This window comes from Fusarium solani (genome assembly GCF_023522795.1).
Source record: "Fusarium solani strain SB1 chromosome Unknown bctg00000001, whole genome shotgun sequence".
NCBI classification, from domain to species: Eukaryota; Fungi; Ascomycota; class Sordariomycetes; order Hypocreales; family Nectriaceae; genus Fusarium; species Fusarium solani.
Genome location: NW_027072156.1, coordinates 1530929 through 1662208, shown reverse-complemented (window position 1 = coordinate 1662208; position 131280 = coordinate 1530929). Strand labels below are relative to the sequence as shown.

The 131280-nt window shown below is 54.2% G+C and overlaps 51 protein-coding genes across 51 annotated transcripts; 23 read left to right on the top strand and 28 right to left on the bottom strand.

Moving 5' to 3' along the window:
• Window positions 1-606: 606 nt before the first annotated feature.
• Window positions 607-2299, bottom strand: MRS44_002630 (uncharacterized protein; the record flags this gene model as incomplete). The annotated part of the gene is made up of 3 exons (XM_046282940.1): window positions 607-669; window positions 727-2066; window positions 2119-2299. The coding sequence occupies 3 exons, from the start codon at window positions 2297-2299 to the stop codon at window positions 607-609; spliced, it is 1584 nt and encodes a 527-aa protein (XP_046136740.1).
• Window positions 2300-3128: 829 nt separating this feature from the next.
• Window positions 3129-4286, bottom strand: MRS44_002629 (uncharacterized protein; the record flags this gene model as incomplete). The annotated part of the gene is made up of 1 exon (XM_046283862.1): window positions 3129-4286. One exon carries the CDS (start codon window positions 4284-4286, stop codon window positions 3129-3131), a length of 1158 nt encoding a protein of 385 aa, XP_046136739.1.
• A 922-nt stretch (window positions 4287-5208) lies between these two features.
• MRS44_002628 (uncharacterized protein) lies at window positions 5209-5817 on the bottom strand (the record flags this gene model as incomplete). The annotated part of the gene is made up of 4 exons (XM_046282939.1): window positions 5209-5243; window positions 5295-5584; window positions 5645-5697; window positions 5746-5817. The coding sequence occupies 4 exons, from the start codon at window positions 5815-5817 to the stop codon at window positions 5209-5211; spliced, it is 450 nt and encodes a 149-aa protein (XP_046136738.1).
• Window positions 5818-6906: 1089 nt separating this feature from the next.
• On the bottom strand, window positions 6907-7323 carry MRS44_002627 (uncharacterized protein; the record flags this gene model as incomplete). Its single annotated transcript, XM_046273499.1, has 1 exon — window positions 6907-7323. The coding sequence occupies one exon, from the start codon at window positions 7321-7323 to the stop codon at window positions 6907-6909; it is 417 nt and encodes a 138-aa protein (XP_046136737.1).
• Window positions 7324-8192: 869 nt separating this feature from the next.
• Window positions 8193-8713, bottom strand: MRS44_002626 (uncharacterized protein; the record flags this gene model as incomplete). The annotated part of the gene is made up of 2 exons (XM_046268120.2): window positions 8193-8474; window positions 8573-8713. 2 exons carry the CDS (start codon window positions 8711-8713, stop codon window positions 8193-8195), a joined length of 423 nt encoding a protein of 140 aa, XP_046136736.1.
• A 918-nt stretch (window positions 8714-9631) lies between these two features.
• On the bottom strand, window positions 9632-10421 carry MRS44_002625 (uncharacterized protein; the record flags this gene model as incomplete). Its single annotated transcript, XM_046268119.2, has 2 exons — window positions 9632-10294; window positions 10350-10421. The coding sequence occupies 2 exons, from the start codon at window positions 10419-10421 to the stop codon at window positions 9632-9634; spliced, it is 735 nt and encodes a 244-aa protein (XP_046136735.1).
• A 2869-nt stretch (window positions 10422-13290) lies between these two features.
• MRS44_002624 (uncharacterized protein) lies at window positions 13291-15876 on the top strand (the record flags this gene model as incomplete). The annotated part of the gene is made up of 5 exons (XM_046279341.2): window positions 13291-13445; window positions 13726-14568; window positions 14622-14630; window positions 15078-15347; window positions 15714-15876. The coding sequence occupies 5 exons, from the start codon at window positions 13291-13293 to the stop codon at window positions 15874-15876; spliced, it is 1440 nt and encodes a 479-aa protein (XP_046136733.2).
• A 221-nt stretch (window positions 15877-16097) lies between these two features.
• MRS44_002623 (uncharacterized protein) lies at window positions 16098-16706 on the top strand (the record flags this gene model as incomplete). Its single annotated transcript, XM_065622899.1, has 3 exons — window positions 16098-16273; window positions 16329-16598; window positions 16655-16706. 3 exons carry the CDS (start codon window positions 16098-16100, stop codon window positions 16704-16706), a joined length of 498 nt encoding a protein of 165 aa, XP_065478971.1.
• A 1066-nt stretch (window positions 16707-17772) lies between these two features.
• Window positions 17773-18415, top strand: MRS44_002622 (uncharacterized protein; the record flags this gene model as incomplete). The annotated part of the gene is made up of 3 exons (XM_046283861.2): window positions 17773-17933; window positions 18011-18295; window positions 18346-18415. 3 exons carry the CDS (start codon window positions 17773-17775, stop codon window positions 18413-18415), a joined length of 516 nt encoding a protein of 171 aa, XP_046136732.1.
• Window positions 18416-18867: 452 nt separating this feature from the next.
• MRS44_002621 (uncharacterized protein) lies at window positions 18868-20126 on the bottom strand (the record flags this gene model as incomplete). The annotated part of the gene is made up of 4 exons (XM_065622898.1): window positions 18868-19402; window positions 19483-19688; window positions 19745-20068; window positions 20124-20126. 4 exons carry the CDS (start codon window positions 20124-20126, stop codon window positions 18868-18870), a joined length of 1068 nt encoding a protein of 355 aa, XP_065478970.1.
• Window positions 20127-21047: 921 nt separating this feature from the next.
• On the top strand, window positions 21048-22460 carry MRS44_002620 (uncharacterized protein; the record flags this gene model as incomplete). The annotated part of the gene is made up of 1 exon (XM_046280756.1): window positions 21048-22460. One exon carries the CDS (start codon window positions 21048-21050, stop codon window positions 22458-22460), a length of 1413 nt encoding a protein of 470 aa, XP_046136730.1.
• Window positions 22461-23041: 581 nt separating this feature from the next.
• On the bottom strand, window positions 23042-23686 carry MRS44_002619 (uncharacterized protein; the record flags this gene model as incomplete). The annotated part of the gene is made up of 2 exons (XM_065622897.1): window positions 23042-23494; window positions 23600-23686. 2 exons carry the CDS (start codon window positions 23684-23686, stop codon window positions 23042-23044), a joined length of 540 nt encoding a protein of 179 aa, XP_065478969.1.
• A 3189-nt stretch (window positions 23687-26875) lies between these two features.
• On the top strand, window positions 26876-28008 carry MRS44_002618 (uncharacterized protein; the record flags this gene model as incomplete). The annotated part of the gene is made up of 3 exons (XM_046270605.1): window positions 26876-27004; window positions 27065-27749; window positions 27806-28008. The coding sequence occupies 3 exons, from the start codon at window positions 26876-26878 to the stop codon at window positions 28006-28008; spliced, it is 1017 nt and encodes a 338-aa protein (XP_046136728.1).
• Window positions 28009-29234: 1226 nt separating this feature from the next.
• On the bottom strand, window positions 29235-32635 carry MRS44_002617 (uncharacterized protein; the record flags this gene model as incomplete). The annotated part of the gene is made up of 3 exons (XM_046278248.2): window positions 29235-31116; window positions 31194-32090; window positions 32271-32635. 3 exons carry the CDS (start codon window positions 32633-32635, stop codon window positions 29235-29237), a joined length of 3144 nt encoding a protein of 1047 aa, XP_046136727.2.
• Window positions 32636-33727: 1092 nt separating this feature from the next.
• MRS44_002616 (uncharacterized protein) lies at window positions 33728-36139 on the bottom strand (the record flags this gene model as incomplete). The annotated part of the gene is made up of 1 exon (XM_065622896.1): window positions 33728-36139. One exon carries the CDS (start codon window positions 36137-36139, stop codon window positions 33728-33730), a length of 2412 nt encoding a protein of 803 aa, XP_065478968.1.
• Window positions 36140-37266: 1127 nt separating this feature from the next.
• MRS44_002615 (uncharacterized protein) lies at window positions 37267-38798 on the top strand (the record flags this gene model as incomplete). The annotated part of the gene is made up of 3 exons (XM_046275183.2): window positions 37267-37275; window positions 37332-37558; window positions 37607-38798. The coding sequence occupies 3 exons, from the start codon at window positions 37267-37269 to the stop codon at window positions 38796-38798; spliced, it is 1428 nt and encodes a 475-aa protein (XP_046136725.1).
• A 352-nt stretch (window positions 38799-39150) lies between these two features.
• MRS44_002614 (uncharacterized protein) lies at window positions 39151-40787 on the bottom strand (the record flags this gene model as incomplete). Its single annotated transcript, XM_046275182.2, has 3 exons — window positions 39151-39464; window positions 39514-40729; window positions 40785-40787. The coding sequence occupies 3 exons, from the start codon at window positions 40785-40787 to the stop codon at window positions 39151-39153; spliced, it is 1533 nt and encodes a 510-aa protein (XP_046136724.1).
• A 1469-nt stretch (window positions 40788-42256) lies between these two features.
• On the bottom strand, window positions 42257-43108 carry MRS44_002613 (uncharacterized protein; the record flags this gene model as incomplete). The annotated part of the gene is made up of 2 exons (XM_046278247.1): window positions 42257-42430; window positions 42479-43108. 2 exons carry the CDS (start codon window positions 43106-43108, stop codon window positions 42257-42259), a joined length of 804 nt encoding a protein of 267 aa, XP_046136723.1.
• A 1289-nt stretch (window positions 43109-44397) lies between these two features.
• MRS44_002612 (uncharacterized protein) lies at window positions 44398-45847 on the bottom strand (the record flags this gene model as incomplete). Its single annotated transcript, XM_065622895.1, has 3 exons — window positions 44398-44869; window positions 44959-45697; window positions 45775-45847. The coding sequence occupies 3 exons, from the start codon at window positions 45845-45847 to the stop codon at window positions 44398-44400; spliced, it is 1284 nt and encodes a 427-aa protein (XP_065478967.1).
• A 3601-nt stretch (window positions 45848-49448) lies between these two features.
• Window positions 49449-51170, top strand: MRS44_002611 (uncharacterized protein; the record flags this gene model as incomplete). The annotated part of the gene is made up of 4 exons (XM_046268117.2): window positions 49449-49754; window positions 49896-49957; window positions 50010-50268; window positions 50322-51170. 4 exons carry the CDS (start codon window positions 49449-49451, stop codon window positions 51168-51170), a joined length of 1476 nt encoding a protein of 491 aa, XP_046136721.1.
• Window positions 51171-51438: 268 nt separating this feature from the next.
• On the bottom strand, window positions 51439-52501 carry MRS44_002610 (uncharacterized protein; the record flags this gene model as incomplete). The annotated part of the gene is made up of 2 exons (XM_046280754.1): window positions 51439-52289; window positions 52348-52501. 2 exons carry the CDS (start codon window positions 52499-52501, stop codon window positions 51439-51441), a joined length of 1005 nt encoding a protein of 334 aa, XP_046136720.1.
• Window positions 52502-53073: 572 nt separating this feature from the next.
• On the bottom strand, window positions 53074-57015 carry MRS44_002609 (uncharacterized protein; the record flags this gene model as incomplete). Its single annotated transcript, XM_046275181.2, has 3 exons — window positions 53074-53118; window positions 53169-56751; window positions 56807-57015. The coding sequence occupies 3 exons, from the start codon at window positions 57013-57015 to the stop codon at window positions 53074-53076; spliced, it is 3837 nt and encodes a 1278-aa protein (XP_046136719.1).
• A 1016-nt stretch (window positions 57016-58031) lies between these two features.
• On the top strand, window positions 58032-58539 carry MRS44_002608 (uncharacterized protein; the record flags this gene model as incomplete). The annotated part of the gene is made up of 2 exons (XM_046272546.2): window positions 58032-58352; window positions 58405-58539. The coding sequence occupies 2 exons, from the start codon at window positions 58032-58034 to the stop codon at window positions 58537-58539; spliced, it is 456 nt and encodes a 151-aa protein (XP_046136718.1).
• Window positions 58540-58781: 242 nt separating this feature from the next.
• MRS44_002607 (uncharacterized protein) lies at window positions 58782-59306 on the bottom strand (the record flags this gene model as incomplete). Its single annotated transcript, XM_046275180.2, has 4 exons — window positions 58782-58936; window positions 58996-59058; window positions 59166-59181; window positions 59244-59306. 4 exons carry the CDS (start codon window positions 59304-59306, stop codon window positions 58782-58784), a joined length of 297 nt encoding a protein of 98 aa, XP_046136717.1.
• A 351-nt stretch (window positions 59307-59657) lies between these two features.
• MRS44_002606 (uncharacterized protein) lies at window positions 59658-60259 on the top strand (the record flags this gene model as incomplete). The annotated part of the gene is made up of 4 exons (XM_065622894.1): window positions 59658-59709; window positions 59929-60041; window positions 60105-60168; window positions 60225-60259. The coding sequence occupies 4 exons, from the start codon at window positions 59658-59660 to the stop codon at window positions 60257-60259; spliced, it is 264 nt and encodes an 87-aa protein (XP_065478966.1).
• A 361-nt stretch (window positions 60260-60620) lies between these two features.
• Window positions 60621-61466, bottom strand: MRS44_002605 (uncharacterized protein; the record flags this gene model as incomplete). The annotated part of the gene is made up of 1 exon (XM_046270566.1): window positions 60621-61466. One exon carries the CDS (start codon window positions 61464-61466, stop codon window positions 60621-60623), a length of 846 nt encoding a protein of 281 aa, XP_046136715.1.
• Window positions 61467-61801: 335 nt separating this feature from the next.
• MRS44_002604 (40S ribosomal protein eS10) lies at window positions 61802-62472 on the top strand (the record flags this gene model as incomplete). The annotated part of the gene is made up of 3 exons (XM_046280753.1): window positions 61802-61840; window positions 61954-62366; window positions 62427-62472. 3 exons carry the CDS (start codon window positions 61802-61804, stop codon window positions 62470-62472), a joined length of 498 nt encoding a protein of 165 aa, XP_046136714.1.
• A 2071-nt stretch (window positions 62473-64543) lies between these two features.
• On the top strand, window positions 64544-64843 carry MRS44_002603 (uncharacterized protein; the record flags this gene model as incomplete). The annotated part of the gene is made up of 1 exon (XM_065622893.1): window positions 64544-64843. One exon carries the CDS (start codon window positions 64544-64546, stop codon window positions 64841-64843), a length of 300 nt encoding a protein of 99 aa, XP_065478965.1.
• A 280-nt stretch (window positions 64844-65123) lies between these two features.
• MRS44_002602 (uncharacterized protein) lies at window positions 65124-66936 on the top strand (the record flags this gene model as incomplete). Its single annotated transcript, XM_046280752.1, has 8 exons — window positions 65124-65158; window positions 65304-65394; window positions 65533-65616; window positions 65677-65781; window positions 65832-66035; window positions 66088-66271; window positions 66321-66500; window positions 66554-66936. 8 exons carry the CDS (start codon window positions 65124-65126, stop codon window positions 66934-66936), a joined length of 1266 nt encoding a protein of 421 aa, XP_046136713.1.
• Window positions 66937-68066: 1130 nt separating this feature from the next.
• MRS44_002601 (uncharacterized protein) lies at window positions 68067-68961 on the top strand (the record flags this gene model as incomplete). The annotated part of the gene is made up of 2 exons (XM_046275178.2): window positions 68067-68257; window positions 68310-68961. 2 exons carry the CDS (start codon window positions 68067-68069, stop codon window positions 68959-68961), a joined length of 843 nt encoding a protein of 280 aa, XP_046136712.2.
• A 2100-nt stretch (window positions 68962-71061) lies between these two features.
• On the top strand, window positions 71062-74824 carry MRS44_002600 (uncharacterized protein; the record flags this gene model as incomplete). The annotated part of the gene is made up of 4 exons (XM_065622892.1): window positions 71062-71692; window positions 71741-73001; window positions 73067-73851; window positions 73902-74824. The coding sequence occupies 4 exons, from the start codon at window positions 71062-71064 to the stop codon at window positions 74822-74824; spliced, it is 3600 nt and encodes a 1199-aa protein (XP_065478964.1).
• A 384-nt stretch (window positions 74825-75208) lies between these two features.
• Window positions 75209-75987, bottom strand: MRS44_002599 (mitochondrial 54S ribosomal protein mL61; the record flags this gene model as incomplete). Its single annotated transcript, XM_046268116.2, has 3 exons — window positions 75209-75674; window positions 75730-75833; window positions 75949-75987. The coding sequence occupies 3 exons, from the start codon at window positions 75985-75987 to the stop codon at window positions 75209-75211; spliced, it is 609 nt and encodes a 202-aa protein (XP_046136710.1).
• Window positions 75988-76287: 300 nt separating this feature from the next.
• On the top strand, window positions 76288-78530 carry MRS44_002598 (uncharacterized protein; the record flags this gene model as incomplete). The annotated part of the gene is made up of 2 exons (XM_065622891.1): window positions 76288-76807; window positions 76858-78530. The coding sequence occupies 2 exons, from the start codon at window positions 76288-76290 to the stop codon at window positions 78528-78530; spliced, it is 2193 nt and encodes a 730-aa protein (XP_065478963.1).
• Window positions 78531-78926: 396 nt separating this feature from the next.
• MRS44_002597 (uncharacterized protein) lies at window positions 78927-79451 on the top strand (the record flags this gene model as incomplete). The annotated part of the gene is made up of 2 exons (XM_046275177.2): window positions 78927-79125; window positions 79180-79451. 2 exons carry the CDS (start codon window positions 78927-78929, stop codon window positions 79449-79451), a joined length of 471 nt encoding a protein of 156 aa, XP_046136708.1.
• Window positions 79452-79680: 229 nt separating this feature from the next.
• MRS44_002596 (uncharacterized protein) lies at window positions 79681-80265 on the bottom strand (the record flags this gene model as incomplete). The annotated part of the gene is made up of 1 exon (XM_046275176.2): window positions 79681-80265. The coding sequence occupies one exon, from the start codon at window positions 80263-80265 to the stop codon at window positions 79681-79683; it is 585 nt and encodes a 194-aa protein (XP_046136707.1).
• A 235-nt stretch (window positions 80266-80500) lies between these two features.
• MRS44_002595 (uncharacterized protein) lies at window positions 80501-81757 on the top strand (the record flags this gene model as incomplete). The annotated part of the gene is made up of 4 exons (XM_065622890.1): window positions 80501-80598; window positions 80655-80920; window positions 80986-81292; window positions 81343-81757. 4 exons carry the CDS (start codon window positions 80501-80503, stop codon window positions 81755-81757), a joined length of 1086 nt encoding a protein of 361 aa, XP_065478962.1.
• Window positions 81758-82478: 721 nt separating this feature from the next.
• Window positions 82479-84743, bottom strand: MRS44_002594 (uncharacterized protein; the record flags this gene model as incomplete). Its single annotated transcript, XM_046273497.2, has 6 exons — window positions 82479-83581; window positions 83633-83764; window positions 83822-83895; window positions 83942-84089; window positions 84141-84362; window positions 84410-84743. 6 exons carry the CDS (start codon window positions 84741-84743, stop codon window positions 82479-82481), a joined length of 2013 nt encoding a protein of 670 aa, XP_046136705.2.
• Window positions 84744-86580: 1837 nt separating this feature from the next.
• On the top strand, window positions 86581-88590 carry MRS44_002593 (uncharacterized protein; the record flags this gene model as incomplete). The annotated part of the gene is made up of 2 exons (XM_065622889.1): window positions 86581-87400; window positions 87458-88590. The coding sequence occupies 2 exons, from the start codon at window positions 86581-86583 to the stop codon at window positions 88588-88590; spliced, it is 1953 nt and encodes a 650-aa protein (XP_065478961.1).
• Window positions 88591-88927: 337 nt separating this feature from the next.
• On the bottom strand, window positions 88928-89143 carry MRS44_002592 (uncharacterized protein; the record flags this gene model as incomplete). Its single annotated transcript, XM_065622888.1, has 1 exon — window positions 88928-89143. The coding sequence occupies one exon, from the start codon at window positions 89141-89143 to the stop codon at window positions 88928-88930; it is 216 nt and encodes a 71-aa protein (XP_065478960.1).
• Window positions 89144-89667: 524 nt separating this feature from the next.
• On the bottom strand, window positions 89668-92423 carry MRS44_002591 (uncharacterized protein; the record flags this gene model as incomplete). Its single annotated transcript, XM_065622887.1, has 3 exons — window positions 89668-90547; window positions 90606-91584; window positions 91694-92423. 3 exons carry the CDS (start codon window positions 92421-92423, stop codon window positions 89668-89670), a joined length of 2589 nt encoding a protein of 862 aa, XP_065478959.1.
• Window positions 92424-93650: 1227 nt separating this feature from the next.
• Window positions 93651-94811, top strand: MRS44_002590 (uncharacterized protein; the record flags this gene model as incomplete). Its single annotated transcript, XM_046275175.2, has 3 exons — window positions 93651-93980; window positions 94034-94721; window positions 94771-94811. The coding sequence occupies 3 exons, from the start codon at window positions 93651-93653 to the stop codon at window positions 94809-94811; spliced, it is 1059 nt and encodes a 352-aa protein (XP_046136702.1).
• A 165-nt stretch (window positions 94812-94976) lies between these two features.
• MRS44_002589 (uncharacterized protein) lies at window positions 94977-95968 on the bottom strand (the record flags this gene model as incomplete). The annotated part of the gene is made up of 2 exons (XM_046275174.2): window positions 94977-95157; window positions 95211-95968. 2 exons carry the CDS (start codon window positions 95966-95968, stop codon window positions 94977-94979), a joined length of 939 nt encoding a protein of 312 aa, XP_046136701.1.
• Window positions 95969-96917: 949 nt separating this feature from the next.
• On the top strand, window positions 96918-99005 carry MRS44_002588 (uncharacterized protein; the record flags this gene model as incomplete). The annotated part of the gene is made up of 8 exons (XM_065622886.1): window positions 96918-97119; window positions 97226-97443; window positions 97643-97717; window positions 97765-97929; window positions 97981-98189; window positions 98241-98597; window positions 98671-98884; window positions 98982-99005. The coding sequence occupies 8 exons, from the start codon at window positions 96918-96920 to the stop codon at window positions 99003-99005; spliced, it is 1464 nt and encodes a 487-aa protein (XP_065478958.1).
• A 635-nt stretch (window positions 99006-99640) lies between these two features.
• Window positions 99641-100682, top strand: MRS44_002587 (uncharacterized protein; the record flags this gene model as incomplete). Its single annotated transcript, XM_046268111.2, has 2 exons — window positions 99641-99711; window positions 99788-100682. 2 exons carry the CDS (start codon window positions 99641-99643, stop codon window positions 100680-100682), a joined length of 966 nt encoding a protein of 321 aa, XP_046136699.1.
• A 6149-nt stretch (window positions 100683-106831) lies between these two features.
• MRS44_002586 (uncharacterized protein) lies at window positions 106832-110442 on the top strand (the record flags this gene model as incomplete). Its single annotated transcript, XM_065622885.1, has 5 exons — window positions 106832-107200; window positions 107251-107500; window positions 107583-108286; window positions 108340-109930; window positions 109997-110442. The coding sequence occupies 5 exons, from the start codon at window positions 106832-106834 to the stop codon at window positions 110440-110442; spliced, it is 3360 nt and encodes a 1119-aa protein (XP_065478957.1).
• Window positions 110443-111321: 879 nt separating this feature from the next.
• MRS44_002585 (uncharacterized protein) lies at window positions 111322-113394 on the bottom strand (the record flags this gene model as incomplete). The annotated part of the gene is made up of 3 exons (XM_065622884.1): window positions 111322-111866; window positions 111918-112748; window positions 112842-113394. The coding sequence occupies 3 exons, from the start codon at window positions 113392-113394 to the stop codon at window positions 111322-111324; spliced, it is 1929 nt and encodes a 642-aa protein (XP_065478956.1).
• Window positions 113395-115071: 1677 nt separating this feature from the next.
• On the bottom strand, window positions 115072-116889 carry MRS44_002584 (uncharacterized protein; the record flags this gene model as incomplete). Its single annotated transcript, XM_065622883.1, has 3 exons — window positions 115072-116420; window positions 116468-116765; window positions 116830-116889. 3 exons carry the CDS (start codon window positions 116887-116889, stop codon window positions 115072-115074), a joined length of 1707 nt encoding a protein of 568 aa, XP_065478955.1.
• A 2150-nt stretch (window positions 116890-119039) lies between these two features.
• Window positions 119040-120536, top strand: MRS44_002583 (uncharacterized protein; the record flags this gene model as incomplete). Its single annotated transcript, XM_046273496.1, has 1 exon — window positions 119040-120536. The coding sequence occupies one exon, from the start codon at window positions 119040-119042 to the stop codon at window positions 120534-120536; it is 1497 nt and encodes a 498-aa protein (XP_046136695.1).
• A 672-nt stretch (window positions 120537-121208) lies between these two features.
• Window positions 121209-121738, bottom strand: MRS44_002582 (uncharacterized protein; the record flags this gene model as incomplete). The annotated part of the gene is made up of 2 exons (XM_046268109.2): window positions 121209-121453; window positions 121507-121738. The coding sequence occupies 2 exons, from the start codon at window positions 121736-121738 to the stop codon at window positions 121209-121211; spliced, it is 477 nt and encodes a 158-aa protein (XP_046136694.2).
• A 532-nt stretch (window positions 121739-122270) lies between these two features.
• Window positions 122271-123695, bottom strand: MRS44_002581 (uncharacterized protein; the record flags this gene model as incomplete). The annotated part of the gene is made up of 6 exons (XM_065622882.1): window positions 122271-122523; window positions 122576-122976; window positions 123024-123248; window positions 123301-123457; window positions 123542-123627; window positions 123690-123695. The coding sequence occupies 6 exons, from the start codon at window positions 123693-123695 to the stop codon at window positions 122271-122273; spliced, it is 1128 nt and encodes a 375-aa protein (XP_065478954.1).
• A 796-nt stretch (window positions 123696-124491) lies between these two features.
• On the bottom strand, window positions 124492-127447 carry MRS44_002580 (uncharacterized protein; the record flags this gene model as incomplete). Its single annotated transcript, XM_046268108.2, has 7 exons — window positions 124492-126003; window positions 126055-126299; window positions 126355-126511; window positions 126564-126836; window positions 126897-126979; window positions 127030-127233; window positions 127285-127447. 7 exons carry the CDS (start codon window positions 127445-127447, stop codon window positions 124492-124494), a joined length of 2637 nt encoding a protein of 878 aa, XP_046136692.1.
• Between the last annotated feature and the right edge of the window lie 3833 nt (window positions 127448-131280).

Sequence of the window (131280 nt, the reverse complement as noted above, 5' to 3'; positions counted from 1 at the left end):
TGTGTGGTGTGTGTGATGGGCCAGAACGGGCGGTCGTGGTGTTCTGGCCCGTCTATTTATATGAGCGAGTCAGAGAAACCGAGCCTCTCTACCATCCTGTTTCGCATCCATCTCCCGGGGAAGAGCGAGATTGAGGAGCTTCAGCAATTACAAAGAAGCAGCACATTCTCCCCCTCGGACTCTAAAGCAAAGACCGCGGCGGTAGACATGCGCGTTGCCCTCATAGAAAGACTGCGCTTGATCTAGGTATGATAAAGTAGTTCAGTACTATGTTTTACTAACTTGAGTCTGTACACATGTTAGATATCCCATAGAAATAGAATGTATTCAGAGAAGCGTCAATAGTATCAAAAGACTCAATACTTGGCAAAGGTAGTTCACGTCACAGCAGTACTTGATAGTGGTGATGCGATACAATCATAATACACTCTGCCATGGGCAGATGACTCCGAGTCGGTATTCCTCTATATGACCAAAATAAAAAAAGAAACAACAAAATTACAAAGTCTCAAGCCTAGACCCTGTTCCCTCTCGGGGAACGAAACGAAACAGCAACCGGCGACATCCTCTCTCTCTCTCTTTTTAATTTTTTTTAATTTCTTTTTTTTACTGGGGGATAAACCACCCAGGGCAACCCCTCTTCGAAGGGGACTCCTCTCCCTCTCCCCGCTATTGACTGATGTTAGTTGTTGTTCGTTCATGTCAAGTATTCAGGGGAAAACTTACCATCCTCTTCAGGTTTTGCGAAAATGCGGGCTGGCCTTGGCCACCCGCCCCGAAGAAGACGTCGTCGGCGACAGAACCTGCGACAGGGAACTGGTAGGTTAGGTCGAAACCATAACCTTGGCCACCAGCTGGGAAGCTGGCGACCCCAGTCCCGCTGCCGAGGATGTCTCGCGGGATGTCGAGTCCCGCAAACAGGTCGATCTGGTTGATCTCCTCTGCCGCCGCGAGTTGGGCGGCAGGGAACCAGGACCAGTCGGTGATGTCGTTGACATCAAAGGGGGGAGGGGGAGGGAGGGAGGCGGCGATGACCTCGGCGTCGAACGGAACTGCCGGCCCAAAGGCTGGCGCAACAAAAGTTGCGACCGAACCTGGGCCGGCGAAGTTCTGGACGCTGTTGTCGGCGAAGGGGGCGGCGACGACAACGGGGGCGGCGACGGGAACAGGCTCAGTCTCCTCTTCCTCTTCCTCGGACACTGAAGACTCCTCAGGCTCCCGCGGGTCTAGCTCGACCAGCGGATAGCCATCAAAGTCTTCAGTGTCCGATTCCGAGTCAGACTCGACCAGCTCGATCATGAAGGCGGCGGTGGAGGCTGTGATGGGAGAAGTAAACACCACCTGGTACTCGGGGGTGGCCTCGTCAGAGAAGGTTCCCGCGTTGTTGGTGAGAGAGTCGGTCTCAGGCTCATCGAGGTACGCGCTGGGAGACTCGTCGTCGTAGTCGGCAGGCAGTTCAGGAAGATAGTCGTCAGCAGGCTCGGACAGGAACAGGCCAGGAGACTGAGACTCGGACTCTGCAGATGCCGGGATGGAAGAAGGGCAAGACACTTCGGAGCCAGGAGGAGAGAAAGGAGAAGAAGAGACAACAGACTCAACGACGGAGGGCTGAGGGGTGTGATGACGGCGGCGTCGGCGACGAGAGACAGGAGTTGGAGTGACAGGAAGTTGAGCATCAGGGAATGTGTGTGCTTCTGGGGCGCCAATGACAGCCTCCATCTGAGAGGTGAAAGGGTCCTTGATCTCAGGAGCATCGCCTAGGCTGTACTCAGGGTGATAAAGAGGCTCGGTGAAGAGAACTTCACGAGTGGTGGTTGTGTCGTCGCCATCAAGATCAGCACGCATGACTCCGCGAACAGTTCTGTCGGCGCGAGGGGAAAGGGGAGGAGGGACGATGTGACCTTCAGCGATGAGGTCGTTGCGGTTGCGTCCGAGCCACTGAATGATAGAGCTTCCACTGGAGCCGGGATTGAGTCGATGAGCAACTTGGTCCCAAGGCAACCTGATCTTGGCTCTGTTGCATTCGTACACAAGAACTTGGAGGAGCTTGTCAGACATCCGAGGTCCTAAAACAGTGTTAGAATTGAGGCAAAGAGTGAATCAAGTCGAAGTACTTACGAGTCCATGAGATTAGGTTGCGATCCTTCTTGCGGCCGTTGAGAGAGCGTTGCTCGGCGGTAGGGAGATGGTGAGTGTGAGTCCAGGCTTGCTGAGACTTCTTGCTACGGCGGCGGGAAGGGGTCGGCGCGGAAGCAGAGGAAGATGAGGAAGCAGACTTGGTGTGACCGTACGTAGACATCGTGCAAAGTGACTTGAAGACGTAACGTGAAGTAAGTGATAAGTAAACGTGACAAGTGACTTGAACGACGAACTGAGTGAATGATAAATTTGAATCGAAGATTGAGTTGAGTGTGAAGATCTCTTGGATTCAAATTCTGGTGAAGAGGAAGAAGAGAGGGAGGAGGAGAGGAAGAGATGAAATCTCTTATGGTAAAATGTGCGAAGCTGCCAGTGCTGGAGCGTGCCCTGAGTGAAGCCATCGTCGGACGGTTGACAGCTGCCAGCCGGCCGTCGAGGAGGAGTCGCATACCTCAACGACCGTCAACCCAATCGCTTGCGCCGTAGCTGGAAATCACCTAATCTGGAAGCGCACAACCTTAATTGGAGAATTAGGTCAGAATTACAGGGCAGCGCGTCTCGTGGAGGACGGCCCTGACGGAGAGGATCGCGGTGGTGAGGTTGGTCGTGATGCTTGGTGGTCGCATTTGATATTGACATTTTGCAACACCACCACGTAGGAATTTTTGCGATGATGATACATGTAGTTGAATTGAGATGAGAAGCTTCGAATGTAAGATCTTTTTAGGGCCATGATTCCAAGCGCTTGTCCTGTTTGCGCAGAGTGTTCCGCATGGGTGTCACTATCAAGTTGACCCAAACGAAGATGTTTGCACGTTGATTTGCAGTCACCGGATTGCACAGTTGAAGAATCGGCATGAATACTCCTCTTGATTAAAGAGATCTCTCCTCATTATGGTGACAGGTCTTGGTTACATACATGAGGATGCCTCGATGTGCACCTTTGCTCGCATCCGTAGTCATGTCCGAACCCACCCAGCATAAACACCCTAGTTCGTACGCCCAAACGTCTTCTGAAAGAAACTCTGGATCTTGGAACGGTCTCTTGCACTAGCGCTCGAATTGTTTCTGCTGCGCGTGGGGTTGTCTCGGGCCTCGGCCTCACGGTTCAGCTCGTTCAGGCGCTGAGTGCGGATCTCGATGTCGTGGATGGCCTGTCGCTGGGCCTCGAGGAGACCGTTGAGTGAGGCTTGTGTTTGCTCCTGTAAAGCCGAGGCGACGGCTTGGTTGACGGCTTGGGGAAGTTCAGTGGCGATCTGGGAGAGCTGGTTGGCAAGACCATGTGTCATGGCGAGGTTCTGGGTGGTGGCTTGAATATTAAAGGCCTGAGGCTGGATCATGGTCTGCAGAGCCGAGACGGTTTGCTGCTGCATCTCGATCTGCTGGCCCATGGTGTCACTCTGGCGTCGAAGCGTGTTTGCTTGAGCGTCAAGTTTGCCCACGTTCATGCGAAGAGGGCCAGTGGCGTCGGCGATGCCTTGCTCGATAGTCTGCTCGACCATGGAGCGCATCTTCTCGTCAGAACCATTCGCGTTGTTGCCCTTCGCGTTCTGGACGTTGTAACCGTTGTTGCCTTTGTGAGCATTTTGTCCACGGCGCTGGGGCATGGACTTGTTAGCAGCAGCAAAGTAACGGTTTTCATGCTGAACAGCCTGAAGATATGTGTCAACCCGACGGGCTGCTGCGCCTTCGGTCTCATCCTCCCCGCTCAGGGCATCACGCTCTCTGATGCGGCGGGTGATTTCAATGCGGAGGTGGTTGTAGGCCTCAGGGGCAGGGCACATGGGATTGCCGCGAAGCTGCCGAAGCCGTGTCAGAGCCTGGTAGTCCTCTATGGTTGCATCAACATCCATAGGAGACGCCTTGGTGGTGGGGAACTCTCCATTGCGTCTCGCCTCTGCCAGCTGCGACGCCATCATCTGCAGCTGGTCAGCTGGATAGGTGCTACATCCCCGTGTCGACGCCATGAAGTTAGTGTTCTCCTTGGGAGTCTCGGGCTTTTGGAGGAATGCCTCGATGGGCGACTCGGGAGTGACGGCAGTAGTAGCTTGGGTGTGGGCTCTCTCGCGGGCCACGAGATCATTAAGCTGCGATTTGAATCTCTGCAGCTGAGAGGTCGATGATGGGATATTAGAAGGCGGCGACATGAGGGGGTCTTCTTAGGCAGAGCCAAAGGGACGATAAGGGAGTGTGGGTTTGTTGATGTATTTGGTGAAGCGGTAGATGTGCCTTGACAGGTCAGTATGGGCGACGCGACAATGGATGGGAAGAAATTCACAAGATGTGAATTAATAGAAGTCTCGATGCTCAAGGCTAGGTTAACAAGTGTAGGGCAGCTTTTGCGTGATGGAGGTCTGTCTCGAGATAATCAAGAGAAGGAAATGTCGCTGCACATGTTCAAAGGAGGGACGCGGCGGGAGCCAAGACGTGAGTGCAGAATGAATGGATAAAGTTGAGTGCCGAAAAAGAGAGAGACAATAGAGAATAAATGACCTTGTGCGGCCACGGGGGAAGAAAAAACACAGGAATAAAGGCTGACAATGGAGATGAATCGAGACGAAGGTGGTGGAGGATGGTGATGGAGAATGTGGCTCAGAAACGGCCTTCACCTACGCCTCGCATTATTCAATAGCTTGCAGCGTGTTGCCTGGTAGATACATAAACATGAATCCCACGGTCAGGCTTCAAATTAACGCGTGACTGCGACAGTTTGGAGAGAAATCAAAGAGTGTTGCCTGACAATTTGACTGGAGGGGATCACTTGGTGTTGAAAGTCCGGCTTGTTTGGAGCATCACGAGACAACAAATATTCACTGGAGAACACACAAACTCAAGAATTAAAATGCTTCAACTATGGAACATTGTCCACTCGATGCTAAGATGATATTATTGTCATTACTTCGTTCATCCCCCCGACCATGTCCTCGACGATGCTGCTGCTCCGACTGTGACATCCTAATCAGATAACTAGGTAGTTGCAACAGAGATCTCGGAATAGGTGTACGAAGTCAGTGTTTTTCTGTTCCAAAAAGCTCCTCCATCAGATTATCATGCGGTTGTCGTCTTGCTCTAAGAGCTGCCCTCCTCGGAGGCGGCGGGGGGCTCTGTTAGGGAGGTTAGTTGATGAGCAGAAGAGAAAAAACACTTGAACGTACCAGTGAGGGAAGAGCCACGAGACTCGCCAGAGTCACTGTCCTCCTCCTCCTTCTTGACCTTGTCCGCCTGCTTGCCACGCTTAGCCTTGGGCTTGGGCTTGGCCTCGGCCTCTTCGTCTTCGTCAGACTCCTTCTTGGCCTTTCCGCGAGCAGGCTTCTTCTTGGCACTGCCAGCACCCTCGGCCTTGGCCTTGCGCTTGGTAGGAGTGGCGGGAGCGCTGTCGCCCCCAGCGAGAACGCCGGGGCGGCTGATGCCATGGGCCTTCAGCATTCGCTCATATCGCTTCTGGCTGTTGGTGTTTGTGTCAGTGTCTGCTTGGGCAAGGAGGGTGAGGAGAGGTGGTACTTACGCGGCGGCCTTGGAAACGATGGCAAGCTCGTCGGCGACGGCCTGGAAGTCGGGCTATTCATATCAGCTACTGTAAAGAAATACGAAAAGGGCTGAACTTACTCGGCCGTTGGACGTGTGTCCAATGCAGGAGACGAGGAACTTGACCTGATCGGCGGGGTCTTGCTTGGACATTGTGACGAGTGTTTGGACTGCAAGCGCGTCAGGATGAACAGAAAACTCAAACTTGAGAAGACAAATGTGCAAGCGTAGAGGAAGCAGAAAGAAAGCGAAGCAAAAACTCACGGTCGTTGAACGAGGTGTTGTGGTTGAGTGTTGCGCTGTGTTGCGAGGCGAGAATGTGCGTGGTGAACAACAAAGTTGCGGATGGTGGAAAAGAAAAGAAGAGAAGGAGCAGATGCAAAGAGTCGAAGGACAATTTATGTCGAGAAGCAAACGCGTCGTGTCCGCCCAAAGAGGAGAATTACGACAGGCAGTGGTCTGGCAGTGGTGAGGGTGAATCCGAGGACTGAGGTCAGCCAGGCGACGATTAACCAAACAGACGACGTCCACGATCAGTCTTAACGGCCAATGAGTGGGGGCTAGGTTTAGGTGCGCTGAGATATTGATTACAGAGCAGTTTGGCACTCATCAAGGTCTCTGCAGTGCAGTCACCGGGGCGACAGCTCTCTCCAGGCGCCAGCTCTTTGCCATATCGCGCTGTGAACTCGGACACCAGGCTCGAACCTCGAGAGATGGGTGCAAATGAGGTCATCGATATTCTCAGCCCACGACCTCAAGTCCTCTGACTGTGACATGCGCCCTCCAACCCGTCCCTGTCTCCGGGAAGCCAGGGCACCGTAGATTCAGGGGCTAACTTGCGTAGCCTGTATCAACGCCTGTGAGCAAGAAAATGAAAATGTGACAAGCCCTAACTCAAGCTTGCACAACCAGGTGACCGTTTCGTTTGATATTGCAAAAACCACTCTGTGCAGCTGCGCGCAAAAGCCGAGTGTTGTTCGTAGGTAGTCACCTCACCTCTAAGTGTGTGGCGCCAGTTGGATCACAGGCACCACAATCACAAGACAAGAGATTCAAAGTGTAGAAACAACGTAGAGTAATGTCCAAATACCTCATTTTCTTCCTAGTGCCACATCTCGATAAGATCGACAACTACTTGAGTGGATATATCATGAACCCAAGGATGCGGCCATACCGCCATCGTGCTAGCGACACCACATATCAACAAACCCGCCAACGAATCTCAGTCCGACCCGTGCAAGTTCACTCAGTGTCGTCGTCAAAATCCTCAGACTTGACCTCCTTCTTGTCCTCGGCCTTGACTTCACCCTTGGCCTCCTTAGTCTCTTCGTCCTCCTCGTCCTTCTCGGCCTTCTTGGCAGCAGCCTTCTTGCGAGGAGTGGCGCGCTTCTTGGTGACCTTGTCGCCGGCGGCGGCCTTGCGGGGGCTGGCAGCGGCGCCGCTGCTGGACTGGTCACGCCAGCCGTGGCGGACAGACATCTGGCGGAAGCGCTCTTTGGCGCACTTGGCGTCCTTGAGACCGAGGGTGGTGGCGACGGCATCCCAGTCGGCATCGGGCTTCTGGGTCATGTTGTCGAAGATGGCCTTGATGAAGCGAAGCTCACCGTCGGTGAGGCCAGTGGGGGCACCCTCCTCGGTGGTGGTCTTCTTGGGAGGCATCTTTGTTAATGTGTTTGGGGCTGCGGCAGGGTCAGCTGTGAACCGGGAGTTGAGGTGCTCAAATGAAAGACTTACTGTGGTGAAAGGTTTCTTGAAGAAAGACGAAGCTTGAAGAGAATCCAGGTGGTATCTTCAGATGTTCTGAAGGTTTGTTTGCGGGAATGTAGAGAAAGGTGTTTGGGGGATGGAAAGTGTTTGGAGGTGAATGTTTGGGAGGGGAGGTTTTATAGCATGGGGTGAGGTAGAAGAATTACCAGAAAACAGGGACAATAGCGAGGTGCAGCCACTGTAAAAATGAATTCAATAGCTATTGTTCTTCTGTATCTGTGCTGGGGAGCATTAGCTTGCAGTGTCAGAGAAGCAGTGACAATGAGAGGGGCAGCCGATGAGGCGGGGAAAGGGGGCATGGAGCTGAGATCGGCCAAACCGGGAGAAAAAGAGATTGAGTGCCCGTTCATGAGCGCAGAATAAGTAATTAGGGCTTTCCATCGGGGTGCTCTCTCAGAGAGCAGAGCATCGCTCATTAGTGTATGGCAATATCTCCAAAACTGGTGCGGAGTGGTGCTCCGGCCACGACCTTCACTCGGCTGGCACTGTTTGGTCATGTTTGCAATTTATGCCTACGAGAAGTGAAAACAGCGTCAAGTTTTTTTTGCTAGGCAAATGCTTTCATGTACCTAGATCATCTGTGTAATTCCTCATGATGTCGTATCTTGTGGTATAGTACAGCCACTTCAGCTATATCATCTACCTCCAGATCACATGTCCATCCTGTCTCAGTGAATCATTCCAAAAATCATCCCCCATCATAGCGTAATCCATCATCCGAGATCAACACTTGGTCTGAACCATGTTGCAGAAGGGCAGGTTCAGAAGGGATCAGCCTTGGTGTTGTCAGGGGCGAGCTCGTCCTGCTGCTCGTCCTTGACGATGGGCTGCTCCATCTCCATCTTCTGGTCCTCGTCCTCTTCAGCCTCGGCAGGCTTCTCCTCTTCCTTCTTGACCCGGCTACGACCCTTGCCCTTGGTGGTGCTGCGGGGAGTCTTGGCCACCTTGGAGGCGCCCTTCTTGGTAGGAGTGGTAGGGGCGCGGGGAGTGACACCAGTATCGGTAGAGATACCAAGCTTGCGCTTGACCTGGCCGAAGCGGACCTGAGATTTAAATGTCAGTAGGCGATATCAAGTGAAGTTATCCAAGACGACAACAGTGGGTGGTGGTCAATGGTGGGTAGGGCAAGAAGGGTGCTCACCTTGGCAACATCGGCATTCTTGAATCCAGCCTCAAGGGCGACAGAATCCCAGTCGACATCGGCCTTGTTTCGAGTGTGCTTGACGATGCTGAAGAAGAGCATGGCCTCGGCGGCGGTGGGTTCCTTCTTTGCGTCGGACATGATGTTCGTTCAACGTCGGGTCTGGTCTTCAAGATCAGTTCAAACGATCGTCAAAGGCCAAACGAAAACAAAGGCGATAAAACTCACGTTTGATAAAAGACTTTTGAGTCGCCTTGCGATGTTGTTGTGGTGAGAGGTGTGAAGAAGGCGAAGTGGTTTGGAGGAGGGGAAGTTTTATTTCACCAGAGGAGGAGAGATTGTTTTTGTTTTCAGGCTTAGGCAGAAAGGAAAGCAAACGGGGAGAAATTCTGCAATCACAATGGCAGGCCTGTGCTGTTTCTTAGACGAGGTTTGTAGAAAAGGTGGTGAATAGGCCAGTCAGGTGCTCAGTATCAGAATTAGCCAATCTGGGTTGACGATGCAAATACTCGAGACAATGTCGACGAATAGGGACATTTTTCAGTCAGGGAAAAGGCCATTTGCCAAGTTAGTGTGAAAGCATATTCTCCATATTTGTCTAGTCGCTAATGAATAGGTACGTGGGAGACGATCCTGCTAAACACGAAGTCAGTTGGTTGTATCAAGGAGTTCTCGGAAAAGGAGAGCATCAACACATGACGAGTAGAAACAGATGCAAGACACGCCGCTGCAACACCAGAACGCTCAATTTCAGACTGCACCTATGGGATGCTATTATACAACTTCAATACCAAGCAGGCAAAATCCAGCAACCCAAACACGGCAGCCATTCCATATTTCGATTCCATCTTGGGATCATGTTGTAGTAGAGATGTTTCAAAAGCAAGCCATTGCAGAAACAAATACCAGACGCGAGCAAGCAGCAAAGAGAAGGTCTCCATCTCGAAGTAAATCATTGTCATTAATCATTGAAAGCAAAGGCAAAAAGCATTCTACCATATCTCCAGTTTTGTACATGTCTCATCCTCTATCCGCAGTGTTTTTTCTTTTCCGTGGGTATCAAAAGTGATGGTCGTTGAAGTGATCGGTCCACTCGGGGCTGCAATCTGCCAGAGAGGCAGCGCCGAAGTCGATAGTCGCGGGACTCTGGCCGCCGCCGACGGCAGTCTTGTAGGCCGTCAGGTCGTAGGCGGCGTCAAACGTATCAAAGGTTGACTGCCCCAGGGTGAAGTCATGGGAAGGCGGTGCCATAAGGTCCTGGGGACAGTCCATCGAGGGACCAAAGCCGTTGCGCAGTCTGAGGTCCTCGAGGGATGCAGAGTTGATAGCAAGACCATGGGTCATGTCATCGCTGCAAGGGGTGAGGAATCGAGGGTTCAAGTCATCTCGATTGTCGATCAGGTAAGGTGATGAAGTCGACGCGGGAGAGAACTGGGCAAGATAGCCAGGTTGACTAGGTTCCTGCTTGATCTTGGGACTCGGGCGAGCTTGGGCATACGACGAAAGGTTCATGCCCGTCTCTGCCTTGATGAGGCTTTCTCTCTTGGCCGGTTGCGTCTTTTTCGACTTGGTCACCCGGGACTTGTCGGCAGTGCGGTTCCTCTTCTGCGGCTCATGACCGTTGACAGTGGCACGGAACCGAGCAAAACGCATCCTCGCAGCGTGTCCGTTTGTGATGGGCTGGAGGAGGACGGGATCCGCGGCGACTTGGTTCCAGTCGATCTGTCCAGGATGGTAAGTGGGAGTGTCGGGGGTTATCCGCAGCTGAGGGACTTACATCCTTAAGGTTCTTCTGGTTGAGTATGGCCAGAAGGAACCGAGCCATGGCGTTCTCGCTGTTGGGAGTCATTATGAATAGAGTAGAGTATAGATAGTATTGTCGAGGACGAAGCAAGGATGGTATTGGCGACGTGCAGCGAGAACGAGGCTGCGGAAGCAGGCAGAATAGAAAGGACGATGGCGAGTATATAAATCAAAACATGTATTAGGCAGCTGTGGCTGTAGTTGCCTCAACGGGAGCGTGAAAATTTGGGAATCGGGATCTAGTAGCGGCCCGAATGCAAGGTTGCGGGTTGAACTGAGTCACAAGTGGTTGTCACCGAGAAACTCGATGCCGTGAACTCAAGGTTGCAAGGTTCGACAGCAAGGCTGAGGCACTCCCAAGGGCGATCGACTGGTTGCAAGGTGTTACAGGCGAAGGCGTGTGATAGGAAGCTTGCAGGAGGAGTTGAGGGTTTTCTGGCCAACAGGAGAACCAGTAGATGGACGAGGCGGAGGGGACAACGGGCCGGGCAGGGCCTCTCGGCGGGAAACCCGTCGGGGGGGTGTCAGCTGAGCTGTGCTAGGGAGAATTTGACGTGTTGGAGCTGGTGTGCATGTGTAGCGTAGCAGTAGCAGATGTGGTCATGTAAGGAGTTGAAGCCTGAGGAAGCGTGAACTGCAGAGGGAACAGGTAGAGGTAGAGGCGCAACAGAGGAGGGAGGAAGGAGAACAGAATGGAAAGAGCCTCTGCTGAAAGGGGGCGGCAGATGCTTGCATTATGTATGTACCAAGACTCCCGCTCTCTGCGATGCCACCATCTTCTTCTGTGGGGGAACAGCGAATACGCAGCCCAGGCAGCCCAGGGGATCCATGGATCCAGGCACACATGGGGATGGGGCCTGTGTAATCGCACTGTAATGCGCGAGCCTTTCTAGGGCCGAAAATGTCTGAGATGGCGGTCATGATGCCCCATAGTTGCCTGGTGCTACGACTTTTTTTCCTTGTTGGCTCAAGATGATCCCTCCCGCTGCTGATGGATGGATGGACAAGGAAAGTAAATGGGGCGCTCGCGACGAGGGGCTATGACGGCCGCGAGCACCGCGTAAAGTGGTTGCCCACCCCCCGCTAAAACCCACTAAATCAGAGTCTAAGACCGCCCCCCATGTCCCCTGCCGCCGGGGCTAGGTGTGCTGCAACCACTACATTACAGCGGCTCGCCGCAGGTCCCAGCAATCGATTTGCATCCAGATTCGGTTCGTGAGAGACAGATTCGACAATTGAGACAGCAAACTTCACGCTCTCTCTACGGAGACTTTTAATTATGGAATGAGAGAAGTTTTTTCTACTGCGACTCATCCGCAACATGTCCAAACCTTGTCAGGTCCGCCCGGGAGCCGTGCCGACTCCTATCGCTCAATTGCGCCACGACAAACGGAAGACGAGTTTTTGGTCCGGATCTCAATCGACAGAGGCAAGCTAAAGCGGGCTTGGACAGGGGTGTCAAAGCCTGGAATGGAGTGAAACCACAACGTGTGACTCATTCCGCGGGCCACCGACGAATTATCTCTAGCACATCGGGCATCCGACATGTAAGAGCGCAGGGGGGACGATATATGGGGTGGACATGGTTGGGCGACCTGGCTATCCCATGGCGATACAGTAGCTTGGACGGCCTCGTGGCTTCGAGTCTGCCGATGGTGTCTATGTCTATCCTACAATTGGCTCGGGCATTTGAATTGAGCTGGAGCTTGTGGTGTGCAGGGAAACAAAGAGTTGATCGTTCAATGCATGTTGGGCAGAGTAAATTGCCTGAATCGCAAGGAAGTAAAAAAGGCAGCTGAACAGACCTCACCCCCTATGACAAACCCAAACAGCCTCGAGAATGAGAAAGAAATGATTGCGCCATGCAGCCGATCCATCCAGGTTTGCTTTGCCCTTTTCTGACGCTCGGCTGAGGGGTGTGGCCTGGAAAAGTTGGAGGATGGTGCTCTGCTGGCCAGCGTCGCAAGCGGTGACGAGCAACACGACGAGCAGCAATTCCACCGCCAGACGAGCTCTGGAAACCTGGAAAATTTGCAGAGGGCATAATCAAGCTCGAAAAATGCATCTCGATGGCAAACGGCCGCATCTATGGTCGCGTATGAGCCCCGAGAAGACAGTAACCGTCGTGGAGGGCATGGGATGAAGTGGGATGGGAAACGCGACGGGCGCGAATCTGGTGGGACACTGTGCTGCCTGGCTCCTCGCCAAGTCACCACGAAAGCACGTGAGCCCCTGGCTCCTCGTAAATTGTCTTCTCCCTGGGCTCCACCCGCGTGTCCTCTTTTCTTTCCCCCTTGCAGGAGCTGACGCGAATTGACGCCTGGCTGACGGGGTCCTCCGTTGCCACTCCGTCAATGCTCCGTTTCCGGACCGTTCTCCGTCTTGAATGTCTGGACCGTCGCTGAAACGCCTCTGTCTGTCCAGACCGTCCTTGACTCGTAACCTCCTCTCGTGCGCCCGGCTAAACCATGGTATACCCTCGGTTAAGCCAGAGCATCTGAATGACAGAAGCATCATCGAGTCTCGTCATCAGAGTGAGATTTGGCTTTTGTCCTGGCGAATTGCCTTTCAACAAGTCCTTGTCGTGATGATCACCCTCGTCGACCGTCAACCGTCTCAATCCCTCGTGGATTTACAATTTTCCCTGCAAAAGCAAATGCCGTGCAACACCAGCCCTCAGGACAAACATTGATCCGCTCCGCCATTACCCCATGCCAAGGCGACGCTCGGGCCACATGCCTTCCAAGGTCCCCAACCTCCCGCCTCAGTGGCTCCCTTAGCAATTTCTCACTATCAATTTTCCCATTGATCCAGCCGTTGCCTTAACAGCATCTAACCACCTCGAGTCGTCTTGTCGTCCATCACACTTCTGTGTTCCGTCCTGCTTGCCCCGGTGTCTGTTACTGTCCATCGTCATGAACAACAAGAATTGGAACGACAGAGCAGACAAAGACCTGTTCTTTACTATACTGTCTGTCAAGAACATTGGTGTCATAAGCGGCGCGGAATGGACCACCATTGGCAATCACATGAGAGGCCTTGGATATGGCTTCACCAATGAAGGATGTCGGTAAGTTGTCGTGATCTCTTCTTATCAAAGTGTCATTGGAATTGCAACACGTGATGGTTCGTCATCTGATCGTGTTCCGTGTTGCTTCTTTATGATGGATGAGTGTTGCTTGCGCTTCTCGTCTGTACCTTACACGCGCCGTTGGCGTTACATGTACTTGCCTCATATGAGACATGTCGATCGACCGAGGCCAACCAAGATACTCGACCCAGACATCCTACTCTTCCAATTTAACATGTTCTTCATGATACTTCTAATCATGTTACTAACACTGGTCCAGTCAACACTTCCAGGGTCTCCGACGAGCCCAGAACAAGGCAGAGTCCGGTGGCCTCAACGAGAACTCACGCAAGGTTGATCCAACCCTGAACCCGATTACTCGCCGTCCAGGTCCTGGTCGAGGCCGGCCCAGGAAACAGCCTCCTGTTCCCGTCGCTGGTGTCCCCGGGGAGGGTATTCCCAACCAAGCCATGGGTCTTGTTACACCAGGGCCGCACGCTCAGCCCGTCCAAGGCTATGGTGTTCCTCCTGGTCAAGCCATTCTCCCTCAGCCAATGCCAGCCACCGCAGCTGGTCCTATTCCGGCTCCAGCTCCAACTCCTGCCGCGGCTACTGTGCCTGGTCCTCCTGCTCCCGTTGCTGCTGCACCTCCCGCTGCACCGCCCGCTAGCCAGTTGGTATCTCATGCGACATATCCCAGCCCCCCGCGTGCCCCTGAGCTTCCCCAAAATCCCCCACATCTACACCCTCTCCAGCATGGACCGCAAAATCAGGAGCCCCGACAAGATCCTCCCCGAGACCTCAGAGAAGGCACCAACACAAGTTCAACCTCTCAGCCTCCAACTGCGGAACCCAATCATCAGCCACCTTCAGAATCTGTGGGACCGTCGGAACACCTTGAGGAAGCGAACGAGGATGTCGACGCTGATGCTGATGTCGATGTGGTGGATCCTATCGCCGACGTGGATGTCGATGGCGATGCTGATGCTGATGCCGACGGAGACGAACCTGCTGCCAAGCGACCACGACTAAGCTCACCAGATCCTTCCAAGGAGGTGATGGACGATGAGGCTGTTCTGGCGCTTGCAGCCCACAGCGGCCCTGTTGACCCATTCCCTTCTGAGTAAGCCATTATCAGTCCAGTCTTGTCATGATTCGAGATGCTAACTTTTACAGTTTTGCTACGTACGGAGAGGCATGAGAAGCAGCAATTTGCAACAGTGATACCATGGGCACAGGCGTTAGAAATCGGTAGAAATCGGGAGTTGCTCGAACTCGGTCTCTTGTTGTCGGGGATCAATAGGTTTAAGCGGGAACTGGGTCTTTTTGCGCGGCGCACACGACGCCGCAGGGTACTACTACTACATACATGGAACGAGCCTCGATTGTTTGGAGTTTGATGGCGGATACATGTACGGTTACATGCCCATCTACTTGCCAGGAGTGGTGAGTTTGGTGGGAGATGTAGATAACCTATGGCAGTTATCATGGGTTCAACGAACGAACGAGTTGGCTTTGCCGGTGACTTTAATGATTGTGACTGATAGAAAGGTATCCTAAACATGCACCAGGTTGATTCACCCGGTCTTGGTCCTTGTGGGTATAAATTCTCGGCTCAAAAGAGCAGCCTAGACTTGTTCCTCTTCTCTCTCGCATCCTCACTTTGCAACAACACCCTCTTCGCACAACACCAATCTCCCAACACACCAAGAAACCCAACCCTCGCAACAAAGCCAAAATGCCCAACACCAGTGACTGGGACAACGCCGACTTCCTGATGGACCTCGGGATCGCGCTCTTCACGGCCGCGCAGGCCAACAAGGCGCTCCCCGTGCCCGTCAAGGAAGCCGTCGAGGCTTATCTCAAGGAGCGCGGCTGGAAGACCTCCTTTGACGCAGTTCGGTAGGTGATCACTTTCTTTTTCTCTGGAACCACACTTGAGGGTCGATTTGGCTGTTGAGATTGCTGCTTGGCCGGGGCAAACACTCGCTCTCTTGAGCAGCAGCAACTCGAGACTGAACCCATTCTCCCCCAATTCGAGCACGCATTTCCCTGCACATGATTCACCGAGCTTCGAGCCGCACCTGGATTTTGAAGCCTAAATCTTAGGACCTGAGGAGGTGACAAGTCTTCTCCTCTCTCATCTCATGCATTACATCTCCTCATCCATTCTCCATCAACCCTGGGCTGCACCACGTTCCCTCCTCACCACCACCTCTTTAACCCTCCCCAACACGTCCACACTTGTCGATAATACACAATGGCCAGGCGTCAGACCATGCAGTGGGACGCCAACGTCCACGAGGACATCCTCATCTGCATGTTCCAGCACCTCAAGCTGAGCAACGAGGATTGGACCAGTGTCATGGCCGAGTTGCAGAAGCTGGGGTACACATTTACTGAAAGTGCTCTTCGGTATGAATTGGCTTGATTTGCGTTCACTTTCTTTTACCCCTCCATGTTTTGCTGCCTGGCTTTTTTTTCCCTTGCTCTATTTACATTCACCTTTCCCACAACCACCCCTCTTCCAAACTTGACCTCCAATCTTCACATCCCACTTCTCTTCCTCCACCACAACTCATCTCTCATTCCTCTCCCATTCACCGCCTCTACTATCACCCCAACTATTCTCCCTCTTCATCAAACATCATCATGTCTGGAAAGCCATCGCGCGGCTGGGATGCCAACTCCCACGAGGACCTCCTCTTGACCTTGTTGGAGGAGATAAAGCCCTCCCGAGCCATCCTCACCAGTGTTTCCGAGCGGATGCGCGAGAAGGGCTACTCATACTCCTTTGATGCCATCAAGTACCACGCCACCCATCTCCTGTTTCTCTTATCGCCAAGCACACTTCTGCCTGACATTAAGCTAACCCATCAACAGCCAGCACGTCCAGAAGCTTCGCAAGAACCGCGACACCAACGCCAGCAACGCCCTCAGTGCCATCCAGGCTGCCGGCGCCGGCTCGGCCACGACCACCCCTCGCAAGAAGGCCACTACCACTCCCCGCAAGCGCAAGAACGCCAAGAACACCCCTGCCGAGGAGGACGACGCCGAGGACGAAAAGATGAAGCTTAAGCAGGAGAACGACGATGAAGGAGGTGATGAACTCGTCTCTCCTTCGCCCATGAAGCGCGCCAAGAGAACCCCCAAGTAAGTTTGGACTGGTATACACTTCATCTTCTGTTCACTTGCTGACTATTTGGCAGGCCTGAGCCTATGGATGAAGAGCTCGAAGCAGAGGTCGAAGGAGAGATCTAATTCTCTTCCTTTTGTCACTATCAAGTAAGCTTACTCGTCCTTTTCTCGCAATGTACCGCCGCTGACTTCCTCGTAGTTTGGTAGTGGAGAGAGTCACATGGATCAATCCAAGACTCATGCTTGGGTGTTTATCTCCCTCGTCATCCTCAGATCAACAGGGACTGCGCAGGACACGCTTCACCCTTGGGGATGTGCTTTACATGAATGGATGGATGGATGGCAGGCTTCTAGGCCTATGAACGAAAGCGCGAGAAAACATGGTGATGGCACAGGCACACGCCTCTAGATGTAACAACAGGATTGCCATATGAGGCGATTTCACAAGATTTCTATCACGAATTGATGACATGAAAGACAACCATGGATGAACTTGCACTTTGTGATGTCTAACTTGGTGGGTGCTGCTATCTCGGGCGAGTAGTCCAGCACTTGATTCCCCATGAACGGAATAGGGGTATTTTGATTCCCACGAAATGTTCCCAATCGGCGAGAGACTACGTAGAATCTCATGTCACCCATTTAGTGCATATATGAGCACATACTGGAATTGGGCGGATTCTACAATGGACATTTAGCATCCATAATGAGAACCAGAAGCACCCACAATGGTGAGTTGAGAGGTGATATTACTCTGCCTGGAATTCCATCTTCCACTCCAGTATTACCATTACCAGATCATCATTTAATCATCACCTAAAATGCCATGATGGGGTTTTGGTGACTACACAATACTCTAATGAGGCAGTATCTCCAAATAATCAAGCTGGTGTTCAAATATGAGGCTTGACAGAATGGGCACTGATAACGAATATACTGCCATAACTGCCACTAACAATAGGCAGCCGAGCTCTCTTCCCATTTACCTTATTCACCATTTATCCTCACTTCCTTTGACTTCTACTCTCCCTCTCTTCCATCCCCCCTCCTCTAAAATCTTCACATTCTTCTTTAAATCCTTCTTCCTCTTCCCCTTCACCACCAATACTCTTCATCCTTTACCTCCCACACAACTCTCTCTCTCTCTCTCTCTCCAACAAAAACAACAACAACTCCCACCCTCTTCATCATGCCTCCCGCTGAGAAGAAGTGGGATGCCAACGCCGAGCGCGACCTCTGCGTCGCCGTCATCATGGGCGCCCAGGATGGCGATCGCATGCGCTACAACTGGCCCAAGGTTCACAGCGCCATGGAGGCACTTGGCTACTCCTTCACCAAGGATGCCATCTCGTAAGTCTCTTTCATCTTCCCTTTTCATCCTCTCCATCTCCTCGAAATCCACCTCCATGATGCTGACCGCCAAACAGCCAGCACTTTAGCAAGTCCATCATGCGTGACTTCAAGGCCCGCCACGGCGACACCACCAACGACAGCGCTTCCACTCCTACCTCAGTCCCCAAGAAGGCGACCCGAAAGCGCGCCACTCCCGCCAAGGGCCGCAAGAAGAAGGTCGCCTCCGAGGAGGATGACGACGACGAGACCAACGACCCCTTCGCCGACTCTCCCCTTGCCAAGAAGGTGAAGCGGATGCAAGAGGATGAGAAGAAGGACGTCAAGCCTGATGATCTCGGTGACCGCAAGCGCGAGCGCAGGTACGTTTTTGCCTTTCCTCTGTCCAGCGCCAAAAACTGACTGTAGACAGTGCCACTGCCGCCAGCCATGAGGCCAGATTCGAGGCTTGGCTCGATGCTGGCAAGCAGGAGGAAGCCTAGGATCTCGCTGCAGGGTACAGGCATTTCTAGTTCATCTTTGAACCAGCTAGTCTGTGTAGTTGAGGCGTGATGGCGCTTTGGGGATTTCAGCAAAATTGTAGCCTTGAGAGGGCTGGGCAGGAAGATACTTAATGCCTCTATTAAATGGAAAAGGATTCGTGATGATTCTTTCGTGGGTGCCGTATCATCTTGTCTCCTATAAGTTGAAGTCATCACCCACGAGTGATGAGATAAACGTTGTCTGTCTGCTGCCAAGTTGTAAACCACCGCTAACATTGCCTCACCATTACCCAAATCATCAAACGGCCAATCTCCGTCATTCATATTGTCGCGGAATTCGTAAACTTCCGGCCAGAATCCTTGAAGCTACATACACAAGTCCCCATCCCAAAGATGACAGCCGTGTCCGATACCCTCCAAAACGCCGCTCAAAATACCGAAAGTGTCACAGGTTATCTGGGTCGTCGACCATCAAGTCGGTTACCCTCACTAGTGCCCTTCTTTTCAGGCGCCTTGGACTTGTCATCTCCTTCGCCCTTTCTCTTAACTGCGCCTCGGAGGGTCTGGCCCTGGCCGGCAAAGTGAGGCCTGTTGGCGTTCTCCTTCTCTTGCTCCTTGTCTGCTTCTGTCTTGACCGGCTTAATCTCATATCCGAAGAAGAGCTTGTTGGGTGGCAGACGGAGAGCTGCTGGGGCGCCATCGCGTCGCTTGGGCAGTCCCGGGATGTCTACTGGGACAGGCACAGGAGTCGCCGGCTTAGGGGTCGAATTCTTGCTGCCCTTCTTCGCCAACTTCTGTCCCTCTCCCAGGAAGTTGGTGATGTTGCTGGTTACTGATGGGGCCATGGCGCCGTAGTTGATGGCTTGGGCCATGGTGCCCTGGTTGTGTAGCAGACCTCCAGCAGGAACGCCGCCACCTCGTGTGCTCCTCGGGGTGCTTGTGCCACTCTTGCGCTCGGGCTCGACGTATCCGACAGGGGGGCAAACTCTACCGACACGTCCGTCTCGATCATACTGACACCCATCTTGTCTGTCTCGGGCTTCACGTCGAGGACAGCCACCTCGTACACTTCATCGTTGTAGGCAAAGTTGAAAACATCACCCTTTGTCAGGGTAGCAAAGTTGCGGAAGGCCTTCTCCAGAACAGCCTTGGGGTCGCTGATCTCGAGAAAGCTAACAGACTGCGGCTGCAGCTTGACCATCTTGGCCAACTCCAGGGATGTGGTCCGGATCTGAATCATATCACCAACATCCATGCCCAGTGTTTCCATCATCTGTGCCAAGTCAGTTTCCAACTCTCTCCGGAAGGCATGACGAAGGAGAGTAATACCCATTGCGGAATGTATGCTCGACCCTCCTCTGCGATAAACTCCAACACACCCGCATGCGAGTGCTTTCCCTTCTCGCCGTTGATCAACTCCATCAGCAGCGGCCACTGAACGTGGAGCTTGGACACCTTGTCAAGGGCCGAGGGAGGGAGGATGATCTTGGATCCATAGTTGAGCTCCGGTCGCTCGGCTCCGGGTGCCATGATGAGGGGATAGCATCGATAGTATTCGTCGAAGCGCTGTACGATGGGTCGTCGTCCATGGCGAGCCATGTTGTAGAGGTGGTCCGGATTAGCGGGATCATACCCGCGGCCAAGGCCTGAGTACTATGGTCTTGTTAGAAGCTGCTCGGTACCGATACGGGAAGTCTGAGAGACATACCATGGCGACGGCTGCTTGATCGTGGACGGATCGTTTGGTGATGTGGCGGGGCCAGGTTCGAAGTATTCGGGAGCGGTCAAAGAAGGATCGATCGAGACTGTGCCAGGCTCGGATAATAGGACGGTTGCTCTCTCCGAATCAGCAAAGGCGAAGAGGGAGTGTCGGTCAGTGGTTGCGTTGGGTTGTGGGTTTCAAGGTTAAGTAAGAAAGAGCTTCTTGATGGTGGTCGCAGGTGTCTCCAAGGACCACCATCACTCACGGTAGGCACAGGCACAGGCTCCTGCCGCGTGGGGGGTGGAGGCTGCCGAAACGGCAGAGGCAGCTCTTGGATGACGCAGTTGGGGCAGGCTGACAAAAAGAATGCACGTTGGTAATTGGTTGAAGAAATAAGCCAGCGTCTTCATTGGGTTTTTACTATTTATACGTCCAGTTCTTAATGTCACCCAGGCCGATGACGCAGATTTTTAGGCCGTCTTCTGCTTTGTCTAAAGTACTGTGAATGTGAGAACCTGCCTTGTAATGAGACAATAGACATTCCAACCATAGACCAACATTGATGGTAAATATTTCGGCTTAAAGAGTACAAAAAAGAAACAGTGAATATTATGGCTCGTAATGCAGAAGCAAAGAAAGCCAAATACAAAACACTAGGCATAGGATCCTCAGTGTTTCTGGACTCGTTTCTTTGTAGACATTCTTGAATCCCCACCCTGTAGCAGCCTGGATGGCTGTCACTGCTCCAACCAGCATAGCGCGTTTGTTACCCACCAGAGCCTACGGGCGACAACGTCCAAGCTCCTTCAAGCTTTCTACCTTTGTCACATTCACTTTGCGCCTTCGCCCCAAATCATCCATTTCCTTTCCCTACCACATTCACATTTCCAGGAAGCAGCTTATTCACATACACTCTGTCCCATAGCGACAATGGCGTCACGCTACTCGGCTGCGCGACCCAAGCGCGATGGCGAGAACTTTGCGCGAACTCACCACAACGAAGACGGCTCCGACTCCAAACGGGTCAAGTTTGACGTCCGAAACCCCTCGACTCTGGCCCCCGATGCCCGCGAAGATGATGCAATCCTCGATGCCGACGTCATTGGTGGCTCTGCTGCTACGAAGCGAGGTGCTGTCAACCTCGACGGTTATGACAGCGACTCGGACAACGAAAACTTTAACGCCCGAGCCGAGAGTCGCAAACGAGGCAATGTCAATATTCTAGAGCAGCTTGACAACTACGACGCCACCAGTTCTGGCCCAGCTCCGGGTGCTGCTGCCGATGCCGATGACGACGATGACATGTTTGCTGCCGACGACGATGAAGTAAAGGAAGCGCCAGAGGACGGCGACTTTGACAAGAATGGCCGCAAGAAGGACAAGGTCCGCTTCCTCGATGATGACCAAATCGTCGGCCAAGAACAAGCCAGTAGGGACAAGGACCAGATTCGGCTCGACAACGAAGCAAGTAGCGACGACGAGGAAGACGTGGATCTGGCTATCCAGGAGGAGGGCGTCGATGAAGAGGTTGGCGCAGGAGGACTCAAGAGAAATGCTCCCAAGGTCGAGGCGTTCAACCTAAAGCAAGAGATGGAAGAGGGTCAGTTTGATCAAGACGGCAACTACGTCCGCAAAGGTGGCGACCCCGACGCCGTTCATGACAGCTGGCTCCAGGGTCTTAGCAAGAAGGAGATGAAAAAGGCTGCGGCAGCCCATGAGAAGCGGGAGGCCGAGGCGCGAAAACGACGTATGGACGAAGACGAGGTTCTCGTGTCAGACCTCCTCAAGACTCTGATTCTCAATCTGGACCGAACAGAAACACCGCTCGAGGCGCTGGCCAGGCTTGGCAAGAAGCAAACAAAGCCCAAGAAGATCCCCAAGTGGAAGCTCAAGAAGATGAACAAGGGCGCTGAAGGCATGGACGTGGACGGCAGTGCTGACAGCCAAGATGCAGAGCAGCAGCGGATAAAGGCTTCAATTGATGCCATCACGGATGCTGCAGACAAGCTGCTAAGCCGGGACCACGAGGACATTTACGATCAAGAACGGGAGCTCCTCGTCCGAGAATATCGCAGAGAGACTGGCGAGGATTGGGTGGAGCCGGAAGCAGGAAAGGCTGACCGGGATCAGGAGGGGGAGGGGCAGGAGACGGCGGTGAAGCCGGGGACGATGTGGGAGTTCCGATGGGTAGATGGACGAGACGGAGGCGCCAGTCAAGGACCGTACGACGGGGCTACGATGAAGGCGTGGCAGGATGCCGGATACTTCCCAGAAGACGCGGTCGAGTTCCGAGTTGTGGAGGAGGGCCGGGAATGGAGATCGCGGGTCAAGGCTTTTGAATGAACAAGATTGCCACGGGAGGTCAGCCGAGGCATTGGATATCGGTATGCCGTGTTAGTGCGGGCGAAGCAGGCACTTTGGTGCACCAGGCGCCTGTCTGATTTGCCGCGAGACAGCTGGGCTGGGGCGACGGGCAAGTTCCAGGTTAAAAAGGTGCAACGGGCTTCCAACATGTTCCAAAGATGGACACCAACCGGCTCTTCTTGTGAGCATGTGGGTGCTCGGCCAACGAAGTGCATGTGTACATGGAGATGGACCGTTCTGGAGACGCGACGCCATGACGGCTTGTGGAGCCCGTTTCGCGTCGAGAACTCGAGAGCCCACTGAAGAGGCATGAATGCATGACACCAGACGGACGGCTGCGACGTTGTGGCTATTGGTTTGGGGCCGGGGAGAGCCACGTTGGATGGACGGCGGGCGGCACCTTGAAGGAGTAGCATCTGCGACGGACATGCGGCGACGAGCATGCGGGCCCCCGGCGAGGCGTGGCCGTTAGCCGGGGTCCTGGATTCATGACGGTCAATGGTCAATTGGCATGATGGTGCATGATGGATGCCGCGGGACGATGACGATGGAGGGGGAGGCTAAGAGCCGAGACGGCCTCCAAGGTGCTGGAAAGGGCTGACGCTGGGCAAGGACTGGCAGCTGGGTTCCTGGGGATCCCGATGCGCGGCCGGGGGGCGGGTGAGGCCGGGCGAGTGGGATCTTGAGGGGGGCACGAGGGCTGAGGAGGCTGAGAAGCCGGGGCAGGTCCCAGCGTGGAGTATGAACGATGGAGAAGCCGGGGGGCCAAGGTGAGGTTGGATGGAGCTTGAATGGGGTTGGACGGGGGAAGTTGGCGACTTCATAGGCGAGGCTTGAGCCGACCCAAGCCCGTGATCCCGTGATGCTCCGGCGCGTGGAGCGGAAGCCGGGGCCGCAGCCGTAAGGTAGGCCGTAGCCGAGCGGTTACCGTGGGAAAGGGCTGGAAGGGGGAAGCGGCCGGCGGCAAACGGGCTGAGTCGGATGGAGCAGGGATATTTGGTAACAAGTTGCACCTATGCATGCATGTAAGTGGTGTTTGATGATCAGAATAGACTCTAGACAGTGATCACTGATTCTCGGCGTCTTCGTCATGGTGTCTGTGTAGCATCGGACGTTACCATGTGGGTGCCTTGGTAGGCGCCGAGCAGGGCCTCAAAGTCGAAGCAAAAGATAATTCTTCCGGTGAGCAAGGTGAAGCAATTCATGAACTGATGTTGGCATCGACGACAAGCTATCTGTGGTCTAGCCCAGATTCAAGCTAGATGCGCCCAGGATTAGAGTGGAGGGATCGAGCAGGAGGCTCTGTGGAGGCGAGCGCCGTCTGTCCAAAAAGGGACAGGGGTTCGGTCAGGCCAGGTCAGGCCAGGTCGATCTCAGGTGAGGATCCTCGGTGAGATTAGAGATTTGGAAAGAATGAGACCACGTCCACAGACAGCGAGGGCCGTGCAACGCAGCCAGCCTCGTCTCTGATGGGGGGTTCAGTCGTCTTTGGGATCGGTACGCCCCCTGGGTGTCTCCAAGAGAGGTTGTCACAGATAAGCGGCATGAGGTGAGGCGGTGGGCTTTTGGCGATTGAATTGACAGATGGACTGACAAAAAAGACCAGGGTGAGAGGGAATTGATACGGCGTTTCGATGGCAGAACTGCGAATGCAGTCGGTCCGTCAAGGCCCGTGGCCTATCAACGGCCCGATACAGGCCCGTCTCGGTGAGCTGTTTGTCCATGATGGATGTAATTTCTGATAGCCAGGCTCACAGGAGAGCTCAACAATTTGAGGGCATGGACCCATGGCATGTCTGAGGGAGGGAGCTCTGATACAGAGAAGAGTCATCATGATTGAGGCCCTAGAGGCCTCACCTTGACGGGACAACAGGGTGGTCATGTCATGTCTTGTCTTGCCGCCACCGAGCAGATATCTTGTTGCTACACCTGTTGGCCGCATTAGCTGCAATAGGCATCATGGACTGCTACCGTACGCAACCACGGCGATTGTAAACAAGTTGACCAAGACTGTGTCTCAATAATAGCTCTCAACACCCCCCGCGACCCAGAACATGCTGTCGCCCCGCCGCATTGCGTAAAAAGACGCAACATGATGGTAAAGCCCGCAGCTAGAGTTGAGCGAAGATCAGGTACTAAACCCTCTTTGGGGCCAAGCCGTCTCAGTGGTGAACTTTCTAGCTCAGTTCTCCGGTATAAGTGGGCAAGGGCGAAAAAACGTAATAACCACGACAGACAGAGATGGAAACACGTCGAACACCAGTCGAGTTGAGCAGATAGAGAGGGAAAAGGTGAGGCGGAATATGATATCCCAGGAGGAATACTGGGACAAACCGTACGACACGCCGGCGCGGTGAACAGGGCGCCCCGAGCTTTCGGGAGGCGAGAGAGAGAAAACGTGGGTGCGTGCTGCGGCGGCGGTAGGCGCCGGGGAGCGCGGCCGTTTGTGAGGATGGATTGGATGCCGGGCTGCATTACGGGAAGCACATTCGCATAGGGATGGATACTGGGATTGGGGATATTTAGGCGGTAAAAGGGAGAGAAACCGTAAAGCACAGACAACAATGGAGGGATCATAGGGAAAATCAGGCAAGAAGGGCAAAAGCCGGGGCCAGGGAGAGGGACGATGAGATCTCATCGTCGAACGCAAGGCGTAATACCTACATATCGGACGACGTCGTCTGCCCATTCGGCGAAGGTTCCGGGGCCTCCCCCTGGGCGAATGCACGTTGGCGGTTGTCGTCGTCGTCTCGGTGCGGCGTCGTTGTCAACTCCCGGGCGCAGAAGGCCTGTGCCTATACGGTGAGTGATACTGCAGTGGGCGGCAAATATCGAGACATCCAAGGATGGATGGATGGATGCGATGGAATGGAATGGGATGCGTGATGGATCCTTGTCGCTTGCTTGCTCATCCCCTCCAGGATGAAAAATGATGGAGTGAGGTGGCGGCACCTCCAACGCCAGGATCCATGGAGGGGCAGAAAAGGTACTTGGGTTCCTGCCAGGCCCGCCTCGTGTTGGGAGGTACCCCTCTGGACGCATCACCCCACCAGTCAGTGACGCCAATTGCTGGGTACCTCGAGCTCTGGCGGGGTCTTTTTTGTTGTAATCATGGACGATGGAGAGAAAGCATTCACGCTGTAGAATGGGTGAGTGAAAGATTTCATGGAGAAATGGAAAGAAAGACGTAAACATCGAAGTAATACCATCGAACTAGTCGCGGCAATCAACCTCCAGTACTGCTCAATGCAAAGGGCGCACTAGACAGCTTGGTTAGCACGGTAGTAAGGCTGGGCTGGGAATTGGTCATGATGCCTCATCTGGAGTTAGCACCTCTCACCTTCATTTCTCTCAGCAAGTCCCTCACACCCTCCCTCTCACCCGATATTGGGAATATGGGGCCCCCCTGCCAGCTACGGATGCTGCTATTGCTCTCCAGTTGCTGTGCTGCTGCCCCTCCCATGCCCATCTTGCTCTGACACAGCCCACGCCCCTCCCCGCCCCCTCCCCCTCTGAACGACGGACGGGAGGGACGGAGAGTAATGGGGGGCGTGGGAACAAGGGGAATGCGTCGTGTCGTGTTGTCACTCTGTCTGGTCTGTGTGTGTTCGTGGGATGGATGAGATGATGTGGTGGTGCCTCGTTAGAGGTGTGGACAGACCGTCTGGACGGGCGAATGGCCGCAACTGATAATCCGGAGCCCGGAATTCATATTTGTACTTCTAGTCCCCTCCTCCTCCAAACTCGACTCTTTTTTCTTTCCTTCTCTTCTCTCCATACTCATCACCTTCAATCAACAACAACCTCAAGTATGTGAACCTCACCTCATCTGCCCTGTCCTGCCCTGTCCTACCCTGCCCGCACCTCCATCACATCTCAGTCGACATGGGCATCATAACATGATGTCTACCTGCCTACCCTGCCTTTCCCACCACCACCTTGAACCGTCATATCATTTTCCTACCCATCACCTTGATGATCAATCCCCGCTTCCGGCGGGATCCTGCTGGCTACTCACCCGCTTCCTCCCCTCCGAAAGACCGACGCGACAACGATACAACGACACGTCAATCGGGGGACGGGATGTCGGGCCTGGGCAAGCAGAAAACATGAGAGCTCTAGCTCCTGTTTAGCTGCCCCAGCCAATTGCACTCTGCCCCTCTTTCCGGCGACGTCTGCCCCTCCACAGACCCCAGCAGGCATCTTCCCTCCCCTGGCAGAGCTCTTTCAGAGCCTGGCCTGTGGCGAGCGTTGCCCGGCTAGCGTCATACAATATAAATTACCCCGCCCCCTCACCTCACCCAAGCTTCACTCTTTCGACCCAAACCATCTTCTTGTTAGCTGGTCAATCTAACCGTCTTTTCAACAGAAACATTATCTCTACACTACTCAAAATGGCTCCCATCAAGGTTGGCATCAACGGTTTCGGTCGTATCGGCCGTATCGTCTTCCGCAACGCCGTCGAGCACCCCGAGATCGAGGTTGTTGCTGTCAACGACCCCTTCATTGAGCCTCACTACGCCGTAAGTCCTTGCCTACGAACACGATATAATCATCAGCCAAGCTGACCAACCTCTCTACAGGTCTACATGCTCAAGTACGACTCCTCCCACGGCATCTTCAAGGGTGAGGTCGGCAACGACGGCAACGACCTCGTCGTCAACGGCAAGACTGTCAAGTTCTACTCTGAGCGTGACCCCGCCAACATCCCCTGGGCTGAGACCGGCGCCGAGTACGTCGTCGAGTCCACTGGTGTCTTCACCACCACCGAGAAGGCCAAGGCTCACCTTGTTGGTGGCGCCAAGAAGGTTGTCATCTCTGCCCCCTCTGCCGATGCCCCCATGTACGTCGTCGGTGTCAACCACGAGAAGTACGACGGCTCCGCCGACATCATCTCCAACGCTTCTTGCACCACCAACTGCCTGGCTCCCCTCGCCAAGGTCATCAACGACAAGTTCGGCATCGTTGAGGGTCTCATGACCACTGTCCACTCCTACACTGCCACCCAGAAGACCGTCGATGGTCCCTCCGCCAAGGACTGGCGAGGTGGCCGTGGCGCTGCCCAGAACATCATCCCCTCCAGCACTGGTGCCGCCAAGGCTGTCGGCAAGGTCATCCCTGAGCTCAACGGCAAGCTCACCGGCATGTCCATGCGTGTCCCCACCGCCAACGTCTCCGTTGTCGACCTGACTGTCCGCCTCGAGAAGGGTGCTTCTTATGACGAGATCAAGAAGGCCATCAAGGACTCTTCCGAGAACGAGCTCAAGGGTATGTTTTCCACTGATGTGACATGATGCAACGCAGAGCTAACCGTGACTTTACAGGCATTCTCGCCTACACTGAGGACGATGTTGTCTCCTCTGACCTTAACGGCAACACCAACTCCTCCATCTTCGATGCCAAGGCCGGTATCTCCCTCAACGAGAACTTCGTCAAGCTGGTCTCCTGGTACGACAACGAGTGGGGTTACTCCCGCCGTGTCCTCGACCTCCTCGCCCACGTCGCCAAGGTCGATGCCTCCAAGTAAGCGTAGATCGCTCAAGGGGCTGGAAGCAAAACCAAACCTAATTCGCCGTGGCTGGCCGGCCACCCGCGCCTGCCGCGTGTGTTAATGATTCAAAGAGACGAAGAAAGTAAAAAATACCAAAACTCGATCCTGGGAGAAATATCGGAGGGGGTGTAACCAAGATGTTGGCATCGGCTCAAGTCCCTTACTAGGCAGAGTGTCCTTAGTATAGCCGTGGACAGAAAAAAATAGATCCATCCCTCCCATTGAGATGATGTTTCCCTCTGCAATTCCGTGATGACTGTGTATCTTGACTGTGATGTTGTTTCTTGTCATAGGTAACTTGTTGCTACCCCGCCTCTGAGCGACGTTGGAGATCGCGTCACATGTCAGCCCCACTCGATCGGGGACATGGGGGCAGGCAACTTCAGTCGATCAAAGAAAGGCCCTGGCCATGATCAACTCCAACTTATACATACCATCACCACATAGTTCCAGAGACTTTTCGAGATATTTTCTTCATAATCTTGGCCTTGGCTTCACTACCAATACATTGCCAACCCTTGATTCCTCCACCAAGCCAAGAGAATACTCTTCGTGTCGTATCCCTCCATTTCCGCAGCCCATGTGGATTACATGCCTGCCAGCCTGCCTGTTCCATGATATCAAGTTCCTCCCAAGATGCCTTCCGTGCGTACCTCCCTCCCACTGCCTCTTTCGTTCCCTTGGATCGCTTATCTCCTTACTCCTCGAGCCTCCTTTTTGACCCCTCAACTCCTCTGGCACCCTCCTCTCCTTCCTTGCCAAAAACAAATAAAAGTCCGTGGTGAAACACAGACACTGAATTCCCATGTTCCCGTGAGTGTGATGAAATAAAATAGATCGCTTTCCGTTTTGATCCGGGGGATATCATTGTACAAATCAAAAAGTCTTGCTTCTCATGAGGGACGTTGGCCGTCAGAGGTCCAGCGAGAATGCAACAAAATCTCAACAAAATTCCAGCCCAGCGAGTTGAGAATGATGACCATGCAAAAAGAGCTAGCCACATGGGTAATGGGGTACTCTCAATGCTGTCGATGCGCTCTGTACCTCAATGCTGCTTCTCTCGGTACTGCAATACCTGTGCTTGGTTTCTGCGCTGCCGATCAAGTCAAGGCTGGTGATGAGCCCTCTTCCGGGGAAGCCCTCGGTGTATGTCTGCTGCGAGGAGCAGATGGATATTGTAATGGTGGTCGTAATACATGTAATCAAGTCTTAGTCGTAGAATAACTGTAGTGTATGCTCTGTGCGAGGGTATGCGAAGTCTGGGGTGTCTGGTCATCGGCTGACTCTGATGCTGGCCTCCCTGGATTGAACTCGGGAGTCCAATCAACATTCTCGTCAACACACCACTGTCGAATGACACGCATCGATGCCTGGCAGACCTCGTCGACAGTAGACCAGGGGGTGATGTCTGCTCGGAGGTTGGAACTGTCAACTGTGTCGTAGACCTCGCGCACCATGGGCCAGTTGCGAAAGCGAGTGGCTTGGTGCTGATAAATCTCCTCCTTGGAGATATGCTCAAAGTTGCTGAATGACTTGATAAACTCGTCCGCCGCCACAGCCTGCAGTATCAGGACAAGGGCAAATATCGGTGGGTATCGCCGCGAGTCCCGACGTATCTCCTTTGAGAGGTAGTCGACCATCTTGATCAAGCTGGACCAGCCGCTTGGATCACACGGCTTGCTCTGTAGGTTGCGACTGACGTTGAGGAGGTGGAAACTGGTCATAAAGGCAATGGTGCTCTCTACCGCGAGGGCAAAGTACTTCTTGCGGTTCGACTCATTAGCCCGCGAGTCACTGGCAGCAAGCTTCATGCTATGCTTGTTCGCGACATCACCTTCATGCTTAAGTCGCCGACCCAAGTCTGAGAAGCGAATATGTTTTTCATATGCCATCCGGGGATCGGCTTTGTCGCCTCGGGGAGCATCAGTACCGTTGGTGGTTGGGCGATCTGACGATCCAGGGGGTACAGGCGTTGCGTTAGTTATCTCGCCAGGGGTATGAGCTTGTGAGTTGCTCGAGCTGACACGGGACATGGCAGTTGTGCCCTTCTTGGACGGTGTCGAGGGCGGCGGTGGGAGACTCGAGACGGACGGCATACGGGGTCGTTTGACAGCTATTGTGTCACCCGTGTTCTCAGATGTGACGGGACGCTTCTTGGCCTGAGCAGGTGGCGCCTCAGTGCTGACCGAGCGCTCACGTTTGCCGGCTGGGAGGGCTAGGATTCGTTTTAGTGTCTGGCGCATGCGTTTGGATATCCGCAAAGTCACAATCAACCGCTTCCTTTCTTTGCTGCCCGAGGCTTCTTCCTCTGGTTCGACAGGCGCCTTTCTGGCCGTCGTCGACTTCGGTCTCTCTTCGCTCCGCTTCTCAACTCGCTCGTCCTTGTCTCTGTCATCTCGCGCCTTCACATCTGATACCTTGGCAGAAACCTTTCTTCGGGAAAGCTCTGCTTCCAGGGCGCTGGGTAGGGTTGGGGAGAGTAACGCGGGTAGTCGAAGAGGAGATTTTTCTTTGTTGGCATCGTTCTTTGCCTTGAGAGGAGGTGGCGGATCGGGTTTCTTGGGTTTTGTCGGCCGTGTGCCATCTACGGCGTCCTCCCGAGCCCTCTTCTTCTCTCCCTTATCGGCCGCGTTCTGGCTGTCCCAGCTCAAGTGCAGCGGCGACAGTAGAGGGGGGACCGACGATCGCGAAGATTGGTCGATCTTGGTCGGCGTGTTCTTTGTGCTTCCTGAGACATTGGGTCGGACGCCGTTGACTGAGTCACCCCGTGCGCGCCCAGCTGGCGAGGGATTGCGAGCTGCGGCAGAAGCATTGGAGCTTTTGAGGAGACTGCGTCCATTAGTGAGCGATGAAGAGCTAGCCGGTTTGCCGTCTCGAGAAGAGTAATCGGAAGGCGCCAGAGAATCACGCTCCTTGCGGCGCGGGGGTTCGTCGCGGGAGGGTCGCGGCCGGTCTTCGGCTGCACGAGGCAGGTCTGGCCTATGCCGTTTCTGTAAACGGTGGTCGTCGTCAATATTGGCGGAACGCTTTCTGCTGTCTGGTGATACGGGCCGAGGCGGAAGCGTTGGCGGTTTCGGAGGTAGTCTGCAAGAACATCAGTACATGAGCCCTCGGGGCGCCGAACCCAATCAAGGCACGGAGCTGCAACAAATATGTCTTACCTCATGTCAACAATGTTTTCTCTGTGTTTTTGTGGTTTAGCGTCGAGAGAAGGATGAGAATCCCTTGAGCGATGGGGATCGGGTTTCCTGATCTCGTGAATAGACTTGGAGTCTGAATGTGCGCGCTCGACATCTCGCTTTCGGGCGCTGGGTGGCTCTGGGGTGGTGGTGTCAGAGGCAACACCCGAAGTCTTTTTATTCTTGTAGTCGCTGAGCGACAACTTCTTCTTCTCGCCGCCGCCCTTTGCGAGGAGGCTCACATCGCGAGGGGGCGGCTTCTGGGGCTCGACACGCATGTCGTAGTATGATCTTGTGAGGAGGACACCGCGGTCGGCTTCCGACACGAGTGTCGAATACTGCAGACGGGTGTTTTCCCATTCCTCAGGGTTCTTCTGTCTGGATTCGTTGGCGGGGATGTGGTATCGCCAGTCGGGGGAGTAGGAGAGGTGGTGAGGCTTCTCGGGCAGGATGCGCTGGGTGAGCTGCTGGACCGTCTTCGCCGCGGCTTCCATTGTTCGTGGACGTGGGCATGCCGGGAGGACGAAGACGGGCGGTGCGAAGAGTGAAGGTGGGCGATCGCAAGTGACGCGCGGGGGGACGTGGGTGTAGGCGTGGGAGCGGCAGGGAGACCGAGAACGCGACGACAGCAGCGAGGGCGATGGATGCGAAGGTGACGAGGGAGCGTGGATGCGATGATCTAGGTCGACGAGACGCGAAACACGAAAGTCGGGGAGTGCCTCGGCTGAGCGATGGCGGGCGTTGATTCGCCGGTCGTCGCGATGGTGATGATGATGCTGGTGGTGATGGTGGACTTGACGGGGCGGCACGAACCAAACCAAACCAAACACACAGCAAACCGGGGCCGAGCGACGAGTCCAGTCGCAAGACGATGGCGCGCTGGGGAAGGACGGCGCAGTGGATCAGAGCCCAGAAGCTCCGTGTAGGGGCCGACAATGGTATGGGATTGGACAAAGAGAGCGATTGCACAGGGGGATGAGGAAGAAGGGAAAATATGCAGGTAGCGAGCGTCGTTGATGCGGCTCGCGATGGGGATGAACAAGGTCAGTCACCCCGTACTGTACCTGGAAGTGAGTGGTCTCGGTCTGGCCTCGTCTGTTGAGGTCGGTCGCTTTGTTTCCCCCGGATCCAGAGGAGGGCGAGGGCGTCCAGGTGGAAACAGGAACCCGACGGCAGGAGAGACAAGGGGTGTGGAGGTGCAGGTGCTGAGTGCCCAGGCCAGGCCCTGTAGCGATAGAGCTGTAGCGGCAGTGGTAGCGGTAGATGGCGGTAGTAGTGTCAGTGTCAGCCAGTGATGGACTTTTTGTGGCTCCCTCAGGTCTGGGCAGGTCCCGTGTGTGGCTGAGGGGGAGACCAGGGGGTGCCGGCTGTCTCTGTCTCTCACGTTTTCTTAGCGGGCTATTGACGGCATTGGCGTGAGCCATGACAGGGCGCGCTTGGGGTAAGCACGTCAGTCGAGTTACTTACCCTGTGATGACGGACAGACGATTTGAGACGGAAAGTGCTGAGATTGAATGATGATGATGTTTTTGTTGTTGTATATGTTGATGGATCAATCAAGGTTTGGGTTGAGGTTGGTGAAATAGGTACACGGAAGGAGAGAAAGGCTCGGGTGTATGCAGCACGAGAAATGGCTGACTCGTTCGTTTGTTTGGTCAGGCACAACGCGCGCGGGCATTTACAGTGTCAAGCCAGCGCCAATGTTCCGTTTGAAGCAGAAAGTACGCCGACAATAATGAAGGGTCAAAGAGACGAAACACTGTCAGGTTCCATCCCCAAAATGGTAAATTCTTCTCATCGTCCGATGCTCTATTATTATCCCCATTGAGTTTATGCGCCTTCTACCTCACACATTCGCGATCGTCTCACCTTCCACATCACCCACCACCTTCTCTCCTCGAACCACACATGCAGCGGCACTCGCACATGCACCCATTGTCTTGGTAGAAGAGCTTCCCTTCTCACGTGCCCTGTCAGGTCTGCGCTGTGCTTGCATTCACCAAAGAAACACGGGCTAATATCTTACACTAGGGACCTAACGAAGACGGCATCAGAAACCCTATGTGCAATTCCACCTCTACCAACTCATTCATCAGCCTAATCCTATTACGCCTTCACTCCCGTCGTCGCTTCCCCTGCATCCTAATGCGCATCATTCGGCTCCGAGCCAGAGCCGCCTTCGGACCCGCTCAATTCTAACTTCATCTCACATCCCCGCGTTCAGAGTCTCACTTGCATCACTGCGCTGCTGCTCGAGACAGCAAGAAACATGGCACAGAAACATACACTTGGTTTGTCCCATAGTCGACAATGCTTGAATATTAACGCGACGCCGTGTTCATGATGAGGGTATATGCCTTTCCGCCAATATCCTTCCTTTTCCCAATATCCTCCTCAGCCTCTTCCAAAAAGACAAAGCAACCATGAGCTACCATGGGAACGCCAACTCGAGGCTTCGCTCACACACATACCGCCGCCACACTCACACTTCTCCAACAAAAAAAGCCACCCCGACCTCAATGGTTGCCGTTAACCACCACCGGGCTTCCGTTAGTCACCTTGCGCTTCTTGTTAGAGCCTTCAGGGTCGTTGAACCGTTTCTCAATCGCCTCCACCCGCGAAGAGATGTTGTCAAGCTGACCATGGACGTGCGTTGGTACATGAGCCTGAATCTGCTGCACCACCTCCCTATACCAGTTCTTGGTGCTTAGGTTGTTAGCCCAGTCGCTGAGATGCGTCAACTGCATCTGCACGTCGTCGAGCCCTCCCTTGGAGGCACCGCGCACTGTCTCGAGTTCTCGACCCAGCCCGGCGATGTTACCCCGGATTGAGTTTATCTCGACAGCTTGCTCCTGAAACCTCTTATCCACACGGCCCGAGAGTTCCTCAACTCCCCTCTTGCCCGACTCGTCCGACTCTACGGCCCGTTCGAGTGTTGAGACCCTTTCGTCCAACTTCTTGATACCTGCCTCAAGCCCCTTCACCCTGTTGCGCTCTCCATCGATGACTTCCCCGAATCCATTGGCCAACTCTCCGAGTTTCGCAAAGAACGCCTTTCTTAATATGCCCTCCACTCCCTGGACCCTGGTCTCTATAATTTGCAATACTTTCTCCTCTGCCATAGGTGTCTCAGAAGACTTAGGGCTCGCGCGTGTATGCGACTCCCTTATCTTAGGAACCTCTGCAACAAGTTTCCTCAAGTCCTCAGCCGGTGGCATCTCATCAATAAGACGTCTCAAGTCTCTGGGCACTGGTGGGTCTTCGACAAGTCCCCTTAAATCCTTAGCTGGTGGCAATTCTGCCAGAAGCTGCTTTAGTTCCTCACTCGGCCACTCCGACGTGATAGTGCGTAGCGAGGCAACGTCCGCTGCTAAGGATTCTTGCTTCTCTCCTTGCTCCTTGATAGTGGACCCTAGAGAGGAGGCAATTCCATCAAGAGACTCTTGCTTTACCCCTTGTTCCTTGATAGTGGATTGCAATGAGGAGACATCCTCGGCTAGAGAATTTTGTTTTTGCTGATATTCCCCTGCGATTGTGGCCTGGTCCTCAAGCATCTGCTTCAGTTTTTCCACCTTGGCCACAACCTCATCTGCATCCTTGGTCGTAAAGTACTGAGAGGACTGGCTTTCTGACTTGTCCTCCAGTCGCTTAATGCTTTCAAGGATGGGCTCAAGCTGGCCTTGAAGAGTTGAGATCTTGCCGTCTTGTTCTGTAACAGCTGTCTTGACCTGATCTGAGATGTCGACTTTTGCAACAGGTGCTGATGCAGAAGGTCCCAGGCCAGCCAGCTGTTTGAAATGATTCTCGGTCGATTCCCGGAGTTTCTGTAATGCCTGTTCATCGGATGATATCCTCTTCTCGAACTTCTCATCGATTGCTGTGATGCGGATACCCTGGCCTGTGTTGATGCCCTCGAGTCTGCGCTCGAGCCTATCGAGCCTTTCCCCCAAGAGCTGATTCTTGCGCTTTTCCTCGTCGAGATTATCCTTCAACTCCTGAACCTCAGACCCGTTGGTTTCATTCTGTGTCTTGATGGACTCCCTGACTTTGCCAATTTCGTTGTTCAACTGTGTGTTAAACAATGTAGAGGTCGACCTTTGTAGTTCCATGAGTCGCGCATCGAGACTAGGGAATGTGCCAATTTGTGGCGACTGTGCACCTGGTTGACTGTTGGGGCTTGCGGCCTGTGGCTTCTTCAAGTAGGTATCGAGAGCTGACTGCAGTCTATGGTCGGCCTTCTCAGTCTGATGCTTATACTTGGCTCGGCCGATCTCACAGCTTTGCACTTCTTTCCGAAGCACTTCGTCCACTGACGCAAAGTCTGCAGGCCTAGTAGGCGTGCGCTCCAGGTCAGCTCTGACCTGCTTGAGTCTCGTCTCTACGCGATGCAACTGCATGCGACAGTGGACGCTCTCGGTCAGTAGCTCTGCTAATGGCTTTGCATCAGAGGCGTGCATGCGCTGCCCAGATGTGCCGCCTGCTGCGGACGACGGTGTCCTCGACCCTGTCAGGCGCGAGTTAGCCATGGCCTTGTCGTGTCCTTGTCCCGGCATCAATGTATACTGACCTTGGTCAAAGGCATTGCTGGAATTCCGAGAGAGGGACCTCTCGACAGGAGATATGACAGAATATTCATGGGCCGTTTTGTTGTCCCTTTCTGAATCTCTATCTCTGTCTCTGTCTCTGTCTCTGTCTCTGTCCCTGTCTCTGTCCCTGTCTCTGTCCCTGTCTCGCGAGCGCACCGATTCGTCTCGTTCATATGAGCCACGCCTTGAGGAAGGCTCTGGCGGGGAGCGGTGGAATCTATCTGAGGTTCGATCGCGGTAATCGACGTCTCTGGATGTTCGTTCACGGTCGTCGCGGCGGTCGTAGTAATCCGAGGATCTTCGGCGATCGTTGTTATCTGGTCGCCTATATATGCCCGCCATCGTGGCACTGACAGTGTATTGGGGGCGCCAACATCCGGCGAAGCAATGCGAATTAAGGCGAAGATGACCAAAGAAAAAGGTAGGGAGATTGGTGGTGCAATAATGAATATTTGGGGCAATATCTCATGAACCTGATACAGTGGGGGAAGGATAAGGATTAGATGCGCGCTAGACGATGGGCGTAGCTCGAGCAACGATAAACGCGTCGCGCTGTGGAGAAAGTTTGTATAGAGAAGAATCCAGAATATAAGAAGGATCTGTTTATGATCGCAAGGGATCAGCAGTGCACGGAGGAAATTGGATGGATGGCGTTGTGATGGGAGAGAGAAAAGGGAGAAGAGCAAACACAGGACAAAGAAAGGTGGGAAGCGTTGTTCAGTGGAGGTGGATGGTTTGCGAGTTGGGGAGCGAGGCAGGCGCCAACTGGCCGCCAGTGCGGTCCCTCGCACCTGCCGGCATCCATCCAGCGGCCCCTCCCTCCCCTAGCCGTCATGGAATCATCATGGAGGAAGCTGCGGCTGGCTGCTTGTAGAATCGTATGAGAGCAATCAGAGAGTGGGAAGGTGCATCTGGGCTTGTCATTGCCGGTTAATGAGGTTTCGAGTAGGTTGCCGTGTAATCTAATTCGGCTAGCCTTTACTGTAGGTAGGTAGTTTCCCTTGAGACAGCTTTCCGCAGTACGTACTATTACAATAGTGACATTGTAAACGAGCCTAGAGACCCTTGCACAGGCAAGCTGCATGTTGGGCTCCGGTCTGTGGAACAAACAACGCATGGCGTTTTTGTTTCTCCAACAGGTGGAATCCCCAGGGTTTCACAAGAGGTTTCTATTCCATCCGCAAAGTCAGATGGGGTACCACGCTTTTCCGTGCACAGTGCACTGGTCACTGACTTAGGTATTCCGTAGGTAAGAGACATCCATTTGGAGCTTTGGAGATGTGGCGGTGCGCGCTAGGAATGTGGCGCAGCTAGGCGCGAGCCGCGTGCATGCCTTTTTTTCCCAGGTGCAACAGCCAGGAGCTCGCGAGCTTCCGGCCTCATCCTGCTGGCTTCCTCTGTCATTGACACAGCCTTGCAACACAACCCTTGATAATCCCAGACATTCTTTGCGCAAAACACGCGACAAGATGGCTGCTGTGAGTATTGCGACTTGTATTAATATGCGATTGAGCGCTGACGATGGATACGATAGCCCGTGATGACCGTGTCAGAGTCCAAGGACCTTCGAGGTCTGAACCTCATCGCAGCCCATTCCCACATTCGCGGCCTCGGCGTCGATGCTACAACCCTAGAACCTAGAGCTGCCTCTCAGGGTCTCGTTGGACAGGAGAAGGCGCGGAAGGCTGCTGCCGTTATCCTCCAGATGATCAAGGATGGCAAGATTGCTGGCCGCGCAGTTCTCATCGCCGGTCCTCCCAGGTTGGTTCAGCGTCATTGTTTTTGCGACGCGCGCTGACATGCTTCAAGCACCGGAAAGACAGCCATTGCAATGGGAATGGCGCAGTCCCTCGGCCCCGATGTCCCCTTTACAACCCTCGCATCGTCAGAGATCTTCTCCCTCGAGATGTCAAAGACCGAAGCCCTTACCCAAGCCTTCCGCAAGTCGATCGGCGTCCGGATAAAGGAGGAGAGTGAGATCATGGAAGGAGAGGTCGTGGAGATTCAGATTGACCGCAGTGTTACGGGCAGCGCCAAGCAGGGAAAACTGACCATCAAGACGACCGACATGGAGGCTGTTTACGACATGGGCAGCAAGATGATTGATGCCATGACCAAGGAGCGCGTGATGGCTGGCGACATCATCTCGATCGACAAGTCCTCTGGAAAGATCACCAAGCTCGGCCGGTCCTACGCTCGGTCACGCGATTACGATGCTATGGGTGTCGACACCAAGTTCCTGCAGTGCCCTGATGGCGAGATCCAGAAGCGCAAGGAGGTGGTGCACACTGTTACATTGCACGAGATTGATGTTATCAACTCGAGGACACAGGGCTTCCTGGCCCTCTTTTCAGGCGACACGGGAGAGATCCGAAGCGAGATCCGAGACCAGATCAACACCAAGGTCGGCGAGTGGAAGGAGGAGGGCAAGGCCGAGATCGTCCCCGGTGTCCTGTTCATCGACGAAGTTCACATGCTCGACATTGAGTGCTTCTCATACATCAACCGAGCTCTAGAGGACGACCTGGCGCCTGTGGTGATCATGGCCAGCAACCGGGGCAACTCGCGCATCCGCGGCACTGATTACCGCAGCCCTCACGGTCTGCCTCTGGACTTCCTCGACCGAGTGGTCATTATCAACACACACACGTACAACCCCGAGGAGATTAAGCAAATTCTCTCTATCCGAGCACAAGAAGAGGAGATTGAAGTCCACCCCGACGCCCTTGCGCTTCTGACCAAGATCGGCCAAGAGGCAGGCCTCCGATACGCCAGCAACCTCATCACCACGTCGCAGCTCGTGTCGGCCAAGCGGAGGGCCAAGCAGGTCGAGATTGGCGATGTGCAGCGCAGCTTCCAGCTCTTTTACGACCCGGCGCGCAGCGTCAAGTTTGTGAGCGAGTCAGAGAAGCGGCTGATCGGCAACACGGGCGCCGTGGACTTTTCGGCTGCGGGTGCGGCACCGGCTGCGGGCAATGGGGAGAAGATGGATCTCAGTTAAATTTTGTCGGCGAGTAGAGCCTGGCGTTTAAGGGAAATTGGGACGTGGACGCGTGCAGTGTGTGCGCGGAGTGGTCAAGGGCGTGTGCGAAGTGTCAGGGATAATTGTACCATACTGATCTGGCGTAGAATGGGATCCGCGCGTCTAAAGCTATAAAAAAGAGTGTTCAAGAAAGAAAGAAGGTAGTCATTCTTCTATGGGATATCAAAAATACATGTTCACATATCTCGTGGTGTCATTAAAGGGCATACCATGTTGCTCCTCCTTGCCCCTGATTATCTGGTATAAGTCCTCCAAGAACGCCCTTCGTACATGTTTTTCACCAAACATATTCCTCTCCCCATTCGAAACCTCATGCCACTGGTTCTGCGTCCTCCCAATCATCGCCGTCGTTGGCTGACATGGTCAATCTGCCGCTCTGGTAGTAGAACAGACGAACATTGTCCTGCCATCCTACGGCCGTGATACCACTTGCCGGACGACCCCACGCATTGTCATTGTTTGACGTCCAATCTGCTTGGGCACCGTTTCGAAAGTATGATACGATAGACCCGGATGAAGGATTCGTGTAGAAGACGCGGTACGAGTTTAGGGACGGGATGTAGGTTGCGTCGAAGAATGCTGATGCTCGCCAGGAGGAGCCGGGCTGGTCGTCGACGACTTGGGCTAGAAGGAGTAAGCAAGGAGTCTTGTATCTTATACACAGATGACTTACAATCATCGGAGCCAAGGACATCGGCATAGTTGAGTGTCCTCATCCACCCCGTCGAGTTAGCAACAAAGAAGACGTGTGTATCGGTTGCATTAGACCTCGTCGCCGCGATAGAGGAGCCAGGCCTGACACCGCCCATAAGGTTAGACCCAACCCATCCTTCAGCGTCAGCATCGTCGCCGTTGAGGACCCAGATGTTTGTCCCGCTGGCTTGGAAGTAGACGCGGGTCGAGTCGTTGCTTAGACGTAGCGCTGCCAGCTTGGAGTCTGGGTGGACGCCGTTGGTGAGGTTTGTCGAGATGATGGAGTTGGATGTGACGGCGCAGGCTGCTGTGCCGCTATTCGCAGTTCCACCAGCTTGATTATCATCATCATCGTCGCCGTCATCGTCATTGTCATCATCTCCATCGTCATCGTCAGCATTGAGGTTTCCGCAGTTGAGAGTAACCTGTGCGATCTGCGTCTCATTGTCTTCCGTCGTCACATAGAATAACTGAGTAGTCATGATAGATGAAGCGAGCCTGAGAGTAGCTGCAAGAGGCGTGCCGTAGTTGGGCTCGATATCCAGGTCAAGAGTGTGCTCGGCGCCTCCATCGTCGTCGTGCATGCGGCGGTAGAGAATGTTTGTCGTGTTGAGGTCGTTGTAAAAGACCTGAAAGTTCTCGTCGTCGTCGTCTGCCGCGACAACAGCAGCCAGGAAACGCTCGTCGGCATCAATTGGGCCTGTCTTTCGAGGGACAGGGCCAGTGTCTGTAGTGGTCGGCGTTGAATCGTCATTGTCGTCCCCTCCATCTCCACCTCCATCTCCTCCTCCACCACCTCCGTCCTCTTTGCCGTTGTCGTCGCCCTTGTTGGCATGGATACCGCCTACTGTACCACCCACAGTGGCGGCAACCAACATGAACATGATTGCAGCAAGCACAATCAAAAACTTGCGCCTCTTCATGCCAAAGATCCTGCGAGGGCCTTTATCGATAGAGTCCGCTGCCTCTCCGCCCCTGGTTCCTACACCGGCAGCCCCAGCCATGTCTTTGGTGCCCTTTTCTCCTCCGGCAACTTCCTTCTGTGCGTCGTCATATGTTGGAATCATCCCAGGGTCCTGTATGTCGCTCACGACCTTGTCGCGCCCATGAGGGTCGACCTGAGTACCAGTGACCACTTCTGGTAGAGAGTGATCCGGCGGTGGATCGACCACTGTGGGATATCTCTCATCGTCGCGCTGAGCTGCGGTTAGTTGGCGTATAAAAGAAGAAACATTGCGACAGAGGATATACCATGTTTGATTCAAGTGTTACAGAACAAACTTGTTGTGCAACAATGTACGAGCAAACCTATTCAAGCAGGTAAAGACCGAGGAATTGGGTATCGTCCTGCCCCATTAGAGATCGCCATTTACAACGTCTGCCGGACTCAAGTAGACGGGCTACGAGTGACATTTTCAATAAAAAACTTGCGGGGGGGCTCGCCATGGAAACCTTGATACGCGGGTGGGTAGTGACATTGATCAGTGTGTTAGTTGAGAGGACCAGTCTCCCCCCTGGTAGATCTACACAGCCCTCTGGGCGGTCGAACATGTATGGCTGGAGCTGGCCCGAGCATACGTACTCGTTTGCTTGGCTCTGGACTTGGCTTCCTCGCAAGCTTGCTGGGCCTTGGTCTTGGGAACTTGGCAAGCGAGGGAGGCTTAGCAGAGGGGACAGTTCCGCCCAGAATGGCTTTCCTCTAGCAGAGAATGTGCAGAGAGGATGTTTCAGGACCCATCTTCTGTCTCCATATCTTCGATCCGAAGGATTCTGGTGGTGTGACGATCCCTCTCAAGGCCACGACGACCCTGCCTTGGCGAGGCGGGTCATTTCCATCCCATGTGGCCAGCCAGGCAAGACAAGGCTTCAGCTCGCAGAAGTGCCGTGAATGGAACATGATGGACGATCACAATGACCTTTCTGTAATTGTATAAAACTTATGGTTCTGTCTCGACTCTATTTGGGGATACGATTTAAAAAGAGTTGGATGTGCTCGAATTAAGGTGTGGCAGGAACAAGGTTAGCGCGGGGAATTAAGAAAACGTCACTTTCCCCCGGTTGCGTCGCCCTCGATTGGCCATTGGATAACAAGGTAGAGTAGAGGCCTTTAGTGCGTGCCTTGATACTCAGCTCAACTGGGATCCCTTCTCTTCTCTAGCTCGACACGAGATTGTTTAATGAGGTGCAGTTCATCCGCTCTTTGTTAGGCATCCTTTGTATATACCTGAAGATTGAGGCATTTTACAAGAGACTTGGTAATGTAATTAAAGCTTCTTGACTTGGTTTAGATGAACATTCATCAACATGATATCTCCATTCTGACAACAGTCAAGATAACTCTAACCACAGCTACACCACAAACAATACTAATTCCGTCGACTACATAAGAATCAAACGATGTACTTGCCACTCAGCACTCTATCTCGCCCCCCTGCCCATCATCTCATCAATTTGTCACCTGTCTCAAAGCACGAGCTACGTAATCGCCCATCCTTGGACTGAGGCTGAGTACGCCATGGCCCACATTCCATGATACAAGAGACGACCACGAGATGCAACACCAAGCCCGAACTCTCCGATAACTTATTGCAAGCCATTTCTATTTTCTATTTTAATTCTATCCCCGTCTAGGTTTTAAAGCCCTTGGCAAGTATTTACAATGAAAGGACACTTTTAGGTGGTCAACACCTTTCAGCGATACACCACCACCCAGTATGAGAAACTCATGCCTTCGGGCATGGCTGAGCCTCGGTGGGCGTAATGTTGAAATGCTGTGAGAATGGATCATCCGTCGCAGCTCGGGGAACATGCTCGATGATGCTCGCGATCCGCTGCGACTGCTGAGCGCCCCAGAAAGTCTCGATAAAGGCAAAGATGAGGTCCAAGCCAGAGGTGACCTGCTAACGTTAACACACTTTACCCAGTCTAGAAAAGACAATACTTACACCCGATGAAGACCAGATTTTGCCGTCAATCACGAACCGGGCCGGCGACACCCAGTTCACCTTAGGTCCCATTGCCTTCATCGTCGCCCACGCGTTCTTGTTGGTAGTAGCCAAGTGCCCATCCAACACGCCCGCCCGAGCCGCGATGCCCGAGCCCGTGCAGATAGTCATGAGGATCTTGACCTTGGGCGTCATCTTGGCAATGTAATCGGTGACGGCTCCGAGGTTCGGGTTCCGGGCTCCCGGTCCGCCGGGGACGATGAGAAGGTCGAGATCAAGATCGTCGGCAAACGTGTTTGTGGGGGGAATGGTCGGCCAGAAGCTCGAGTTGAACTTGTTCATGGCGACGGGTGCCGTCGAGACGGGATCAAGCGTCTCGGCGATGAGGTGCAGGTTGAGCTGCTGGACGCTGAGCGAGACGAGCTGCAGAGGGTCCAGGGGCCCGAACACGTCGATCATGTCGAGCGCCTGGAAGAGCACAACTCCAACATTGCGGATATCGGAGCCCTTGAGGTCGGGGATGGCGCCGGGCGTGATGCATGTCTGCTCCGTGTTGCGGTGCGCGATGGCCGAGGCCGAGGCGGTCGTGAAGAGGGCGAGGGCGCCGGCGAGAGAGGACAAGAACTTCATGGTGTTGAATGACAACCAGCGTCAATGGAGAACAGAAAGAGTAGAGACCTGCTTGTTTGTTTAACTTTTAGAGAGAGTATAACCCAGATAATATATACCTTGATAAATGCTCATGTCTCGCCTCCATCCCCTTCCAAAGAAAACCTTCTCAAAACCTCGCATCCATCCTCAAGGCTTACCAATCTTCATCCTTCGTGCATCGCAAACAAAAACAATTAGTTCTTCCGTCGTACAAGGCATCGTGAGAACCAATCGTCCTTCGCTCCCTAGACCTGAGGTTAATTACAGTCCAGATCCTTCAACTCGGGTATAGTGTCGATCAAACACTAGACCCGTCAAGCTACCTTGTCTTGCCGCGCGCGAAAGAGGATGACTCTGCAACAAAACTTGGGCTCTAAGCGACTCAATTCACTCTGCCTTTGCTTGGGTATTCTTTAGATCATCCTCTAAGCTTCGTATGACAACCAGAAACAATGTTGAAGCCAACATGCTCAGATGTTGGGCTCTCAACAACACTAATTTCTCTTGATGTTACTCAATACCACACAGAGCCTCACTCACACTAGCAAAATCGAGTCAACTGCATAAACCATGATCCGTTCAATCATCGGAGAAATCCATTGCTGCAAGCCTTGCCCCAGGTTTCTGCACAGTATATCCAAACCGTACCGACTATGCGAGCTTAATTCAGCCCCCCAAAGCCCACGAATCGCCATATTGCATCCATCCGTCAACTGAAGGATTGCCCCAGGCTCGCTTCACCATCCCCCTTGGCAATCATTCATTAAGCAAGCAAGCAACCAAACAGACATATAGGCAGATAGACATACAGACCAGGTAGGTAACCGTCATGTGTCGACGGGAGAGTATCTCGTATCATTGCCATCTAGACTCTAGGTCCTTCGTAATTGAACTTCCAGCTTTCATTCTCGCCCTTATCATGCATCCATGCCATGCCATGCCAGATAACTGTGTTCTCCATCAAACCCCCCCTTAACACGGCATTTGAGCCAGCCTCTCTACCTCCAAGACGAATGATTACCGCCATTACACCATGCCCTCCCTCTCACCTTGGGTATACAATAGGTAATGTCCACAGCCGAACCCCTCGACTGAGACACGAGCCCCCCGCCATGTAGAAATTTCATCAGTCCCATTCATCAACGCCATATCCGTTCCGGAATTGCCATTCCGTGTAGTCCGTTCCATCCTATCCCATCCCCCCCCCCAGTCCGAAATATTTCATCACCGTCGCTGTGTCAGAGCCACCACACCCGGCATCACCGACTTTATTTTCCTCCTTCCAAAGCCGCCAGTTGAGCTGACAGCGCTTCGTTCCCCTTGAGCAGATCGTCTAGCCACTCTGCTGCCATCGTCAGCATTGTGCTTTTACTGAATCCACCCCCACGGAGCCCAGGCACGAGGTCACAGAGGTCCTCAAATCCCTCCTTAATGAGTGTTCGTCGTTTCTGCTCGCTTCGTATGTGGTTTTCTCGTTTTTGTTCCTCTGTAAGGTTCTCCCGCGTTGCCTTGGCCCCATTAGCCATGGATTTTCGACGTTTGCCCGTTGAGACTTCATCTGTCGGCCCAGAAGATGTTGAGCCTAGCCGTTCCAACTTGGACTTTCGTCTCCTGTTCGACTTTGGTGTGGTTGTCTCGTCTTGTGCATCCTCGTCCGGTCCTTCCTTACTATTCCGGCTCTTCCGTCTCTTGCGCGGAGGCGCGTCTGTCTCTGGCGGTGGCTTTACGGCCTGTGCCAGCCTATTTTGAGGGGTGCTATCTTGGTATGGACCGGGCTGCTCGGTCGCGTATTATCGGCACTCTGACTCGGCTCAAAACACTCGAGGTACTTGAGCTGCTCCTTGGTCAAAGATTCCGCCGTTTCCTTTTCTGAATTTGGCATGTACCCTTGGACTCGACTGAAATTCGCGTCGGATCCCCACTGATACTCAGCCGGTGGTGCTCGATGTTGACGCCTGTCCTGTGGTCCCGACATCCAGTCTGGGTAGTGCTCTTGCTCGCTGGCCGCTACACTGCGTCGATGCTCTTCACGAAACTCCTCTAGTGGCTGATGTTGAAGGTGTCCCACTAAGGGGGCTGTCATCCGTCGTTGCAGGGATGCATCAACTCCGTTAGAAGCTTGCCGTTGGGCGGATCCATTATGAAGTAGCGTCGCGGCGGCATGAAGAACATCGTCGGGTGTATGTCGATGATCTAGTTGGTGGTCTAGTTGGTGTTGTGACTGAGGTGGCGGCGGGGGAGGCGGCGGCATCATGTTCGGTTCCATGGGCATCATGCCGTGGAAGTCACCCAGGCTATTAGGAAGCCCTTGGCCTGTCGGTTCAGGAAGGGAAGAGCCCGGATGATGACCGAAAGTAGTTGAAGTCCCCATAAACTGTGGTGGAAGATCAAGCCAAGTGTCACTGAAGTTGAGTCCCTCGCCAAACGAAGGCATGTTGTAGTGATCAGCATTGATGTCCTGAAAGAACGAGTCCAGGAGTCTGTTGTCATTGTCTGTTAGGAGCGGATCGCCGGGCGCGGGCTCGGGCGGATCGGGGAGAGGAGGATCTTGAGTCGAGTCGAGGGTGTCTAAAATCGCATTTCAAGTTAGCCAAGACTTCGCATATTCTCCGAGAAGCAACAAAACGAGTAGTTGGTTGACGTACAGCCAAAAGGCAGAAAAGGATCTGAGGGCGGCTGCGACGAACCCATCCTCGGAGCTTGCTGTACGGCGAGCATGGGTGCGTCTTTGTAATATCGGGGTTTTTGCGATGTGCTGAGCTGGGATGGATGCCAGCGGCCAGAGTCGGTGGGAGAGGAGCGGCTGCTGAATCGGAATGGCGATGAGCGATGAGTGCCAGAGATGCTGAATTCGATAGTAGAAAGAACGTGGTTCGTCGTCAAACATGAAGCGTGCAAGTGCCAGGAACGATCGAGTTACGAGTAAGTGCCTAACACATGATACAAGCGCGACGACGGAAGTGGCAGGTGCCTTCAAAACGAGGAGGCACACAAAACTGAATGTCGCCTCAGGCAAAGCGCAGGGCGAGGCAACTTGGGCGAGAGTCGACAGTGAGCCAGGAGCTTGGAAACTTGGAGTCGCAGAGGCAGAGGCGCGGAAGGATATCAGGGTGATCAGGTGAACGAGTCTGCGGCAGGACGCGGTTCGTGGGGTAGTCTTGGGTGCTTGGCGACTGGGGAGGCTTGAGCTAGACTTCTTGATCCAGATGCGGTAGCGGGCTTGCGGCGAGTAGCGAAGTAGTTGATGTCGATGCAGGTATGGACGAGGTTTCCAGGAGTAGAGCAACTATGTAGGCAGATTGGAGGAAGAAGGAGCGTCGATTTGCGGTTGTGGAAGAGAAGAAACGTGGAAGATGGTATATGCAGATCTAGTGAGGATGAAGAGCGACTAGAGAGCAACAGGAACAGAAGGGACGGCGCATGTGCTAGGACCTGCACCAATGCATCACATCACATCCCACTGTCCCAGACAAGAAGTCGGGACTGGAGCCTGATGTTACTCTTGCTGAAATGCGTAGAACAACGAAGCGCTTTTCGCCGGAAAAAGGCTGCGTGAGGAGCGGGTGGCAGCGAGCGTCCAGGTGAGGATGGATGGAGGGATGGGGATGGAGCTGGTGGTGGTGGTAGTGGTGGTGGTGCAGGTGGAGGAGGAGTGGGTAGAGGAAGAAGGCCAGGCCTGGACAAGCAAGGGTGGAAGGCGGAAAGCCCACCTGCACCTGCTGTGTCGACGGGAGCGTTATGGGCAAGTGGCAGGGCTTGCAAGGTTAGAGGTACCCAGTACCTCGGCGGCGCGTACCGGACATATTGGGGAAGGGGCGGCCTAGACCCCTGCTGCGGGGCCATTGGCCAGTTTGGATCCGAATTGGGCAGGTTCTTTGAAGACTCAGCCGTGTGGAGCAGCCTCGGAACTTGGAAGAGGATTGTTGAAAAAGTACCGTCTACATCGCCTCCAACCTGGCGCTGCATCCTGACAGAGCATGTTCCCCCTCCCTGGGTCGCAAGGTCACCTGCATCTCCCACCAAGTTCCACATTCGACGTCGACTAAAAATCTCTGGTCTCCAAGTTGTTGGCCCTTGTTAAGAGTCTCGCCGAGTTCTGATCAATCTTTATTCATCTAACAAAGGGATCATTACGAGAGAAAGAAACAAGATTTATTAGCCGAGTCGATATCGTTAAACTGCAGCAGCCGGAATTCCTCAACATGTCCCCCGACACAGCCGAAACATGGAGTGAGACCTTGCCATGACGTACGTACCTACTTACTGATGTTTGCTTGGGCTTGAATATGCATCTAGGGGACAATCACATGCTTCCCAATTGCCAAACAACAGCTCTCTCACGACTCAGCTCCAGTAGCAAACCAGGCGCTGGCTGCAGCTCTTTAAGCTCTCGGGCGACTCCGCCACCTTTTATTGACGACCTCCTCAGGCGGGCGGGCTTCTTACTTGCCGACAAAGAGGTTAGAGAAGATCGAGTCATCTTGGTGTAGCATTGATGATAGGCAGAGACGCGGTAGATGTCTGGTCACTTGACCCGGCCCTATCGTCTGCCGGCAGATAGACAAAAGGTTATGCCATCCCGTCTGAATAAGCATCGCCAAAAGAACCAACTCTCAATTTCCATACACGCCTCTGCCGCCCGTCAGTCAAGGCTGGTTAGCTGGGCCTGGTCTGATGGCTTGCTGGGTCGTCTCGTGACCAGCCCATGACCATGATCGGGCCGTGCCAGCATGACACCGGCGACAGCCAGCAGGGGAATGGCTCCCACTTGGACCACCTCCATGACATCTCGGGGAGCAAGACCTCCTCCCTGGTACGGAATGACTTTCCAAAGGAACCATGCTGTAACGGGAACGGGGCATCCAGGCAAGGAAGAAGAGCCGAAAACCGTCCAAGGGCCGAAATTCGTCGTGGGGCTGGCTTCCCCTGTTCGTCGAGGTGCTTCTGGATGATTTCGTGCCTGCTGGCTCCCCCACATACACGGAATTGGGTGCGAATTTTTCATGCGCCGGCTTAGCTGAATGGGGACGTCAAAGTACGGGGTGTAACACTGCATAAGCAGGGTATGGTAATACTGTTAGTTATTTGAAATTGGCAGAGTAAAAAGGACATGAAGCATTTGGACGTTGGAATAGCTTCAAACTGGACAAAAGCACCAGCGCTTTGATGAGAAACTAAAATGCACGTGCCAAATCCACAATACGCACATGCTCTTTACCCATTTCAACGGTCACACCTCATTACCCCAGAGCCTCTGGGCAGGTACCCGCCGTGCCGGTGACCAAAGGGGAACTCAGGCCACATGCATCTCTGCATGGCCGGTGATGATCTCAGCTCTTCAACTTCCATCCATCTTTGCAGTGGCTTTGGCCAGAAACCAAGCTCTCCTCCGCCTCCACGCCATTTACAGTTTGACTTGACCTGTGCCTTGCGTTGTCATCCATACACACGAAATCCTCGTGTCCTATCAGATTCAAAACGGTCCCCTGATCTACCTGGCTCTCACGCCCCTCCTGGCATCACCACACCTCCAGCTCGGCCATCATCCGTTTCACTCTTCGTGTCTTTGACACCATCGCCGAGCTCATCTTCCTTCCTGCGGCGATCGTTTCATACGTACAGCTCATAGTCGAGGGCTACCCCTCAAAACACCATTCCCCAGGTTAGTCGCAGTATCCACACTCCTATACTTCCCCCCTCCGATTCGCGACTCCATGCCAGTCTGTCGCCTCCAGCCTTGCCAGGGGCCTACGATCTCATACCCGCAGTGGCAAGGCCTTTTACTCCCGAGTACCGAGAGTTCAGTTCAGCTCCCCTGTATTTGTTCCGAGCATGCCGCGTTGGAATCGAATCGTCTTGTCATGATTGTCCACTTTCACACGCAGCCTCGGTGTTGAGCCGAGGCTCATGATCAACGGCCTTGCAACTCGTCTCCACAACTCCACAGCCCTGAGAGGAAGTTCTCTTGATCAAACTCCTGATTGTTCATTGTTTGATTTAAACAATCTCAAACTTCTGCAACCATTGTCTCAAGCCCTGAGGTGCAGATTGCCCAGTGCATGATGCGGTTGTATTCCGCCGTCACTCCAAGTCCTTAATCCTCTTGTCAACCTCCTTTTCACACCCTCTTCTTCTCCATCCTCATTACACTCGACAGGGGTCTTTGAATTGACCGCTCATCCGTATCCAGAACCCCGCCAACATCTTCTCAGGAACCCACCTCCTGAGTGCCACCTCCGCATACTAGCCTCGCCTCATCAATCCCACCGGCTGCAGGTCCCGTAGTCCTGCTTCGGTCTGCTGTTGTATGCGGGGGAGTATGGCTTCCCTTGATGTGCGCCCTGTCCGCAAAGGTCCCCTGAGGCTCGATCCCGTCCCCGAGATCCTCCGGCCTCTGATCCGCGCTTATCTTCTAGGCTATGCGTCTGCCGTGGCTCCTCGGCTGTTGACGTTAGTGCTACAGCATGTTGCCAAGAGGAGACGAAAAGCGGCCAACCAACTGTCTCTAGACTCGGATGACAGCTCCTTTGTCAAGTCTGCAACTCACATTGTGAAAACAGGGTTCAACCTCCAACGCTTTCCAACGTTTTGTGCCGTGTTGGTCGGTGGTGGCACTCTCTTGCAGGTAACTGACCCCTTTCTGATCCTTCAAAGTCTTCACATGTAAGACGGGTCCTTCTCTGTGCCGAAGGAGCGGTGCCTTGCAGCTTTGACTAACTAGAAGCCTATCGTCTACCCAACTCATCTGATGCTAACCGGTCAACAGGAACCTATCAAGAGCATCTTGGAAAAGGCTGCCAAGGGTCTAAGTGAAGCAGCTCGTTCAAGGTAAGGACACAGTTCTTGGCACTCTACTCGAGTCTGACATTCACTTCTCCAGACTAGCAAGATGGCTATCCACGTTCCTTGCTGGTTGGTTTGGCCTTCGTCTACTACACTGTTACGAAAGTCGAGCGTATGAAGAGACGGTGCCTGCAAAGGGAGATACTTCACCTGGTGATGAACCTCGAAAAGTCAAGTTCGCTGGTCGAACCTTGGACCTCACTTTGTTCGCCGTCACCCGCGCCCTTGATGTTGTGATCGGCGATCTATGGTCGAGACACAAGGCCCGCCGCGTGGCTTCCAAGAAGTGGTCAAAGGTAACCCCTGAACTGAGTCTGACTGCAGTATGCCCTCTTTCTGACTCCTTTAGGCCGAACGTTTCGTCTCGAAATTCGTTGACCCCCTGGTGTTTGCCGCGTCGTCGGGTCTTGTCATGTGGGCTTGGTTCTACCATCCCAAGCGTCTTCCCCGCAGCTACAACAAATGGATCACCTCGGCTGCATCTGTCGATTTACGGTTGATCGAGGCTCTTCGCCGTTGCCACACGGGCGAGTTCCAGTATGGCAAGGAGACGGGCCAGTCATCCCTGCTGCAGGGGATGTGCGTCGACTACGAGTGGCCGCTTGCCTGGGGAGATCCTGCAGTGGTTGTGCCCATCCCCTGCCAGATGGTGCACATGGCTTCTGGCCCTTCGTGCGAATACCACGCTGCCAGCCGCTTCTTTCGAGCTTGGAAGTGGTCTATGGCGACATACCTGCCCCTGACACTCGCCCTTGCGCTTCGGAACCCGTCTCACAAGGCTTTCCGCCGAGCCCTCATCTCATCGTGCCGTTCGTCCAGCTTCCTCGCCACCTTCATCACTCTCTTCTACTACGGAGTTTGTCTCAGCCGCACGCGCATAGGACCCCGCCTCCCCGGTGGCACAACCATCGAGCGACGCCAGAAGATGGATGGGGGCATCTGCGTTGGCACCGGCTGCCTCCTGTGCGGTTGGAGCATTCTGATCGAGACAGCCAGCAGACGCAAAGACATTGCTCTGTTTGTCGCCCCGCGTGCCATGGCTACAGTACTGCCAAGGCGCTATCCGTTGGATAAGCAGTGGAGGGAGACTCTTGTCTTTGCAGCCAGCACGGCTGTTGTATTTACTTGTGTTATGGAAAACCCCGATCGAGTTCGGGGCGTCTTTGGCAAGTTGCTGAAGACGGTGCTCGCGAAATAGGGGGATGGATTATAACTTTCTTTTTTGGTTTCCTTGGGTATACCCGGCGTGGGAGGATGTAAAAAGGGGTCTGTCTACATAGTCATATATGTCTTGTAATATGTAATCCATTACTATACTTACGTTTCCCATAGCAAGATATCACCGAAGCACATCACATTGACGTAATAGGACAGTAAGAGTTGAGCCCATCATGACTCTCAAAGCACATTCATAACTCCATAAACCATGCAAAGATATTACGTCTTATTCCTCATGAAGCATCAAGTTATCCCTTGAACCAAGATACAGCCCCCAGCACAAAGATGCACGCCAAAATGTCCCCTCTCACCGTCGAAAAGATCTGCGCATACCGCAACGCAATCTCAACGTACCCCTTTGCCGGCTGCGGCAGGAATCCCACGACAGTTCCCACGATGCCCGCCGGAGGTGTACCCCGCTTGTCGAGGAAGAAGCGTGTCGTGAGGAGTACCGTCTCAGCCGTGGCAAACGTCCAGAAGAATAGCTGCTTGCGGTGCTCGAGCTCTGTCTCAAGCTCGGGCTCGGAGGCAGCGGTCAGGGGGTCGGCGGGAGTTGTGCCGGCGAGAGCCGCGCGCTCGCGCTCGACCTTTGTTCCAGTGAAAGGGGTGAGGATTACGATGTAGAGACCAAGACCAAGAGCGACGAGCGCGTGGAGGAGACGCCAGAGGTTTGTGGACGTGCTCCGGACAGGGGCGGCAGGCTGAGGAGGCTGAGGTACGGCGCCGGGCATACCGGGGAAGGGAGGCGCCGATCCCGGTGGGAAACCGGCACCGGCCATGAGTTGGGACATCACCTTCATCATGGGGTCCTCGTCGAGGCCGCCGGGGGTGCCCGGGGCAGGAGTGCCATTACCACGCTCGAAGCCGAGCATCATCTGTCGGAGCTGTTCCTCGGAGATGGTAGGCTCCGGCGTCGGGGGTGCATCGCGGGCGGAAGCAGTGCGCTTGGGCTCGTAGTAGTGCTCAGAGATGTCAACCTCTTCAGGGTCGGCGTGGTCTGCCGGAGCAGAAGAGGCAGTGGTTGTGGCGGCTGCGGGTGCTGGTGTGGGAACTGAGGGAGAATCTGTGGCGGTCGTGGTCGCAGTGGCAGGTTCTGGCTCTGTGGTATTGATGTCAGCGGCGATTCTTCTCCTTTCCACTCTCGAGCTGTCGCTCACCTCCTGGAAGACGACCTCCAAGACCAGTGATCTTGTTCAGTCTCGCGGAGCCACCAGCCTTGATCTTGGCTTCTCGTCGCTCCTTGCGCAGACGCGCCTGCTCGGCCGCTCTCTTTGCGGCGGCATCTTCGGGGCTTTGTGCCGTATCGGACATGATGGCGGTATTTGTGGGAGCTCTTGGAGGGGAGCAGAGCTTGTGGTCGAGATGTGGAGGGCGATGATGTGGTATGTACTTCTTGGCGGAGGCGGGAGCTTTAGTGGGACCAGATGACAGCTGGCGGTGGAGGATACCGACTTACCCTAGATGAGAGTCTCACCAAATTTAATTTCATGGAAACCAAGAATTGCCTAGAATATCTACCTTTTCTTAAAGGATAGGTTCCTAGTATTTGGCCCAGGTGGCATCTCATTGCTTCTTACATAGGAGACTCGCGAGCATCCAAAAAAAGTAACGGCTCAACAGGCCATGCAGTATCACGTTTCAGCGTCTTTACAAAGAGAGAGCAAGTCAACCAGAGTCAAGGCACCACGTTCATCAACACATTACATAAAGGCACCGCATTCATCATATACTTTTCTAATCTAAAAAGAGTCCAGCATAGGTGTGGTCGTGAATGTCATTCCCAATCATACACCTCCGCTAAACTACCCGACCCCTTACCAACATCCTTTGTGGTTGTCCTCAAGCAAGTTACATTAAGACATGTCGTGCATTCCAACACTTACTCACGGCGTAGCCCTGCTCATGCTGATAAGGCGCTTGACACCAACCTAGTATTCGAGTTAGCTTCTGTGCAATTCACAAGACCATATAAACTTACCATCCAGTTACCACACTCCTCCGTCTTGTCTCGCTGAACCTCAACTTGCAGCTTGTGGGCCACGTCGTAGTTCTTGGCCTCAATGGCTTGCGCAAGCTCTGTAAGCTGCTCGATCGTGCCGGGCTGAACCAGCTCCTCATTGTTGAGGTGGTCGAACAGAATATTGAGTCGCTTCTGCGTATCCTTGACCTGGGGGGCGAAGTTGGAGGGGGCCTTGACAGCAACTCGCTGCATATCCTGACTCAGAATGTCCACCAGACGCTGCGCGCTGGGAGGTATATGTGATCGGTCACCTGCAGGGTGCCGGGCCTTGGGCGGCGCGGCGGGCTGAGGCGGAGGAGTTGGCTTAGGAGAAGAGGCAGCGGGAGGTCCAGATCGGTTCATAGGAGGAGGTCCAGTGGGAGGAGGCCCGGTTGGAGGTGCGGAAGGCTGGGTCGGGGGAGCACCGTAGGATTGGCTTGGAGGAGCGCCATAAGGAGAGGGCGCGTATTGGTTGTGGGGAGTCGACTGCTGAGGAGGCGCTCCAAACGAACCAGCTGGCGGGGGACGGCTAGCAGCACCTGGAGGCGGCACCGAGCCTGGGGGCTGACTGAACTGCTGCTGCTGCTGCGCTACCGGAGTAGGGGCATACCGGTTGGAAGGAGGTGCTGCGGCAGGAGGGGCATTGTAAGGAGACGCCGTTCGAGGGACGACATGGGGCATTGGCGGCGGGATCGCACCCGCAGCTGGAGGAGGAGGCGCGTATGGGTTGTGAGCGCTGGCAGCCGGAGGAGGGGGCTGGAAGTTCTGAGGAGGGGCGGCCAGGGGCGACGTGACTCGAGGAGGTGCTGGCCCCTTGGGAGGAGGGGGAGGAGGAGTTGCTCCGGCTCGCTGTCCGTAAGGGGTCGGGCCTCCAGGAGGAGGGGGAGGGTGAGAGGCCTGTTGGCCAGGGAAAGGCGAGGTCAGAGGTCCGACGCTGGGAGTAGTCCTACGTGCCGGTGGTGCCTTAGTGACCAAAGGAACATCGTTCCAGTTGTCCATGTTCTTAGCCTTAGAAGGAGGTGGCACAGAGGAAGGAGTCGTGTTTCGAGGAGGTCCAGCCATGGGCGGAGGAGCACCGTATCCATGCTGAGTGGGCGGCTGGTAGCCACCAGGGGCTCCATAGCCAGTCTGAGCAGGTGGTGCGTAGCCACCCTGAGGCTGGTAGGTGTTGGTGCCCTGAGGCTGATAGGCGTTTGTCGGGGGCATGTACTGCTGGGCTGGTGATCCAGTTGACCGAGGAGCCGGGTTCTGGGCGATGTTGCTGTAGGGGTTGGCCGCTGTCTGAGCGGGAGCCGGAGCCGGCACTGACTGGGGAGGGTGATAGCCCATGGCGGGCTGGATCCTGGACGAAGTGCGGCTCGACGACACTGGTACTCTGGCGCTAGGCTGAGCAGCAGGCTTCTTGGTGGCAAGTCGCACACGGTTCCTGGCCAGTTCCGCAGCGGGATAGTTGGATGGGAGAAGGTCGAGATACTTCTGAGCAGTCTCAAGCTGACCATGGCCAGCCAGGATGTCAGCATACTCAGTGTACTTGTCGTACAGAGTGGCGAGCTTCCAGTCCGAGCTCAATCCCTTCTCGCCATCCTCGAATTTGGTGACATGACGGAAGACGGTGACCTTCTCAATGAAGTTTTGCAGGGACTTGGCATGGACGGAGAAGGTGGAATCTCCAGATGCCTCCTTCAAGCCAGCCTGCTCTGCCTCGTCCAACTCGGCAGCCCAGATCGACACAACCTTCTCGAGCTTGGAACCAACCAAGTAGCAGAACGAAGCATCCTTTCGGGAACCTTCATCGTTGATCCTGTCTCCCAGCGCCTCGCAAAGGTCCGAGAATTCGGCAGGGTCAGAGAAAGTGCAGATAATAGCCATGGTCTCCTGCCAGTCCTCAAGGTCGGCGTTGTAAACGACGTCCCAAAGGTTCTTGGCAATGACAGAGCCAAGGAGGCGCATATAGCTGGGTTGGCCGCTCTTGCGAGCCAGATAAGCGGACTGGACCTTCTCAACGAGCTCCTGGCCGCCACAGTTGGCGATCAAGAATGCATCAGCGAAGCGCTCCTCCTTCAAGCAACGTTCAGTAGCCTTGGCGAAGTTGCCCAGCATCAGAGCTCTGGTGATATCCTTTTCAACTGGGCTATCAGATTCGCTGAACAGTTGGAAGGGGTTGTCAGTCTTGGCGTCCTTGGTAGCAGCAAGGTTGGACAGGAAATCGTCGTCCTCGGCCTCGGCGCCGTCAAAGAAGCTAGAAACACGCTTCTTCTTCTTGTCTTCGGCATCCTCCTTGGTCTCGGCCTCATCATCATCAGCCTCTCCCGCTTCCTCCTTAACACTGCCGTTGGCAAGATCCTCCTCATTGAAACCGAGATAATCGACAATCTTGCTTCGAGGGTTGTCGCCAACGAGAGTCTCCATCACCTGCCAATCGGCCTTTTCCTCCTCAGTCTTGGCCTGCTCAATGCGGTCGGCGCAAATGGAAGAGATATCACCAGAGGCGATGGCCTCCTGGAACTTCTCGGTAGCAGAAGACACATCGGAATCGATTGAGAAGTTGGTAATCATAACCTTGGAAGATCGCTTCTGCCCAGCCTGAACAGGGTTGGCCTTGAACACCACAACCTTGCCTCCGAAACCGAACGAGGCGCCAATGGGTCTCTCGAACCAGTTGGGAGCCTTGGCCAGGGTCCATGATGCGTCCTGGGGCTGGTCTTGAGCGGCGCGGAAAAAGTCTTCGTCATCCAGGTTCTTCTCAGCCGCGGCCTTGGATGTGTCGGGGTTGGTGTTTTGTAGTGTCTGCACCGTGATCTTGCCGTCGAAGCTGGCAGTCGCCGAGAGGTTGGGGTTATGAGGGTTGAAACGAGTGAGGAAAGTCCAGTTCGTCACTTCAGGCAGCTCGCCATAACGCTCGCCGGTGTTGGGGTTCCAGACAATGGTGCGGTTATCCTTGCCTGAGGAGAGTAGCAGGTCGCTATCTTGTGAGCACCATGACAACGACAGGACACCTGACTCATGACCCTGGAGTGTTCTCTCGGGAGCATTGGAGTTTCGGAGATCCCACATCAGAATGACGGGGGTGTTGTCATCTGGAGTCGCCGTCAAGAGCTTTGTGGAGTGGTTGGGGTCCCAGGCGATGGAACTGACGGCCTTTCGGCTGTTGTTAAGAGTCAATGAAGCTTTCTTGGTCTTCAAGTCCCACACGGTCACGAAACCACCGTTACCGCCAGTTGCAAGAATGTGAGAGACCTTCTGGTTCCATGCAAGGCATTCGATATCGTCGGATCGGGCGGCCGTGTTTCCTAGCCTGAAAGGGTTCGCGATGTCGTTCACATCGTAGATGAAGAGCTCGCCCTTAGCGCCAGCCGTGGCTAGGATCTGCGGCTTCAGGGGGTTGAATTGTATTGTCTTGATTGGGCCGGTGTGCTTGGAGGTTTGTGAGATCAGGGCATCTGAGTCCCCAGCAATGAGCTTCTCGGCGTCCCAAAGATCCAATGAGCCGTTCTCGAGGGCACCTGCAATGATACCCTTGGGGTGATCATCGTTGGCGGGACCCCAAGCAACATCGTAGAACCTGAATTAGATCAGCATGTTGTATTCCCCTGGAGCTGTCATGGGTATAATTCTACCTAGCGTCGGTGGTGATGCTAGCGACAGGTTGCAACTCGAGGCCTTGCTCTTGGTCGTCCAGAGCAAGATCCCAGAGCTCCAGCTTGCTCTCGTCAGAAAAATCGGCATCGACAGCGCCGGCGCGAGTACCGGTGACCAAGACAGGCTTGCCGGCACCTGGCGACCAGGCGAAGGCGGCCGTTCGGGGTATCTCTCGAAGGCGCACCATGATGGTGATGGCGGGGGACTAATGCGACGAAGGACCAGCTCAGGATGACGTTTAGAGGTGGCGGTCAGTGTTATAAGGACAAAAACCAAACAATTCCGGCTAGACAAGGGCCAGTCAGTATTAAAGAAGTTGTTGCCTCTGCCCGCGAGTATAGCTTCGAAGTTGATCGAAGCAGGGCGAGGTTGGGCAGTCGGTTGTCTTTAATTGGGAGGTATGATGCCAGATTGCAGGCTGCCCTCCATGTTCAGGAGCTCCTAACAGCGGACACGTCCGTGCCCCTGAGTAGTCGGCTGTCCTCGAGGTGGGCCAGCTATCACGTGATGACTCAGCTGGGAGCTATCTTTAGGGGCTTTAATTCTTGTGACCGTGGCATCTTTGGGAGCAGTGAGGAAATGGGAAAGGTCAGATGTAAGCTGGATGATAGCTGAGCTTATTGTTTGTTCCTTGTCCATTGCCATGGCGCTTCAGGGTTAATGGCCACACGAACTAGAGGATGTACCCGAGCGATCGTCGGCTCATACCGTCGATATTCCAGCCACAGAACTGACTTTCTTGACGTTCTTTGCAACATGCCTTTATGAGACTGTTTGCTAGCTAGGGTTCACTCTTATACGCTATTGGGTGGTGGGTGATATGTAGGTAGGGATGGACTTGTACGTGAGCACTTGTAAGAGGTTGACTTGATGATATGCAGCTCTTGAGAGGATCCAGCAAGCCCAGCCTTCTTCTTCATGGGCACTTCTGGATTGAATCTGTATAAGATTGACTCTGCATTGATTCCCTGCAAGAATGTTTCTTTCAAACTGCCCTTGATGGACAATTGACTTTGAAACAGAAAGCTGTTCCGTTGAGTCTCAAGCTATACGTCACGTGACGAGCACGGAGCTTACCACAACCAAGGTAACCGTTTGCTCTGAGCCGCCAGCAGAGCTATATGAGATTCACGACGACAGCTTTACACGACCTTCACCACGACTCCTTATATTCATCATTTCCAAATCTCATATAAAGCAAAAATGTCGGACGCAGCTCGATGGAAGGCGACAGTCTACGTTGGTGGACTCTCCCAGATGGTCACCACAGGTCACATCCTTGACGCCTTCATCCCATTTGGAGAGATTGTCGACTGCAAGTTGCCAAAGCCCGAAGCACCAAACTCTGGAGAAGCCCACAGGGGGTTCGCATATGTCGAGTACGAGGACGCCGCCGATGCGAAGGAGGCAATCGACAATATGGATCAGTCGGAGTTTTTCGGAAGGATCCTCAAGGTCTCACAAGCCAAGGCACCCAAGAGCGCCGACGAAGGACTGGGCAGTAAGACCGCTATCTGGGAAAAGGTACGTTTGACTATATCCCCTCTCACTCATTCGATGCTGACTGAGCTTGCAGGAAGGTTGGCTGGCCGAGCATGCGGCGGATGAGAATGACAGGCTTGGAGATGATGCAAAGGTAGTGCCAGATTCTGGCCCTGACCCCATGCAAGGGTTGGAGGGACTCGACGTTGCAGGGCCGAAACCTGAGTGAAAAAGATAAGGAAAAATTCGGTTTGGTGTTGACTCTACTGCTGGCATAGCGAGGGCGTTTTGAGGCATTGGATTCACAGGTTACAGGTTGGAGGGCATGAGATATATATCATCTCCGAGAATATTCAAGATTTATGCCTGATGGAATTCACTGCTACCATTCTCCCGACATGTACAGTACTGCCCCATTGACGAGTAATCATTTCCAATTCCCCGGCAGGCCCCCAGTCTTTCAGTAAGGGCTTAGTGCTCCTGCTTCTCCTCCTCGCCGTGGGCCTCGCCATGGTGCTCGACGCGCCCAGAGGGGCCCTGTCGCGACAGACGGAGGTTCTTGTCGACGATGAACTTGCGGCTGATCGAGTAGGTGGCAGCGCCGAGGGCGAAGCCAACGACGACGGCTGGTACGGGCGGTTAGGGCATGGAAAAAGGACTCAATGGGGGAAGGACATGGCTTTACCGAGGGGGTACAGCTCAGGAGGGATCTGCTTGAGCTTTCGGAGTCGCTGAGAGACGGTGTGGCCTTGAGAGATTCGGTTAGTTCCCAGCCCATTGACATAGTTTCGAGTCGGTATTCGAGTCTCGAGCGGTCCGAGAGAGGCTCGGCGGGAGCTCCCTAGTTTCACGTACCGGCCTGGTCCTCCTTCTGCGAGACGGAAGATGGTCAGCATTGATGTCATAACCGAAGATTCCATCCATTGCACTCACGGGGACGGGTCGCAGCATGCGAGGCGTCTGCCTGAACATCCGGAGAACAGCGGTGGAACGCATCTTGATGAGTGGGGAGGGTCTGTGAGAGGTCCAGAGGAGGTGATTCAATTGGAAATTATCGGCCTTGGGAGGGAGTGTTTGGAGTTGGCCGAACGAACATCTGATGTGCAAGCAATTGCCAGCCAGCGGGACCCACCAATCCGGGTTGGGTGCCTTACGCCATTGGCCCGTGACGGCCTGAGGCACAAAACCCAAGCTCTCCCGGGAAATCGAACCACCTGATTCGAGCCGACAACGTCGACGCATCAACCTCTCTCCATCCAAAACCGCCCGCACCGAGCTCCATCCGGCATTGACCTAGACAAATCTCCCCTCCTTTCCCAAGTCAATTCCCTTCGAAACCAATTCACAATGGCGGAAGACGGTCAGGAGCTTGTCACCAAGCCCTTCAAGTTTGTCACTGGTACGTTCCCTAATAATCCCGCTGGGGCGGCTGCCAGCGCCGCCCTCGAAAAAATGACCTGATTCGATCCCGAGGCTAACAATTCCGCGCAGCTGGTAAGCACAATCAATCCCTCCCACGACCGACGACCATCGACGACGACCCGACGCGCGATCGATACTCAATTGCATTATCGCCAATGGCTCCGACCAGACTGGATCTGACATGATGACCTCCTAGGCACCGACGCCCGTTTCCCCAACCAGAACCAGACCAAGCACTGCTGGCAAAACTACGTCGACTACCACAAGTGCATCCTCGCCAAGGGTGAGGACTTTGCGCCCTGCCGCCAGGTACGCATCGCCAAAGACAACGAGGATTCTATTCGAAGCTCCCGGTTACTAATTGGCCCCTAGTTCTGGCTCTCTTACCGATCCCTCTGCCCCTCCGGCTGGTACAACCGATGGGATGAGCAGCGCGGTACGCTCCCCCCTGGACAATTCGACCCCCCAAGCCAATACTAACGCATCGTGCAGAGGCCGGAAACTTCCCCGTCAAGCTGGACGCTTAAGCTGGACATGTAGTCTTGGAGTAGTGGATGGTTTAGAAGAGACAGAGCAGACACACTGCAATTGTATCATTTGTGAAGCTGCCTGCTGTATAAAATCCTCGTAAACGCTGACTTCTGTCTGAATCCTTCATCCCTTCAATCAATGACATGGATATCGTGACGTTTTGCTGACTCATGCCATTGAGTGGACTATTATTGGTATCATGTGAACTATCAAACTTCAACCGGAAGCGCTGGCAATTCAAATCCAAAAAACACCAAGGGTCCCATGCGCCGTAATCCCATTAATCCCGGTCGTCATTGGCCGGCCCCATCCGGCCATAGCAACCAGAGACCAAACTCATGAAAAAGGGTGTAAATATCACTTTTCCTCGGCCTCTTCGTCGTCGGAGCTCATAAACTCATCATCCTCGTCAAATCCAAAGAATGTCCTCGCCTTTTCCTTCTCAGGCTTGGCCTGTTCGGTAGGGGGCGGCGTTGATCCCTGAGACGAGGCGCCCTTTTCCTCATCCGATCCGGATTGCTCATTGCTCGTCTGCGTAGAGTTTGACTCGTGGGAGGTGCTGAGTAGGTTGTCCTTGTAGTTGCCAGCCTTCATGGCAGCCAGGACAGCATCTCGGGTACGCTCGCTGCTCTCCTCCTTGTCCTCAACCCACTTGCCGTCAAGCCGACTCTTGCTGCCCGACTTGATCTCAGCCTCCTTCTGTTCCGACAGTTGGACAATCTGCTCCCAGCGCTCGCGGCGCTTCTCCTTCTCCTTCTTCTCCATCTCGGGTTTGATGGCGAGATACTCGGCCAGAGCCTTGGCCTCGTTCACCGTGCGCAACCGTCGGCCATCCAGGTTACGGCTCGAACCGTGATCTTCTTGGTTCTTCTTCTTCCGAGAAGACATGCGACCACCCGCAGCTCTTAGCTGTGATCCAAAACCACCCTTGCCACCGCAGAGGGGTACAGCCAGTCGCAACGACAAGAACTCATCTTCACTTGTCGAAAGGTATTCAGAGATTGGCGAGTCCGAAGCTGATGGCAGTTGCTTGTTTGAAATAGTTGTGAGGATGAGTCTGGACTGAGTTGTTGGTAGTCGCTCGTCGATGCGATCTCGCAGTTCTGTGACGGTAGTTGACGGAGGAAGAGGCAGAACGAGCGTAGGTGGCAAGCCGAGACCGGCAAAGCTGGTAACCAGCACGTTGAGATTTCGCGACGACATTCTAGCGACTGTATGGACCGCGAAAAGTCGGCAGGAGGAGAATCGGAGGGTGTTGTAAGTATTTGCCTGATGTTGACCTAGAAAAACACTTGGGTTGACGAAGCTACTAGGCCGATGGCGATTCAAGGTGCCACCTCACCAGCCACATCGATAACCGCATCGGCACGTGACAAGGCCACCAGCCACGGGCACACAGCAAACCCCCACTTCGCTACGTCGAATTTCAAGTAGGGTTTCCGCCCACAAAAGTTATCCAATTTGAGATCTGCCTTCGTCCCTCCGAAACCTGCCACCTTCCAACATCGACCCCTTCGACGAGCAGCAATACCGCCACGATGTTGATTCCCAAGGCCGACCGCAAGAAGATCCACGAGGTAATACAGACTCACCTGGCGCTCCCGGCGCCGCCGCAGCAGCTCCCGCCCGCGCGAGAATGAGCTGCGAATTGGCAATGCACAAGAAACACCAAGACTAACAATTCCGCCAGTACCTCTTCCGAGAGGGTGTCCTCGTCGCCCAGAAGGACTTCAACCTTCCCAAGCACCCCGATATCGACACCAAGAACCTGTTCGTTATCAAGGCTCTTCAGTCCCTCAACTCCCGAGGCTACGTCAAGACCCAGTTCTCGTGGCAGTACTACTACTACACCCTGACCCCCGAGGGTCTCGACTACCTGCGCGAATGGCTTCACCTCCCCGCTGAGATCGTTCCTGCTACCCACATCAAGCAACAACGATCGCACGCTCCTCCCCGTGGCATGCTCGGCGAGGGCGAGCGCGAGCGAAGACCCTTTGGCCGTGGCCGTGGTGGCGACCGAGGCGACCGTGAGGGTGGATACCGACGAAGGGATGCTGGCGAGGGCAAGGAGGGCGGTGCTCCCGGCGAGTTCGCTCCTCAGTTGTGAGTTTCCCTGACAGATTAGCATCGACGACAGCGCAATTGGCTAACTTTGCTTAACAGCCGTGGTGGTTACGGCCGTGGCCGTGGCGCTGCTCCCCCCTCTTAAACGAACCCAATTTCCTTGCGATGGTGAACAAATGGGCTGCATGGCGAACGGTATCGGCATGTACTCATAAAAATGGAGGGCAATTTTCACCATGGGTTTCGCTCGTGTGACAGGTTGCGTGGGAGACAGACAGACACCATGGGAGTTTGAGGGTTAGAACCTCGGAAATCATTTGCATCAGGGTCGATTGTTGCCGCCGTCAAAACGAGATAATTGCTCGGGAGATAACGTGAAGACGTCAAATCTTTAAAGTGATCCATGTGAAAAACGATACGAATATCACCTACCTACCTTACCTCTGTCGCTTACCTGCCTGCCAAACCGGACACTGCCCGAAGGGAACGATCCGTTCCGATGCCCTTTGCTGGAAAGGTGTGTCCGCTGAGTGACCTGACCGTGACCTCACCCTTGATCCTTGATCGGTACGTGCCTCGATGACCGTGGGAAGGGAGCTCGGGACTCGTTGGGAAGGCAGCGTCTAGAAGCTTTCTCGGCTGAACGGCGAGGACTCGTTTGTGCGTCCGAGACTTGCTTGTCACGACGAGAGAACAGCAGTCGCTGGCATTGGGCTCGGGGTAATCGTAGCTAATTATTCGGGGTAGAGTGCAAGTGTCGGACGGTGGGTTGACTCTTACGTCAGATGCTCCGTTTAAACACGTTCTTCTCGTGAGGCCTACACCTCAGGGACACCTTGGCCGTCACCTTGAACACACCACCGAGCTATGTTGCTTCGAGGCTGTGGCGGCGAGTAAGGTGAAATTCGAGGATGCGGAGCCGCGAATGGTAGGTGAAATCCTGGGGAAAGGGACATATCAGGAGCATCCAGATTATTCCATGCGTCTTCTCCGCACATTCTATGGAGGGAGAGCTGGAAATGGAACTCGCTCTGCGGCTCCGAGTCGAAGCTTTACATGCTCTCTCCACATAAGCCAAGGTGTGTTGGTGAAGAGCAGAGGCGCAGTCCCAAAACAGCATCTCCGCCACTTACCAGGGTGTGTTAGTGGTGAGAGTCTGGGGGAGATGGACGTTGGGGCGAGTCGTACGTGGGAATGCCCTCAATCATTCACATCGACATGCTCACCTCCGCAAATCATGCAAAAGGGGTATGTGCCGCTCGCAGGCCTCACCACTTGCAGGCATCGCCTTCCGCATGCTGCCACGGGCTCATCTATCATCCTCGGTGAGAGGCATATTCTCCCCTGTCCACGCCAGCAACCAACCAGGAGCCAGAGCGCTGCTGCGCCGAGGGTTACGTCGTTGATATGACAATCCACATCACGAAGTGAAATCGGTAAACAAGATACAAAACGGTACGATACCGTTGCCCACGGCTCACCTTCTCACCTCACCGGAAGGTTTCACGGCCTCACCGGATACCGGCACCACGGTCCGGGCCACTCACGGCGTCTGGAGCAACGGCAACGGCTTATAGAAAACAGACCACCGTCCAACGCCCGTTTACTACCAACGGCCGCTCGGCTGAGTGTCCTGGGTTTCCCTTGCCTTTCTGACCTTGCCTTTACCTTGGGTCGCCATGCGTCTTCGCGCCCAGCCCTGTGTCGCCTTGCCTTGCATTGAGAGGCTGCGCCGGTCTGGGCCTGGCTGTTGTATCATGCATGTATCGCCATGTTTGTCTCTCGGTGAAACCGAGCCAGGGAGCTTCCCCATGGGCGATGAGGTGCATATGCCTGCACTTCACACTTGCTTACCTAGGTAAGCCTGGTGAAAGCAGGTACCCAGCCGTGACAATTGTCGTTGCTGCTGGCCCGAGCTTGGGAGGCGTTGGAGTCGAGTTGTCCGTGTAAGTATACAGACCTGAAAGAGACGACCGCGTATGGTAAGCCTCTACCATGGCAACGCTGAGCTGAGCTTGTTGCAGTGAAAACCACTCAAAGAGGCACGCTGCAGCCATTTTCTCTTCCTTGTTTTCCCGATATCTCCCCTTTTTGGAGGCGTCATGACGATACGGTCGAAAGGACCGAGGGCTTTGACAGGATCAGGGGATGTTGGACTGGGGAAAACGGGCTCGAGCTTTCACCATGAGGTGACTCTTCCACACTCGGCGCCCACCATGCTGGTCGAGATTGGGCGCCTTCCAAGATGGCCGCACTGCTACTGGTGCGGAGCAGCACGAACCACTCGCTTGGGTGGGAGGCAGATCGATGCTTTCACCATGTTGGGCCATGGCTTCCTGGCATTTCCTGATGTCTGGCTCGGTGGCTCGGTGTCTCGCCGGGCATCGTGGAGGTGGGCAGAGCGAGATACCCCTGGAATCATGGGCTCCTGGCCGACTCCTTGCGAGTCCCGACGATACCTTGCGACTCCTGGTGACTCCTGGGCCTCGTCCTCTTCCCTTTCCCCTCGGGAATGAGCGTGTCCCTGTTGTTGAAATACCCGTTGTCTTCGATAATCTCCCCATCTTGTCTTTATCTCTCGTCAACAAAAACCCGCCTTTCCTCGCTTCGATCTCATATCTAGCTCGGTCAACAAGCTTCCTCCTCTTCTCTCAACTCAGCAAGCTCAGGGATACACATCTCCCTAAACACTCGACTTGTCCTTAACACCTCGTCGTCAGCACCTGTCCCGATATTGACGCCTTTGTTCACTTCACTCACCTCCATCCCACCTCGTCCGACCCCTCTTCAGTCAAAATGGCGACTCTTCCCACAGAAATGAAGGCTCTCAGGTATGTCAAGACCCTAGACATAGACACTCATAGCTTTATATACCCACCGCGGAGACCATCAAGGTCATCCTTTCGCTTGTCATTAGCTCGACAGCTTGGACTCCAACATCCCCTTGACTAACATCGATCTCCACCCTGAATATAGATATGAGAAGCCCGAAGATTTCTCCATCGTGACCGTCCCGCTCCCTGAAATGCGGGACAATGACGTCCTCGTTCAAGTCAAGGCCTGCGGTGTGTGTGGAACTGGTAAGTCAATACTACCGCTTCGTACAGGGGATATGTAGCAGCTGACCTCGGATCTTAGATCTGGTGATTACCCCAACTCACGGCACTGAACATGCTCGTCAAACAGGGGCTGACAATTGCACTAGCATATCCATGAGGGTGAATTCATTGCCAAGTTCCCCTTGATTCCTGGTCACGAGACCGTCGGTATCGTCGCCGCCGTCGGCAAGGTTCGTGTTCCAATCTCGATAGACCTTGTCTGGCAGATCTCGCTAACCCACATTATCTAGAACGTCAATGGATTCGCCATTGGCGACCGTGTCGCTGCCGACAACAGTGAGCTTTGCAATGAGTGCTTCTACTGCCGAAGAGGCCAGCCTCTTCTCTGCGAGAACGTCAGTAATAATGACAACTCACTGCCAAGGGTGATACTGACAATATGTAGTTCAACGCCCACGGTGTAACAATGAACGGTGGCTTCGCCGAGTACTGTGCCTATCCCGCGGCCAAGGTCTTCAAGATTCAGAATCTCTCCTGGGTTGATGCCACTCTTCTTGAGCCTGCCTCCTGCGCTTGCCACGGTCTTGAGAAGATCCGACCCAAGCTGGGCTCTCATGTTCTCATGTTCGGTGCCGGCCCTACTGGTCTGGTAGGTTGCAATTTCAACACTCGTCGCCGACCCAAGGCTAATGGCATTATAGATGCTTGCTCAACTCCTTCGACAAAACGGTGGCTGCAAGGTCACCGTTGCTGCGCCCGGTGGTCTGAAGATGGAACTGGCCAAGAGCCTCGAGGCTGCTGACCAGTACATCGAGCTTTCACGATCCAACCCCGATGAGCAGTTTGCTCAGCTCAAGAAGGAGAACCCCTATGGCTTTGATATCGGTAGGTCCGCATTGGATAGACAGCCAGTCCGGAACTAACATCTGTATAGTTGTTGAGGCTACCGGCTCCGTCAGAATTCTCGAGGACTCCATCAACTATGTCCGACGTGGTGGTACCCTGGTCGTCTACGGCGTGTACGCCAACGCCGACCGTGTCTCTTGGCCCCCATCCAAGATCTTTGGTGATGAGATCACAATTCTGGGCTCGTTCTCCGAGACCTACATGTTCCGTAAGTCATGCCACGATTTCTGTTCACTGTCATTTGCTGACTTCCGGTTACAGCCGCCACCATTGACTACCTCGACTCTGGCAAGGTAAAGACAAAGGGTATCGTCAACAAGACCTTCAAGCTTGAGCAGTTCGGTGAGGCTCTTGAGAGCATCAAGAACAAGTCCGCCATCAAGGCTGCCATCGTCTTTGACGATGAGGAGCCCGAGGCCACCCCCGAGGAGGTCGAGGTTGCTGAGTCCACAAAGGCCGAGGCTGGTGACGAGCCTGAGGCTGTTGAGCCCGAACCCATCGAGGCTGAGAAGCCCGAAGAGGAGAAGGTCGAGAAGCCCGAGGTCGAGGAGAAGGCTGAGGAGAAGACAGAAGCTATTGAAAAGCCCGAGGTTGAAGAGAAGAAGCCCGAAGAAGAGGAGAAGAAGCCTGAGGCATCCTCGTAAGCGGCGTTCTCAATTCTTTCTCGTTTGGCTTTTGTTCTCCGGGTTGTTCCTTCCGAGATGGTTCCAGTTCATGTAAGAGGGGAATCTGCACGATGATTTAACGGAGCAAGTGGGATCGGATACAGATAATACCTGCCTAGGCTGCCAGAGACGCCTTTTATCATTAGCATTTGTATTTCTTCGCGGATTCTCAAATAGACCCAGGATCTCTTTTCGTCTTTCTTTTGACGGATGCTTCCCCGCAAGACAGCTGCATCTGCATGTATGTATGTGGTGGAGCTACTTGGCATGATTTCAAGACCAGATCCATGCTGTGCAAGTCAGGCCATGTTCTGAGCTGAGGGAGCTGAAGGATAGCGGTGAATAACTTGGCTTTTCTTTTCTTCTCTTTGCTCCTTTTGGCAACTCAGTTGTGAGATGGCCGCTTATAAGATCCTATCAGATTTAGAAATAGTCCCGAACCACCCAATAGGATCCGGAAACATGGTGAGCGCGGCTTGGTACCCAATTCGCAAGCTGACATGAGATCAAATTAAATCAGACTTGGCCCTTCTTTTGAAGTTGTCACAGCCACAAGAGTGAACATCTGGTGGTGAATCCTGGTCCCGCTAGGCCACTGTGACTGCATGCTGAAGCTTGTCTGCGCCTGTTGGTCCAACTGCAGGGCGCATTGATAGTATCCCAACCTCAGCGCATGGGTGCATGTCTGTACGTGTATAGAGACGACGGGAGCCTCCGGGTCGAGTGGGATGGCCCTTGTCGATGTCTTGCGCGATGAGTGATGGGCAATGCAGGAGGACAGCTGATAATGTTGGATGGATGGCTGGGTCGTGGACATTCATATGTAGGTTGACGCTGGTTCATGCTCTCAGCTCATTGTTTGCACCTGCCTCGCACTTCCAGACTGTCTACTCTGCACTGTTCAGGATCCATCTGCCCTGTTGTTTGCGCTCTTGCGATTCTTCGTGCACGCAGATTCCAACTTGACCAACGCCTTCAATCATCATATTTGCCTGGACCGAGTCGCACCAGACCAACCTCACCTCGCCTGCTAAGCCCGGGGATTCCGGTCTTACGTTCAGATACCAAAGCACGAGACTGTCTTCGCAGAAGTTGTCAGTTCAGTCGCCATGAACATCGCCGACTCGCCACTTTTCAAGGCCTATGCCCGGCCGATCCTCGACTCAAGACTTGACCCGAGGCCCCATCGTCAGAGAGCACGCTTCTCCCCGTTTGGCATCATGGACACAGTGATGCAGTATCTATTGGACCGCGCGAGTCTCGAAGTTACCAAGATCAAGATTAGTGATGCTTCTGAAAGGTGAGCATTGTCGCTGTGCACAGTTTATGGCGTTAGTTGACTCATGTGCCAGCTCCTTCTGCCTTGCCATCGAGAGCCGCCTTGTCGATTCTGGTGCCATTTCCAGTATCATCGGCGCTATGGACGTCGAACTTTCCTTCAATGGCTTCAGCTTTGGCACGGTGGAGTTGCCTGAAGTCCAGACGAGCTTCTGGGGCACCAAAGTCCTAGTCAAGGAACAGCGCATCGACATTACCGATATGACAGCCTTTCGAACATTCATCCGAAGCCTCATGCTCGACAGCGAGAGCAGTTTCCAGCTCGATAATGGCTGGTGCACTGTTGGAGCCTTGGGCACCTCGTCGGGTTGCGAAATGTGCCTCGATATCCCACTGAAGTGCATGGACGGACCGCAAATGGAGCTCAAGAAGCTATCACGCTCCAGTGATAATGGCATTGTGGCGACCTTTCGCCTAGATAATCCGAGTCCTGTGGAGATCGATCACGGTCGCTGCATCTTTGAGCTGCGCAACACCCGAGGCGAAACTATGGCAGAGCTGAGGGGCGATCTGAACATTGTCCGGGGCAGGCCGACTACACGCTGCATGGCACGACGCGACCTGGGGTGGAGCCATCAGATATGGCCAGGCTGGTGGGAGTCGGTGTGGAGGGGAGCTCGTGGTGCAGCGAGACGATCAAGGAGATCGATGTTATCTTTGGGTTGAGACCGGAGTTTGCGGAGCTGCTCCAGCATTGAAATGACATGATCTCGGGAAGCATGTCGCGTCATGACCGGCACGGGCGGAACTGTTTGAAGGTTCATTTGGCGTTGCGGTGTAGGCTTGGATAGCAAGGGACTGGTTTTGACGACGGTGAATTGGGCACACTCTGGATATATCTATTAGCATGAATACCAAGCGATCACAGCCACTCAGTTGCAAGGCAATCGAATGCACGAGAGCAAAAGCCTACAGTGATTCTACAAACATAGATCCTTGCATAAAAACTGCACGGACTTGTATGTTTAGACCCAGTGTCTAGGGTAGTTTCTCGTAATGTTGTGAGACTCAAGTTGAGTTAAGGTTAACTAGAAACCCAGCTTATCTGGTGTTTGTGGATATCAGAGTTGAGTCCTGCTGATAGGCTAGAGTTGTTCAGTCAGTATCCGTATGTGCAGCCCGTATAATTTCCTGCGACCTGCTGGGGTTGATGTTGCCCTGCTGTGTCAAGATAAACCCCTGTTCTACGTGTTGATTCATCAACTCAGAGGGTAAATCGCCGATTGGACTCTAAATTACCACGTTACCACGCCACAGTGTTCCCAGATTACGTTTGCAAAGACGCTGTATTCACACTGGCTTGGGAGTTGAACCGCTAGTGATAGGTTATGGCCATCATACTTTACGCAACCGAAGGTCGGCTATCAACATGGAGATTAATCATGGATTGCTGTCCTCGGCTAACCCGCTGAGACGAGCGTGTCAGGTAACTCGTCAAGAGGGCATCATATATCATTTGCGCCCAAATAAACGACAGGGGAAATACGACATGGTGAATCACTGATTAAAGACACGAACCGTGAGGTGATAGACAACAAACTTCAAGGCCCGGCCGGCTGCCGGCTTCGGCCGCTTCGCTGGCGCCCTCCACTGGCTGCCCGTGATGGACGGGTCCCGTCCTTCGGCCGCCACAAACATCCGCCGCCAGGGGTAATTTTGCGGGGATCGTCAATGGCTTAACAGAGCCCCTGCATCTCGTTTCATCTCGTCTCTTTTTTCGGATCCGGGATTTGAATCTGGTCCATGTTTGCAGGTCAGCATCTCCTGGAGATTACTCCGAGCAGCTCTCCTTTAAGGAGCGTGCTGTTGATGACATGAGCGGGCAACTATCATAGAAACTGTCGTGCTACTACCCTTGTACTAGCAAGTCCAGATGCGGTGACGGCTCTCGCGCTCATTGGGCGAGGCTATAAATGAAGCGAAAATGGGAGAATACGAGGTCCAACGCTGCACTCGAGATCGTGTATAAGCGCATTCCCGGTAGCAGCCAAGGAGGAGCCTGTCCCATGGTGCGTCTCCGTCCAAGCTCGGATAAGCAAATGCCAATCCTGCATTTTGCTTGTCCACTTCATTCCTGAGCGGCCGCTTGGAACTCCACGTCTCCTTGGCAATGCCCGTCCGTATTCGTCGCGGTTCCTCTTGACCCCCTGCTTCTGGGCGTCTAAACCCGACCCTCGATTGGATTCCCATGCTTGTGAATGACGGATACGGCGGAACGCGCAAGACGCTCTGGACGAATTCGTCCACCAGAAGCCAGGATATCTTGGTCGCAGTTGATAAGCCGGAAGCCGGTCGGCCGCTTGTAGCCCACTGTATCGTCACCACGTCGAGCAAGCTATTCTTGTACTGAGCTGGCTTTCGTCCATTGTTTCACCAACCGCATCCGCGGGATTGTTTGACGACATCGGTTCACCACTCCTTCGCCTGAATGTTGACCTTTTCTTTCCATCCATCCCTGGAACTCGACGGGGACAAAGCTGAACTGAACGTCTGTGTACCGTATCCCTCGAGGTTGCTTATGCCCGGTTCCCCTGACATCCTGGCGTACCTGGCGTCGACGAGGCTTGCTTCCAATTTTGGACTCGCAGACTTTTGATGATGCTTTCTTGAGGGAGAAGAGATACTCTTCTTTTTCCTTCCGAAGTCATCATCTTTCTCTTTCCTGTCACCGCCGCCAAATTCGAGCTCAAGGGCTCTCCCACTAACTAGACGATCGTCCCGTGACCATCACACCAGCTCCCTTGATCCTCGGCGGCTTCCCTGGAAATGGCTCCCTGGTCGACTCGTCGTGGGTCTCAACCCAACAACAACTCTTCTGGTGACCTCATCAGTCGAATTCACAACACCGCTCTACACACGCCCACGACTCTCAACGCAGTCTATTCGACAGCGCTGCCACCGACACCGAATGGTCGCAATTTTGACCTGTCCATCTCCAATGCCAACGCCGACTCGAGCTCCGACGACTCCGACTATCACCCCTCGCGACCACCATCCAAGCCTGCTCGCCGACCCCAGCACACGCGCTCTATGAGCCAGCCCTTCCCTTCTCTCTTTAGCAGCAAGAAGAAGAGGCAGAACTCTGTCGGCGCGCCTCCGCCCGACTTGGGCTTCACAGATGATGACGCCGCAATGCCTCGACAAGCGCCCAAGAACCACGCCCGGAATCCGTCCCATACTCGAGGGGGTCCTGCAGGGAGCAAGGACTTTGCGACGGGAAACTGCATGACCTGTGGTTCCCTAGTGCGGTGGCCGAGGGACCTCAAGGTTTTCAAGTGCACCATCTGTACCACTATCAATGACCTGGAGCCGCTAAGTGCGGACAATGTCACCTCGAGAACGCGCCGCGATGCAAGCCAAGGCCCCCCTGGCGCACCCCAACCCTCTCCGGCAAGAGGTAGGCGTTCGCGGAAACGGTTTGGATCAATTGCTAATAGCGATGCAGTTCCGCATATCTCGATCGAGCAAACGAGACGTCTTGTTCAGCAATCTATTCGTTCGTACTTGTCCAAGAAACTACATCGAGTTCCTAAACCCGCGCACGATGCTCAAAATCATTCAAAGAATAGACTATCGTTCAGCAGCCGAATGCAAGCTGCTGGCCATAAACCCGTGGTGATAGATTCAAGCCGGGAGGTGTCGGCTCCCTCCAAATCTCCCACTATACATGTGTCGCATTATGTATTCGATGAGGAGCCAACCCTACGAGCCAGCGCTCAGCGAACGAATTCTGCGCCTATTGCTCGATCTTACTCGTCTTCGTACACAGAAAAACCCCCAGTACAGAACATCTTGTCAGGCGATGGGTCCAAGGATCACCACACTCCACCCTCGACGACAGACGACAGCGATCCTAAGCGAATATTCAAACCGCTGGAAGACTACTTAGTTGCCTGTTTCGGCTCATTTGAATGCATCAACTCGTCATTCATGACCCATAACCATCGCCATCCCCCAAGAGGGGGAAGTGAATCAACCCGCCGGAGGCCTGTAGCGCAACACGAGCATCGAGAGCAACGAGAGCAACGAGAGCATCGTCGAGAACCTTCAGAAAACCGGAAAGCGCGCGAACAGCGAGAAGAGCGAAGCAGCCCCCAAGAAAACGATGGAATGTGGGATCTTGATCCAAAGCTGCTTCTACTGGGCGACTTTGCAGAGAATGGAACGTGGTGGACTGGCAGTCAGGAGGAGACGCGATCCCGGAGACCACCAACGCATCGAAATGAGCGTAGCTTTTCAAGCGTTCCAGCCATTACCAAGACCCCACAGATGAATTGGGGCGATTTGATGGGCTGGTACAGCGCTGTCGTAAACACTGCCGCCGGCTGGTTCGTTGTATATGAAGAGTTTTCTCGGGCTGATGACTTCCAGACACCTACTACACGAGAACTGGAGTCTTTCGAGCGAGATCTTTTGCAGGGCCAAGAGCATGCTCGACGTGTGCTACTCAAAGCAACTGAAATGCTCCTTAAGCGACCTGGACGGCCCTTGAAGGACCCGGCAGACCTGCGGTTTCTTCTCATCCTGCTTGAAAACCCACTCCTTTACGAAGACCAGCAATCATTTGGCGGAATTCTCCAGCCAGATACCAAGCCGCCAGCAACTAAAGAGACACGATCTGGGAAAACGGGCACCCCAGAAAGTGGCCTCCTTTCTGGCCAACATTCTGGGATCATCAAGCGCATCGTTGGGTTGATCTCCAACTCGTCGGTTGAATGCCACAACCAATTGATCACCTGGTTTGCGAGGCATCACCCTCTCGATTTACAAGGACGAAGGATCTGGCTTCTGGCTTCCTCACATACCGCATGCTGCGTCAGAGGGAAAAGAAACGAGAAGTCAGAGTTGACATAACGGCTGGCCTAATCCCACAGATGCAAGAAGGACGCTCAGGGGCCTATCTCTATGACGAAATCAACCGCTCTGGCTCCTCAAGGAAGACCAAGGAGCCTGAAAAGAAGATTGTGTATGGCGACGATTGGCAGATAAAGGCCTCTTCACGGGTTCTGGCTCTCCTCTTTGCCGCCAACAACCTCCCCCATGGGAGGCGGAATGAAGACGCACCGCCGATCATTAGTAAGAACGGCACCGGGCCGAGTCGAGATGCTGTTCATTCTCATGGACAGGTGCTGCCGACGAGCGACTTTTATAACTCCATGATTGATTACACTGATTTGATTGCCGACTTTGAGAACTGGGAAGCTCGGAGAGGAAAATTCTCATTCTGCCAGTATCCATTCCTCCTTAGCATCTGGGCCAAGAACCACATCCTTGAGCATGATGCTCGTCGTCAGATGCAGAGCAAAGCCCGAGACGCCTTCTTTGATAGTATCATGAGTCGCAAGGCCATCAACCAGTTCCTCGAACTCAACGTACGACGAGATTGCTTAGTTGATGACAGTCTAAAGGCTGTCAGTGAGGTCATTGGAAGCGGGAGCGAGGACATCAAGAAAGGCCTTCGCATTACTTTCAAGGGCGAGGAGGGAGTTGATGCTGGCGGTTTACGCAAGGAATGGTTTTTGCTTCTCGTCAGAGAAGTTTTCAATCCCGACCATGGTGAGAGAAACTGCTTTCGGTGTCACCAAATCAAGCTAACATTGTGCTAGGGATGTTTATCTATGACGAGGACTCTCAGCATTGCTATTTCAACCCCAACTCGTTCGAAACATCAGATCAGTTCTTCTTGGTTGGTGTTGTCATGGGCTTGGCTATTTACAACTCAACCATTTTGGACCTGGCTCTCCCACCTTTTGCTTTCCGGAAACTGATTGCATCGGCTCCAACTCAGGGTACAGGAGCCTCTTCCCACCCCAGGCCCCCTATGCGATATACTCTCGAGGATCTTGCTGAATACCGACCTGGACTGGCTCGAGGACTTCGACAACTGCTCGAGTATGAGGGTAATGTGGAGGAAACTTTTGCTCTCGATTTTGTTATCGAGACGGAGAAATATGGCACTACCGTCGAGGTTCCCCTTTGTCCAGGAGGTGAACGCATTCCCGTCACAAACAATAATCGGCGAGAATATGTGGACCTTTACGTGCGGTACATCATTGATGTGTCCGTGACGAGGCAGTTTGAGCCTTTCAAGAGGGGCTTTTACACTGTGTGCGGAGGTAATGCCTTGTCCCTGTTCCGACCGGAAGAGATTGAGCTTCTTGTGCGAGGGTCGGACGAGGCCCTCGATATTGATTCCCTACGGGGTGTTGCTGAGTACGACAATTGGGGCAGCAAGAAGCCAGATGGCTCCGAGCCTGTTATCGACTGGTTCTGGGAGACATTCAGAGCGGCCACGCCTGAAGACCAGCGCAAATTGTTGCTGTTCATTACCGGTAGTGACCGAATCCCCGCCATGGGCGCCGCTGTGTTGCCCATCAAGATTTCCTGCCTTGGAGAAGATGAGGGCAGGTTCCCCATTGCCAGAACATGCTTCAACATGCTGTCCCTCTCACGATACGAGTCCAAGGAGAGGCTGGAGAAGTTGTTGTGGACGGCCGTTCGTGAGAGTGAGGGCTTTGGACTAAAGTAAAGTATACACTTGACGAAATTATGAATTGGCATTCCGTTTCATCTATGGAGTTTGGAAGGGTTATCAACTGGGAATATATATAGACTATACCGAACTACATCAGCGCCATGATGTGGTGTTTAGAACATGAATCCAAACCATTACAAGTGCCCTGAATACACTAAAGCACGCATCAGTATCTAATGGGAAACCATCCTCAAGGCAAAGTCCAATAGGTAAAATTCGATCATTTTCTCATCATGTTTCAACATCAACCCATTCTTAACAGATCAAATATTGGTGGTATTGTTTTATATCCCCAACTTGTACACCTGCCAGATTCAAGGCGTCGAGTAATACATTTATTGTACAGCGTCATATCCATCTTTTCTGGTCCGTCGTCACTCATGACTCCTCCTCCTCGGCAACGCCACCAGCTGCCCGGGCTCGCTTCAGCATGTCCTCCTCGCGCTTCTTCTCCTCCCGGAGTTCTCTCATGCGATCCCTGTCGACCTCGGCCTGTTTGCGCATGGCCTCAATCTCCTGCAGCTCTCGGATCTCCTCCTTGGTGGGCTGGATGACGACGGCACGGGTCTCGGCCAGGACGTACTCGAGGATATGCGACGAGTGCTTCTCGCTCATGTCGATGGTGACGACCCTCTCATCGGCGTCCGGGGGAGCGGCCTTGGAGAGGTTGTCGCGCGAGGAGGCGGGCTGGTTGCGAGCCGCGGGGGGTGGGGAGGATGCGTCGGGTTTGCGGAGGTAGATGGAGAGGGTGGGCTTGTTCTCGCTTTGGGTGTGGCGGTTGACGATCATGGGGACCGAGGGGTTGTGGTACTTTAGCCGGGGGAGATTCTCTCGCCAGAACTTTCTGTTGGAGGGGACGTTAGATATGATATTCTTCTTATGTGGACGGAGTGACCAACTTGGCTCCCATATGGCCCTTGAGGCTCTTGGCAAAGTCCATGTGTATTCTAGTTACCTCCGGGGGGAGGACTGCAGCGCCGGGACCGCATTTTATGTTGATCAGCTGTACACGGTGTAAGCATTGGGTCGTCTTTCGGTCGTTCAATGGCGAGATATATCTACCTTCTGTAAAGCTTGTCAGCGGTCTATTCTCAAGTCATTGTGCACAATTGACTTACCCTACGAAGCGTGTTGAGACGTTCGCCGAGAGACCTCATCTTGAACCACGCAAACCCTCGATTGGAAATGCGCTAATGTTCTCCCGAGATCCAGAGGCTTTCGCGATGGCTTCGAAAAGTCGACGCTCGAGACCCAAGAAAATCGACCAGACCCTGCCCGTCTTTCGACAAAGTGCGGGCCGAGCGTTGACCCGGGATGGGAAATGTTTAAGTGGGGCCGTGCACATGTCGCGTGCCAAGGATCTTGGAGTGGGATGGAATTTTTTGGAGGCGGATTTCTTCTAAGTCGTTTTTTTTTGGTTTGCGATCATCTTCAACTTGAAGTTGTTTCGAAACGCAATGCACCGAGCATTGTCGGCCCGATGGCTCAATCGGGCACTCAGCATCGGTGAGGCATCGGCTTCATCGAGTGTTCCTCTTTTCTTGTGTCCTGCGGTGGGATCAGCTCGTTATATCAGAACGCCTAGAGTTGCGCCGTCTTCAAGAACCACGACACTATATTCTCGACGATTCAACCATACAGAGGCTGCCACTCAAGATGTCCCTGCTACCGAAACCGAATTGCCCCCAAAAGAAGCTTCCGTAGAGCATCGGAGACGACTGCCATTGAATTGTACGGGATGTGGCGCCTTTTCGCAAACGGCCGATCCTCAGCTGCTGGGGTACTTTGACTTGGATAGCAAAAGGGTCAAGAAGTGGTTGAACCCAGAGGCATATGAGCCTAAGCGCACGGCGAGCGAAGAGGATGGAGTTGTGGATGATGTGCTCAAGACGCTGGATCAGAGTCAGCTGGAGGCGCTGGGCTTGAAACCGTCCCTCTTGATATCTGGGGCAGAGACAGAGGGCGATGTTGCTCCCAGTGGGTACATTTCCTGACTATTGATGTAATTAAAGCTAATATACTGGTAGAAGAACCTCCTCAGGACAAGCAGCCTGTATGCGACCGATGCCACAATTTGCAGCACTATAGCACGACGAGTGACACGGCCAAAGTCGCCATGTATCATCCTACGGTAGAGTCACTGCGCGAAACGATCGAAGAGTCCCCGCACAAGTATAACCACATCTATCACGTTATCGACGCCGCCGACTTTCCCATGTCGTTGATCCCGCGACTCAATGTTCTGCTTGGAGACATCCCCATAAGGACCCGCAACAGACGATCACGAGCGGGCAAGTACCAGAAGGACCGTCAAACAGAACTGAGCTTCATCATCACCCGTGGTGACTTGCTGGGACCTACCAAGGAGATTGTTGATTCCATGATGCCCTACCTGCGTGAGACGCTGCGGGACGCTTTGGGTCGAGTCGGAGGCCGTGTGCGACTGGGCAACGTCAAGTGTGTTAGTGCGCGGCGATCATGGTGGACCAAGGATGTCAAGGAAGATATCTGGCGTCGTGGTGGTGCGGGTTGGATGGTTGGAAAGGTCAACGTGGGTAAGAGTCAGCTTTTTGAAGCTGTCTACCCCAAGGGCAGGATGAATATGGGCAAAGATGCGGAGCGGGCATCGGTGTCGACATATCCTCGAGAGGCCGTCAACACAGAGTCAATTGCTGCCGACCAAGATGGAGAAGGCGACCCCTGGGAAGATGTGGACGTTGGAGATTTGCTGCCCCCGGCGCAGCCCGCCAAGAACTATCCCGATATGCCGCTGGTTTCGTCACTCCCTGGAACGACCGCATCGCCGATTCGAGTACCATTTGGCAACGGAAAGGGCGAGCTGATTGATCTACCTGGCCTAGCACGAAGCGACCTGGACTTGTTTGTCAAGGAAGAGTGCCGGCAATCCATGATCATGAAGAAACGGATCGTCCCTGAGCAGGTCTCGTTGAAGCCAGGGAAGTCGCTCATCCTCGGAGGAGGACTTATTCGCATTACACCCAAAAACCCCAACATGGTGTTCCTCGCCTATAACTTTACACCCTTGGAGGAGCATCTCACACAGACCGACAAGGCGATTGCTTTCCAGGAGCAGACGCGCGAGTCTATTGGCGTCCCGAGCATCATGTTGCCTGGTGTTGGAGACAAGATGCGACATGCCGGAACCTTCAAGTTGTCTCACGACGTCACCAAGATACGAGCGGGTCCCCTGACGAGGAAGAACGCAGTCGGACTGACGGTTGATCGGTTACCGTTCCGAGTGGTTTCGACCGACATCCTCATCGAGGGCGTTGGCTACGTTGAGTTGGTGGCTCAGGTGCGGGCTCAGGACCTCGCTGTGCCTTTGATCACCCCACCCCGAGAACCACCACCACCTGTAGAGCGAGCGACACAGAAGGGGGAATTCAGCTCTGATCCCTTCTTAGCCCTTGCTGCGAAGAGGAGAGATACCAATCCAGTCAAGGTGAAACCCGTGAAACACAGGGAACCTGAGCCACAGCCGGAGCCGGAGTGGCCAGCCGTCGACGTTTACAGCCCTGAAGGTCGATTCATTGGATCTCGTCGGCCCATCAACGGATGGATGAACAACAAGCCACGAGTGCTTGCGGAGCACAAGAGAGGCCGACCACGGAGGAGCATGAAGGGGCAGAAGAAGAAGGCCAAGGCGGAGAGGCGAGGAGCCCAGATGAACTCTGAATGAGAGCACGACTGAGGAAGTCATGATGAATGACGAGTGTAAGATTTGACGCTGTATAATGTCACATGTATACTATTTGCATGAAAGCATAGACTGTAGCACTATGTGTATAACACACCCAAAGTAAAACAAGGAACTTGAAGAAAGGTATATGCACTTCATGAGTGAGTGGCTTAAACATCACCTCATTGACAGGAGATGACGTGGGGGCAAACCCCGGATTTTTTCTTTGGGCTCGGCCCCTCCATGACCGACGACGATTCATTCCTTTGCCATCCGCTTCCATAACCAGCGCGTGACAAGGTCTTTTACAAACAAGCATTTCCTGTCCAACTCAACTCACATTCTTTTTTCTCTCCCTTCTCTACTCTTGACGACCATCACACGAGCAAATACATCATGTCACAACGACAGCAGCAGCAGAGCAATGCGCCGGCTCCTGCGCAGACGCAGACCGAAACCCCCAAAGAGCCCGAGACTAGCGAGCCGGCGCCGCGGATCCTGAGACTTCGAGGCGCACATTCTTCCAATGGACGGTCGGTGCAATGGGCAGAGGATGTTGTAGATAACGAGGGCCTCGGGCGGAAGAGCTCCAAGGGTACGTCCTGATTGCGGATATTCTCGAGCACGTGCTAACAAGTTATCTCTCTAGTGTGCTGCATCTACCACAAACCCAAGCCCGTCGACGAATCCAGCGACGAATCGTCCTCCGACTCGTCCTCCGACTCAGACTCGGACTCGGAGCCCGAAGGCGCGCGACCGGCGGGCGGCAAGCGTCAGAGCTGCGGACACGGGCACGACCACGGACGGCGGGGGCGCAAGAGCGGCGGCAAGGGCAAGGAGAAGAGGGCGCCGAGTCCCAACGCGTACGAAAAGGTTCCCAAGCCAAAACCAAAGGATGGACCCGATGGCACGTCGTCATAGGATGGCGAGCGGTCTGAGGGGGAGGGGAAGGATGCTGGTGAGCGGTCATGATGATATGAAGTATAGATTTCTGGGTTCATACACACAACACACACAGTATTAGAAGGGTATTTCGGTGGAGGGCGGATGCTCTAGATTCATGAGCGTGCAATTACACGGCGAAATATAACTATGTCAAATTTTCATTGTTGTATAAAGGGGTATCATATCTGCAGCTGATGTTCCATCATCATTCTATCCCCTCAACATCCTTCTTCCCACTCTCGACAACAAAATATCTTCCCGCCGTCCTGCCCGCGGTACCCAAAGCATCCCACTTCTCAGCTTCCGACTCGACCTTGTCCCTTACCCGCTTCGCGCGCTGGTAATGGCCCACGAGGACCTCGCTGCTCAGCGCCTCGTCCAGGTCGGCGAGTCCTATGGTGGCTTCGCCGTGGGCTGCGTCTGTCTCGTCGCGGATGGCACGTAGGGGCTCTACACCACTAGTGTCGACTCGCTGCACGGCGCGGACGAATTGCAGCTGATTCTGGAGCGTGTTGATCATGGCGGCTTCGTCGGCTGGTGTTGGGGGTAGAGGGAGGGCCGATAGACGGAGGAGATGGTGGAGCTGGGCGGGTGTGATCGTCTCTGTCGGTGCCGATGAGGGTGATGAGGGGAGAAGACTGCGAACGGACCAGGTGGGCTTCTCAAGGATGGAGGCGGCAGTCGATTTCGGGCTTGAATTTGTCGTCAAGGTGCGAGTTGTCGCCGAGTTGATAGATCGTGTGGTGATGGCACGCCGGAGGGCGAGACGGCAAGATGAGCAGAGTGCCATTGCGTTTGATTGTGGACCAATTGTCGAATATATACGGGATCCTTCAGTGTCTTAAACTTATCAAAGTTGTTGCTCGTGATTGAGAGTGTATCATTGAGTTATCAATCTCTCGTGATACCAATTCCAATCTTTGAAGGGATCTGCGCTTGGCGGCAGCGGCTATTTTATGCGCCGGCACAAGGCAGCCAGCAACCCAACCCCCACTAACCGGGCTCTGACACTTGTGAGGTGCCAAATGTGGCTCAGGCGACCCCGTCGTCATAGCTCAGCCGCAACTCTACCTCCATACCTTGCATCTTCAATCGCCCATCCCAAAGCCAAACTCATCTTGACGTGGCTCCTTCTTTTTACTCTTCTCCTTTGACATACTTCATTTGATACCCAGATAGCGAATCCTCACAGCCATGGCCCAAGATCCTCGAGCCCTCCTCCAAAAGGTTCCGTAACCCCTCCCCCGCCATTGTCTCCGATCCCCGACACGCCATAAGCACACGAGTCGCAACGTATACTGACCACGTTTTCTGTCCACAGGCCCAAAAGACCCTGCAGGGCGCAGGCAGCGGCTTCAGCTTCTTTGGAGGACGCGAGGAAAAGTACCAAGATGCCGCCGACCTCTTCACCCAGGCTGCCAACGCCTTCAAGATGCAGCAGCAGAGTGCGTCCTTGCTACCTTAAAACCCGATACACACCGAACGCAAGCTGATTAGACAACCTCAAAAGATATCGAAGCCGGCAAGGCCTTTGAGCAGGCCGCACAGATCCAGACCGAGAAGCTCAAGGAGCCCGATGACGCCGCAAACACCCTCGTCGACGCCTTCAAGGCCTACCGCAAGGACGATCCCCAGGCCGCCGCCAGGTGTCTGAACGTGGCCGTCGACCGATACTGCGCCAAGGGTAACTTCCGCCGCGCTGCTTCTCACAAGGAGAACCTGGGCGAGCTGTACGAGGTGGATCTCGGCGACGCAAAGAGCGCGCTCGAGTGCTACGAGCTGGCTGCTAGCTGGTACGAGGGTGATAATGCCACGGCGTAAGTTGGAAACCGTCTTATGTTTGGAGGCACCTACTAACATGGCCAAGTCTTGCCAACAAGCTCTGGCTCAAGGTGGCCGACGTGGCCGCCATCGAGGGCGACTACTACAAGGCCATCGAAAAGTACGAGCGCGTGGCGGAGCAGTCCATCAACAACAACCTCATGAAGTACAGCGTCAAGGACTACCTCCTCAAGGCGGGCATCTGCCACCTGGCCAGCGGCGACCTGGTGGCTGCCCAGCGCGCCCTCGAAAAGTACCGCGAAATGGACCCCTCGTTTGGCGCCCAGCGCGAGCACCAGCTCCTGACGGACCTGTGCGAGGCCATCGAGGCCAAGAGCCAGGAGCAGTTCACCGACCGCCTGTTCCAGTTTGACCAGATCAGCAAGCTCGACAAGTGGAAGACGACTATCCTGGTGCGCATCAAGAACTCGATCGAGGAGGCGGACGATGAGTTTGCGTAGAGGATAAGAGATGGAGATGAGGACAACACGAAATGAGGGACAAACGGTCGAGTAAGCCAAATGGACTGGGATATATCACATGGAGCAACCCGCCGGGATTGTTATCCAAGGAGGAGGAGGGAGATGGGAGATGGGACTTGTATGTGTCAACGATTATCATGCGTTTTGGAGGGAGGCAGCAAGTCAGGCATAGACACATCAAATGAATTCATGTCAAGAAGAGACTATCAACATTTTTTGAAAGTTGCGAACGGGTCATGTCAATCTGAGAGATGGAAACCCCCTATTCCCAACGAGAAAACAGCAGAACTAACGTGTAAAGGGACATAAAATAGACATTCAAGAATAACTATGAACAGGTGAAATTGGCAAAAAAGCATCCTGCCTCTCCCACTGAGACTCCCAACAGCCAACTCGTAACGACGTTTTCAGTGAGTCGCGGAATCGGGAGCCTGGTCGACCTGAGTCGACAACACGTTCCAGGGGGGCAGAAAGGGAAGACTATATACTCGAATGGGATTTTTGTGCAGTGGATTGGATTTTTTGTTGTAGCGGCTGCGTCGTCAGAACATGTTTTTGTGCCATGACATTGTGCGGATATGTTGTCCAAGACTCGCATACCGGCTCTCCCGCTGTAGAAGGCGTAGAGGTATTATTACCCTTTCTCCTTTCTGTCAGCGTTAAAGCAGATATCGATCCGGCCCTGGATCGCTCCCCGAGCTTATCCTTGCCACTTATCCGACTTGGTAGCCTTGGTGGCACAAGTCTTGGGAACAGTATAAGAGCGGTTCGGGTCACGCTCCCACACCAGCGAGCCATCCTTCTTGATGTTGATGTACTTGTACTCGAAAGCCTGGCCGGCCTTGAGGGGAATCGTCACCTTCCACAGGGGGTTCGACGCCGTGTACTCGGAGGCGCTCAGGGAGATGGCCTTCTTGGTGTCCCAGCTGCCCAGGGCGTCGATGCTGCCGACAATCTTGATGGTGTCGCCATACTCGGTCTTGACCACCTCCTCAAAGGTGACGTCGACAGATGTGGCGATGGCGCAGCTTGTTGGGGAGCTAGTCGGTCCCCCGTCGGTGGGAGTTGGCCCTGTGGGAGTTGGCACACCGTCCTTGGGGGTTTGCGAAGGAGGGAACGAGGTTGCCGTGGCCGACGTGTATGATCCAGCGACTGTGCTTGATCCACAGCTATTGGGAACCGAGGGAGCACCGTTTGCCCAAGTTGGAGGAACAATGCCAGCTCGGCGTTCAGTGGCCGAGAGGAAAGCAGCATATGACCACGTCAGATCATCGGCGGACATGGGCGTACCATCGTTCTTGGAGAACTGCTCAGCCAGGGCGCCGTTCGGGCCCACGTACTTAGCAACAATGCTGACGTATCCGTCGGCGTAGGTCGAGACGGCGTCGATAATCTGCTTGAACGTGGTCGAGTCACTGGCATATGTGCCAGTGGAGACACTTGACACCAGGTCCTTGAAGAATGACAGAGATGTATCAGTCACAGTGATGGATCCCTTCTGCTTCCAGACGTAGACAGCATCGTACAGCTGCTCAGCCGCGGCGAGTGTGGTGAGGTACCAGGGGTTGCCGTTGTAGTAGACATCTTCAATGTATCTTCCAATTGCCAGAGCAGTTCCCTGTGCGATGCCCTTGTTGATGTTGTAGGAGCGGAAAGAGTCGGTGACTGCCTTGTGGTTGGCGAGGGCCTTGTCACTGCAGGGCTGGAAGGTCGCAGCATCACAGCCAATGCTGGGGTCAAAGTTGTGGATAGATGCGAGGATGCTGTTGGCGTCCTTGCCGGTGCGGCCATCGTTCACGTTGACTAGAAGTTGTGAGTAAACGACGTAGTGAAGTCTCTAGAGGTAAAACTTACTGTTGGAATCAACATATTTACCGTTCGAGACCCAGTAGGTCTGTAAGAAGCAGAGTGTTTGGGGCGCGATGTTGGAATAGCTGTCACTAGACTTGCCAAGAGCCTTAGCAAGGGCGCTGCCTTCGACGAGAGCTGTGATATGGATTAGCATCGCGACTGAGAGTATGACTTGGGATGGCTAGAGCTGACCTCGGTATTGGGCAGCAGTCGTGAAGAATGAGCTGCCCCTGACCTCTTCCCACAAGTCGAAGCCAGTTTGGGTCCTGTGGAGGTTAGCCTCTGTGGCAACGACTGCACAAGAGAACTCACCAATACTGAGCAACGTAGTTGAGATCGTTGCGAATAACGGGCCACACAATGTCATTGGCCGTAGAGGTGTAGCCGTTGGAGATAAGCCAGTTGGCATAAGTGATCATGGCTGTGGCTCGAAGGGCGGGACCGTCACGTTGAGGTCGACCTAGAATCTGTCAGTACCTGTGTAAGTCATGGCACGTATCTGTCGACTCACCCCAGCCACCAGTGTAGGGGCTCAGGTTGACATAGAACTTGGCTTCACCCAGGCCAGAGCCATCCGAGAGGGATCCAGAGGGGTTGGAGACACCCTGAAGCTTGGCTTGGGATGCAATGTACTCCTGGATGCGCTTCTGGAGCCCAGCATCGTACTGGTGCACGAACCTGTCGACAATGTACTTGAAGACAAGAGCAGCATCTCGAGTCCAGGTGTAAAAGTCTGACAGCTGTTAGTTGAGGTCATACATGTCAGATCATAGAACTCACAGTCAGGATCTTGGGTGTCTGGGGAAGCAATGACGATGCCAGCGGGAACATTCTTGGCGTGGCACCCTTCCGAACCAATGTTGCAAAGAAGCTGCTCGATGGCAATCGGGCTCTCGGACTTTATGAAGTCCTCGACACCAGATTGCCTCACTTGGATCTTATCCGCCGGTCTACCCAGAACGCTCTGAAGAGCGAGGGAGCCGAGGAGGAAAGCAGAAGACAGGATATACATGAAGGGCTGTATCAGAGAGGCTGTTGTGTTGACCGATAGGCTTGAGACTGCCTCGTCAACATCGATGAGGTCCATCGTGAGGATCTTATAGACGGCGGGCATGCCGGCCAGAGGTTCGAATACGGCAGCTCTCCACGTCCAAGTTGGTTAGATGCCGAATGGGGAGATGCGGAGACGCCCATGGGGAGTGATCGTGAGCCGTTGCGGGATAGCGAGGTGTGGTTCAAAGGGCCGAATGTTTAGAATGAGGCCGAGTAAACAGTTGATGAGTGCATACGATCCCCAGCCGTTATGGAAGTGGAAACCCGTGCTATAGTCGTCTTCACCTGGGGTATGCTGCAGGCGGAGAAATCATCGTCAACATCGACCCGTGGTGGTTTTTCTCTCTTCAAGCCATGGAAGCTCACAGCTTGTCCTAGGACGTCTCATCTGACTGTCTTGCGGCGGATAGCACTGAGACATTGTCTACAGTCAGAGGCCATGTGACGGCATGTTCCAGTGATGTTCAGTGATGGATGTGAGAGGGCAGAGCTCGGCAGCTGTGGAGGAGTGTGGGGTACCCGCCCTCCTTCACATGCCGCCGACCAAATCTGCACGATCTCATGATATTCATATTCAACCTGGAATATTGACAGGACAAGCCAGCATTAGTGGACGGATGAAATATTGCTCGGCTTCAAATGGCCGAGTGCAACACACACCAGCAAGGCACGGGGGCAGGCAGGTCAAGAATAAGCAAGACATGAGAACATCAAGGTCAGTTTACTCACTCGTCTCAAGCATGATGAGCAAACCGAGATAAAATTTAATAAAACGAATAAAAACTCATCACAATAAGAGTAACACATAAGAGCTCCTTTATGTACTTCTTATACTCTATTGATCATCTTTAGAAGGGGACAAGCCAACATGTTTGTACTGGTGTCTCTTTTTCCCTTGACCCGCGTGGAGGGATCGTTAGACTCCATGTTAAGCTTCACTGACAGCTTAGACGAGCTACCCTATGCATGCAAACCGTCCAGCAGGGGTCGCAGGTCCCATCCAATAACTCAAAAAAACGTGCTCATGACAGGCCCTTCAACAGGAGACTCCGACTTCAACTAGATGCAACCTAGTCGCATCTGGGGTCTCAGCACCGAGGACGGGCCGTAGATCGTGGAAAGTGCTTCTTTCTACTCCTGCCGAGGTGACATTATCCCCAGATTCAGGCCCAAGACCCGAAGCCATGCATCGTCACCAAGCGTCGGTCCGACGAAGTGATCAGCATCGTCTGGGGTTCAACGCAACCGGCAGGCCGGAACAACGGCGATTTGACAGTGACCAGTAAGAGGCCCTGCTTGACATTGCCCTCGAGCGAGGCTAGACCTTTGCCTGCCAAGAGTTAAGCATCTCCCGTGGTGGCAGAACGGTATCAACACTGACATCACGTAAAAAATGAATGTAAAAATCTAGATATGTAGGCAGACCATGGTTTTCCCCAACCTCACCGACCGACGGCCTCGGAAAAGGGGGGTGGAATATAGCGTCTCAGATGCAGCGGCCAAATCACTCAAGCCGTCTTGCGATAGCGAATGAAGCAGCCAGAAGCACCCGTTTACTCTTGGACCTGTCGATAGGATGATTGACACCATAGCAAGTTGATGGCTCCCTAGAATTATCGAGCTGCACAGCAATCGACCCTAACTCCGAGGAGAAGAGGATCGCTGGGCACAGATCCGTGATTGTAGAAGGAAAAGAGAAGGGAAAGAAAATTTCCTCGCGGCCTTTATAAAGGAAATTCTGAAGGCATATCACGTGACCATTGATCCGCTTCGCAGCCGCAAAGTGGTCCGTGCCAATTTCAAGCGCGTCTGCCTGCTCCATCCCGTCATTTCTTTATCGTAATGCAATGCATCCTTGATCAAACCCCGAAAGCCGCCTTCGCGTAACGATAGCAACGATGGACGCCGCGACGATTGAAGAGACGAACCGCATTCGAATCTCCCTGGGCATGAAGCCCTTGCCTGTCCCGGGAGCCGACGCATCGAATAAGCAAGAGTCCAATGACGCCGACAGCGATGGTGAAGTGGCCAGCACCCTTGAGAGCCGCCAGGCTCAGGCCTACGACAACTACAACAAGGCCATGGAGGCCGAGAATGCGAAGCGCAAGCGCGAAGAGAAGGCTGCTGCCATTCGGAAAGCGCGAGACCAGGCCCAACTCCATGCCGTCATCGAAGGCAAAGGTTTCGGAGAAGCTGAGGAGGGTGGTGATCTGAGCGCAAAGGACTGGCTCATGGGCCAGAAGAGGCGACAAAAGAAGATCGCCAAGACCAGGAAGCTCGAGGAGGAGTTGGCCGCGGCCGAAGCTGCTGCTGCGGCTGCAGTCCAGTACACCTCCAAGGACCTTGCGGGCATCAAGGTTGCGCACGACACGGCTGATTTCCTGGACGGAGATGATCAGATCCTTACGCTCAAGGATACCACAATCGAGGAGAATGAAGCCGAAGGCGATGAGTTGGAGAACCTGAACATGCGAGAGGCCGAGAAGCTTTCTGAAAGGCTTGACCTGAAGAAGAAGAAGCCTGGTTACAACCCTCACGACGATGAAGAGGGAGGTGAACGAAGTATTCTTGCACAATACGACGATGAAATCGGTGGCAAGAAAACCAAGAAGTTTACTCTCGACATGGATGGTGCCATCGCAGAGCTCTCAGACATTCTGGATAAACCGGCTGAAAAGGCGCGGAAGATCCAGAGTGTCAGTCTTGACGACATTGTTGGTAAGTTCTGCTCAAATCATGAATACCAAAATCCAGAACTAACGTGCCAACCCACAGGCGATACCCCTATTTCTTCAGACTACCTGGATCCTTCAAAGATCAAAGTCAAGAAGCCCAAGAAGAGCAAGAAGAACAAGGGAACAAGACAAAAGCCTGTTGATGAGGATGACATCTTTCCTATAGATACAGCGCCTGTGGACAGCAATGCCATGGATGTCGATTCCAGTAACGGCGCAGCTAGCAAGAAGCGAAAGACGGGAGACGATACTTTTGTGGACGACGATGATCTTCAGGCATCGCTCGCAATTCAACGAAAGAAGGCCTTGAAGAAGCGGAAGAAGACCAGACCAGAGGACATCGCCAAGCAGCTCAAGGAACAAGAAGATGAGCCGGAACACGCTGAGCAAGAGGAGGGAGGACTTGTTCTGGGCGAAGTGTCAGAGTTTGTGGCTGGACTAAGCAAGCCTGGTGAGAACGAAGAGCGCAAACCTCGCAAGCCAAAGACAGTATCAAAGTCACCAGAACCCGACGAGGATCATCCCATGGAGGACAACGCACACGAGCCCGAAGAGGAGAAGCCAGCAACGTCGGCGCTCGACGAAGTGGACGAGACTGGCGTTGAAGAAGAAAAGGCTGTTGGAGAGGGAATGGGCGCCGCTCTAGCGCTGCTACGAGAGCGCGGTCTCGTGGAAGATACACGTGGTGACACCGAGTACAGCAACTTGCGAGACCGAGAAGAGTTCCTGGCCAGGAAGCGACGTCTGGAGGAAGAGCTGGATGATCAGGCACGTCACCAGCGTGAGCGTGACCGCATGAGCGGTAAACTCGACAGGATGTCAGTACGTGATCGCGAGGAATGGGCCCGGCAGCAAAACACATGGCGCGATCAGCAACAATCGCGACGCATGGCCGAGCTGTTCTCATCCGGATACAAGCCCAACGTCGAGCTCAAGTACACGGACGAGCACGGACGAGCCCTCGACCAGAAGGAGGCCTTCAAGCATCTCAGCCACCAGTTCCACGGCAAGGGAAGCGGCAAGGGCAAGACGGAGAAGCGCCTCAAGAAGATCGAGGACGAGAAGCGACGCGAAGCCCAGAGCATGTTTGACGCGAGCCAGTCTGCCGGCATGAGCCTGGCGGCACAGCAGCAACTCAAGAAGCGGCGGGAAGCAGGCGTTCGACTTGCGTAAAAAGAGTATCGGTTATGACGACACAGGATTATTGGGAGTACTGCGAATAGTAATACCGGGCAATGGACAGTTTCAGATCAAAAAGGTGCTTTTACCCTTATTTCATGTGCTCACTGAGTTTGTTATTTCCTGCTGACACGATGTGAAGATAGCTACAGGTATGTGTGCCGTCTTGATTATCTACCTAACCACTCTGTCTAGGTCTATTTCGTGAATATCCAGGGAGTTCTGGATCCTGACATGCTTGCTACTTTCTACCACCAACAGGTTGCTCTCTCCTGTTTACTCTATCCCACTCCATCCCTTCGATGATTGTCAACGATATAGAGCTATACTCTTACCTTTCCGAGATCCAGTAACCGAGCATCTTGTCCTGATCCTCGGCCATCTCTTGTCTTAGATCATCCGCCGCCAACAACACAGCGTCCAGCTCCTCTTGCATAGCTGCTGCCTCGTCGCCCTTCTTCCCACGTTGGCTCTCGCCCTTGCTCGACGCCTCTCCGGCCGTATTGTAAGTGTGAAAGCGGCTTTGGTTGTTTATGTGAGAGGGCATGGTTGGTTGCTTGAGTGTAGACTTGGTGTGTCGAATGCTTGGGTGTAATACTTGTGTTGTATCCAAGAAGATCTGTTGAACCCATCGTACTGTACGGGCACTGTGCCCTTCTTATACCAGTGGTAGAAAGATATCATGAGGCAGGCCATTATCATTTCCATGAACTGTTGTACTTGACTATAGATGTGAATAACTCTGAACCAATGACTGAACGAAGGTCTGTGCTCAAGCTCAAGCTTCAACTCGTAGCTATGAACAAAGTCTTGAACTATGAACAAAACTCTCGAGCTCAAATCGGAAGTCTCTGATGCTGATTTCCTCTATAATGGTAACAATTACTATAAAGAAAAGAGAACGACGTTTAAAGAACAAGTTCTTGAATCTCCATGTTCTGTGCCATTCGAGCCATGTTTACACGCTCATCCTAAAAACGCTAACCCATCGTTGATTCAATAGTTACCCAAACTCCAAAGACAAAGAGCCGCCAACTCCAAAACAATCTTGAGAAAGTCGCAACCGCATGTTTAGAGGCTGACTTTTGCCCCGATGCCCTTGCCTCGATAATGTAGACTCTCGGTCCAGCTCCCGAGCCTGACAGTCACGTTGGCTACGGCGTCGAGCTTGAGCGTTCCGCCTAGCGCCTCCTTGAGCTTGCCGTAGCCCACGCTACCGGGGGACCATTCCACGGGGAGACGCGGAGTCTGGGATCGACCTGGTGTTGCTGGGAAGGGAGAGTCGTGGATTATCTGACCGACTGGTTCGGTGTGGTTGTAGAAGGCGGTGGCGTTGATGTGTTCGATATAAAGAGTGTTATACTGCAAAGGTGAGAGCAGGGTGAAAGTGGCTGTGGATGATAGGATGTGAAAGGTGGCATCGGCGATGAAGCGTGGCTTTTCGTTCTCATCCTCGCCTGGAATTCTTATCCGTGGAGTAGGAAGAGTGACGTTGATCTTGGAGAGAGCATCTCCGATAAGGGGTATGCTCGGGATACTCCCTTTGTGCGTTCTTGCTGTCAAGGTCGTGTTCTTGCCAGAGACGTAGTCTGATAGCAGCTTCCGGCCAACTTTATGTGCCTTGTCTCCTCCAAAACGGGTTGGATCCCAAGTTGCGTGGACGAGAATGTTTGTGTTCACGCCCTGACCGAAATCGACGTTCCTGGATACAGCCTCTCCGAGTACTTGGCCGTCATGGAGGATATGTATGTTGAAATAGGGGACCACAGCTGTGTAGGGCGTAGGGTTGGTGATGTTGACAAAGCCCTTCATCTGAACGCCCGTCTCCGAAGTTTCGACAATCTCAATCTCTCCAACCTGGGGATTGAGCTTGCTGAGCGTGTCTCCAGGAACTCCTACAGCCTGGTCAGCGATGGCTATCGACAGAGTTGCGAGGCACATCAAGGAAATACTTCAGCGTGTGTGTGTGATGGAGGACTGTGATCCTCGAGGGGGGTGCAAGAGATTACCACAACGAAGACGAACGTTTTACTGGAATCTTGCCCTCTGCGGGAACCTTCTTGACCGTCAAGATTCCGAGGACGGTCGAGACTTGGACATCGACTTCGGCCTTGATGTCGAGGATGAGATCCTCATCGCCGAAGAGTAGCTTTTGCATCACTTCGCTGAATACGTCGCCGTCAGTGATTGTCAAGGGTACATCGACTACTCTTGAGGTGATGTTGAGTAGGACTTCATCGTTTGCGTCGTCTTGGATCTTTGTGGAGTTGGCCTTTTCCCAATGCCGCAGGTTGAGCTCGCCGAGCTTGCGCTTCTCGTAGAACAAGTCCGCATTGGCACGGAGCTTCTCCACCGCTAGATCAACGTTCAGCTCAGGCGGAAGAGCTGCCAACACTTGTGTCGTTCCAGAGACCCGAGGTTGGCTGTTTGGGTCGTTGGCATCGGCGAAAGGATCTGGTAGCTTAAAGTCGACATCTGTTAGTGAGAAGTTGCGGATAAAGTTGTCGAATGATCGCCCTGGAAATTCGACGGGAACAGTAATGCTCTCGAGAATATTCGAGATCCATTCTGGAGTATCCGAATCATTGAGCTTCTTTCCGCGCACGAAGACCTGGGCTTCCTCGCCATGGAGGTAGCGATCCATAAAGTGGTCTAGGGGAGAGGTCTCTGAGTGAGGGCACGCTCGTGTAAGGGACTCTGGGATATCACGGATGACTCCCTTGGCGTCTGCCTTGACGTCCTTGTTGGCACGAATGTGAATGGGGTCGGTAATGGCGTCTGCAACACTGATAGAGGGCAGTGATGAGTCGCAGTTGGGAACTAGGACCTCAAACCCGAGAGTCGGGACTTCAAATGACACTGGGTAGTCATTGTGCACAGTCAAGGATACGTCTGCCTCAATCACTTTCCGTCCGTGACCATCTACCGGGCGATCGTGGAGATCGAGGCGTTCTATCTTGTAGTCGGGCATGGACGGAATCTTGTTGGCTGTGAGGGCATTAGTCGAGCTCTGAAGAAGGGAAGCACTTTTGGTTTGATTAAAGTAGGGTTTTCTGGCCCAAGTACAAAGAGGCAAAGGAACGGTAGAGAGATTGACCTTCAAAAACCATGGACTCAGCCACATCATGGGTTCCTAGAGGGAAGATGCCCGACTTGAGGTGAACCCGGGTCTTGCCCACCACCTTGAGTTGCTTCAACTTGCCATCCAACCAGTCGTTTGCGATCTTGCGGATGTCTTCGGCCTTGCCGGGGCTGACCTCAGCCACAAAGTCCAACTCATTATTGTGTCCATTCACAACATCGACAACCAAAGGTGGGATAACGGCGGTGCCGGCAAGAGCCTCGGCGTAGTCGGGGAGGTAGACTCGGACGGTTGTCTCCTTGGTCTCGAGCTTTCGCATAATACCAGTAACGGCTTTTCCGATGCGACGGGAGTTCAAGTTCTCGACACGCGAGCCGTCGAGGTAGACATTTGCACGGATTCGTGCTCGGATTCCATCGGTCGTGATATTCTCGATGGACAAGTTTGTCGGTTCGAGGACGGCGGCTTTCTCGGCATACTCTTTGACGGCGGGAGGAACGAGGAAGCAGAGGACTATAATAAGAATGACAAGGATGCCGAGGAAGGCCATGGCGATAATCGAAGGCCATCGCCATGATGACCGGGCGCTCTTATTGTCCTGAGGCTGAGGCTGGGCCGAGGGTTCTTCATGCTCGTCAACCTCGCTATGTCGATCATCGCGATCCCCGAGAAGAGGTGAATTCTCGGTGGGCTGTTCCTCCCGCGTTGGCGAGAGGAGAGGCTCGGTTTCGTCGGGGGCGGTCATGGTGGGCTGTTGTCGGTGGTGAGGCCGCCTAATGTAATGGGGCTGAGGTGCGCACAAGGCGCGTAAGTCGTAGAAGTGGTCGCGGCTATGAGGTAATCCGATAGATGCGAGGATGAAGTATCACAGACACCACGGAAGAGAGAATGGAAGATGATGAGCAACAACGTGATGGTGCAAGACAGTTGATAGAGGCAAGTTAGCACGGGCGACTCGTCATCGATGGTGAAGTCGCAGGGTGGGAATGGATTGATAAGGATGTGGGGAGGTACGGGGTATGATTGGTTCGCAATGGCCCGCGCCAGGAACAAAGCCCCACACCAAGCCCAAAGAGGAAAGTTCGCGTGGCGATTGGCCCTGGAGATCGGGGTTGGGGCCTGTTCCGAGCTCGGTGACCCTCCCTCAAGACCCTCTCATGTGAGGACGTCATATGGTGAGTGTTGCAAATATTGGATGAAAAGGTATAGTATGTAGTTGATGAAGAGTGATCCTAGGCCTCAAAATCCATGCCATCTCTGGTGTGTAGTAACCCAGCACTCAAGCTACTCTAGGGTTTCTGACGTCAGCGAGCACGTGACCCGGGAGATGGAATGAGTGAACTTGTTGAGCTCCCCATTCTTTACATACACCAAGAATGCTCTTTTCATGGACTCACTTTTCAGAAACTCCCCAGACACTCAGCTCATGTTTCTCACTCTTCCCTGCAACGTCTCACCGCCAACAAACAGGGACCTCATTGTCACTGCAGAGAGCGCCCTTGTCACCACATTAGCGTGCAGGTTAGTGGACCAACAGGGCCATCGCCATTGGAAATCCGGCTTCTCGGTGATGGCTCTTAACATCGCCCTCAAGTAAAAAGTGCCATTGAATATGAGAATTGTAATGTCCTTAAGATGCTGTATATAGTTTAAAAAGCTAGGAAAAGCTCTACGATTATGAAACAGCTGTGATAAAATATGACAGAAATTGTACGTTGAGTAAAAGATAAAAATGGGTCTTGATAGCTCTCGGGGTCCCTCATTGGCTAGAAGGCGATCCGCGGTCCGGGAGCTCGCTCTCTGCATGCAGCATGACTCTTCCAGCTGTTGGCTCAATAAAACTTCGTCACTCGATCTCGCATAAACTCTTTCAATTCTTTTCATTGATATATCTAGACATCTGATCTGTAAGTGCCATACTCCTAGAGACCATATAGACCTCTCACTGACCCCGCCAGCCCATCCCCTCACCATGAAGTCCACTGCTTTCCGAATCGCTCGAGGTGCCGTCAATGGCCTTCAGAAGCGAGCCTACTCACAGGCCACCACCCCGAGGCATCTCATGACCATTGCTGATCTGACTCCTACCGAGTTTGCCAACCTGGTTCGTGATGCCAACACCCGAAAGATTGCTGTCAAGGGCGGAGCTCCTCATAGCATGCTCAGCGGTGGCCTCGCTGGCAAGGCCGTTGCTATGATGTTCAGCAAGCGTAGCACCCGTACCCGAGTTTCTACTGAAGCTGCTGTGACTATGCTTGGCGGTCACCCTATGTTTCTGGGCAAGGACGATATTCAACTTGGTGTGAGTGGTTTAATTGTGGCCACAAACGTGGTTTAGTGCTAATACTCGATAAGGTGAACGAGTCCCTCTATGACACATCTGTTGTCATCTCTTCCATGACCTCGTGTATGGTGGCTCGAGTTGGACCTCACTCCGATGTCGCTACTCTTGCCAAGCACTCGAGCGTGCCTGTCATCAACGCCCTGTCCGATGACTTTCACCCTCTCCAGACCATTGCCGATTTCCTCACTCTGCATGAGACATTCCCGGCTAACAACACCACGGGAGCTAGCCTCGGTCTGAACGGTCTCAAGGTCGCCTGGGTTGGAGATGCCAACAATGTTCTTTTCGACCTGGCCATTGGCTGTGTCAAGATGGGCGTCGACATCTCGGTTGCCGCTCCCAAGGGATATGAGATTCCTGATGCCATGAGGCAGCTCATCAACTCTGCTGCTGAGGGCGTCATCTCTCCTGGCAAGCTCCTTGAGACCAACGTGCCCGAGGAGGCTGTCAAGGACGCCAATGTGCTGGTCACCGACACCTGGGTGTCTATGGGTCAGGAGGCCGATACCCAGAAGCGACTCAAGGACTTTGCTGGTTTCCAGATCACCAACGACCTTGCCAAGCGAGGAGGTGCCAAGGAGGACTGGAAGTTCATGCACTGCCTTCCTCGACACCCTGAGGAGGTCGCTGATGAGGTCTTCTACAGCCCTCGATCTCTGGTGTTCCCTGAGGCCGAGAACCGTCTCTGGGCCGCTGTTTGTAAGTATTCATCACAATCTTTATCAGACCCAACACTGACAATACCCAGCCGCTCTCGAGGGATTTGTCGTGAACAAGGGCAAGTTCTAAACGGAAAATGTGTACATGTCTGGTGTCTTTTTTGTTTCTACACTGGGTTGGAGGCGGAGCATTGGCGTACGAACAACAAAATAGTCATTGGAATTAAATCAACTAAACCAAATCCTTTCCTCGCCGGACGCCATGGGGCCGGGCCACCATCCATGATATCGTGACTTAGCCAGGGGGGAGCTGGCTGGCGTCGACAACCTCGTCAGCCTCCTTGACGATGGCCTCCTCGGGAGCCTCAGTCAGGGGTGATCGGGGCAGGGCCATAAGACCAGTGCGGGCAGACTCGAGAATGCCGAAGGGGGCAATCAGCTTGAGGAACGAGTCGATACGGGACTGTTTGGCGGAACTACAGAGAATGTCAGTATATTGAGAAAGAAGAGCAAGGGGTGGATGACGCACATCTCGACAATGCAGCTGTTGGTGCTGATATCGAGAACCTTGCCACCGAACTGGTGAGCAAAGTAGGTGATGGACTTGAGATGCTCGTGCTTGTGTCGGAGAGCCTGGCTGATGGCCAGCTTGCTGGGATGGAAGTCCTTGGCGGTATCCGACAGGCTGCGCTCAATGGCCTCGTGGGCGTAGTCGACCTCGAGGTCACCAGCAGCGATCTCGCGGTGGTGGGTCTGGAGCTCCTCGAAGTACTCGGGGCCAAGGATGTTGATCTTGCAGAGCAGAAGCTCACGCTGAACGAGGGCAGCGTTGGTGTAGTCGAGGACAGCCCAGACGGGGACGAGATCCTCAAGCTGTCGGCGGGCCTGCTCGACAACGCCGTCCTGGCCAGTGAGGACAATGGTCATGCGGGACAGGTCCTTGACCTCAGTGTTGCACACAACAAGAGAGTCAATGTTGAAGCCACGGGCAGCCAGGATACCAGAGACACGGGACAGGACACCGGGCTCGTTCTGGACCAGACAGTTGAGGATGTGGCGCTTGGGAGGAGCGGTAGAAGGGACCGGGGTCTCGTAGAGGATGTTGGAGACGGCGGCCTGAGCAGACCAGACTGGAGGGCTGTCGCTCACGGGCAGAGGCGCAGAGCGACGACGAAGGGCCTTGTAGGCGATGGCAGAGGTCGATGAGGAGCTATGCCGCACAGAGGCGACACCCCTCGTGGAGACTGCCCTGCAGAGGGACGCGGCCAAGGGCCGTAGAGAGGCCATCTTGAAGAGACAGGAGAACGGGATGGTTCTCTAGCCAGAACAAGATGCTTCCCAGAGGCGGTAGAAATAGCAATTGGACCGGCAACGGATGGATAGAGATCGTGACTCAAGGGGAGGAAAGGGAAAGGCCGAAAAAATCAATGGGCCACCGATAGGCCGGTGACCGGAGGAGGTGTGGATGGGGTAGACGGTCGGGGTTTGCGGGCACGGATCAGCTCAGCAGGGGGGGTTCCGCTGGAGCTTGTTATCGCAGCCCCGCGAAAGCGCTGAAGCCCAGCGGATGGATGGAGCCTTTTGCTGGTGAGAAGGCTGTTTGAGGGTTGATAGAGGCAATCTAACGGGTTTCTGAACTTTGAAAAATCAAATTTTTAGAGGTGACGCTGTCCATGTGACCGCACAATGGCTGCTGCTGTCTGGTCGCACAAATGCACAGCTCTCAATCCAACTGCCATCAGATTCCCCAGATCTGTCCACGAACCCATGCAAGGCTGCGCCACAGCAGCATGCATCGTCCAATGAGGGCACATTTGTTGCTCACCTTTCACACTGAAGCCTGTGCTCAATCTCGGCCTCAAAACTGCTGCCCGCTTTCAAGGGCGCCGGTTTCGCGCCGACGCATGTCTCGCACAGCCACGTGTGGCGAAAGGCTGGATGGAGGTCCGTGCACGAGACGACACCCTTTGTGAGGCTTTGGCGCCGGAGAAAGACCCTCGCCAACCAAATCAAACCAAACCAACCAGCCTTTCTTTTCGCATCTACGAGAACAGCTCCACTTCGATACACGAGCCCTTCGGTTACCGATTTTTTACAGACTCTCGAAGAATCGCATCATTACACGTCGACACGGATCGTTCGCAATAGATTCTTTTTTCTAGAGCTTTACAAGGGCAGACACGACTCGTGACAGACGGCCCAATCTCGTCCTGAGCACACACGTGCTTCGCGCGCCATGGATGATACCGAACGCCGAACGGTGAAGCGCTCGCGCTTCGACCAGACCGAACCAGAGCCCAAGAGGGCCTCGCGATTCGACCGCCGCTCTCGATCGCCTCCGGCGCGTCGATCTGAGCCCGGCAGGGACCGCAGCCCCCTTGGAAACGACGGAGGTTCTGATCCTAAAAAGTCACCTGGCGATGCCGCCGCTGCTGCTGGTGCGTGTGTTGTTGTGCTTCGCGGCCACTTTCGCGACCGCTTCTTTCTCCAAACTTGTGTCTAACCTGTCTCCCAGCTGCCGCTGCGGCTAGAATCAATGCGCAGCTCCAAGCTCGCAAAGGAATCCAACACGTCGATGTCCCTCCGATCAAGCCCGCCGAATCCTCCCCGCCATTCCCGCGCCGACTTCGCAAAGCTCCTCAAAGACAGCTCCTGCGCTCAACGGGGAGATGTATGTCGCAGATGGCGACTATATCCAGGACATTGAAGTGAACGACTTGAGGAACCGTTACCTCCTCACCAAGGGGTCCACGCAGAAAATGGTAAATACTCTTTGAAATCCACTGATCCTCCCAGACTCGCCATGTCGGATTGCCTCTTGCACTTTGAATCGAGGATATCATGCTTACACAGCTTGATAGCTCGCTTCGACACCCCTTCGTTGCTCCTGCTGACTCCCGCTTGATTTAGATTAAAGACGAGACCGGCGCTGGTACGCAATTCCTTTCACTGTTGTTGTAGGATTTCATGTTGACTTTGCAAGATGTCACCACTCGCGGCAATTACTATCCTAATAAGAGCATGGCCACAGCTGCTGTAAGTGTGCTTTCGTTCCGGGAGAAATGCCGCTGACAGTTTCATAGAACCCCCCGCTCTACCTTCACGTCACAAGCACATCCAAGCAAGGCTTGGAGTCGGCTGTCGCCAAAATCAATGAGCTAATTCAGCAGGAACTTCCCCAGCTCGTCGATGAGCGACGTTTCCGCCGCCGGGACCAGGAGCAAGTGGAACGAGACGAATTTGGACGAGTGAGAAACTACAGCCACTGTGTAAGATGGACAAACTGACATATCTTGCAGCGCAAATGGCCCGAAGAGAAGATCCCCATCACCCTAGAGCCTGTTCATGGATTCAACCTACGCGCTCAGGTTGTTGGACATGGTGGTGCTTACGTCAAGCACATTCAGCAAGAGACTGGATGTCGTGTGCAGATCAAGGGCCGAGGATCTGGCTACTTGGAAGCAGCCACGAATAGGGAAAGCGACGAGGACATGTTCCTCCATGTCACGTAAGGGAATCTCAATGGGTATCTCGACACAATTGGCTAACATGCTATTAGGGGACCTGATGCCAACATGGTCGAAAAGGCCAAGGAGCTCTGCGAGGATCTGATTGCCAACGTCAAGGAGCAGTATGAAGAATTCAAGAGCCGCCCCCCTCGCTATGGAGGTGACCGCTATGGAGGTGATCGTAATCATTCTCACGGCGGCTCTCACGGAGGTTCTCATAACTCCTATGGCGGCTCTCACGGTGGCAGCGGCTATGGTGGTTACGGCGCTGGATCTGGCGGGGCTTCCAACAATAGCCCGGCACCTCCTGGTGTCAACAGCCCAACCAATGCCGCCGACTACGCTGCTCAGTACGCCCAGTACTATGGAGGAGCAGATCCCTATGCGGCCTATGGCGGATATGCTAAGTGAGTACCCCTCTCTCAAGCCCCTCGTGTTGACTCAACACTCCAGTTGACCGATGCTAACCACGTTCTGCAGCTATGTCGCCATGTATCAGCAGTACTATGGAGCCCAGGCACAAGCTCAAACGCAGGGCCAGGGCTCTCCTGCAGGCGCTCCTGGGCAATCGGCTTCACCGCCTCCTCCGCCCCCGAGTGAGGCAGCTCCTCCGCCGCCTCCGCCGCCCAGCTCGGCGCCTCCACCACCTCCACCCTCCGGGTCTCCCCCTGCGGCTGGAGGGAGCTACGGCGCGGTATGTGGAACCCCGAGAGAGTGGGACTCCGTCCACTCTCGAGCAGCTCGAATGCATCTTGTGCCGCGTGCAGTAACTGACTAACATCTCCTTGCAGGTTCCCCCTCCTCCAGGCCTTTAAAGGGTGTGCCCCCTCCCTCCCCCCTCACAGATACGGCCACGGCCCTCCTTTGAAGAAAAGAAAGACTTGCTTGCTGGTGTTGGAATGCTTTGGTTCTGTACGTAAACGCTCCGGCTTGCATTACGAAAAAGAGGGCGTTGATTCAGGTTCTCGTATGCGAATTCTAGTTGCTCGGTACCTAGGGAACAGTCTCGGCGCGTCGTTTGGAATGGATGTCGCCGTGCAAGCTAGCACGCACCGCATTGCTCTCTAGTAGGTCGCAAAAGATTGTTTTTGAAATAACTATTACAGGTTGAGACTATCTATCTATCCTGACCATATCAACTTGATCCAATTGAGGGGTCGTCAAACTATGACGACCTAGGACGGTTAATCTGCTTAATATCATTCTAGTACTTGTAGTGAATCTGTAGACTTCATGGGAAGCGATTCGGACTGTTCGCATGTAGCTCGGTATGATTGAAGGAGTGTGGCTGGTGAGGGGCAGGTCTTATCGATAAGACCGACCTTTGGTCGCATGAGCACCATCGCAACTCCAACCTCTTTTGACCAAGACAAGACCATCATCATTGAACACGCAAAGACCACAACTCTGTGTCGTCCCCATAGTCGTTTGAGATCTGCAACATGGCAAGATGAGCCATCAACGATACCCCTCCCACGATCCCGTCAAGGAACCTCATTCCATCTCTCTCAAGGTCCTTCGGTGAGCTATGCTCCTGTCTATCTTACGCGGCTCCATGTGAATGCCTCGGGTCTAACCTGCAATGGTGCTACTCAAGACTATCACGCCCTTCGCTCGTCACCCAGTATCCCATCGACCCTCCCTCCTCGATAGGCGCGACTGTCAAGCCAGCCCCAGCTCCGGCATCGCTTGCTTACCGCTCCGAAACCACGTCGAACCCATCACCGTTCCTCCTCAGCCCCATCGTCAACCTTCCCGTGTCATTTGGCTCGGCATACGTTGGCGAGACGTTTAGCTGCACGCTCTGCGCCAACAATGACCTTCTGCCGGACGTACCCAAGAACATTCGCGATGTGCGCATCGAGGCCGAGATGAAGACGCCCGGCTTGGGTGCCGTCCAGCGCCTCGAGCTTGGCCCGCCCACCGACAAACCTGAGGTGGACCTCGACTCTGGCGGCACGCTGCAGAGGGTCGTCTCATTCGACCTCAAGGAAGAGGGTAACCACGTCCTAGCGGTGACGGTCAGCTACTACGAGGCGACTGAGACGAGTGGGCGTACAAGGACGTTCCGCAAGCTCTATCAGTTCATCTGCAAGGCGTCACTGATTGTGCGCACAAAGGTCGGACCTCTCAAGGCTGCGGCCGGCGACGGACAGCCGTGGCGGTGGGCGCTTGAAGCACAGCTGGAGAACTGCAGCGAGGACGTGGTGCAGCTGGAAAAGGTGGTGCTGGACACAGAACCCGGGCTGCGGTACCGCGACTGCAACTGGGAGGCGAGCGGGAGCACCAAGCCGGTGCTGCACCCGGGCGAGGTGGAGCAAGTGTGTTTCGTGGTGGAGGACAGCAGCGGCACCGGGACGTCGGGCGGCGACGTCGAGGTGACACCAGACGGGAGGATTATATTTGGGTCACTGGGCATTGGCTGGAGGGGCGAGATGGGCAACCGAGGATTCCTGTCAACCGGCAAGCTGGGCACGCGAGTGGCACGGTGAGGGCGACACGGCAGAGACAAACCTTGGCCCGGGCTCTCAACTTGGAACCATCAGGACAATCCCGTGATCTCGTTCTACTGCCTGCGAGTTGTGCCGCGGCGCAGACGGGTTCACGCACTGCGACATTCAGGTCTCGGATTGTCAGCAACACGGCACAAGAATAGCACAACCGCTAGGAGAGAGGTCGCAGGGATATTGAAGGATGCAAAGTAAAGGCAAAGCACCGGCCAGTTTCCGACAACTTGGTCTCAATGGCATATTGACTGTCTCGAACCTTAACTAGAGGCTCGGGCAGGGAAGACAAGGGAAAGGAAACGGCAGGGGTCACGTCACGGCCGAGAGATGGGGGAGTGGACACAAGGTTCACCAAGGTCAGTTGGTGTGAGACATGGGGCGCTCTCTCTTTCTTTTTTTGGGGATATGTGAGTCTTGCTTGGGTCTGAGTTTCGATGGATGTCAAGGACATTGTCAAGGACAGGGTCTCTCTCGGGGTTTCTGTCAGTTGTACATGGGCATATAAAAGGATGGATGGATGACTGATGTCGAGCCAGAATAACTGGGGATGGATGGTACGTCGACGACGGGAGTTGAAGGCAGTGGTGAGCCCACTGCCGGGTTCACCCTCGTCAGCCGTCCCAAACCACCGGCTGCTGGTATTGGGTGATATGATACGAAATAGACAAGCCATGACGCGTGCAGCAAGCAGCATGGGAATCTGGGGACTGCAGAAGACAAGGCCATGCCATGCCATGCTTAACAATCTATCTACTCCATAGGTGGCCAAGAATAGAATAATATTACCACAGATATTATGCGACCTGTCGTGCGTCCCGTCTCAAGCTTGATCCCACGTCTCTGGACCGGGTTTCCCAAAAGGGATGCAGCAGGAACACTGAGCAGGGGTTCTGGCGGTCATGGCCATGGTGGGAGACAATGTTTGCCTGCCTGTAGATCCTCTTCTCTCCGCTGATCACATTGTTTCTACCCTGAGCAAGAAAGTGCACAACTCGAGAGCCGGAGACTGGGATATCCGTAAGGGCACTGACTCGCCTCCAACGGTGCGGCGGCGATCTACCAGGGTGAGCAAACACCAAGCGAAACAGGGCCTCACACTAAGATCTCTGATACCCGCAAGGGAAGGGAACCAAAGGGTAACACACGGTCCAACGTGGAGAGCGACCTGAAACAAGACGACGCGATGGATATCCGACGCCGATCAGCGAGGCAGAGATATGCATAGTGGTTTGCTGTGATCGGAAACTGGGCGCAGCCACGATCTTGAGGCGCGCCGTCTTGTGTCAGGTAGACAGAGGTTGAACAGAGTGCTTGAGCGCACCTCATGCGGAGACGTGCATGAGCATGATTACCCAGACGGGCGAACAGAGTGCTCTGATTAGCGCAGTGCAGCATGATGAGCAGTTTTGGGTGAAGCACAAGGAATCAAAAAGAATGCTCAAGGGACAAAAACCACGTGGTTGATCCAGCAAGACACACAGCTTGGTGGACCATGTGTGGTGGTCCTCTTGGTGCAAGATGAGTTGTCAGTGTCCAAAATACACTGACTTATCAGCACTAGATAGAGGGTCGGGAGACGTGGCTCACTCAACCTGGAGAGGATGGCCTGGTCAGTCATCTGGTCTGGCTGCTATGGCACACAATCCAATCTTTCGAACAACACCATGGCGCGCTTGGTAGGCGGCCAATCCGATTACCGACTGGCGTCCAAAGATGAATAGGAGGCGTGCGCGTGCCTGTGGCTCCACGAGGTCGAGGCCAATTGAGGCGTCAAGGTGACGGACGGGATGGCAGTGGGAGAGAGCCTGGACCATCGCATCGGGACAAGGGAGTTGCTCGTCTTGATGGCCCCAGGTTGTTGTTTCTGTCCCTGATATCCATACTGTTTCTTGTCTTCTGTTTCCTGGACCGGAGCCAGGCCGACGAGGGGATCAGATTGGCCGACAACACGAACCATGTACACAAACAAATCATCCATCCATGGGTGGAGAGAGTCGGTCTCGTTCTCGTGTCCTCGCTGCGCTGCGCTGCGTCTCTGGCGTCGTCCGTACCTGCATCAGAGCCTGGCTCGTGCTTCGTATTCCCACCAGGGCCCGTCAGGGGCGCATTGCTTAGGGCGACCTGGCGTTGGCGCGCTCTTTGGGCTGGGATGTCTTGGGTGCAGGTAGCCCCTGGACTAGGACCGACGAGGGCGGCGGCGGCGGCGGCGGCGGCCCCTCAAACGATTCTGTGCCTGATTTATCCACGGGCTCGAGGTCGCACATGAGGTGGATTATGAGAGAAGGGAGATAACAGGGGCGGCGTCAGGGAGAAAGGAGAAGCGCTTGTATTGAAGAGCAACATCGGATGCAACAAGAGTTGAGGTCCATGGATGCTCCGTGGACAGAGAAGTTCAGCACCGCTCTGTAAATCGGTATCATACAAGACTGGCCAATCAACGCTGTGCCTCAAGCAGGCGTCGTGTAAGAGGCAGGAGATGCCCGAATTCGAAGTGATCTGCAGGGTTTTATCGACTTTGGGTCCCTCGAGGGCGACTATCCCACGATGTACCTGCCTCCCTCGTGCAACTTCACGTCGATCAGGGATTTAGGATGGATGTCAGTCATGGTTGCCTACGCACGTGCAGAGAGCCCAATCCAATTCAGTTCATCTTTATCCTTGCTTAGCAGATGAAGCTAACATGGAAGTTACTGCCTCACGTCCACGGGATGAAGCCCAAGTACTGTGTACTTTCACTTCTTTAGGTTATCTTCTTGGCTGGCTGGCTCATCTCTGTCATCGCGGAGAGGGAGCCAGAGAGTGAGGGGCGCTATGGAAAAGGACGCCATCGTCAACCCACCGCGCTAGATTGGGGGTCGGCTGTTAGCCTCGTTAGACTAGGACTGACGTAGGCCCAGCTGCCTTCAACAGTTTGTTCCAAAGAAGAAGCAAGGAAGAAGAAAAAAAGCGAAAAAGGAGGCGAAATGGAGGGAGGAAGCGAAGGCACAGCAGTAAGAAAAAAAAAGCAAATATTGCAGAAGCGAAAGAGGGAAAGACGATCATGCAAGTTGCTGCAAATCCACAGCCAGCCAGCCAGACACACTGGCAGTCTTGATGTCGACGGAGCGTTTGAGGCGTCGTTCTGCAGGCCCATCTGCACAAGAACGGTGAGGGTGGGATTGAGATGGGGGAAGGAGCGCCTTGCGTGCCCACCTGCGCACTTAGCCAGCCGAAGGCGCTCAGCCAGCTCCAATCGGGTTTTTATTGGCAAGTCGATTTCCTAGGCAGGTAGGAAGGAGCGTTGGACAGGTAGGACAGGCAGCGCAGGCGGACAGGACAGGGCTTGCCCAGACTTCTTGGTTCAACAACAGTCACTGCACATCTCCCACCCCGGGTTTCAGCATCCGACTCTTAGTCATGCATCCATTTCTTGTTGTATTTCCCAAAGGAGCATAAACGACGCCTTATTCAATACTGCGCTGCACTGCACCGCATCAGCCGTCGCGCAAGCCGTGGTTCCGGGGTGATATTGCCTGCTCTTTCTTCCCCTTCAGATCTGCCTGCCTACAACGGGAGCAGCAACAGCAACTGGGACTTAAGCCCGGGCCCGGACCCGGAAATATGGGTCCTGTACGAGCTCCTGATTCTGCTACTGCACCCGGCGCTGCAACCACAACTGCATCGTAGTGCTGTCGGCCGACTAATCACGTATTGGATCCCAGGCAAGGAGTTTCTCATCAGCGATCTGGAACCACAAGCAAACCTGTGTGTTGTGTTGTGTGGCTTTGCCTTAAAACGACAGCGCACCACACCACACCTATTTTTGTGCTGGCTGACCAGAATCCAAACAGGGCCGCATCGGGCGCGAGGGAGTCATAGCCCAGGACGGACAACTCATCGGTTGAGAGAGCCATCGAGCCGTGATGGGTGCCGTCTCGCCGAGTTACTGGCCAAAGCATGCATGCTCCTAGTGTTGCTGATGCAGAAGTAGAAGCAGGCGGAAGCTGTCGCAGGTGCACCCACTAGCGGTTGACGCTCATATCATCCGCAGAGTAGTATCCGTTGCATGGTCTCCTCCATAATGTTCACGATCAAGCATATCTTGGAGGGTCAAACTTGGGGCTTATATGTCGATGGCCAACGGCCAACCAACTTCGTCATGAGCTCTGGCTATGTTGGCTCACCTCGCTCAGCTCACGGAGCACCTTTGCCTTAGCTGATGGAGCAGAGACGGAGACCAAGTGGGACTGGTCCATGGGGGAAAGACAAGACATGGAGGTCAGACTGGGACGAGACAGAATGAGGTACCTCCTCTGCCGCACGATAAACGCGCGACTCTGCAGGTACCTCGAACTGAACGGGTTGGTGGGGGAGAAGCGCCCACACGAGAGATACAAGCCATGGTACACGACTGACCCCGGCCATGAGAACCAATGCATGCACCAACGGAGCACCACAGAAATCCATCATGGCCCGTGGAGCCGCTGGCGCAAAGGTTTGCTTGCTTGACCCCCTGAGGCTGATGGTACCTGGATCGAGCTGGTTTGGGGGGTACCTGATGCCGGGCGCAGGCGGCACTGTACCGCAGAACGGTCGGTACTGTACGTTGTTGGTAAGCGGGAGTGCTGCACTGTTTGGATGGGCAGATGTGATCTGGATGGATGCATCATCGAAAGGTGTGTAGGGACGGCGTGTTTCTGAAGATCGACGCCCATTTTCTTGGTTGCGGCCGCCTACGGATATCAAACCGTCAGAAAAGGCACGGATACATTCCGATACTGTACCATTTCATTCAGGGCTACGGCGACGGGAACGAGACGGCCATTGTTGCTGACTCGGATGCGGATGGTGTAAAGGCATTGGCCCCTTGTCAGGTATGCGTTGTGTTTAGGTGTGGTGGTGGGTGGTAGTGGTGGTGATGGTGCCTAGAGCCCGAACCCAGCGGTGAGTCTCATCAGTGGTTGGCCTTAACTGATGATGGATGGTGGGTGATGGGAGCTTACTCCAGGAGGTTATCACGCCCCCAATGGCCTGGTGCCAGGCGCATTTCTCAGTGGTCCCCTAAAAATCGGTCCCCTACCACACTGCAACCCTACTTGGTATCGACGCTCTTGGTGGGTGGTTGCCCCTAGAAGCCCTCCCGGGAAGCCCCTGGACTATCAGTCGCCCAAATGCCCGGGCTGCCGTTGCTCCAGCCCCAGAGGCCGAAGGCGTCCAAGAGGTGACGGAACTGGACCCTACAATCCGCCATTTTACGACTAAAGAAGGCACCCTGCGTCAGACACCCCTGTCGTTTTTCTGATGGCCCAGGCTTGCTTGTTCGCCCTGGGTGGATTGGACGTGGATGTGGATGTATCGGATACCGCTGCGACCAAGTACCCCGTACCCATCCATCTGCTATCCACGGGCGTCCACGTCCCAGGCCTCGTCCGGGTCGAGCTCAGGCAGTAGGTACCTATAACCAGTACCAAGCAGGTACCGAGCACCAGCCAGCACTGGCACTGACGGACAGATCGACGCCAAATCCTCGTCGTCTCTCTCGCTCTCTCTCCTGTTCTATCCGCCCGGGCTCATCTCATTCTCCCATCATCATCAACTTCTCTTTTTTTTTCTTTCTTTCTTCTTTTCCTTTCCCTATTCACTCGGCTCGGATTCCCGGTGTTATCGTGTCTTGCCCTATTCTCACTGGGGCTGTTGTTTGGGTTGCATCATTCGAACCTGAACCCGCCGACCCAGACCCAACTTTTGGCTCGCTCACGAACGAACGAACGAACGGCGCTGGGCGACTGGCTCACCTCGCCAGTTTCTCGACCTCGGCCCCCTCCTCGTCCACGTCGAGTCGAGTTCTTTCTGCCATCCAGACTTAGCATAGAGCTTTCCTGTCGCCTAGAGTAAGTCGCTCAAGCTTGAATTTACCGCCTGCCGCCGCCGCTGCCGCCCTCGCTCGATAATCCGTCTTTCGCTGGTCTTGTCGTCCATGGCCTAACCGAAACCCCAGCAACCTGAAATTTGTCGATCGCGGACCTCTTCACACCACAACCAGAGCGAGACGAGCAGCATAGTCGACGACTGCTCCCCCGCCGCTCTCCGCCCTCACGACCCCCGATTACTCCAACCTTGCCCATTTGCGGCCTAATAGCGACAATTGACATGTCATGGAGAACTCTTCGACCCCTCTCGCCGACTATTTCTGGATCGCCGGCGTAGAGTCGGTGTCCATCCACGACCCCGCGTCGCAGCCAGTCATCCCCGTCGTTCCTGTCGAGTCCACCATCGCTGAAGATGGCGAGCCCGAAGACGATTTTGCCAACGGCTCCCAGGCCAAGGTCAACGCACGACACTCGCGGCACAGTTCCTCCAACCGACTCTCCAGGATATCTCTCACCGACCGATTCTCGGTGCACACACTCGAGGAGAACGACGGCAACACCAAGAGCAACCGCAGCAGTGCCACTATTCGCCCTGTGAATCCCCCAACTTCGGTGCCACCAATGGAGGGGCCAATTCCACCGGTACCCCCAGCGGTATCCTGGGCGAGGGCCCCATGCTCATGGGCGACTTTGATTTTGATAAGGCCCTTGTCAAATTTGCAGCTGAGCGCGAGGTCTTTCTCGAGGATCTGACCTTCAGTGCCGGCGCAAAAGTCCAGGCTCGGGCACCGATGGTGAACCCTAGAGCCGAGAGGATCAAGGCAGAGGAGAGCGATAGCGGCAGACTGAGTCCTCTCAGAAGCATTAAGGGTAGCATCCGCCGCAAGATGAGTTTTAGGGACATGAACAGCTTGCGCAAGCAGCCCAGCACCAGAGCGAGTGCAAGCCGAGCAGGTTCGTCTTTTACATCTTCTCGGCGCTCCTGTTTGTGCGCCCCATCCTTTGTATGGTGACTTTGGCTAACTTGCAGATGCAGCCTCGATCCGTACTGCGAAGCGTCTCAGCAACTATAATTCCGTGATCCCACCGCCCGAGCCCCTCAACACCGACCCTGATATGCACCCCCTCAAGCGACGGTATGAGCCTGTTCTACTTGACCGATATCCTCCCCAGGAGGCTGTAGATGAGATTTCCAGGCGTGGAAAGTTCCCCGACTACGTGCCGATGTTTGCCTTTCCCAACGACATTCAGATTGTGTCCTCGGATGATCGGCCACGGTCGACCTGGCACGGCTTCACCATGACCTCTGACGATAACAGCAAGCTGTACGGTATTACCATCATCATCTGGACTGCTCTGACTGCCGACGTCGCCGAGGAGGTGGAACAAAGGTGCGAGGAATGGCGACAGAGCCACATGTCTGAAGAGGAGCGAGAGCTGGCGGCGAGCCTGGGAGTTCGACTGGCTGGTGAGCGGACACACCTCTCGCAGCTTCTCGCCAAGCTGCCCACGATCCCATCAGGCTCTCCAGCCCGCGAGAGGCTCGAAGACGAGATTAGCACGGTGGAGGAAAAGATCACCCTCATGACGGATATGCTTCGGCCCCTGAGACATGGTGCTGCATCCAAGATTGAGGGCCTCACCACCGGCGAAAGCGGACTCTGGACACCTCGTGCTTACGGTATTCTGGGACGAGACCCAGCCAACATGTCGTTCTGGAAGGAATGGCTCAAGGCAATTGTCACGCCCATGACAGACGGCGGTGTGCTGAGAATACCCCGAGCTCGCCCAAGGTTGGGCGCTGGCAGCCCCTGGAGCGGTACGTTGTCAACCTATGCACCGAGGCGTTCAACCCCCTGGGATCCAAGACCCAGGTCGAGCTGGGTGTTCGAGAGCTACGGCTCTATGCTCGAAAGGAGGCCGAGAACGAGCTCCCGGGCTCACGAACCATTGATCTCTATGCCCTGTTCAGGTGTCTGTCGCTGGAGAACATTGTTGCGCTGTTCGAGTACGCCATGTCGGAATCTCGCATCATCTTTCTCTCGTCTCACACGAGCATGCTGCACCTCGCATGCCATGCCTTGGCTAATCTGCTCTACCCACTCAAATGGTCGAGCATCTTCATCCCTGTTCTTCCCGCACGACTCTTGTCGGCCCTCGAGGCGCCTTGCCCCTATATTGTAGGCATTGAGCGACGATACGACAAGATCGAGCTGCCCGAGGATGACTATGTCCTGGTCGACCTGGACAAGGATACCATCGATGCCACCTCGCAGCCGGTCCGCCTCCCACGTCAAGCCCGCAGGAAACTCATGTCCCTGCTGCAGGTTGCGGCGCCACACAAGCTTCGATATGGTGTCACGACAGGACCTCCTCCATATGCCATGGAGTCATTCCCCTACGATGCATTCTCCAGCGAGAACGGCGCCCTCTTCAGGTCACCAACTGCCAAGAGCACCCTGGGCAAGTGGGTGTCACAGAACTCTTCGGGCTTTGGAGAGGCGGATTCGACAAACGAGATCCAGCCGCCAGTCTTCAATGCTTTTGCTACCGCCTTGGTGGAAAATGGCAGATCAGACAGACCCAGCACTAGCAAGTCTGGCAAGACCAGCCCGCAGTCCTCGGTGTCTCCAGTCTCGATGACGTTCCCTCCCATGCCTTCAACTCCAGTGTCCCGAAGCGACTCCGGGTTTGCGCTTGCAGCCACACTCCGAGAGAAGCGATCAGGACATTTCGGAGAAGAGAAGATGCGACGCAGCTCGTCGTTTGGCCTGGATAAGCACCAGCCATTCCACAAACCGAGCCTCCCGTTCCTCAACGGCCACCAAGCCAACCTGTCCATCTCGGCCATCTCTGTGGACTCTCAGACATCGTTTGGAGGTGGCTATGGAGGCGGATACGGCGGAGGTGGCTACAACGGCGGCGGTTATGCTCCCTCAACCTACGCACAGTCGACGCTGGCCGCGTCAACCATCATGCCCAGCATGCAGATCCAGCCTGTGCGGAACACGGAGACAACTGTTTGGGTTGAGGGCCACTGCTTCAACTGGATCCCCAGGGATAACACGTCCATCTGTACCATCTGCAACGAGCACGCCGAGGGAGATGGCATCTACATGTGCAACGCCTGCAAGACCTTTTCCCACGGCAGATGCCTCGGCCACGTCTCCCTTGTCTGTCCCGAGGCCTTCCACGCAGACCGCGTCCGGGCGGCGTTTGTCCGCTGCCAGGCGAGTTTGTTGTACACATACCGCAAATATCTTGGACGGCCTTCGCGTCAGCAAAAGAGCAATGGCCAGCTGTACGCCTTTGATATGGAGGGTTTCATGAAGAGTCTCCCGTACGAGCAGCACGACTACGCAGTCATGATGCGAGAAACACAGTGTAAGTCAAGTCACATCACATCTGTTTAACCTTTGGACGGTCTGGTGCTAATCTGGAACTAAAAAGGCTTCAACGAGTTTATTCATGACCGAGAGATCCACCCCGCCAATGCATCGGCGATCCGTCTGTTTGACGAAATCATCATGGCCAAGAGGGCCCGAGGCCGGACCGGTCTGTCGACAGGTCTCTCCCGTCTCTCCACCATCCGTGCCTCTCACGGTGCCTCCCTGCACGCCGGCAGCTTTGCTCCTCCGAACCGCGGCGGCAAGGTGCCGCAGTTCCTCGGCGACACGTCCGACCACATTTGGCGGACAGCCTCAGTGCCGCTGCCCAAGGGCAACTTCCCGGGCGAGTACCGATCTGTGGTGACCCGTATTCCCGCCCGCCTCGACCGGTCTCTCATGCGGGAACCCCGTTCCATCCAGGGCATGCCCCGTGTCGAGCCACGAGGTGCCCGTGGCCTGATCCGAAAGCAGGTTCCCAGCATGCTTGGCACCACCCCTCCAACTTGAGACATAGAATGTGCGACAGGAGAACATTTCTTTTAGTGATGGAAGCAATGAGCCCGGGGGCTCGGAGCGGACCATCCAACTAGCAGCCCCCTTCCGTCGGTGATGCTGAAACCCATACACATAATGGTGTGACACCCCCCTTTTTTAGCTCAAAGGTAGCGTTAAGGGGGGGTGATCCAATGACAAAGATGAAGAATGGAAAATAGGGAGAAATCACCATGTACGATACCACGTTTGTAATTTAGGATGACGACCACCTCAGCAACGAAAAGTGGTGTATAGCTGGCCGGCCACAAGAAGGAGTCGACAAGATCGAAGGGAAGGGATGTCGACAAGAAGGGACAACTAACAGAAGCCACCCAAGGAAAGAGGTAGATTGAAGGGTGAACCTGTTCAAAGGAAGATGGAGCAGAGCAAAGAAGAAAGAAGAAAAAAAGAGGACATCGCGCCCCCGATAGACACGTGTTTTGGATTCCCCGGGCTGTTTCAATCTGGCCCGAAGCCTTGCTTGGTTCGCATTTCTTGTCTGGAGCATACAGAAGAGGGGGAGAGAGGCATACACTGGAGTGAGCATATGGTATCGATCAGCATGAGCGAGCATACAGGGAGTGGGAGACGGTGGTGCTGTGCACTCTGGGCTGGGCTGGACTGGTTTTTACATAAGACGTTTATATCTGTGCTTGAGCCACACGGACGCATACCTAGAATGTCCTGGCTAACTGTTAATCTTACACAAAGCTTCATCCTCGCATCAAACTGAAAGGCTATTCTCTCCCCCTCAACTGCCTACCCCTGAGCAATGATACCTCCCCGTTGGGACCTGGCATGCCGGCCAGCGCCTCCCTCATTCTAAGCGGTTCTGCGTGGCTTGTCCGCCTTCTAGGCGTCCATGCTCAAGTCCTCCCAGCCAATATCCTTGAGTATCTTGCCAGTCAGGGTTGAATAGCGCAAGTGTCCCTTAACAAGGTCGCTAACATTGTGGTTTTCAACACCATCCGCGCCCTGGATTTGCTGAAGGCCCGCCACACCAAAGTGGATGTTCGAAGTGCGATACAAAAAGCCAAGAAGATAGTCACTCTCCGAGTAGACATTGACCAGGCGGCCAGAGACGACGCTCTTCAGCGTCAGCCAAACTCGGCTCTCGGAGGGTGCCGGTGTGCCCATCAACACGACCGAATTGACGATACCAAACTGGCGGCGCTCAGCTAGAACCATCAGACAGACATAGATGGCCCGAGCCGCCAGACTGTAACCCATCAGAGAGACGGGACGGTCACCTTGGATCTTGCTGCGCATGATGGCGTCTGCGAGCACCACACCGGCCTTTTCAGCGCGAACCATCCCGATGCTCCAGGGGTTGTCGATTATTTTGCTGACTTTCATAAGCTCCGCAGGCCAAGACGCTTCGATGAGACTCGTGAATACTATAGCAGTGTTAGGACCGGCTGGATCGTACTTCTGAGGCTATAACTTACTGGTCCGCGCAGTGACGGCCTTCTTTGCTACTGCCCACGCTGAGCTTCGGACGACAGTCTCGAGCGCACCTCCCAGACTCTGAAGAGCACTCACTTCCCACCGCAAGACGTACACCTCTGCATGATCGCCGAGGTACTTCCAAGGTCGAGCAATGTCTTCTTTCTCGGTGACCCAACCGTTTGCAGCAATGATCACTCGGAGTCGTCGACTCTTAGCTGGGATGGCCTTGGCGTCCACGTAGTCCTCCTGGGGCATGCCTCGGATGGGAACAATGCCGAAGTCCTGGATCTCACGAGAGAAGGACTCAATCATCTTGCTAGTCGGTCTCGTTCCATAGATTCCAAACAGCGAGCCTGCAGCAATGCCATTGTCAGACATGGGCCCCAACAAGCCTGCAGCCGCAGGTAGTCTTAGTCCATGACCGCCGTGGGTCGTTCCAATGCCTGCAGCAATGAGCTGCGCTCCGAGTCGAAAAGGGCCGGTCATAGAAGCCAAACGCGCCTTGGTTTTCCCAACAGGCTTGTTCTCATCTTGCTTTTGCTCGGTGGCCTGCTCGGCGGCCACGTCGACAGCAAGCTGACTCAATCCCTGCGCAATGCGTTTTTCTTCCTCCTGAAGAAACTTCAACGGAAGGTTCAGAGAGGAAGTGAGATTGAGAAGAAGGAGACGGGCGTAGGCGCTGTACTCTTGGAGTGAAAGTACCATGAGAAGCGAAATATGGAGCAAGAGCTTTCGTTTCTCAACGGGAAGTGTCCAGAGCGAGGTTGGAATTGGTGGGAATCGACGAGATAGGTCACGGTCGACGTGGTTTGAGGGGGTCTTGAGAGGGCCTAGCACACGTTAGATTCCAAGACTTGTAAGTATAGTTGGAAGCAAGGACTATTAGAATATATACGAACCAGTAGTTTCATTTTCCGACTTACCAGTTGTCACTGTAAGCCCTCCGCGGCCGCCCCTACCACCGCGGCCAGCGCGACCACCTCTTACACCTCGAGTACTGCCACGCCCACGCCCACGAATATTAGTTTGAGGAGCATTGGCTTCCATGACACTCAAGTCCCGGAAACGCTGCATGGCGATTGTCTGCCACTTGCGGTAGAAGAGGAGCGCCTCTTTCTTGAGCTCCCTGAGTTGAGGTGTGATCTCCTCTGCATCCCCCTTCTCTCCAGACTCGGCCACCTTAGAACTTGGCTGAGGTACCTGTGTTGCTCTCTTGACCTGGGACGAAAGCTTGTGGTTGGCATTCTCCTTTGTGTTGCGTAGTGACAGGGCCAACAATTGGTGATGACCAATGTCCTGATCCCCAAGAACAGGGGTAACAGGAGGAGAGTCGAAGATGATGCTGATGTCGTTGTGAAGCTTCTCGGTTATAGCATTGATCAGTGTAACCAAATCATTTCTCTCAACAGGCGAGATAGCTCCGGTCAAGTCAACCGGACGGCGAGGAGCCGGGCTTCCTCGACCGCCTCGACCCATGATGCCGCCGTCGTGGGAGAGTTGGTGTAGTTCTGAACGAAGATAGGGGATGTGAGAGCCTGAACTGGTGAAGACGACCGGTCGTCTCTGAACTCTTGTAGGCGGATAACGGAAGGACTCTGAGTGATCAAGATGATGTTATCGCGAGAATCTCGATGACCAAAGGCGAACAAGTTGCTAAAGGTCGAGCTTTGGAAGTCCAGGGAGAAGCAGAAGCTGCATCATCAGATGAAAACCAGCCAGTACTTCTTTCTCCTGCAAATCGAGTTGCTGCCAATAGAAGTCATCTCATTCACGAGATTGAATAGGGTCGGACAGAAGACGTAAACAAGGAGGAGAGGCTCGCTCTCTGTTGGGATGAATGAATGGTGAATGAAAGAAGGAGACAATGGGAAGAACACAAACAGGAAGGTAGCAACGGACTCGCCGATAAACAGAAGGTACAAGGGAGAATAAAGAGAAGGAGAAGAGGGAAGAGGGAGAAGGGAGAGAGTAAAGCAGGCAGATGCAAAGGCAGGCACGACCGCACATCAAACGATGGAAGGTGCGATGCGATGCGATGCGATGGTGGTGGGTGGGTGGTTGCCCCAATATCTGGTTGGGTATGCCAGAAGCCGCGAGTGACAGGTGAAGGGAAGGATCGGAAGGAGGGAGACGAGGTGAGTGGAAGAGGAGAGAATATCGGGCGATGCGGTGCACCTCGATGCTTCACCAGCTCTCTGGTCCTTTCCTTGGCTGGGGCTGGCGTTGCGTTGCGTTGCCGGCTGTCTGCCAGTGCCAGTGCCAGTGCCAGCGCCGCCAGCTGGCTGCCGGATGTGACCACATGATGCTGCCGGCTCTCTGGTACTCTTTCTGCTGCTTTCTACGGGACAAACGCGGATAAGGGAGTTTCACAATGTACGATGCATCCAAGGTCGTCATTCATTCAATGCTTTGATCTGTGAGTGTAAGGGAGCATTGCTTGGTCAGAGTCATCAAAGGCCGAGTCACTTGCGCCCAGCTCTCTCCGCCAGTGAAACTCAGGGAGTAAATTTGTTTGCTACAATGTCTGTTCATGGTTTCATTCAAGCTTATCGATACTCGTCACGGTTCTTTGACCAGTCTACCGACAAGCAAGTGGCGAGATAGGGGGGCTTGCATCTCCGCAACTTGTGCGACTAGGGAACGGAGCTTGTTCAGTTCGGCCATTGGCTAAGCGAGGGAGAAAGAAGAAGGTATAGGCCTTTGAAATACATAGTAAATATTAATAGGCTTTTATATAGCTCCAAGTGGCATTGCTCAAGCTCGAATCTCAACTACGAGCCCCTTCAACACTCAGCTCGACCCAAACCCCCATAGCACCACGACGCCCATTAGTGACGCAGGAGGCTTCGGTCTTGTTTTCCGTACGTCGTGAAAAAGTCGAGGTGCCAGCTCACCCCATCAATCATGGTGCTGTGTAACCAAATCTCGGTAGAAGCATCGGTGAGCACGACGCCGGACGGAAGAGGGCCTGCCCCGAATCGAATCGACTCGCCTGCCGTTGCCCAAGAGAAAAGAAAAAGGTCGGTATCCGATCTTGACGTGCCTTTCATCAGCCTCGATTTGATTCGGTCGAACGAGTGCGTACATGATGTTGGCTGGTCCTTGTCATGGCCATGCGGCATGCCGGACACATGGCACAAAGTCACGACAACTTCATTCTTCTCCCATTTCGTGGTATCTCTGGTGCGCCGCTACAGCAAACGGGGGGATCGCATGCCCACAGATAGGACATGAAACATTCTCCTCCATGCTCCAACCCGTCGCCTCCTCATCGCCATCGTCACACTCGTCCTCCGATTTCGCAGGCTCCTCTACCTTATCCTCTTGATCTGGAATTACCTGGAACGGCCTCAGCACTTCATCCTGACGCCTGAACATGGCAGAGATATCCCTGCCTGCTCCCGTCTTGTCATCCGCCGCACCAGCCACCATATTCGCCACGCAAATGTTGAGCATCTGCAAGTTCCACCGATGCCCCTTTTCCGGCGAAAGGCGCCGCAGAAGCGGTAGCAGAGCCTCCGAAACGAGCCGCTCCGCGATGCGGTCGATGTCATCTTTAACATCAAAGACAAAGCTTGGAAGGGGTGCCGATCTAGAAACCCGTCCGGAGTTGTGGCTTTGAGCTGATTGTAGTTGTGCCCAGGACCTGACAGAGAGCCGCAGCGTCTTTGGCCGAGCGATCCATCTTTGAGAGCCTGGAACGTCAGAGTTCTGATCGGGAACCAGCAGATCCACTCTCATCCTCCTAACCAGCGAGCAAGATAGCTTGTGGAGCTCTTCTGCAATTTGCGGGATAGTTTCCAGGCCTTTATAGGTGTCCTCGATACTGATCTGGCTTGGCATGTCGCTAGCCTCCTTGACCTCAGTCGGGTCAACACCGTGAAGCAAACCCCATATTCTAGATCCTACGCCCTTTTCGGCACCAGGGCCCATGAGTAGAGTCTCTATTGTCCCAGGTGAGATGTTGGGATGAAGCCGGACTTGGCCTACAGTTACGGGCACGTCTCGCAATTCCGGCATTTCTGAGATGGCCTCACTCATGTCAGCACCCACATGACCCCCCAGAACCTCGACCGTTTTGAAGCCCAGACCAGGTATCTTTCTAAGTTTATGGTCATCCAGAAATGTGATAGCCTCGTCCTGGGTCAAGGCCAGCAGCGTCGTCTGGTTCCTGGGCTTATTCTTGCCACCCACGAGCTTGCTGAGCATCTTGTTGGTTGCTATGCCGCAAGTTGACGTAAACCCAAATTTCTCTTCTATTTGGAGACGCAAGAATTGGGCAAGATGCGAGCCCAGGAGGAGGCGCAGGTAAGCGGGACTCTCAGTGTCAAGGTCCTGGGAGGCTGTGTCGTGGACACAGCCCGCGATGCTAGTCAGATCGCACTGAAAGCCCCGCTCCGGATCTTTTTTCGAAAGGCAAAAGAACGAGTTTGCCAGGGATGCCTTGTTGAGGCAAAACAGGTTGTATTCGACGATATCTGTGACATCTGGCGGGCCGTGGCCTTAGTTGAGACTACCTATTTTAAGCAAGACTGACGGGACAACATACCCATAAAGATCTCATCAAACCCAAGGCGTTCAACCTTGTGATTCCACGAAAAGGTCTTGAAATAGTTGAAGAGAATTTTGCTCGTATCGCGAAATGGCGTGAGATCCTCGCCATCCATCAGGACAAGCTCCGGGCACACGCGCTTGGCCTCGGAAACCGACATGAGCTTCTTGAGGCCAAGGGCACGAGCATTGTAGTTGCATGTCGACAGGCAATTCTTCTGCTTGACGCCCACCGGTAGCTTCTTGAGTGCCGGGTTCTTGTTCTCAAAGACCTGAGCGTAGAAGCAATCGTAGTCCTATGGCTGATGTGTAAGCACGAGCGGCCGACGGCGGCTGCGACGGATCGGAGGTGAGACGCACGAATTGTAAAATGACTCGGTCGTTGTTCCATCGAGGTCTTTTTTTATTTGGAGTCTCCATGGTTGACCGGGATTCATGGAGTTGAAGAGATGGGGGCCATGAAGACGGGATGCGTGCACCGCGAGATTTGTCTTGAGCGGGAGAAGTTACAGGAGACGGGGAGAGATTGGACAGGATCCAATAACTTCACTCTGACCGCCAAACAGAATACTGGTTTTGTATGCGAATACATTCACATCAGCGAACGCTCATAACGAGGATAGACAGAGTTGATTGTCATTGGTGAAGCATCCATCTCTCAATTCACGGTACCTCCCGTACCCGTACCCGTTGTTGCTCAGAGCCAGAGGTGCCTGCCCGTTCGGGCCGCTGCAGCTGCCTGTGCCTAAGGCCCCGACCACTCAGCGTCCAGGGAGCGTCGTGCAGCTTCATCCCTTACACGGATAGACCTTGATCTTGGCGATGCTCCATCCATCCATCCATCTATTTACTCAAAACATGATGGGATTTTAATCCAAAACGCGTTCATCTGTATTTCGACTGGCGGTGATGGCCCCTGCCTGTCACAAAGACTATCCTAGAGCCAAGTCACCGCCCCCAAGCGCGCCAAACCTCCAACGTCTCAACAAGCGCGCCCAACATGTGTTTCAATCGTGATCGACGAGCTGCAGGATGAACCCGCCAGACGGATGCGAGATAGCTGCGAGGAAACGGCCTCCAATGTCATCTGAGACATGACCCAGCAGAGACATGGAGCAGTAGGTCAGATGTCGACACCAACCTCCATGTTGATGCCAGTCATTAGTGCAGCAGGGCCAGACAGATACGATAGACGCGATGCGATGCGATGCCATGTCTGGCAAAGACTCTCCAGTCACCCTCCTTCCCCGGCTCGCTTCCGAAGTCAATGTCTCGGTCTCGGTCTCGTCCCCGCTCCGATTGACTGACCCTTGCACGCAAAAAAAACAGCCAAGCACCCACTACATGTTGCTGGGTCGTTTCGACCATCCACGATTGCGCTGTAGCCGCCGACCTGACGCCCAAGATGCACAGAGACGTCTAGTTGGATCCATCTGCTGCAATGTCGCCGGTCTTGCAGTCGAGCAAGACAGACAGACGTGCCCACCGCATTTTGACTTTCCCACCACCCAGTTTTGTTTCTCAAGTCTGCCGATTGTCGAAATCCGTATCCGTCGGCACTCGCTCAAGGACACGCAGCCACTGTCGCAAAAATACAGATTACGTCCACCAGTCAGCCCTAGACCATCCGTAATTTTACGAAAAAAGATCTGGCGTGCTCAAGACATGGGAAAGCCCTGCCGGATCATGGCTTGGAACATCGTGTCAGTAGGCTGAGCAGAGGTTGACCCCACCGTCATCTGCTCGCCAAATGCACCGTCATATGGACCGTCAGATCTCCTTGCTCATGGCTTACTGAAACTCGTCCGGTTTTGGCTCCAACAATCGAAGGCGAAAATCCACCACAGAAGAGGCCCAGAGACTCGATCAGACGCAGCAGACGACCAGTCACTCTGTCAATCCCCTCAGAGCCAAGCCACCATGTCGCCTAAGGGAGGGGAGGGTTGCAAGAGGGGAATAGACGCCAGTGGGAGTGAAAAGAGCCGACCTGATAGCCGCGTGATTGGGCCTGGTTTGGAACTCAACAAGGGTGACTCTTCAACCAGGGCGCTTGCGCCTTCAACGCTTCCCCCTTGAGGCTTCAACGAGCCAACCAGAGGAGGCGCCAATGCAACACCCCCGTCGCTTTCACCTCGCTCTTGGCAAGCCAGAGGCCCCAGGGCTGAATCCTTCTCAACTTTCAACTTCCGCGTTTAGTTTGTGAGCGAAATATCACACTGCATGCATGGCTAGGGGCGCTTGTCTCGGTGTCGGGGCTGGTCGAGGAGAGCATGGGCGCCCTGACCCCCCTCTCGTTTCCGCGGCCGGCCCAGTGAGATGTGCGCTTGGATCAATGCCGTCCTATATAGACGTAAGGCCCTCATTTCTCGCTGTTTGCTCGTGTTGTTTCTGCCGTTTTGACATCCCGTTGTTGCTTGTGATCCCTGGCGGTTCCAGTCTCTCGGGTACAAGTGCTGGTCTGTTGGTTGTATAGTCTCAGCCACTTCCGACAGAATCTGCTCTTTTCATTTCTTGGATGTCTGTGTCGACTTGGTATATACCGACTTATTCGTCCCCCGTTACATCCGGCCATGGCTTCTGCACAAGCACCATCTAAGAGGCCTCGGCTCTCTCTTCAGATCAAGACATCATGTAGCCCGGCCACAAGGTCGTCGAGGAGCTATGCCGTGGACCCCAAGGACCCAACCGCCTTCAACACGCTTTCCAATGTCTACGTTACCACTATTGAGAGGTCGACGCCGGTTCAGACTGAGCCCATGACCGCCATCAACACACTCGAGGCATTCAGCCTTACAACGCCTATGGACGCCAAGCACAGAGTTGTCACACCTTACGTTGCTTCATACCCGGAGACTCCTTTGTCAGACAATGCCCCCTCACCAAACCGCCTCGAGATCAACTACCCAAGCACTATGACAGCCACGCCTCCTCTATCCGCTGGCCCAGTCGACTCACACACATCCAAGCCCTTCAGCTTCTCGGCTGCCGATACTTCAGCAGCAGATGGGCAAGAGGCTACCTCACGATCCGAGACACTCACACCTCCTCGGCCACAGAGCCTTGCCGATGTAGCTCTGCAGGCTCCATACACACATCCTCGATCACTTCACAGCATCCTCCGCAACTCGCCTCTTCCTCCACCTACCGCCATCCCTCCCTTTTCTCCTCGACGACAATCTCGGCGTTTGCAAGAAAAGGCAAACAGGAGAGTCGGCTACAGCAAGCCCCTCACTCAGGAGATCGTCACCAACAAATACACCAAGTCCCATATTGATCTTCTCGTCGAAGAGGTATCACCACACTCTCCCCCATGCTTGCCGCCCCTGCCCCAAAATGCCGTGGACCTCGCCATGGCGTTCACTCCCAACGAAATTCAGGACGGCGGACAGACACCTGGACCCTTTACAGACACACAGCGTCGGATGGGCATGTTGACCACCGGTACATCGCCCTCACCACAGGGGACTTCGCTGGCAGGACCAAAGGGTGTGTTAAAGCGCAAGAGAAAGGAAAAGAAGCGTCGCTGGGTCTGGACCATTGGCCAGGATGAGGAGGACGATGAGAGTGTGGGGGGTTCTATCGCCGCCCTCAGAGCAGAAGCTGCAAAGCCCAAGACAACCGAAGAGGTCAAGACTCCTCTCACTGCCATCAAAATCCCGCAAATCACATACTCCACCATGCCAACACCAAGCATCGAGAGCGCTGATTCCGAAAGCGAGAGCTTTGATCACGATGTGGAGATGTCTGACACGAGTAGCTGTCTCTCAGTGCCAGACGAGTATGATGGTAACATGGATGTGGATCTAAAGACTCCAACCGCTCCCCAGAAGCAACCCAACAATGTCAACAACAAGAGAGACACTCCGGTGCCGGCGGATTTACTGAATGTCGAGGGGAGCAGAGATGATACACCAATTCCCGCAGAGTTGTTGAACCCAAGCGGAAAGAGAGATACGCCCATCCCATCAGACTTGTTGAGCCTTGATGGGAAGAGGGACGATACACCCATACCTTCGGAGTTATTGGATGCGGATAGCGCATCCGGCCTTGGACTTGTTCGCCAATAAATGAGAGCTCTGTGGAAGTCAGTGGAGGTGATGTACATCAGACGGGGTTAAGCATATACACGCATGTTCATATTACCAACGGTCTCAGGACGTATGGTATCTGGCGTTGGTTATTCATATTTTAGGGGTGTTTTGGGTTATGATTGTAGATACCTTGGGAGGCGGCGGCAAGAAATCATGGGAAACAAATGAGCAATATGATAAATGAAGCTATTTCTTCTAGCATCAAACTTGAAGCGTGATGCATCAACAGAATGTGGCCATTGTTTCACGAGACAGAGCAGACTTATAACGGCCAGCCCGCCTCCTAAGCCCGTCGAGACTACTGTCCACGAGCAAATGAATGAGTATGAATGATCTTGTACAGGTTCTGTTGAGCATGTTTCAACTCACGGCCGTGGTCTCGGTCGCCATTTAGATAATACCAGGCAAATCGATGTTTTCGGAAGAAACACATTCTCGGGGCACTGTAACGGAATTATTTCTCATGATTCGATCATTTATTCGTGAATCCCATCCAAGATGTGCGTTCCAACAGGTTTAAAGTACCAGTATGTAGCAAGATAGCAGCAACCAGGCCAGCAAGACCAGCAACCATGCACACACAATCAGCGTCTGCAAAAATCATTATTCCGAGGCTCCCATATCCATCACAAGCGACGCAACTCGATCTCAGCTCTCTACCGCCAGAGCCTTGGCGCCGATGAGCCTTCCGTCGGCGTGCGAGACGACCCAGTACTCGACCCTCGTGGCGTCCCGGACGATCTGGTATACGCGCACGTCGTTTCCCTTGGACGCTTCGCGAACTGCCTCGATGACGTTGATGTACTGGCCGCGCGAGTCCCAGTTGAGGGGGTCGAGGATCTTGATTTCTGCGGAGTCGGGGGACGAGTGGTTGATGAGCTTGGCAAACTCGGCTAGAACAAGGTCAGTCTTGGGCTTTTGTAGTATACGAAGAGGTTTCTCTCACATTCGGTTGGTAGTCCGTTCTTGCCCTCCCACTTGAGCGAGACCTCCTCGAATGGCTCGTCGGCGTCCGAGACGTAGACGGCGCTCTTGCACACGTTGCGGATCTCCTTGGGTACCTCACTGCCCGTGTCCTTGGCCTTGAACACGGAAGACTTTTGCTGCGTAGTCGCGTTGGCGCCGGTGTCCTGGTTCGCCTTGTTCAGGAAGGCCATGTAGTCGTCGTCGTTGGACATGTTGAAGGGTCTTGTTCCGCTGAGGGGTCTTTGGTGAGCTCGGTAGATGGTGTTTTGGATGAGGAACTGAGAGCGAAACTGCGTACAGAGAGGGAGTGAGGTTGTCTTAAGTTTCAAGAAGCGCCGAGAGCAGGTTTTGAGGGACATGAGGGAGGAATTGGAGGCGTCGCGCGAGAGCTGAGGTAGTGGGACAAGAGGATGATGCATGTACAAGTTTCGGGTGGGGGTGACGTCAGGCGACGATGAATAAAGGGCCAGCCACAAGAGACAACGACATCATGCAAATGATAGGTCCATGGACACTACGACTTATTCACACACACACAACAGTACAATCATGCAACTACAAGTCACCGAGCAAGGACAGTATGATTAACATTGGGAATCTCGTTAGAATTTTTTGAATCCATCCCTCTAGCTGGACTTTTTACGTTCATGCCAGTTAACCTAACCCAGCCCCAAACGCAAGGCGAACGAACCAACCCTCGACACCGTGCAATGGTCAAGACAGAAAAGGAAACGAGCGACCGCCTTAAGCGGAGGCAAGATCCTTCTTGAGGGTACCCTGGTACTGCTTCTTCTCCGCAGGGGTCTGGAAAGCACCGTGTCCGAACTCGGACGAGGTGTCGATCCACTTGAGGCTGACCTTCTCCAGAGCCCTCCGCGAGGTCTGGGGGAACATGGTCTTTCGGAGGGTCATGACACGCTTCTTGACACCAGGGATGGAACCCTTGAGCATGACAAAGTCGTTGTTGACCTCGCCATAGCGGACGAAACCACCCAGACTGAAGACTTGTTAGCATCTCTTCTATACATATGAACGACGGGAAAACATACGGGGTGATCTTCTTCTTGGTAACGTCGATCTCGGTGGCGGCGTTGTCGTCGGCATCGCCCTTGCCAATGCGGTAGATCTTGTGGTTGACCGAGGTTCGGTGGTGGTAACCCATCTGACCAGCACGGGCAACAGTCCACTGGACGTGCGAAGGGTGCCAAGCACCGATACAAGCAACCTTTCGGAGACCCTTGTGAGTCTTGCGAGGAAGCTTCTTGGTGCCCCATCGAGCGGTGACACCGTTGAAGCCATGACCCTTGGTGACGGCAATGACATCAATCATCTCATCCTGCTCGAAGATGGAGGAGATGTCCACGGGCTTCTCGAAGAGCTCCTGGCCGAAGGCGACCTTGTCGGCAACGGAGCCACCGTTGACCTGGATCTCCATGAGGTGGGCCTTCTTCTGCTTGAGGGGGTCTTTCGGATCTGAGTGTGGGCGAGGACACGGACGACGGTGCAGTACTTCTTGATGCGCTCGAGCTCGCGGGTGATGGAGGCACCGTTGTTCTCGGAGTGCTTCTTGGCGTACTTGGTGAAGGCCTTCTTCTTGCTCTTGTACCAGTTCTTGTAGAAGCGGCGCTTGACCTCGTCGCTCAGATGCTCGGCCCAGACGGTGGTGAGGGATCGGAGGCCGCGGGGAGTCTCGATGTAGCCCACAAGACCAACAACGATCATCTAAAAGATGTTAGCCATAGGCACATAGCCAAGCGGGCTGCATTGTTCGTACAGGTGGGGTATCCACGATGGTAACCGCCTCAACAATCTCCTTCTTGTTGGCCTTGGCGCCAGGTCGGTCGAGGTCGCGGACGATGGTGGTCATACCGGCCTTGTAGCCCATGGCGGCGGTCAGGTGGACGGGCTTCTTGGGGTCATCCTTGGGGAAGCTGTTGCGCCAATGCGTTAGCCACTGCATTGCTGCTTGGGATCCTCAAAGGCATCGCAAGAAAAAATATTCAGGAAATACTCACGACTTGACCTTTCCACGGTGGCGGGCAGCGCGCTTCCGAGGCAGGTAAGCCAGGGAGCCGTGGCGGGGAGCCTCAAACTTGCGGTGCTATTGATCTATCGTCAGTCTCTGTTCACGATGCCATTGTCGTCGTCGTCTTCCAAACTCACACTCATCTTGGGCGGGCTGTGTGGTTTGAGGGGGTTAGTAGGAACCTGAGTTGACGAAGCCTGCGTGAAGAGAAAAGGCAAGAGGGTTCAAATAAAAAGTGTGGGCGAAATTTTAAGCGAGCCGCTTGGAAAAAAACAGTGGGTGGCCCGTGCACCACTGGGCTTTCTGACCTGAGCCCCACAAAATGCTTCACCGAGAGGTCACCGAGAAACTACTCAGAAAGATGAGAGACGACCTGGGCGACATTGGCACAGGAATATCAAGGATATGTATTAAGTGAGGCTCTTATTCTTACAATACATATACATAATGTTCCCACATATCCCAATCCTCACGGCCGTTCAATGGTACAGTCTGGCCTGCTGAGCCTTCCATTTTCCACCGAAAAGACCTCCCTCACCGAGCTGATGACCTAACCCTGATCAGGAACAGCAAGTCACGTGAGCATCGTCTTAGTGTTTCCCAAACCTCCAAGTCTTTTGCTGTGAGTGTGTGATCACGACGATTGCTAGGATGGACCCGATTTAGGTACGATTTTTTCAATTGAATAGTTACTATGGAACCACCAACCAACAAGGAGATTGATATGTGTAATGATATTGTTCGCCGGTGAAATGTAGCCAAGAAAAGACCGTGAAACCCCGGTTTTGATAGTTCTGTCCCTGGCCTCCTCGCTTTGCCCACACAAATGAAACCGCGCCCCATAAGAAAGTGGTGGTATACATGAAAAATGACAGAACTAATCGACTGTAAAAGGACTCTTCAACTCGTAACTCGGGCAAGATCAAAGCTACCAATCAATCATTCAACTTTTGGGGTGGGCCCCGACACACCGTTGACACTGGCGTTGGCCGGCGTTGATGTCTTAACATCCCCCGCAGCCGAGCCGGGACCGGAGCCGTTGGTCACGATACCAGTCTTCTTCTCATCCTCGCCGCTGTCATCGTAGTTCTCGTCAACTTCCATCTTCCTTGCCGCCCTTTCGGGCTCAGAGGCGGGGGGTGCTACGCGAGCAGGGGGAGCATGCTCAAGGCTCGGTGGACGCTCCTCCTTAGGGACAGGCCCAGATTGAGACTTCTCGTGCACAACTCCAGACATGGGGCTGTGGCCCTGCTGCATCGGTGGAAGATGGTTCGGGCCCGATGCGTGGCTTGGGGGGTGATGAGCAGCATCAGATGGATGGTAGTTGTCGGTGGGATGACGAGAAGATTCCTCCGGCCGTCGTGGCTCCTCTGCACGGCGAGGCTCATCCGCCCGGCGCTGGTCTTCCACACGTCGCGCCTCTGACGAATTGCGGCGATAGGCATCACGGGGAGGAGTGGAGGGTCTTCGGTGTCGCATGTCATCCAGACGAACCCGGTTCTCCTCGTTGGCCTGCTTTTTAGCGGCAGATTCCTCTTCCCATTCCCGCATCCGCTTGGGTCCCACCGAGGGAGGTCGCTCATCCATTCGCTGCATGGCAGCCTCAGCCACAGCAGGAGGAGGTGGTCCAGGGGGTCCCGGGGGTCCGGGTGGTCCATTCTCAGGAGGTCCTTGGCCAGACATCTCGGGATGAGGAGGATACAGCGGTGGGGCCTGGTGCTGAGGGTACGCTGACTTGGGCGAGGGCATGCGGTTGTCGTGAACAGGGCGCCCATCGGGACGAGGGCTGTTAGTTGGGCGGAAGGGGGCCATGCCGTTCGGGCCATTAGGACCGTTGACATTGCTGGAAGGGGGGGCCGATGCCGAAGGTGTCGCTCCACCCCAGTTGGGGTTGGCAACTCGGCGCTCAGAGGCCGGGGCCGCTGGTTGGGATTGCGGGGGAGCGGGGTGAGGTCCCTGAGAGTACTGATGGCTTTGAGGAGGAGGAGGGGTTTGGCCACGACGAGGCCCGTTCCGGGTCGGGTCGTTGTACGGCTGGCGCATCTGCTGCTCTTGCTGGGGGCTGGGCTGGCGTTGCAGAGGAGGAGCGGGGCCTCCACGGAAGGGCTCTCCACGAGCCTCATAGGGGTTGGGAGGTTGGGGTGGAGGGTTAATGTTGGAGAGCCTGCCTACCCAGGGGTCTCCGGGGTTAGGAGTGATGGGAGGAGGACCAGAAGCTGGGGCCTGCTGAGCAGAGCCTCCCCACTGAGGAGGTCCGGCAGGGCCTGCGGCCTGATAAGCCTGCGGGTGGACATCGGCCGGCTGAGGAGCAGAGGGAGGCGGGCCACCGTTGGTACCACCAGAGCGGAGAAGCTGGAGGCGAGCCTTGATGTGAGGGTTGCCAGGGTCAAGCTCTGCAGCACGCTGGTATGCGTCCAGAGCATCAGTGATCTGGTTGTTGCAGCTCTCGTACTATGCCTGTGTTAGTCTCTGCCTCTTGAAAGATAGAAAGGTGAAGCATACCAAAGTGCCAAGGTCATACCAAACCTCAGAGATGTAAGGGTTCAAGCGAATGGCTCGAGAGTAAGCGTCCAGTGCATCTCTGTACTGGTTGATCTGGTAGTAAAGCACACCAATCGAGCACCAGAAGGTGGGGTTCTTTCCATCGCGATAAACAGCCTGCTGGTATGCCTCATACGCTTTGGGGTACTTCTGCTGCGACATGTAGCAACGGCCGAGCAGGTACCAACTCTGGGCATCTTGGTTGTCTATATCCTGTCAGCGTCTAGATTCGAAATCGCAATGGCATCAAGATGATCATACCTGCGTTAACCGACTTCTCAAGATACTGAATTGCGCGATCCTGGCTCTCGTACGTGTTGCTCTGCTGGTGATGCAGCCAACCAAGCTGCTGGAGGACCTTGGCGTGGTTTGGAGACTGGTCCAGAACGCGCTGGTAAGCAGCCTTGGCATTGTCGAACTATCAAACGTCAGTTCTGTCACTGCGAGTGCGATTATGAATATGCACTTACGTCCTTCTGCTGTTCATGCACATGTCCAATCTGGAACCAGATGTCTTCCTGGGTCAACGGTCCTGGGGGAGAGTTGACGATATACTTGAAGCAATCAAGACTCTGAGAATACTTTGACTGTTGTTTGTATATTATACCCAACCGAAAGTAAATCTCGTTCGCCTTTTCGAAATCTGGCTGAATATGCATGACTTGGGAGAAGGCTTCCTCAGCGTAGTCATAGCTGCCATATCGGTCGTAGAGGATACCAATACCGTACCACAGCATGGGGTCCTAGACAATGTTTAGCTTCCGGCGCAAAGCGCGACAGAAGATTGCAGTGAATCATCGTACCTTCGGGTCCCTAAGATGGACCAGGGCCTGCTGATAGGCATCGTACGCTTTCTGAAGATTTTCAGTCATCAGGTAACAGTGACCTGTCGCGCCAGTCAGTTTTGCGCCGTCACACAGGGAGCACACAACAAACCTAGGTTTCCCCATGCCTCGCCACTGTTCTGGTCGATCTGGGTGATGGCACGGAAGAACTCGAGCGCCTTGTCGAAGGCCTCGCGCCCTTTGAGTAGCATTCCGATGGCGTTCATAGCGGGAATCGAGTTCGGGTTTGCGGTGAGAGCGCGCTCATACGCATGCATGGCTTCATCGGGGACGCGCAGCAATTCGGAAAAACTGCCTGTATGGATGTGAGCAAGTGTGTCGAGTGGGACGCGACGCGACGACAAACCTATTTGCATCCAGACGAGCTCATTCATGCCCGCGATGCCAGGTGAAGGCGTATAGGGGCCGGGTTGGACGCCAGACTGAGGAGGAGGAGGGGGAGGAGGGGGCACCTGGCCCTGATGCTGTTGCATCTGCATCAGGGTTGGCGACGCGTGATGGTTCGCCATCTCGTGGGTGGTAATAGCAGCGGTGACGATGCAGCTTGCAAGGGGCAGCAAGCCGACGTGCGACAGCTAGCAGTATTAATACGAAGCCAAATGCTCTGACTCGGCCGTGAATCAGGCACGTTGCGATGCTAGTGGGAGACGCGCGACGGTTGTGATGCCCAACAACTATCGTCAATGCCCCGAAGGTGTATGTGAGTGACAAGGTCAGGTCAAAGCGACACCGGTATGAGGCGGCGCGGCTATGTCTGTGAACAGGTGCGAAAGGTTAAGGAAAAAAACAACCACCAATGGAGACGCAAGTGGCTACAAGAAGGAAGTCAAAGTCGAGTACGATGGGTCGTAGACCATCCCAGGGCGCTGGCGGAGAAGAATGAAAGGTCACCGATGAAGCCGTTCGCAGGCGACGGAATGGGTGGGAGAGGAAGAAAGTGAGGAGTTGGGAAGAGGCACAGGATGGTGGAGGAAGGACCTGCGCTGGCCTCGCAAACTCCCCTAACCCATGAATGAAAAGGAAGGAACGGGCAAATTTAGACGCACGCCGGCGTGAGGGGCCCAGGCAAGAGGCCCCACCCAGGATAACCCATGATTTTACTTTATTTACGGCCCTTGGGCATGCCCTCCTGGGAGTGCCACACTGGACCCGTCAACAGAACCATGCGGAGATACGTACTGGGGCAACCTTGGGGCTCTCGCACGCGCCCACCCACACACACCCTCCCCGTCCTCTCAACGCACGCTCTCACACAGAGTTCCAGCCCGCAAGCTAAGGTCGCTCACTTCCCGATGCCCTCCCCAGAAGGATGGCCTAGCGGGACCGGCCTTGGCCCAGCTGTACCCGCAAATCGTCCTGGTGGCAGCGCCAGAGCCAGCGCCAGGTGCAGCGGCCGAGAGTGGTGGCGGCGGCATCCCAAGTACCTCCGTACCTCGCAGGTATGAGATAATGTGAGCAGCTCTCGGGTCCTGTCTCGCCTGCGACGGGTCAGTGGCGCGTTCGGCACCTGGGGGCCCCTAGGCCCGTCGCTGAGGCTCCAGGACACTGAAGGCGGCTGACACACAGACACGGACACACACACAACTCTCCATCACAAGAGACATTGTGAGGACTCGAGGAGTCTGCAGCGGAGTGATCGGCGGGTAAGCCGTGACAATCTCGGGCCTGCTCAGGCAGCTCGCTGCCTTTCCTTTCTATCCCTTTGCACTTTCAAGACAGATATTCGACGCTTCTCCATCAGATACCCATCCAGCCTGGGCCAAACAAAGAAACGTCCAGTGGCTGGCGAAATGAGTCGTTGATCCATCCATTTTGGGGAGATCTCCGCTCGTCAGGGGAGGGCGCTGACGATTGAGAAAATTCGGGCATTTTACGGAGTCAAACGATGGGAGACTAGCATCGATGCTGGTATCTCATAACATCCAACGTCCAATGCGCGACGTGCATATGCTCTCGCGCAGATGCAGTGGTGAAGCGAGTGGAAGGCTGTCGAGTTTATGAAGGCATAAAGTCGCGCATCGATACCCTGGCCGCCCTGTGGTGTTCATCTCTCGGTGCCAAGCGAAACAGCACCGCTGGGCGATTAAACCCGGCCAAGACGCACGTCCAAGCTCTGCGTGGCGCATCTGAATATGCCAAGAACCCTTGGAGACAGGTACGTACCGCTGCCCTGTCAAAGTCAGGCAGGACAGGGAGGCGAGACAACGGTAGAGGTAGAGAGCAACAAGGACGCTTTATCTGTGCGCTTTGGCAGGGAGAGGCACTGTTGTGCTGCGTATCTTGTCGCAGATAGCGTGGCGCAACGAGATGTTGTTCATCGTTTGATCAGAGCAGCTCTCTTGGATCCTCTGTAGCCTGATCTGAACGAATGTGCATACAGACTTTAGAAATCCAACGATATATCCATAGTTGGCGCACAACCAAGACGCGAAGGCGAGCACCAACACAGGCTTCCAGAAAGCACCATGAGAGGCGATGACGATGATAGCGGCAGAACGGTACCCGACAAACGAACTGTGCGACCATCAACGACGATGAGGATGATGGTGGACTGCAGCACGCTTTGGGGAGGCTGGATGGCCACAGCCGGATCGAGGCGGTGGTGGCTTCGGGCGCGCAGGAAGGGGAATGGCTAATCTTTTCACCGCTTCCCGGGGTCGCCGCTAAGCTGTTCCGGAAGTCACCCACGTGTTTCGGGCCACCTCTCTCGTAAGCCGTTCGGAGCATGGCCTCGGCTTGTTTTGGTTTTGGAGGGCTGGGGGAGAATGAGATTGACCAGGGAAACAAACGAGCGGGAGTAAAAAGGGGGTTCCCGGGCCCAAGGTAGCGCCATGGCCCTGTCAAGTGACAATGACGAAGATGCTACAACGTACGAGCAGGACCCGTGCCTCGATATATTTACCAAGGACAGCACGTCCCAGTTGAATGCGGATGCCTCCCTGGTAAACCGTACTTAATGAGTACATAGCCGCACAGTTTGCGTCGCGTAGTCATCAAGCAAACGAGGAGAGACGCATTGTGCGAGGAGATCGTCGTCGCTCGGCGATGTCGAAAACTTATCGCACAAGTGTCAATCAGCACAAAAGGTCTCGAATACGGAGTTGATGCTTGTAATTCGATTCGGGAATTCGAGAAAAGCCACAATAAATCTCAACCGCAAGCGCGCATCGTTCTGGGGTCAGAAGAGATTGGATCGCGCTCACAAGAGCCGCGTCGTAATGAGCGGAGCCGTGGAGATTCACAGCGCGACATGACGGGATCCGCTAGAATCGAAAGAAAAAGGAATGACAAGGTGATCAGTGGACAAGTAATGATTCAGCCGCAATGCAGCGCGCAGGTTTCGCTGACAGGAGGGTTCAAACAGCAAAGGCGAACACTGGCTGACCGGTGTGCCTCAAAGGGCGGACAAGCTTTTCACTCCAGGTGCGATGCCGTCAGTCGGTTGAGGTGAGGCGCCGCGGCGGCAGTGCGCTTGTTGGATGAAGCAAAGTTTAACGACAAGGCAATTGCATCGTATCGTGGCTGCTCCAAATTTAACCTCGAGTCGTGTATGAAATATGGATGCAAAATGCCGTATAGCTTATTCCTGGATAAGATCAACCCAACAGAAGTGCGCTCTATGCATGTGTTCTGCAAAGAAACTCCAGACGCTAGCAACGCCTGGATGAACAGCAGCAACGTCTCGCGAGCCTCGAAGTCGGCGTTGCGACTGTGACCGCAGCCGCCGGGAAGCTAATAAGGGAGCCAGGGCTGCAACGAGCCCCATGGATCAAGGGCAAACCGGGCCACAGGGGACCAAGGGTGACAAGGGGTGCAAGGGCGAAAAATGGACAAAGGTGTGGTGTGCGAGACCGATTCGTGTGGACGGGTGGATGGATGCCGGATGGGTGGATACCAGGGTTGGTCACGGGCGGAGGTGAGGCTCGTTGCTCGCTGATGGAGATGGTTAGCCACGGCAGCAATCAGAGGTGAGAGGCAGACAGGCAGACAGACAGGATGGAGGTGACGATGCGATGCGATGGATGGAGATGGACGGGAGGTGACAAAGTGGGCCGAGGGTGGGAAAAGGACGCTGGGGGGAGGAGGGGGCGTGTGAACCAGAGAGACTAAGGCAGCTAGGGGTGGCTCCTTCTGAACAGGGGCCGCTGGACAAAGCTGTGGGAACGCAGAGCTGTGGAGTGGGGAAGAAAGGGTGGGGAAGGAGAGATGATGATGATGATGCCGGTGGTAGGTGTGGACATGCATATTTTTCTGTCTGTCTGGGCCGGGGGGCTGCCATCCATGGATGGATCCATGGCTGATGCAGGACTGCGGGCGGCGGCTGGCTGCCCGCCGATACCTT